Source organism: Diabrotica virgifera, chromosome 5, assembly GCF_917563875.1.
Source record: "Diabrotica virgifera virgifera chromosome 5, PGI_DIABVI_V3a".
NCBI classification, from domain to species: Eukaryota; Metazoa; Arthropoda; class Insecta; order Coleoptera; family Chrysomelidae; genus Diabrotica; species Diabrotica virgifera.
Genome location: NC_065447.1, coordinates 148,082,075 through 148,226,253, shown reverse-complemented (window position 1 = coordinate 148,226,253; position 144,179 = coordinate 148,082,075). Strand labels below are relative to the sequence as shown.

At 32.1% G+C, this 144,179-nt stretch overlaps 3 protein-coding genes and 1 long non-coding RNA gene across 6 annotated transcripts; 1 reads left to right on the top strand and 3 right to left on the bottom strand.

Moving 5' to 3' along the window:
- Positions 1 to 12,083: 12,083 nt before the first annotated feature.
- LOC126884496 (tRNA-dihydrouridine(20a/20b) synthase [NAD(P)+]-like) lies at positions 12,084 to 14,264 on the bottom strand. Its single transcript, XM_050650434.1, has one exon. It carries the CDS (start codon positions 13,856 to 13,858, stop codon positions 12,602 to 12,604), a length of 1,257 nt encoding a protein of 418 aa, XP_050506391.1. The 5' UTR covers positions 13,859 to 14,264; the 3' UTR covers positions 12,084 to 12,601.
- Positions 14,265 to 16,664: 2,400 nt separating this feature from the next.
- LOC126884501 (uncharacterized) lies at positions 16,665 to 19,203 on the bottom strand. The gene is made up of 3 exons (XR_007698068.1): positions 18,896 to 19,203; positions 18,640 to 18,837; positions 16,665 to 16,844 (listed from the first exon to the last, which is right to left on the bottom strand). It is a non-coding gene; the product is annotated as an uncharacterized LOC126884501 (long non-coding RNA).
- A 35,773-nt stretch (positions 19,204 to 54,976) lies between these two features.
- Positions 54,977 to 59,432, bottom strand: LOC126884497 (tRNA-dihydrouridine(20a/20b) synthase [NAD(P)+]-like). The gene has a single exon (XM_050650435.1). It carries the CDS (start codon positions 59,220 to 59,222, stop codon positions 57,996 to 57,998), a length of 1,227 nt encoding a protein of 408 aa, XP_050506392.1. The 5' UTR covers positions 59,223 to 59,432; the 3' UTR covers positions 54,977 to 57,995.
- Positions 59,433 to 73,523: 14,091 nt separating this feature from the next.
- Positions 73,524 to 141,427, top strand: LOC126884498 (zinc finger protein 675-like). 3 transcript variants are annotated; one of them, XR_007698067.1, is made up of 3 exons: positions 73,524 to 73,896; positions 111,017 to 118,442; positions 118,500 to 119,265. XR_007698067.1 is itself a non-coding variant. In XM_050650436.1 (3 exons), the coding sequence occupies exons 1-2, from the start codon at positions 73,659 to 73,661 to the stop codon at positions 111,877 to 111,879; spliced, it is 1,101 nt and encodes a 366-aa protein (XP_050506393.1). In that variant the 5' UTR covers positions 73,524 to 73,658; the 3' UTR covers positions 111,880 to 111,922; positions 140,738 to 141,427. The 3 variants fall into 3 exon arrangements, 2 of the variants coding, with proteins under 2 accessions (XP_050506393.1, XP_050506394.1); XM_050650436.1 differs by lacking the exon at positions 118,500 to 119,265 and adding an exon at positions 140,738 to 141,427 and having other exon boundaries at positions 111,017 to 111,922; XM_050650437.1 differs by lacking the exons at positions 111,017 to 118,442; positions 118,500 to 119,265 and adding an exon at positions 140,738 to 141,427.
- The last annotated feature ends 2,752 nt before the right edge of the window (positions 141,428 to 144,179 follow it).

Here is a 144,179-nt window from a genome sequence, read left to right as displayed (position 1 = left end):
CTTCATAAGTTCAAGAATATTGAGGAAATCCAGCTCCTCGATACTACTGGGCAAACTAGAAGATTGAAGAGGACAAAGCCTTTTGAACTAGTTTGAGTGATAGGTGATAGTGAAAAACGGAGCATAGTGCTTGTGTGCTGTGCCTGTATATGTTAGAATAGTGCACGATCTTGTTAGATTAGATAAGAGACGCTATGGGGTAAGCTCTTCATTTTAAGAAACAGTAGTAATTTAGGTTAAATTAAAATTGCTCATTGGTCAGTTATGACCAGATTGTTTTTTTATGTTTGGCAAAAAGGGCTTAAGTCAGAATTGCACATTGATAATATTTTGATAATTTCTGGACCAGAAAAAAACTGTTGTAGATGTAAACTGTATGTACAGTAGAATCTACTACAGTACTGTAGAAATCATCAAAACATTATCGATGTGCAATTCTGACTTAAGCCCTTTTTCCCAAACATCTGAGAATTGTAATGTACAATAATTCTCCTATCTGCTTTTTCATGAATTTTGTAGGAGACGAAAAACCATTTTTAGGATCATCTGCTTTCACATGTAAATTTTGACATGTTTTGTAGTAAATAGATAGTTGAATTTACTACAAAACATGTCAAAAAATATATGAAAACAGGAGGTGACTATAAAAAAAGTTTTTAGTCTCTCTTACAAAACTCATGAAAAACAAATCGGAGATATGTCACATCAGTGACTATATCCAGGGAATGTCTAAAAAATATACTTTGATGTCCCAAGAACCAAATATAACCTACAGTCCATCTAATTTACTTACCGTTGCACGTCATTATCTACGCCAGAGATCTAAGTTGACATAGTTGCCAAAGTATAAAAAGATCCTGAATCCATTTTAAATCAAATTTATCACATAATTATTGTAAACGTGGATTATACAACAAAACAAATTAATATTCAATGTAAATAAGTAAAAACTTAAGAAATAGAGAACAAGAATTAAGTTATAATCTTTTAAGATTTGCAGTGCAAGCGTTTTTGCACTGCATTGTTAATAATTAAAAAACGGCAACTCTTGACAAAAAGCCGGTAGGTTTCTTTGTATAAGTATGTCTACAATAACAACTAAAAAAGTTGTCAGATACCTCGATTATTCCAAGTCGTTATAAAATTAGGTGAAATTTATATTTTTATAGTAGAGGATCTTTTTATAGTAAAGTAAATAATAAAAACAGTAAATATAATAAATAAAACAGATACTTATAGTAAAGAATATAAACAAATATGAAGTGTCATCACCGCAACTGTCAAATAAATGTTACCAATTTATTCTAAAATGTCACCTTCGTTCGATTACAGTTACAGTGTGATCCGAACAGATCTGCTTCATAAAAACGCTTTATAATCCATTTATACAAATTAAATGAAACATATTATTGTGTATTTCTTTAGGTTAACATTAATAGAAATCTTCAAATATTATTTCTACGCGTATATAATAAAATATGTCTAGTGGCTGTAATTCCAGTGTACTCGGCAAAGTGATTCTAAAAAAGAACACACCTACCGCCTAAATATTTCGTGTTGGTATCATGCGACGTCACAGGCTACGACGCGGATGACGTGCAACAGTTAGTAAATTAGACGAAGTATGTAGATATATACAGGGTGTAACAAAAATACAGGTCATAAATTTAATCACATATTCTGGGACCAAAAATAGTTTGATTGGACCTAACTTACCTTAGTACAAATGTGCACACAAGAAAAGTTACAGCCCTTTGATGTTATATATTATATATATATATAATAGCACTAAGGGCCTTAGAGGCCCATGGCTTGAAAAGTTTGTTTTTTTTTTCTTCATTTTCACGTTTCTTTATGTACTGAGATCTTCTCTGGCTTGATATGTGATTTTTCTTCATTCCTTCCTGTTATTCATTTTTCTTTACTGACCCTGTAGCACCATTCTTTCCAAATCTTTTTCGACCTCTTGCTTCCATCTATTTTTCGGCCTTCCTCTTCTCTTTCTTGAAGCTGTAGTGTAGTTTAGTACCCTTTTTGGAGTCCTCGTGTTTGGCATCCTTTCAATGTGACCTCGCCATCTAAGTCTCTGTGCCTTTATCACTCATTTGAAGTTACAAGATGAAGTGATTTTTTCCAATATATCGAAAACTATTAGAGATTTTTTATTGAAAATGGACATGTGGCATTATTATGGCAGCAGTATCTTACGAAAAAACTATAGTAAAATTTGGACACCCCATAAAAATTTTATAGGGGTTTTGTTCCTTTTGTTCCCCCCCCCCCAAACTTTTGTGCATGTTTCAATTTAATTATTATTGTAGTACCATTTAAACACAACGTTTTAAAAACTTTTTTGCCTCTTATTGCTTTTTCGAAAAGTCAATTTTTATCGAAATATTTTGAATATTTGTCAAATCCACCACATATTTGTATATGGTTAAGTACGATTATGGAGACTTAATAATAATATGCAGACTTATTTATGCTTTACATTTTTAGGTATATTTTGAACCATAGTAAAAAAGAAGCCAGATCTCGATAAAACGTGCCTTATCGAAAAAATACAAAGAGGCAAAAATGTTTTAAAAACATTCTGTTTAACTAATGGTACCTCAGTAATAGTTTAATTGGAACGTACACAAACATTTGGGGGGTTTAAAGGAACAAAACCCCCATAAAATTTTTATGTAGACATGTTAAAAAAGAAGTTGCAACTCGATAAAAACTGCCTTATCTGAAAAATACTAAGAAACAAAAATATTGAATTTAACTAATGGTACCACAATAATAAAATTGAATTGGAACGTACACAAAAGTTTGGGAGGATCTAAGGGATCAAAACCCCCATAAAATTTTTATGGGGTGCACAAATTTCACCATAATTTTTCTTTAAGATATTCCTGCCATAATAATGCCACATGTCCATTTTCAATAAAAAATCGCTAATAGTTTTCGATATAATCGAAAAAATCTATTTTCATTTTGTAATTTCAAAGGGCTGTAACTTTTTTTATGTGCATATTTGTACTAAGGTAAGTTAGGTTCATTCGAACTATTTTTGGTCCCAGAATATGTGATTTAATTTATGACCTGTATTTTTGTTACACCCTGTATACAGCCCATTACGCACCACCTTAAAAATTGGGCATTTTTGATGTCTCGAATTTCCTAAACATGTTGCATCTAAGTGATTTTTTTATAATATTCTAGCCTAGGCTATAGGTTAAGTACATCCTTATGCTTGTCATGCACGGGGAGCTATACTGTAATATATATTATATCACATCGCTCTCTATAGTAATGAGTGAGCCTGCACATATGGAACCATTTGTTTCCTGTCTGCAGGCTCACTCATTACTATAGAGAGCGATATGATATAATGTACATATATTACAGCATAGCTCCCTGTGCATGACAAGCTTAACCCTACGTTAGGCGCGTCGTTATTGCTGACAAGCTTAGGCGCGCGGTCTACGATTGTAGACCAATAGTTTTTTGTCGTATAATACCGGATTTTGACAAAATTAACAAATTAGTGGTTAATAACAGGTTTATTTATGTTTGCACTTTGATATTAGATATGATTTGTTCCTTGGCTTTTCTCATTTTGACAGTGGTAAAATTAAAAACGAGGTCATGATTTTTTGGGTCTTTATTCGCAAGTAAATGAAAATGGTCACAAAAATAAGCTCAATTTAGGAAAGAACACAAATATTTTTTATCTTTGAACTTATAGAATGACCAATAGGGATAAATAATAAAGAATAGAACTAAAAAATAAAAAAAGAACAAAACTATTAAATGGTCAAAGTGGCACAATTTTAGTCCGTCAAACATTCAGTGCAAACATCCCCAAAATGATCCTTGAATGCAAATGTGTCACATCTTTGGCATGCCCTTCTTGTTGACATATTGCAAATTCATGCACAAATACAACATCGTCCCACGTAATTTGTTGGAATATTAGGGGAAGAGGGTACGACTTCTTGAACTCCGAGCAGTACGCGAGCTCGTCGTCTAAGTTCTCTTAGTAGGGAAGGCAGAGTTGATCCATATTCAATTTGCTGTTTGATTAGTTCCCATGCTAAGTTTTCAATGAAGTCGCTTCTTGAAACATTTTCATTCATGTTATTAGCTTTATATACACAGCAGGCTACATATTAGCTTTATATATACAACTAAAAACTGGAACGCGCTTAGTCGCGTGGTCTACGGTTGTAGACCAGTGCTCTTTGAATAATGGTAAAAAAATAATGCAAACAGATCGGTGGCGTTTAGCACACTGAAAAGTAAGTTGGAAGTATTAGTGACAGCTACTAAGCGGGATGGGGGCGTATGTGCAGTTTTATGCAATTGGCGACCACTTAAAGGAGAGTGGTCTACGATTGTAGACCACGCGCCTAACGGAGGGTTAAGGAGGTAACCTATAGCCTAGGCTATAATATTATAAAAAAATCACTTAGATGAAACAACAGGTTTAGGAAATACGAGACATCAAAAATACCCCATATTTAAGGTGGTGCGTTAATTTCTTGGAGAAGTGTATTGTAATTTAATGTAAATAATGTAATATCCAATAATTGTAATTTAATATAAGATGTAATATAAGTTCCTTAAAAAATATATTTTTTATTTCCCACGACATTAGATGGATGTTCGGCAGCAAGACATTGGACCAAACTGGGACGTCCTATGAAGGCCCAATTGACGTCCACCGAATGTCCCTTCGGATGTTAAGTGGACCTCCATTGAACGTTTGGCAACGTGGCATTTGGACCAAAATTGGACGTCCTGTTAAGGTCCAATTCACGTCCCCTAGGACGTCCGGTTAAGGTCCAATTTACTTCCGATTAAGTTCCAATTTACGTCCGATTAAGGTCCCATTTACGTCCGATGAAGGTCCAATTTACGTCCTATTAAGGTCCAATTTACGTCCGATTAAGGTCCAATTTACGTCCGATTAAGGTCCAATTTACGTCCGATTAAGGTCCCATTTACGTCCGATTAAGGTCCAATTTACGTCCTATTAAGGTCCAATTTACGTTCGGTTAAGGTCCAATTTACGTCCGATTAAGGTCCAATTTACGTCCGATTAAGGTCCAATTTATGTCCGATTAAGGTCCAATTTACGTCCGATTAAGGTCCAATTTACTTCCGATTAAGGTCCAATTTACGTCCGATTAAGGTCCAATTTACGTCCCCTAGGACGTCCGATTAAGGTCCAAATTACGTCCGATTAAGGTCCAATATACGTCCCCTCGGACCTTAGATGGACGTCCAATGGACGTTCGGTAGCGCGACATTTGGACCAAAATAGGACGTATAAAGGACGTTCCTCGGACGAAAACGGACGTCCAATGGACGTCCCTAAAGTCCGTGAAGGACGTCCAATGGACGTCCTTGTGCTATTAGGGATTTTTTAAGTTATCCGCCATTTTGGATCTGCCATTTTATAATTTAAATTATCAAAATTTGATTCAGGTTCAGCAACCTCTCAAAAATATCCACATATATGTAAACAAACACGTTTTATAAAAAAATTCGGATTTTACAACTGCTTTTTAAGGAATTTTAGGAAAAAATCCGCCATTTTGAATCCGCCATTTTGAATTTGCAAATTGTAATGTCAGATTCGGGCTCAGCATAATCAAAACTAAAATAAAAACATTTTTTATCAAAATAAAATGTTGAATTCACCCATATTCTTAACATTATTTATACAAAACAATTGTTATTGTTTAAACAATTAATAAACAATTAGCAGCGAAATTTGTGAGTAGAACTTTTTACTTTAACATATTTATAAACTAACAAAAAAAGTTTTAGAAAAATATAACCTTGTTTGATTTTTTCCGAAACATTGTATCTTCTCGTTCTAATTGCACTCCCCTAGTAAGTTATATCAATATATGTAATTGGTTAGAGTAAAAGAATTTTTATATGAATAAACGTGATTGTAAAACTTAGATAAACTTTTTTATTTAAAATCCAACCATTATAATGCAAACTAGTGATGACTGTTCTTGTTCTTACCGAAAAGTTCTCTATAATTAATGGATGTAATGTTATACAATAAATTAAAATACCTAAATAAGAGGGCGGCGAAATTGTCTTCCGCCCCGGGCGGCCGACACTCACGCTACGCCACTGATCTCAACTACTAATTGATTTATCTGTTCCCCGTGAAAGTATAATTAAAGGTCGATTGTTTTGTTTTATGTTTTGGTAAGCAAAAGTGAGAGTGATTCAAAACTGCTGACTGCTAACAAACATACATTGATTATTATTGCAACTTGACCTTGTATCAAATACTAGCATGTATCGATGTGGTAATCTAGGTTAATCGTATTTATTAAAAACAAACATATTTGTTTTTACCACAGGCATTTAATTATTAAAGAGTTTGCCTTAAGAATATGTTTACTGAGATGCTGTGTATCCCAACACAAGGTTTTCGAGGACCCTCTTATGATGGAGTTTTCGAAAGCCTGCGACGAAATACAGATGACACTCAGCGAGGGTCGAACACCTGAAGCCGCAAGTCAGAAGGTGGAAGAACTGTCGCCGGATAGTGTCCAGAAAATTATCCTTGGATAGTCATAATAACAAACACCACCACCCATCTAAGTGACATAATAAGTTACTGGTAGATATTAAAAATGGCTGCGATAGGAACAAAGAGACTAAAAATATTACAAATCAACGCTGGAAGAGCAAAGATAACACACGACTTAATTCACGAGAAAGCCTTGTAGACAGAAGCAGATCTCTTGATTGTCCCAGAACCTAATAAGAGAATAGCTACGAATAAAGGTTGGATATATGATAGTAACATCGACGTAGCGATAAAAATAGGGGAAGGTGACCTGTGATGGCCCCGCCCTAAACATTTTTTGTTATAACTTTAAAACTAGTTGAAATATAAAAACAAGCTTTGGTGAAAAATGATGTTATAATATGTTGTTGTCATTGCTACATAATCAACTTTATTATTTACTTCTAGTTTAGAGTAAAATATAAAAATACTTTAAAAAATGAAGAGGCCGTCATAGGCACATGTTATCAAATGATGGCCCCCTTAAAAAAAATTTGAAATCGGGTTTTATAAATAAAATTATTTAAAATTTTTCAATTAAAAAACAGTCAAATAAAAAAACGTATTTACGAAATAGGTAGGTACTTTTATTTTATAATAAAAAATATTTAAACGTTAAAAAAATTAACAGCAAAGAGCTAGAAATGCTTTTCTGGCTGACAAACATCACAAATAAAAGTCTTTGTTGACCTAGGAACACCAGCACATTCCGAGTGACACCAGCTATTGCAGTTCTGGCACTTTAGCCAAAATTCATTAGGACGGGAACGAGAATAGAGCTCGTTGCAGTATAGACATGCTGTATCTGATTCATCACTATCGTTCTGATCATACATTACTTCCTCAGGACTATCTTCTTTTATTAGTTTATCAATTTTTCTTCTGGCTGCATTTGCTGTTTTTCTTCTCTCTCTTTCTAATACTTCTTTTTTGGTTTCCTTGATTTCTTCTATATCTGGGGTGCTGTTGATAACACCTGTCTTTCCACGTTTTCTTTTCTTTTCCTTTATTATTGTTGCCTTGGGAAGAGGGGACAATTCTTCAATTTGCTCTCTGCGTATGTAGTGTTTGGATGTGCTTGGAATGTGGTCATTTTCATTTCCCTGGGAATTATGTAAGATTATTGTAATGGAATTATTGCTCACTAGCTGACTTTCATTTAAGATAGGATCCTCGATTTCATTTTGCGGTTTTTCTTGGCTGTTTGAATTTATGAGTTGTGATTCTTCAGCTATATTTTCCAACTCCTTATCTGTTGTAGAAGCAGCAGAAAATTCCCAGTCTTGAAAAACATCTGGATTAAACGGATATATTCCAGTTTTTGTAAAAGAATTTATTGCATTTGATGGAGTCGCAGCCTTAAGATATGCATTATTAAAAAGTTTTGCCACTTGGAAGTGAGTGACAGTCCGTCCTGGGTTAACTCTCATCCATTTTTGTATTTCAGCATTATAAAAAGTTTGTAGTGGTGCATAAACGCCAACATCAAGGGGTTGGACGCGATGGGAACAATGTGGCGGAAGACAAAATAGTATAATTCCATTTGCCTTACTATATTCTAGTACTTCCAACCCCTTGTGACTACTATGTCCGTCAAGAGTTAATAGGACTTTATTTTGGTTCGATGGTTTAACGTGCAAGACAAAATGCTTTAGCCACTTGACAAATATTTCTGTAGTCATCCAGCCTTTGTCTTGGCAAAATGCTACACTGCGTACAGGTGCGTCATCCATTAACTCGGCTTTAAATCGTTTTCGAGGAAAAATGAAGGCGGGAGGAACGAATGTTCCTATGGCGTTCATACAACAAACAGCGGTATAATTTTGTCCACGTTCAGCGCTGCTAATAATTCCAATTTGTTTTCTTCCTTTGGTTGCAAGAATTTTGGGAGGTTTTGTAGGAACTGTACCCATACCAGTCTCGTCTACATTGTAGATATTTTCAGGAGAAAACTGATATTTGTCCATAACTTCTCCAATGGAACTGAAAAACTTCCTAATGTTCTCTTTATTGAAAGCCTCTGCTCTTGCGATAGATGTCTGCTCGGGAGTTCTAACAGTTATCTGTGGGTTCCTTGCGAGAAACCCCTTCAGCCACTTTCTACCAGCAATGCCTTTTTCTTTATTAAATCGGTGGTTAATTTTATGCTTCTTCGCTATTTGAAAAACAAGCTTTCTTAATTCTGTACTGGTAAGACCAAAAAGCCTGGTTTCTAAATTAACAACATGCTTTGCTATTTCGGCTTCAACATCGACATCAAATGTAGGCTTATGTCCACCTAAATAACCTTTTATACTGCCTTGTTCATTTTTAAATCTTCTACGTAGAGTAGTTCGAGGTACTTTAAAGGTTTTTACTGCTGTTGTATAACCCATTGTTTTATTTCGTAATGCTTCTAATGCTTGCGCCATATTTTCTTCATCCCACTGCTGTCTGTTATTCTGAAATAAAAAAGTTTTATTAGGTATATCTATTCCTACGATGGTCCCTGTGCAAGTGTGCATATGCTTATGATGGCCCCAGGGCCATCGTAGGTATACTAACCTGGGGCCATCATAGGCAAAATGCAGTGTAACACAAAAACACTAAAAACTTTCCATATATGAAAACATAACCGTAAAACTACTATCGTATATGTAACAAAGAACTAACTAAAATCTCTCTCTCCAAATGATATCCCATTATCCCTTTAGATACAAACGTAACATGCATTTTCAAATATCAATTTTTAACATCATTTACTTACCGGATTCATTTTTTTTTATAGCAGCCACATTAGACACTGATGCTTCAACAAAATTCGTTTACAAACTAAGCGGCCGATATCGAAAGCATACGGTAAACAAATTAGGCAACCAGAGTTACATACTAGAAAATAAAGAATCAGGGCCAACACAGGCACAGGGCCATCACAGGTCACTTTCCCCTATCTACTAAATAGAAATGTGTGCATCAATAAAATAGTAAGAAAAGAGGGGCGTGTAACTATGTAACAATAAAAATCGACAAAATAACCATAATAGCACATAATAGCGTGCTATATTTCCCCGAATATTACTAGAGAGCGTTACAGACAACACACGGAGAATATAATAGACACGACACAGAGGGAGAAACATTTTTTAGTAGCCAGCCGGAGACATAATTGCAGTCCATTCTATGGGGATCCCCCCGAAATGACGAGAGGGGTGAACTTTGGAATGAGTGGATCTCCGCGACGGACCTCATAGTGCTAAACAATGGAAAACCAACATATGTGAGAGGTACATCGAAAAGCCACATAGATGTCACCATAGCTAGCGGTGGTGTTGCCAAAAAGATCAGAGATTGGGATGTACTGGACGAGAACCTCTTCACCTTTCACCGGTACATCACCTACGAAATTGGCACCAAGGTCACAAAATACGACAGGAAGCAGTATTCGACAATGAAAAATTTAAAAGAAATAAATGACCTATACAACAGGCTACCTTGATTCAGGCAGATTCACCAAATATAGGCGGACCGAGTAACTATAAAAGAAAATTTTATCTCCAGTTAGTACAATCCACCCTCCTATATGGGGCACCTGTATGGCTTGAAGCGTTGAGATTCAAAAAATATGAGGAAATATTAACGAGAATTCCAAGAAAACGCCTCCTGAAGGTAGTAAGTGCATATTGGACTACATCGACAATAGCCCTATAGGTGATTGCGGGTACGCTCCCCATTCACCTCCTTGCAAAAGAACGTAAGATCATATACGAAAATAATAACGGCCACCTAATAGGGGTGAAAGCCTAGCTAAAAGAGCAAATGCTAAACGAATGGCAATAAGAATGGGAGCAACAGATAGAAAAAGCACAATGAACGAAAACACTAATTCTAGACGTGAAAGAGTGGTATCAATGTAGGTTTAAAAGAACAGATTACTTTTTTACTCAATTCCTGACCGGGCACGGTTCATTCAGGTCTTACATATATCGTATAAGGAAAATGGAAGATGACATGTATAGAATCTGGAGTGCGTGACGATGCAGAGCATTGTGTATTCCATTGCAACATTTTCCACGATAAACAAGACATGAGAACAAAACTAGTCCACCAGAGACTATAATGAATGTAGCCATCCAAAGCAAAGAAAATTTCAACGTGATAGTAGACCTAATAACAGAGATAATAAAAAAAAGGAAACGTGAGAGAGAGCGAGACAAGATGGGAGATGAGAGAGTGACAGAAGACATCATCAAGGATATTTTATCCCGTATTTTACTTATACATCTTTTATCTATACACTTCTACCTTTACACTGTTTTATGGATACTTATTTTCATCTTATTTTATTTTAGTTGTGTACACTTACGCTTCCTTTTATTTTAACTTTTTTCATATACCTACTCTTCTTTTTGTACACAGTACTCAATGTTTTATTTCTGGAACAAATAAAAGAGTAACTACTCTTCACAGTCGGCTCCACCGACATGGAGTAGATAGATAGGGTCAGCAGCGGGGCATCCGAAGTAACGTTTGTTAAAAATATGTACCGGGTGTCCACGGCTGAAATGAGGGGGTTTTAGTGGACAGCTGCGTTTTCACGATTGATTCGCTCGGCTTCACGGGTGTCTGAATCGGGCAAGCGGACTGAATCCCACACACCAGGGTAGAGGGCAGAACACCAATTCCTTGGGGTGCTGCGGTCTACCCTGACGGTTGAAGATTTCCTCCTCCCACAAAAAAAAACTATGCAGTGTAATATATGTAGTATTCACGTGGATAAAAGCTCATATTGGTCTTGAAAATAATGGAAAAGTAGATCAGTTGGCAAAAGACAGCATTTTCAGTGGCGACGAAACATTGAATAATATTGGACTTCAAGAATGTATAACCAACCATAAGTAAAACCAGACTACATGATAACTGGAAACTTCAATGGAATTAGTACTGTATAAATTGTCCGACAAGGTATACTCTTTTACATCCGAAAATCCCGACAGTTTATTGGCATAAAAATTTAGATTTTTCAAGACACGATATTGTTACTATCTCTCGACTAAAATTTGGCCATGCCTGTTATCCCGCATATCTATATTAAATCAATGTAATACAGTCGGATTTGTGCAAAAATTGCAATAGGTACAATAAGTGACTTGGATCATATATTTTTTGCAGGTGACACAAAGAAATCTGTTGAATATGCAGCTATTGCAAGAAAACGTTTATCCCCCATATAATCTGATGAACTTACTAGCTTTGAACAGACTGTCAATCTTTAGGATTTTTCTAGATTATGTTAAGTCGTGTAAATTGAAACTTTAGATCATAAAATTAGTCATGTAAATTAATAATACCCTGTATCCCTACTTAGTCTGTGGTTAGTCACCCTGAACAACATAAGTGCGAAGTTTTTTTTCCCTTTCCTACCCTTGTTTGTTCGATTGGATTTGATTTTAAGAAGTGTTGCTGGCTAAACGGGCGCAGTTCCCAAAGGCAAAAAAAGAAGAAAAAAATGTCTTTGATACATTGTTTACTATGAATTTTGATCTACATTATTTTCAGTGACAGTGATATTAGTGCATTTATTGTTTTTATTGGAATTTATAACTTTATTGTGTTTCTTTTATAAAGTTATATTGTGTTAAATATATTAGAACATAGCTAAATATAAATGTACAATATAACTTTATAAAATACATCCACTGATAATAGCCATTTCCTAATTATTACATTGACAGTTCATATCAAATTACATATCGACATACATTTCACTTAATGTTTTGATTAAACTTGTTCAAAAATAAATCATGATATTTGTGCAAAGATATAATGGAACAACTATACCTACCAACACTAAAAAGTAATGCATAATGCTAAGTCATATGTTAAAATTGGTAACTTGCTACATTAGTAAGGCTACATGGATTAATCTGAAATTTGCACAGTATATTTTTGACTACTTTTTATTCACTTTACCTTCTATACATTTTTTCACGCTGAGCTATAGTTTGTCTGTATTTTTCATTCAAAAAACTAATATTTTGACATCAATTTCAAATCGCCTCCACCATTTTCAAGAAATATGTCTGACCAATCACAAGTATCATTGTTAGTTTTTGATGTAAAATACTGCCCGTCTGTGTTTTCTGAGTTATATAGGTTAAAATCTTCATTTGTAGTCAAGTTATCTGGTTTTAAATTTTGATATAACAATTCCCTACCTGAATAATCTATATTAAAATTTGTATATTGTAAATATTTCTCAAGTTCAAATAATCTAGGTTTTAAATGAAAATATTCATCTAAAAATTCTAAAGCACTTTTAAAAGTTTTTAAATTATTAAAGTATCTCTTCTGCTTCCTTGGCAATATCCTTTCTAACATAAACACTAAATGGTGATGAAAGCACTGATATATTAAATTATATGGTTTTTCTTGAATCATTTGACTAGGCTTGTTGCTTTCCTTAAGATATTGATCCATTGTCAAAGAACTATTATAACAAATATCTAACCAGTTTTGTATACAATCCAGAGTTGTTTCTAAGTTTCCAGTAAATATTGTAGGATTGGTCAGGATACCATTCGCAACCATTACACCCTTACATCCTGTATACTCTTGTAATTTGTAACAATCATCTAATGTTGTCACACATCCATTAGCTATCACAGGTAAAGAACAAGTATCATTTATTAACTTTAAAGTGTCCTTATTAATATCACCCACATTTTGGTAAGAAGTACGACCATGAATAGTTAAAAAACTAACACCACACATTTCTAATTGTTTACAAATATTAACCATATGTTTTTCACCACACAGCAGTCGCATTTTTACACTTACAGTGAAAGGTTTCAAAACGTGATTTCTGCATTGGCGAACCATATCATAAATTAATTCTGGCTTCTTTAACATATCGCAACCCAATTCCTGCTCTCTTGCCCATCTCTGCGGACAACAACAATTCAAATCTGCTCCATTACAATGTGGAGATGCTAAATATGCTGCACCTACGAAATCATGCACAGTATTTGATGCAAATTGTACAACAACAGGAGTATCTAAAGAATTTGTGGTAAATGCATTACTCCTGGCTTTTGCACTTTGACAAAAAGAATCTGCCAAAATCATAGAAGTAAATGTTAAATCACAGTTATACAGTTTGACAAGGTTTCTAAATTGTAATTTGCTGTAGCGTACCATGGGGGCACATATTTTCACTAACTTTTTATCTCGAAATAAATCGAGAATATCTATAGGTATGTCATTTTTGCTGACCATTGCACACATCGGGAGATCAGGAATCCTGTTAAATCCTAATTCAGGATTTCATATTTTTGTAAACTGTAACGTGCTGTACTGTAAAACAAATATAACCTTCTTAACCTTAAATATCTACTTTTCTTCTTATTTATATTCAGCATATCCGATCCCACGGTTATTAGACTTTATTACGGTTGTCTTGTCCGACGGTGGTGGGGAGACTTATATTTTTGACTTTACGTCACAAGAGTTTACATTCCCATATTTTTAAATGATTTTCGATCATTGAATGTGTGTTATTGTGTATATATGTGTATTATTTGTGTTATTATGAAATAATTAGACAAATAGTACACATTTTATCTTATACCGGGTGGTGAATCGTAAAAAGGGCCATAGGAAACTCAATGTAAAATTCTGAATTATTGAATTCCTGCTTCCCTAATTATTTTACATCAAAAGTCATGAGAGAATACTTGTAGAGAATTAAAATCTGTATTAAAATCAAAAGTTAAAATTGTTCTACGATTTAAATGCATTCCAAAATTTTGAAAAATATGATACATTTGCAAGGCCACACGTTACTAGGGAGTTTTTGTGCACACAAATACGTAAACGTAACGCATCTTTTTGACATATACGCTTGCGCATTAATGGTTGAACTCCCGTATCGCGATACGTATTACCTAAGGTTACGGGCTGGTACGTTAGACAAGAATCTACAGGTCGAGCAAGTCTCGTAAATTTCACGATTGCGAGCCACGCTTCACGCAACCGTGTTTGCGTACTTGTGTTTCGAGTTGCGTGGTCGTACGGAGTTATATTTACCAATTCGCGCAATCGTACTTGAGACGCTGTGTCAGGTGAGGTGTTTGAAAATTTGTGTAACTTGATTCTTGATTCTGTGGTGTGAAGGTGGTTAAACTTTTGGTTTATTTTTTTTTCGCAGAAAATTTTTAGATGAAGTAATTGTATGATGAAGATAACACAGAAAATACAAGAGGGCAGCATACTTTGCAAAACAACTGTTACAATTTGAAATCAACAAGTTGTTGTCTTGCAGGTAAAAAAAGTGACTTAAAAAAAATTATATCTTGGAAACTAAAAATTATTTTTATTTATAATTGAAACATGTAAAAGTATAGTACTCTCAAAAAAATTTCAGCCAAAAATATTCATTTTTGTAGAGTTGACTGCAATTTTTCGACAACAGCCCTTTTTTGCGGTGAGCAGCCTAAAAGTCCAGTCTCATCTGAAATCAAAGTTTCTTGTAGTTTATACCTCTGGCTAGTGAATGAACAAAGGATTTTTAATTAGATGAGGTCATTTTTGTTTTATAAAAAAAAAACTACTTTAAAAATGAGAAAAATTGGGGTCAAAAATGTGTTTAAACTTATGTAAAATATTCAAATTTCATTTTTTTTAATTCCTTCGTTCATATTCTAGCCAGAGGTATAAACTACAAGAAACTTTTTGATTTCAGATGAGACTGGACTTAGTTATGCTGCCAACGCAAAAAAAACTTAAACTCTACAAAAATGAATATTTTTGGCTGAAACTTTTTTTGAGACTACCTTAAGTACTATACTTTTACATGTTCCAATTATAAATAAACATAAATTTTAGTTTTCGAGATATAATTTTTTTAAAAAGTCACTTTTTTTACCCACAAGACCTATGTAACCCCTTAAAAAAATGTTTCGAAGAATATGTTTGATGGCCAAGATGCATACATATATTTAGAAGGAAAGTTCCTGATTTCTGTAGTATAATACATAATACCAAAGAGGAAGTAGCCCTAAGCGCCGGACTCCACTTGCGATTTGTAGTTGTGAAGATTGAACACATTCTTTCAAATAGAAGTCAATCCATGATTATTTAGTCACAAATGGATTGACTTGTATTTGAAACAATGTGTTCAATCTTCCTGATTACAAATCGCAAGTGGAGTGCGGCGGTAATAACACCAAAATATTCCATATAGGTCCATAGAAGGTACACAGACATTGAAAAATTCCTGGAATATCCCCGAAAACATGTTCCCTGAACATCCCAGGAAAATCCTGTGTCAGCATTTTAAACATTACCTGAATGTCTTATTGGAACATTCCATGGAATGTCCACGAATGTTCTCTGGACATTCAAAATATATTTTGTAGACATTCCCTGGATATACCAGAAATACAGTGATGAGCGCTCTAATAACCGGCAAAATAGCACAAAAGATGTATTAAGTAGTGAGATAAAAAGACATGAAACTAGTCGAGCTGGGAAATTTAGCGATATTAACTTATATATTTAGATTGTATTGATTGTGTACCACCTTCAGACGTATCAGACGAGTTTGGAAACTACCACTGTCACAGTGACAATTTTAGTTGACATACTCCTCCGATATGTGTAAAGGTGGGATCAATATAACGTAAATTTAAAGGTTAATTTCGCTAAATTTCCCAGCTCGACTAGTTTCATTTCTTTTTATCTCACAACTAAATATGTTGCCCATATTTTGCCGGTTATTAGGGCACTCATCACTGTACATCCTTGCTGATGTGACAATACCTCCTATCTGTTTTTTCATGAGTTTTGTATGAGAGATGGAAAAACATGTTTTAAGGTCACCTCCTGTGTTCATATGTAAGTTTTGACTTGTTTTGTAGTTCATAGATAGTTTAATTTACTACAAAACAAGTCAAAAAATATCATATGAAAACAGGAAGTGACCCTAAGACAAGTTTTTAGTCTCTCTTACAAAACTCATGAAAAAAAAACAGATAGGATGTATTATTACATCACTGACGATATGTGGCCATACCAAATAATACATCCTTGATAAATATAAACATTTTTATTGAACAAAATCTTTTCATACATTTTTTTAATGCAATTTACTGATATTCCTAAATATTTCAGAAAAATGTGTCACATTTGCTTTGTAAACCTTTCTTTTGCCTTTCGTAGCCATATTCCGTTTCCTTCCTGGTTTTTTGTAGACCACTTCTCTCAGCTGATTCTAAAAAAAATAAAATAAATGGTAATTTTTCTATCCTTTACAATTAACAATCAGAAGAAATATTATTTACAGATAATGATATGCATAATAATAATAGGTTTGTTCTAGCATCAGTTTCAAACAGTTTGAAACCATCAGCGAATAGTGGACCAGCGCGAGTAGAGGGGATCGCACTGGTGACTGTATTATGTTCTTTTACTGACCAACTGTTTGCTGACGGTTTTTGACTAGTTTGACTGTTTGCTAGAATAAACCTAATAATAATGAATATTTTGTATTTTGACAATGACATCTGATGTGGAAGTCAAAACATTAATAAAATTATTTTTTCAAGTTAACTTTCACATGCGCGTCTTAAAATTGTACTTTTAATACTTATATCATAAATAACTATTAAAACTATCTTAAGAGGAAACAGTATCAATCAACAGGTAGCGAAAATGTGTTCCAAGATTGCGGCTGTAATTTTGAATATTTTTTTGAGATATTTGGCACACATATTCTTAATATAATAAAGAATGGCGGTACAGAGCCCAATTTGAAAAATATATTAATATGTGGAAATTACTCTGTAATTAAATACAATATAAAAAAAACGAGCTTGTACCGCCATTAAGAAGAACAAAAAAATACACTTTCTTCAAATACAACTTTTTTATCCGATTTTGTGTTATTTTGGAACTACTAAAATGTTTTATTTCATTAGTAGTTCCAAAATTACACAAAATCTAGGCATCGGATAAAAAAGTTTATTTGAAGAAAGTGTATTTTTTTGTTCTTCTTAATGGCGGTACAGGCTCGTTTTTTAAATATTGTATAATTACAGAGTAATTTCCACATATTAATATATTTTTCAAATTGGGCTCTGTACCGCCATTCTTTATTATTTTACGAATACGTGTGCCAAATACCTCGAAAAAATATTCAAAATTACAGTGGCAATCTTGGAACACGTTTTGGCTACCTGTTGATCGCTACTGTATTAACTTAAAACATTGTAATTTGCTAAACCAGTATATTTTACTCTACTACTACTCTACTAGCTACCTCATTTTCCAGTTTCTAAAGACTTGTTTACATGGGTAGAGTTTTGAGGAGAGTAGAGTAGCGGTAGTACTCAACCAAAAATGGCTTGATACCATTCACATGAGGAGAGTACAAGTATAGTACTGATGCTAGTATAGTGAAACCGATTTTTGTATTTTTAAACACTCTTGATTATAAGTGCACCTTAAATTCTTAATTTTTTGCTTAAGCTCGTTTACTCCAAAGCCCCCTTTGCCATTCTTTCGACGATTTCATCCTCCGCAGCTTGCTGCAAACTTTTATTTCTGTAGTATACACTACCTAAATTCCATAAACACTGGTATTCGCCGTATTATAGCTCTACAAGTTTTAAAGTTTCATCTTCGGTGAACTTCATTTTCACTATTTACACAAAACACAATTCCAGCCAGAATGACAGCGCCCCCATGTACTCTCCTACCTACTCTATTCTGCCATAATTGAGCGTGTTCCATGGGTAGAGTGTGCAGCCGAGTAGACATTTTGGCAGTAGTGGTGGTCATAGAGTAGTTACTTTGCCATAGGTTGCTAGTCACTCTACTTTAACTCCAACTATATACTCTACCAGCTATTCTACTGTGCTGAGCATTTTTACAGGTAGAGTTACTCTACTCTACCAAGTACTTGCATCATTACTCTACCCGTGTAAACAAGTCTTAAATCTACTGAATGAAAATCTACTTAATCTTAATCTACTCTTAATGAAAAATGTCTAAAATCATTTACCCACCTAGTATTATTGTAGAATTTAAGACAGTCCAGTGCCTTATAAATAATTTCAATATGAATATTTTTTCCTTTAATTCTCCTTTGATACCACTCCATTTTAGATTTTGGGGAACTTATTTCATTGTGTTTATAGCCCATATTTATTGAAGGAATCTGGAGATTGTTATTATCGATTAAGTCGGCTGGTTTTCCTATTTTCCTATAAGATTAAAATGTTAACATCTTCAAAAATCGTTACTGTTGTAATTGTAACTTACCAGATATAAAATGATTACAGCAGACAGGACAGGAAAATTTTCATTTCGCTAGTAAAACCTGTACATTGTATTGCATTTAACCATTGTTGTCTCTCAGATACCTTATTTAGTTCAGTTTAAAAGTGAACTGTATCTTGACTTTACAATTACTTTGCATTTCACACTTCAAAACACAACACCAATGAAGCATATTATCTTTCTAAATTAATACTTCCAGAGAAGATGTTAAATTAATCTTTGTACAACACAAAATTACAAAGAAATACAACTAAAATTATCTAAAACTCATGAAGAACAGATAGAATAAGATTTATATTATTATGAATCACTGAATCAGTAGAAAATATTTAAATTTGGTAAATATAACTCCGCACGACCACGCAACTCGAAACACAAGTACGCAAACACGGTTGCGTGAAGCGTGGCTCGCAATCGTGAAATTTACGAGACTTGCTCGACCTGTAGATTCTTGTGTACGTTAGGTTCATACGCATCCCTATCGAGCCGAAAGTCACCGAATGCACACGAGGATCTTGCCCGATTGCCTACCAAATGAACATTTCATCAGCGTACTACCCGTTTATAAACATTTTAAGGTTATATATTGGTTATTGGTTTAGTCTATTTGAGTAAAATTATTCTGTGTTTGTAATTGGAAATTGGAACTTCATATATAATAGATTTAAAATTTTATTGTTTTTAAGTTGTCTATTAATAAAGCAAAACAAACAAATCTTGTATTAATTTAAGAAATACAGTGATCACCACAATTAATAACTAGATAAACAAATGACCTAGTTTCAGTAAAATTTTCAAATAAATACCACACTATTTACATTAAGGCCGCGTCTCACCATCAAATAATTTGATCAAACAGTTTGAGCAAACTCCGGAAGTACGTCAAAGTGACGTCACAATTGCAGTTTTTTTTAAATTCTAAAAATCTGTGCTCTCACTATCAGTCTAGTTTGATCAAATTTTTTGTATTGTGTTGTCTAACTTGTTTGTACTTTATTTAAAATTAAAGTTTTTCATTATTATCCACAATGAACACTCAGGATGTGACGTCACTAACTGTCACTTTGTGTCACTAACTGTCAAGTTTGATCAAATTATTTGATGGTGGGACGCGGCCTTTATACCTACTGGAATTCTGATGTAGGTATAGAAATAGAAATAGAAATAGAAATATTTATTCATCCTTTTAAGACATTTTTACAAATGTATAGGACAGGTCATATACAGTAATATAACTGTTACAAGCTAACATTCGAAACATTGTTTAGCTACACAATTTTTTATAGGTACCTAACACCTAACACATATTATAAAATAACATATTTAGACTAACATTTTTAGACATTTTAGACTTTGTATACACAAAACAATTTATACATAAAAAATAAAATAGTGTAAAATAGTTTATAGGCTATCGTCAAGGAATTCTTTGACGGAATAGTAGCATTTGGCTAATAATAAATTTTTGATTTTATTTTTGTAACGGTTAAAACTAGCAATCTCCTGCATTTCATCGGGAAGTTTATTGTACAATTTCATTCCCATAAATTTAAAACTATTTTCTAATCTTGATGTTTTAAACTGGGGTATTCGGAGCTTATTACAATTTCTTGTATGGTAATCATGTCGATGAGCATTATCCCTAATAGCACACGACGTCCAATGGACGTCCAAAATAGGTCCATTTTTGGTCCTAACGTCCATGGACTATAAATGGACGTCCTTTGGACGTCCCATGTTGGACGTCCTTCGGAAGGAATAAATATGGACGTCCTTTGGACGTCCGACGTTGGACGTCCTTCGGACGGAATAAAAATGGACGTCCTTTGGACGTCCGACGTTGGACGTCCTTCGGAAGGAATAAATATGGACGTCCTTTGGACGTCCGACGTTGGACGTCCTTCGGACGGAATAAAAATGGACGTCCTTTGGACGTCCGACGTTGGACGTCCTTCGGAAGGAATAAATATGGACGTCCTTCGGAAGGAATGAATATGGACGTCCTTTGGACGTCCGACGTTGGACATTCTTCGGACGGAATAAAAATGGACGTCCGACGTTGGACGTCCTTCGGATGGAACAAATATGGACGTATATATACTGGACGAAATACGGACAATTCCCTAATAGCACACGACGTCATTTGGACGTCCAAAATAGGTCCATTTTTGGTCCTAACGTCCATGGACTATAAACGGACGTCCCATGTTGGACGTCCTTCGGAAGGAATAAATATGGACGTCCTTCGGACGGAATAAATATGGACGTCCTTTGGACGTCCGACTTTGGACGTCCATACTGGACGAAATACGGACGTTTTATGAACGCTTATATTGGACACATTATACCAATTACGAGATCAAATAGCAAAATAATTCAATAAAATATTAACTTGCGTTAACTTTACGTTAATGAAATACAGTCAAACCTGTCACTAACGGCCACTAAAATGAAAGAACTATTGGCCGATATAGAAAAGTGGTCGTTATTGCCAGTTTTTGTAGCCTAGATATACAGTACAACCTGTGTTACTGGCCACCTGTACTAACGGCCAGTTTAAAAATTCCCCAAACCAATTATATCTAGACTACAAAAACTGGCAATACCGGTCACCTTTCTATATCGGCCAATAGCTTTTTCATTTTTAGCGGCCGTTACTGACAGGTTTTACTGTAATTAGTGTGGGGAATTTTTAAACTGGCCGTTAGTACAGGTGGCCGGTGTTGGCAGGGGGCCGGTAACACAAGTTTTACTGTAGTTTAAATCGATTAGATCGAAAGATTAAATCTTAATTCAAAATTGTATATTAAATTATTACAATTATAAAACTATATAGTTTAATATCCAAAACATGTTTTGATTTCATGTAATGTAATGAAAATCTTATTTGTAAATTATTGGTTACAATGTTTAACAACAGGAAATATTCAAGAATAAATAAAATAAAAGTTTCCCCTAACAACAAAACATTCCAGGAATTCTACTATCAAAGTTCTATTCCGTGAACATCTGATTAAATTATGGCTGGAAAGTTACCACAAGATATTCTATGAAAAGAGTACAATGTCCTCCTGGAGGGGTAAAATTTTCCATACTCTAAAGAGAGGCCATTTACTATTCAATTTGCGTTAATTTTCAAATTTGCCGCGCGAGTATCTATGTAGCGTCGCGTGGTCATTGGTCATCAAGTCATCAATTATTTCATTTTCATCATAAGATAACCTAAAAATTTAGTAAAAATTTTGATTGGAAAAAAATGCATCGATAAGGGGGTGAAAAATGGAAATTAGTGGCTTTTTTTGCTGTACTCAACTGTACTGTTTAGTATGCTAGTTTTGGCTATGGCTGGACAATTATGTAAGTATTATAAAATCCGTTTTCAATTTTCTTTATGAAACGAATCATTTATGCATGTATTACCTGTAAATATTTTGATTTTTAATTGTAAAGAATAGAAAAATTACCGTTCATTTTAATTTTTTTTAGAATCAGCTGAAAGTGGTCTACAAAAAACCAGATATAACCAAAATAAAGATATAAAAAGTGTATTGGCTAATTGGAAGAAACAACATTGTCCATGCATAATAAGTTATTACTTTATAAACAAATATTAATACCTAGGAATGGAACCTGGATATAATCATCAAGAAGATAGCAGGAATCCCGACAAACAACTTAAATAAGTACAAGAATATTGAGGAAATCCTCCTCGATACTACTGGGCAAACTAGAAGATTGAAGAGGACAAAGCCTTTTGAACTAGTTTGAGTGATAGGTGATAGTGAAAAGCAGAGCATAGTGCGTGATGTGGCTGTGTATGTTAGAATAGTGCACGATCTTGTTAGATTAGATAAGAGACGCTATCGGGTAAGCTCTTCATTTTAAGAAACATTAGTAATTTAGGTTAAATTAAAATTGCTCATTGGTCAGTTATGACCAGATTGCTTTTTTTATGTTTGGCAAAAAGGGCGTAAGTCAGAATTGCACATTGCTAATGTTTTGATGATTTCTGGACCAGCAAAAAACTGTTGTAGACGTAAACTGTATGTACCAATAAAAAGAGCCGATTTTTCTGGTCCAGAAATCATCAAAACATTATCGATGTGCATTTCTGACTTAAGCCCTTTTTCCCAAACATCAGAGAATTGTAATGTACAAATTCTCCTATCTGATTTTTCATGAATTTTGTAGGAGACGAAAAACCATTTTTAGGATCATCTCCTGCTTTCACATGTAAATTTTGACATGTCTTGTAGTAAATAGATAGTTGAATTTACTACAAAACATGTCAAAAAATATATGAAAACAGGAGGTAACCATAAAAAAGTTTTTAGTCTCTCTTACAAAACTCATGAAAAAACAAATCGGAGGTATGTCACATCAGTGACTATATCCAGGGAATGTCTAAAAAATATACTTTGATGTCCCAAGAACCAAATATAACCTTTATATATATACAGGGTGTAACAAAAATACAGGTCATAAATTTAATCACATATCCTGGGACCAAAAATAGTTTGATTGGACCTAACTTACCTTAGTACAAATGTGCACAAAAGAAAAGTTACAGCCCTTTGAAGTTATATATTAATAGCACCAAGGGCCTTAGAGGCCCATGGCTTGAAAAGTTTGTTTTTTCTTCATTTTCACGTTTCTTTATGTACTGAGATCTTCTCTGGCTTGATATGTGATTTTTCTCCATTCCTTCCTCTTATTCATTTTTCTTTTCTGACCCTGTAACACCATTCTTTCCAAATCTTTTTCGACCTCTTGCTTCCATCTATTTTCCGGTCTTCCTCTTCTCTTTCTTGAAGCTATAGTGTAGTTTAGTACCCTTTTCGGAGTCCTCGTTTTTGGCATCCTTTCAATGTGACCTCGTGATCTAAGTCTCTGTGCCTTTATCACTCATTTGAAGTTACAAAATGAAAAGTGATTTTTTCCAATGTATCGAAAACAATGTGCTTTTGTGCACGTTTCAATTTAATTATTATTGTAGTACCTACCATTTAAACAACGTTTTAAAAACTTTTTTGCCTCTTATTGCTTTTTCGAAAAGTCAATTTTTATCGAAATATTGTGAATATTTGTCAAATCCACCACATATTTGTATATGGTTAAGTACGATTATGGAGACTTGGTAATAATATGCAAACTTATTTATGCTTTACATTTTTAGGTATATTTTGAACCATATTAAAAAAGAAGCCAGACTCGATAAAACGTGCCTTATCGAAAAAATACAAAGAGGCAAAAAAGTTTTGAAAACACTCTGTTTAACTAATGGTACCTCAGTAATAGTTTAATTGGAACATACAACATTTGGGGGGTTTAAAGGAACAAAACCCCCATAAAATTTTTACGTGGACATATTAAAAAAGAAGTCGCAACTCGATAAAAACTGCCTTATCTGAAAAATACTAAGAAACAAAAATATTGAATTTAACTAATGGTACCACAATAATAAAATTGAATTGGAACATACACAAAAGTTTGGGAGGATTTAAGGGATCAAAACCCCCATAAAATTTTTATGGGGTGCACAAATTTCACCATAATTTTTCTTTAAGATATTCCTGCCATAATAATGCCACATGTCACATGTCCATTTTCAATAAAAAATCGCTAATAGTTTTCGATATAATCGAAAAAATCCATTTTCATTTTGTAATTTCAAAGGGCTGTAACTTTTTATGTGCATATTTGTACAAGGTAAGTTAGGTTCATTTGAACTATTTTTGGTCCCAGAATAATGTGATTTAATTTATGACCTGTATTTTTGTTACACCCTGTATATACAGCCCATTACGCACCACCTTAAAAATTGGGCATTTTTGATGTCTCGAATTTCCTAAACCTGTTGTTGCATCTAAGTGATTTTTTTTATAATATTCTAGCCTAGGCCCTAGAATATGTTACCTCCTTATGCTTGTCATGCACAGGGAGCTATACTGTAATATATATTATATCACATTACTATAGAGAGCGATATGATATAATATACATATATTACAGCATGACAAGCTTAAGGAGGTAACCTATAGCCTAGGCTATAATATTATAAAAACATCACTTAGATGGGACAACAGGTTTAGGAAATACGAGACATCAAATATACCCCATATTTAAGGTGGTGCGTTAATTTCTTGGAGAAGTGTATTGTAATTTAATGTAAATACTGTAATATCCAATAATTGTAATTTGATATAAGATGAAATATAAGTTCCTTAAAAAATATATTTTTTATTTCCCACAATACATTCTCCACAGGTCTAAATATCGTCGCTAGACGTCCACCGAATGACCTTCCAGGACGTTAGATGGATGTTCAGCAGCAAGACATTGGACCAAACTGGGACATCCTATGAATGCCCAAATGACGTCCACCGAACGTCCCCTCCGACGTTAGGTGGACCTCCATTGGACGTTTAACAACTTGGCCTTTGGACCAAAATTGGACGTCCTGTTAAGGTCCAATTCACGTCCCCTAGGACGTCCGATTAAGGTCCAATTCACGTCCCCTAGGACGTCCGATTAAGGTCCAATTTACGTCCGATTAAGGTACAATTTACGTCCGCTTAAGGTCCCATTTACGTCCGATTAAAGTCCAATTTACGTCCGATTAAGGTCCAATTTACGTCCGATTAAGGTCCAATTTACGTCCGATTAAGGTCCAATTTACGTCCGATTAAGGTCAAATTTACGTCCTATTAAGGTCCAATTTATGTCCGATTAAGGTCCAATTTACGTCCGATTAAGGTCCAATTTACGTCCGATTAAGGTCCAATTTACGTCCCCTAGGACGTCCGATTAAGGTCCAATTTATGTCCGATTAAGGTCCAATTTACGTCCGATTAAGGTCCAATTTACGTCCCCTAGGACGTCCGATTAAGGTCCAATTTGCGTCCGATTAAGTTCCAATATACGTCCCCTCGGACCTTAGATGGACGTCCAATGGACGTTCGGTAGCGCGACATTTGGACCAAAATAGGACGTATAAAGGACGTTCCTCGGACGAAAACGGACGTCCAAAGGACGTCCCTAAAGTCCGTGAAGGACGTCCAATGGACGTCCATTGGACGTCCTTGTGCTATTAGGGATAGTTTCAAATTGATTGAAATTTTCTTTGACAAACAGAAGAGTGTGGTAAATGTACAGACTATAGAATGACATGATTTTGTATTTTATAAACGTTGGTTTACAAGTTTCCCGAAATTTTAGCCCGAATATTTTTCGAATAATTTTTTTCTGAGTTACAAAAATTTTAGGGCTGTCAATAGAATTTCCCCATAGTAGTATGTTGTAACTCATATGACTGTAAACAAGGCCGTAATAGATATTGATCAGTGCTGATATCGGCATAGTATCTTTTATTCTAGAAATAGCATAAAACGATTTATTTAATTTTGTATTTATTGTATTGACTTGTTCAGTCCATCTCAAACGGCAATCAATATTTAAACCTAAAAATTTTGTTGTTGTAACTGACGAAATAAGTATATTGTCAAATTTAAATGATAATGAGCAGGGCCCCCGCTACCATAAGTGCAAAGTGTGTAATGCACACGGGCGCCATCCTTTAGGGGCGCAAAAATTGAGGATCAAAAATTGCAAAATATTTACAAAAAAAATCAAAAAGCAAAAATTAATTTTAAAATAAAAGTTGAGAAATTAAATAGATCAGCTTTACTTTTTTGGATGACATTATTAGTCTTTCTATAGATATAAAATAAAAAATCCTGCTATAAAAATAACAAACACCAATTCCGTAGACAAAACTGTAGATAAGAAATACCTAACTAAGCCCTGATTTCGTGGAAAAATTCTAAACATGTAAGTAGTAGTGTGTGGGCGGTAATTCTATCTCATCTATAAGCCAACGATTGTGTGACACTCAAATGATGAATCGACAATATTTGATAATCGCGTACCCATCAAATAACTAATTAGACCGGCATGTATCGTCGTCCCCGTTAGCGAAATTATTTCGATTCGAGTTTTTTGCAAATTACTCAAAATGAGGTCTTTATAACAAATCCAGAGAGCCAGGCGATGCCTTGGTCGAAAAATTATTAAAACAAATTCACAAAAATAATTTTTTTCATTCGAACCAATTTTTTTAGATCGCTTGGGTCATTCTGAGTAAAAAATGCCTCTTGTCATTTTTCACTAAAATTGATTGTTGTTGAGTTATACGCGATTTAAACTTTAAAAATGCGAAAATGGCCATTTTTAAGGCTTAATAACTCGATTAAAAATTATTAATATGAGAGTCAAAAAGTGACGAAGTCAAAGTTTAAAACCCCTCCTTCAAGATCCTGAAGAAATTTTTGTCATTATTTTATTACAAAGCTGTTGTTTTTAATTATTAACAATCAGCGCTATAGCCCAAGCTGTATCGTTGCCCCCGTTAGCGAAATTATTTCGATGGTTTTTTTTTGCAAAAGCTTACTCAAAAAGAGGTCTTTATAACAAATCCACAGGGTTCCAGGCGGTACTGTAACAAAAATAAGAAAACTTCTGTTGGAGTGAAAGTAAAAAGAAAGATATACTCCAACAGAAGTAAGGAAAAAGAAGAATAGACTAGACTAGGTAAATAGTTGGGGCTCTTATGAAAATAAAAATGAAGGGGCTTCAGCGGTTGAGAAGCTGCAGTAGGAAAAAATAAAAAAATACTACTTTGCAGTAGTACTGAAGAAAGGGGAATAAAAAGGGGTATAAGTAGAAGTGGGAAGAGACAGAGGCAAACTGAATAGAGTTGGCTAGCAAGAGATGCAAGAAAACCACTTGACACTCAAGGATGGATACGGCTCGTTTGCATGCCTGTCGAAGAACAGTAGCTCTATATAGATAGTAATGATGACTAAAAGATGAAATAATAAAATAAGAATAATGTACTGAAAATGAATGGAGATGAATAATGACTAAAAACGAACAAAATAAATAAAACTAACTAATCATGGGCGCCATGAAAATGATCTTCGATTATTTTCCCAGGTATCTTACACTGCTTTCAAATATTAAATATATTAAACCTGTAATAATGAACATAAAGGAATAATAAAATAATTGATATACAAAATAAATACATATTTATTAAAAATAACTACTAGATTTTTGACAATCTCTGAGTTACACAAAGGGTATATCATGTGACTCTAAAATGACATAAGTTATACAAAAAGTTATATCTAAGATAACAACAATAATGTTATCTGTTACAAAATTACAGGTATAAGTACCTCTTACTTACATATAGTGTACAAAATTACATATGTCTTCTACCAAATGGTTATAGTACGCCTGCTACGTAGAACTAAAGGAAACTGACTAAGATGAAAATACTACAAATAAATAGGCCCAAGCCTCACTAAGGGAAAATACAATAATGAATAAATAAAGTTAAATATACAATTGAATAAAGTAGAAATGAAGTTGAGATAAATACCGACGATGACCTAAATTAACCGAACAAATGGAATAAAGCGAATAACAGTAAAATATTTGGGAAACAAGCTAGTAATATAAAAAATAAATTTACCCGAATTACATAAACCAATATCAAAGCAATAATAAAGTATTAAACACCTAATTTTCTCTAGGCTTATTCCTGTGCTCAAGAAGTTACCGTAGATACAAAGTTTGGGAACCAAATAATCTAATATACAAATATGTCAAAAAAAAAACCAGAGGTAACCTAAATCTGGAAAAAAATTTAATTAACATGGTGCATTAAATCAAATGTCTGAAATATAAAAACCAAAGTTACTTAATGCACAACACTAAATGTTCCCAAACGAGATTGCGGTTGCATCCTAGAAAATGAGCATCACGATGATGCGCCTCCATGCCCCCCCCCCGTAGGCCCAGGTGGCAGGACGAAAAGGAGCTGGAATGTCCCCCAAAAAGCTTGTTCCCAAAACCCCAATAGTGACTTGGCTGTGGTCGTGGCTGGAATCGACGCCTTCCAGGTGGTTGAAGGATTTACATGGTAGGTTCTAATATTTCTCCCCAAATGGCGGATAGGTCAGTTGTTCATTTACTGTCCCTCTAGAAACTCTGGATGGATTCTGGGAGAACCACGGGATACCATTTTTACTTCAGTGGGACTGCATTTTTTTTTCAAATAGAATGGCTTAAGAAATGAAACCTTCCGCCATTATGGAACCAAGTTCGTCGACCGAATCCTAGCACACTTCACAGCCAAGTAACGGAAAACGGAAGATCGCTTTGTCAAATTTTCAGAACGATCAGAACGTCAACGACCACGGAACACGAATTAAATTCACCAACAGAGGCGTAGAATGTTCCGTATAGAATGTGACATCACGTAAATATTTAATTACGACAAATTAGAGGATTAAATTGCGCGATCACGAGAAAATAATTAAAAAAAATAATTAAAGCGCTAAAAATTATATTATAACGGGTGGACCGTTACAGTACCTTGGTCGAAAAATTGTTTAAACAACTTTTTTAAACAAATTCACAAAAATAATTTTTTCACTTCGAACAATTTTTTTAGATAATTTGGGTTATTCTGAGCAAAAAAGTTCTCTAGTGATTTTTCTCTAAAATTGATTGTTGTCGAGTTAGGTATATGGCCATTTTTTCGCCTTTTTCAAATCTTAAATCGCGTATAACTCGACAACAATCAACCTTAGAGAAAAATGACAAGGAACCATTTTTTACTCAGAATGACCATAGTTATCTAAAAAAATTTGTTCAAAATGAAAAATTTTCTTTTGTGAATTTGTTTAAAAAAAAAATTGTTTAAACAATTTTTCGACCACGGCACCGCCTGGTACCCTGTGGATTTGTTATAAGTATTATGGTAAGTCCCGTCTAAAGGTACGTTTTTACTGGCGCGGCTCGCTCGTTTAATCGCTGAAAGATCGTCGCTGAACACGGTTGCCAGATTGGGGTATTTTCCCACAATTTTTTGGTAATCTGAAACCGTCTAGGGGAATTAAATTTGCGAATGTACATAGAACCAGTGGCGGCCCGTGAGGTAGTGCCATAGAGCCATGGCACTACCTTGCTAACTATGCAGAAACATATTTTTTATCTTCAAAACTTTTTAATTCCTGTTAATTTTTTTGTGTGTATTTCTTTTGATCTTCATAAATTATAAAAAATATGGCAACTATGGGCGTAATACAATCCCTACCGACAGCGGAGAGTATTCGACAGGAGAATCTCCTTCGTGCCGAAGTCAGTACTGGCACGACTAAAGAGAGAAAGATTTTACGAGCATTCTATGTAAGTGACAGAGAAAGAGCTATATTGGACTATTAGTATACCTTAAAATTAGAATCTCTGTGCCAGGCACGAGGGTATGATGTCAGGTATATTTATTTTGAGTTTCTTTACGTGCTGGTTTGTCGCTTTTATTATGTATATTTTCTGTTAAAAAGTTTTTGTATTTATAATTAAACTTTTAGTGCATCATGATCGTGGGTATTTTGATATTTTCATTATTTCTTAAGTTTATTTTATTAACTGTCAATGAAAATTAGTATCTTAAAAAATTTTTTTGGTGGTTTTTCGCTAGAAAAAAAATACAAATGTTATAAGGTGTTGTGGAGCTTTCGAGTTAGCTTTAAGAGGATAAGAGGTCACGACGAAAAAGAAAATTCAGAAAATAGAGGCATATTTAAGGAGCTGGTCAATTTTAGCGCCGAATTAGACAACGACTTAAAGGTTCATATTATTCAAAGTACCAGATCTTTCAGAGGTCTACCTTCTCCGGACATTTAGTTGCTTCTAATTTATTTATGTCGGAGAAGTTTTCTGCTTATAAGCATCAGTTCTCCGAATCATTTCTTAAGGAAACATGGAGACAATTTTAATTTTTAAGTAAAACTCGGTTTAAAACTAAACTGAATTAGAAGTAGGTACTGTATTAGCGAGACGAATTAAGTACTACCTCTGGGGCTGTTTCGCTATCGGTTTTATTGTAGAGGGAAGGTTTAAAAAGCACATTTGAAGAAACTATTAAACTTTTAAGTATTTTAGTTACCATTCCTATATCAACATCTGAAGCAGAACGCTGTTTTTCGATGTTAAAAAACATAGTGCTTTAGGTATGCTATCTGCAGAAAAGCATTTTGTAAATTGTATTGATAATTTTAATTATAAAGTCATTGAAAACTTTGCAACCAAAAAATAGAAGAATGAACTTCATATATCGTAAACTTTAAAAGTGACATTACAAAAATTTGTGCATGTGTGTGAATAATGAAATAGTATTATTTTTATAAATTGGTAAATAGAGACTAAATCGTAATAACAATTTTCAAGCACTATCAGCAGTAAATGCTATTGTTAATTAATTTACGGAACTGTTTTAATCAATGTTGGACAATTGCTTGGCACCTCAGATCAATAAACTTAAGATACATAAGATAAAAGTATTCGCGCATATTTTTTTTTAGTTTTTCTTGTCAGTATACCTTTTTTTGACAATATCGTGAATCCGTCACTAAAAATTTTGGCGGCTGCCCGAGTTCTGGCACTACCTTCTTAAAGTGGTACGAGCCGCCACTGCATAGAACTGTATATTATACCCTCATATAATCGAAGACGATAGGACCTATGAATTATTTCCAGGGCCTCTTTTAATAAGTAGTATAATTTTGGTTTACTCTTCTTTACATATGACTACTACTTCATTAAAATGTGCCAAAAATTTAAATTTGGGAGATTTGAGCTTCAATTTGAGGGAATTTCAGTTTCTAAGTGGGAGATTTATAAAATCACATCTGGCAACTCTGTAGCTGAACAGTCAATGCGGTGTATCTGATTGTACGTGTGGTTGTGTGGATTGTACGAGCCGTTTTGACTGAAGCGTCTATAACCTTTGTATGGGCGAGTCGAATAATATATTGCTTATATTATTCCGACGACTTTAAAACAGTACTCCCGGTCGCATATTTACAGATGCTTGCGTGTGTAGACACCAGGGTGTTGAAATCAGTTAGGGTTTGGAAAAACAGTACATTTACACATGCTAGCGCGTGTTGACACCACGGTGTTGAAATCAGTTAGGGTTTGGAAAAACAGTACGTTTACAGACGCTAGCGTGTGTTGACACTAGGGTGTTGAAATCAGTTAGGGTTTGGAAAAACAGTACAGTTACAAATACTAGCAGATTTGGAGACCAGAGTGTTGAATCCAGCTAGATTTTTTAGTAATTAATATACATGCATAAATGCTAACGGCTATTGACTTTGATTTTATATACCTACTGCTGTGGAAAAATATTTAAGTGATTTAGGTATTAGTAAATAATTAAACTTGTTGGGATATAAACAATAATATATTAACACAAAAGAACAACATAAAAAATAATGTTGCTCTGAAGCTATTTGCTTGTGGAATTTTTATAATTAACTATTTAGATGGGAAACAAGCCACAATTAAACTGAAAAAAATAATTTTATTAACGTTTCGACGTCCAAATCGGGTGTCGTTGTCAAAATACAAAATACATACTACTAAATTAAACAAAAATGTTGTTGCTTAGTAAAAAAATACTTTAAAATGTATAATAATATATTATGTCTGAATTGCCAACATAAATGAGTCAGATTAAACAAATTATTAGAAGAATTTTTTACTAAGCAACAACATTTTTGTTTAATTTAGCAGTATTTTGTATTTTGACAACGATATCGGATTTTGGAGTCGAAACGTTAATAAAATTATTTTTTTAAATTTAATTGTGGCTTATTTCCCATCTAAATAGTTAATTATAAAAATGCCACAAGCACATAGCTTCAGAACAACATTATTTTTTATGTTGTTTTTTTGTGTTAATATACAGAGAGAGTATGTAATTTGGAATAAATTCAATATCTCAAATACTAATTGTTTTTTGAAAAATGCTCAGACCCGTTGATTAGTATTTCAAATTGTCCTTTTTGACATACAATAATAATGTATACAGGGTGTCCCAATTTAGAGATATGACGTCATCGTTGATTTTCTTAAATATCAACACTGTCATTTTGATAGCAATTTTGATAGAGTGTGTAAAGTTATACACAACTGCAAAATATCAAATTTTTATTCTCTACCATTTAAAAGATAATAGAAAATAACAAAGTTATGTCTGTAATTTGGAATAAATTCAATAATTAAAATACTAATTGTTTTTTGAAAAATGTTCAAACCCATCGATTAGTATTTTAAATTGTCATTTTTGACATATAATAATAATAATGTATACAGGGCGTCCCAATTTAGAGATATGACGTCATAATTGATTTTCTTAAATGGCAATACTGTCATTTTGATAGCTATTTTGATAGGGTGTGTAAAGATATACACAACTGCCGAATTTCAAATTTTTATTCCCTACCGTTTACAAGATAATAAAAAATAAAGTTATGAAAAACAAGTAATCAAATAATAATTGAATTTAATAATTATGTATTTCAATTAAGCAAATACTCATAATGTTGCCCTCAATTTATTGTCAAATTGTCAATGGGCAACGTTATGAGCATTTGCTTAATTGAAATAATTAAATTCAATTATTATTTGATTACTTATTGCTTTTCATAACTTTGTTATTTTTTATTATCTTGTTAATGGTAGGGAATGAAAATTTGAAATTTTGCAGTTGTGTATAACTTTTTACACCCTATCAAAATAGATATCAAAATGACAGTGTTGCCATTTAAGAAAATCAACGATGACGTCATCTAAATTGGGACACCCTGTATACATTATTATTGTATATCAAAAAGGACAATTTGAAATACTAATCGACGGGTCTGAGCATTTTTCAAAAAAACAATTAGTATTTGAGATATTGAATTTATTCCAAATTACACACTCTCTCTGTATTATTGTTTATATCCCAACAACGTTTAATTATTCATTAATACCTAAATCACTTAAATATTTTTCCACAACAGTAGGTATATAAAATCAAAATCAATAGCCGTTAGCATCTATGCATGTATAAGCACTAAAAAAGCTAGCTGGTTTCAACACTCTGGTGTCCAAATCTGTTAGTATTTGTAAATGTACTGTTTTTCCAAACCCTAACTGATTTTAACACCCTAGTGTCAACACACGCTAGCGTCTGTAAACGTACTGTTTTTTCAAACCCTAACTGGTTTCAACACCGTGGTGTCATCACGCGCTAGCATCTGTAAATGTACCGTTTCTCCAAACCCTAACTGATTTCAACACCCTGGTGTCTACACACGCAAGCATCTGTAAATATGCCTCCCGGTCGCATATTTCAGATGCTAGCGTGTGTAGACACCAGGGTGTTGAATACAGTTAGGGTTTGGAAAAACAGTACATTTACAGATGCTAGCGCGTGTTGACACCACGTTGTTGAAATCGGTTAGGGTTTGGAAAAACACTACGTTTACAGATGCTAGCGTGTGTTGACACTAGGGTGTTGAAATCCTCTACTTTTATCATGAAAATATTGTTTGTGTTATTTGGTTTTATGTGGCATGAAATAATGCTCTATATTCAGTTTTACAGAAATTTATGTAATTGAATACAAAATAATCTTCTTCTTCATGTTGCTATATTCATGTTGGCTATCAAACTGGCTATAGTAATTTTGTTAATGACAGCTCGGTAAAGGGATGCAGAGGATCTGTTAAACCATTCTTACAGGTGTCTAAGCCATGACGGTCTTCTGCGACCTGGCGTTTCTTCTTCCGTCTACTTTGCTTTTTTATTAACAGCTACCCTAGCCTTAGCTACATTTATAAAAAAAAAATTAAACAAATTAAGAAAATCAATTTTTTTAGCCTGTGTACAGGGTTATTAACTATATTTTGACCCCCCCGTAAACTGCTTTATTTACAGAATTAGAAAAAAATGTAAAATACAAAAGTTATTCGATTTTTAAATTATGATTTTTTGGCATATATATCGTACTAGTGACGTCATCCATTCGAGCATGCTGACGTAATCGACTATTTTTTTTAATGGGAATTGGGGTCGAGTGCCAGCTCATTTGAAAGGTTATTTAATTCCCTATTCAGTAATATAAACAATAACATGATTAATTATACAGGGTGTCCAAAAAATTTTTTTTTAATTAAATTAATTGACACAAAAAGAAGAATGTATGTAATTTATTTAATTTAAAATACATTTTACATTTTAAACATTGATTTTTGCTTAAATTAAATGTTCAAACTGCCAAAAGGCAGATGGGTGGCAGCTTGAACATTGAATTTAAGTGAAAAGAATGTTTATTTGTTCAATAAACATTTAATTGTTTTCTGACAGCAGTAGAATATATTTTGAATTAAATAAATTACATACATTCTTCTTTTTGTGTCAATTAATATAATTAAAAAAAATTTTGGACACTCTGTATAATTAATCATGTAGTTGTTTATATTACTGATTAGGTAATTGAATAACCTTTCAAATGAGCTAGCACTCGACCCCTATTCCTATTTAAAAAAATAGTCGATTACGTCATCACGCCCAAATGGATGACGTCACTAGTACGATGTATATGTCAAAAAATCATAATTTAAAAATCGAATAACTTTTGTATTTTACATTTTTTTCTAATTCTGTAAATAAAGCAGTTTACAGGGGGTTCAAAATATAGTGAATAACCCTCTACATTATTTTAGATTCTTTTGATCATTGGAAACAAAAAAGGTGTTTTGTAATTTTTCTCTAAAGTTAATAGTTTTTGAGTTAAAAACAATTTAAACCTGAAAAAGACGAAAAATGTTTCATACTTCCTTTTTCCATTCAACAATTGTATTCTACATGTTACATACCTCCTTCATCCACTCGAATATCTCTCATTAAGCTTTTTAGTGGTACAGTAAAAGTGGCATAATATGATAGTTAAGTTACATACCACCTTCATTCACTAAGAAACTCAAAATTTTAGAAAATGTTACATACCTCCTTCTTCCACTTAGGTCTTCAATTTATTTAATCTGACTCATTTATATTGGCAATTCAGACATGTATACATTTTAAGGTATTTTTTACTAAGCAACAACATTTTTGTTTAATTTAGTAGTATTTTGTATTTTAACAACGACACCCCATTTGGGCGTCGAAACGTTAATAAAATTATTTTTTCAATTTAATTTTGGCTTATTTCCCATCTAAATAGTTAACTATAAAAATGCCACAAGAAAATAGCTTCAGAACAACATTATTTTTATGTTGTTCTTTTGTGTTATTTGTAAATGTACTGTTTTTCCAAACTCTAATTAATTTTAACACCCTAGTGTGAACACACGCTAGCGTCTGTAAACATACTGTTTTTCCAAACCATAACCGATTTCAACACCGTGGTGTCAACAAGCGCTAGCATCTGTAAATGTACTGTTTTTCCAAACCCTAACTGATTTCAACACCCTGGTGTCTACACACGCTAGCATCTGTAAATATGCCTCCCGGTCGCCTTTCTAAAACCGGAAGTCCTAGGTCAAGTTTCTCACCTTTAGTACCATCCTTGAATCATAAGCTTTCGTTCGACATCTCATCTGTCATTCTACCTAGTGGAATGACGGAGGAGTTATTTTCACGGACGACGAACAGACGGGCAGACAGTCATGAAACCAGAAGTACGTATATATTTGTTCTCATCTTGCTATAGCGCGTCGAATATTACATCGCTTGTACTATTGACTTTAAAATAGTACTTGCGGTTGCATTTCTAAAAGCGGAAGTCTTAGGTCAAATTTTCTCACCTGTAGTAGTATCCTGGATCATAAGCTTTCATTGGACACCTAATTTTCATTCTACCTGGTATAATGAGGAGTTATGTTTACGGACGGACGGACGGACGGACAATATTAATATTATTATTCAAAGAAAACAATTATTGTTAAAATACATGCGAGCAGAGGAAATAGAGGATGAAGAAAGAATTGTCCAATGCTACAAGATTAGAAAAACATGCAATATTTAAAAGAAGACATGAAGAAGGATACTTCAAAATTGTGATAAACAACCATTTATTAGGAAATTATGAAATGATACATACTTATAAAAACAAGCTTTACTTCACAAAAATTTCTCAAATACAAAACTCCGAAACACGCACCGCCAACAAATCACACAAGCAGTATACCGCAATCAATGCTCAGATTCAGCGACGATCTTTCAGCGATTAACGAGCCAGCCGCTGCAGTAAAAACGTACCTTAATGGACAAAATTTGAAAATCGCGTTACTCTGGGTTCGCCATCCACAAAAAGGTGGGATGTTGTGAGGTGAGCAAAAATGTTCTCGGGTTAAGTCTAAACCCTCTATGTGTGAGAAGATGGTCCAGCAGAATTGATTCAATAAAGCCCCTTAAACTTTATTTAATTAAGATTTGCTATGGTGTTATTTGTTCCTATTTTGCTTTATTTGCACCTACCTACCTACCTTAAAAAAAAATAAATAAAAAAAAATTATCAAAATGCCTTAAGGGGCGCCAAAATCATTTTTTGCACACAGGCGCCAGTAGTTCTTACGGGGGCCCTGATAATGAGTATACATTGCTAAGAACATTTTGGGAATGAAAATATAAAAATTGAGTTTTATCAACGTTTACCATTAATCCATTTGCTTTGGACCAATCTACAAATGACCCAAAAACACCGTTGGATAATAATATAAGTTCCTCTTTATAGGCGCAGAGATCGCTAGTGCAGTATCATCTGCGTAAATAGTAATAACTCGAGATTTAATGTAATCAGGAAGATCATTCATAAAAAGAATAAATATAAGCGGTCCTAAAACAGATCCTTGAGGGACTCCTTTATCAATATTGAAAACTGTCGAAGCAGAATTCTGATATGAAACTAACATTTTTCTATTGCTCAAATAGTCTACTATCCAGTACAAGAAATCTCCTCTGAAACCTAGGTTGTAAAATTTATTTTTAATAAAGTTAAAATCCAGACAATCAAAGGCACGGGACAAATCAAAAAAGAGACCTGCCACATGCCTTCCCCTGTCAAGATCTGTATATATATATAATTAAAAAAATGACATGCAGCAGTCAACTTTGACTTCTTTGACCTAAACCCATGTTGATGCGGGGATATAATATCGAATTTGTCGAGAAAACAAACCATTTTATTATATACAACCTTTTCAAAAATTTTTGATAAAACGCTCAGCACTGCTACCGGTCTATAATTCGAAATCAATCCTGGATCATTTTTTTTTGTGTATAGGAATAACTCTTGCGCTTTTAAGTGCGTCAGGAAATTTGCCATTAGCAACCGATAAATTAATTAAGTAGCTCAAAGGAGCAGATAGAGAAAATATTCCCGATTTTACGACTTTTGTGGATATGTTGTCCAAACCAGTACTGGACTTGTTTTTAAGATTTATAATTGCGTCTTCAACGTCTTGATATGTAACGGGTGTAAAGAAAAAAGTTTTGTCCGAAATTTTAGAACAAGTACATTTTGTAGATCTAGACAAGCCAAAATATGATTCAAGATTATTTTCAGTTACAGTTGCAAAATATTCAGCAAAAACATTAGCGATATCCTCAGAAGATGTAATATCGCCACCGTCAGAGCTGAGAGTTATATTACATTTTTTTTGATTTCTACCTGTTGCTTTATTTACCAAATTCCATGTTGTTTTAGATGTGTTATCTGATTGTATGATAAGCTGTTCATTAAATTGCTTTTTTGCATTTTTAATAAGTTTATTATAATTTCTTTTGGCTTCTTTATATGCCTTTTGAGAATTATTATTTTGAAGTTTTTTAGATAACCAATATACATTTTTTATATGACGACCGGCTTTCTTTACTTCTGCGGTTACCCATTTATTTTTACGGTTTTTAGTACTACTTCTCTGTGTTTTTACAGGACAATAAACATAACAATAAACATAACAATAACAATAAACATATACAATAATTTACAACTAAAAAGTAGGTATAAACAAAAATAAAAAGATTTTAACCTAAGGAAAAATAATATTTTTATATTTAAATAGAAGCAATTAAAACCATACAATTTCATCATTCATTTATCTTTTTTTACATTTGTATATTAATTGTATATTGTGTGAACATTGTTTTATTTTTTTAAATGTCAACGGAATTTAAAAATGACTTTACGATTGGCTTTACGTTACGTTAAGGCAGTTACAAAAACTACCTATTTTAACATTCATCCTCTACGACACGTTAGTTGCTTTACGTATACGGAGATGCGTACGTTACGTAGCAACAAAAACTCCCTACCTATTTAACTGACAGTGCTCACACCGCTCACACCATTGACTGAATAAAAAATCTTTATTATTAATCCTTTCTCCGCAACTGAGGGTATCTTATCAACTGTATTGTTTTTAAACAATAGATGATAAAATAAAAATATTGACAGTTCAAAAATGTGAACATTATTGCATTGTGTGTGGGCTGAAAACTAAAATGTATTACATTTTTACAAAATTTTGGAATATGTTTAATTACGTAGACCAATTTTAGCAGTTATTTCCAATACAGATTTCAATCCTCTACAAATAGTTTCTAATGTCTTTTGATGTACAATAATTATTAGGGAAGCTGGAATTCAACAGTTCAGAATTTTACAACATGTCAAAATTCTCAATGTGTTTTAATTGTATTCATTTTTTTCGAATCCTGAGAAAACTAATAAATATTTTTGAAAAATTTAAACTCAGAATGAAAGACTACATTATTACCGAGGGCTGAAAGTCCCTGAAAACTTCTATAATGTTTATTTTAATAAGTTACAGGGCTGAAAATAAAAGAGAAGTGTGATATTTAATTTCAAATATTTCATTCAATAGAATCTGCTTGTTTATTCTAAGGGGCTTTCCGCCCTCGGTAATAATGTAATCTTGCATCCTGCGTTTAAATTTTTCTAAAATACTTGGTTTTCTCAGGATTCGAAAAAAATCATATTACGATTCAAATGACAGTAAACTCTCGTGACGTAATCTCACCCTTAATGTTCATTGGTTAGTCGATTTAGGCAACCGTAGTAATGTCTAAGAACCGTGATCCGATCCAACTTCTTCTTCTTCTTCCTTTTTTTTTGGGTTTCGATTTTTTTTAATCATTTACCCAGTACATGTTATTGGTTATGCGCGTCTTGCTCAAGGCAATGCACAACCAGGTGTCCTGTCAACTTCAGATCTATTTTTTTATCTTTGGTCTTTGGTCATTGTCCTTCTTCTTGTTTTCCTGTAGATAGAGGGGGAAAAGTCTTATAACATTTAAGGTGATTCTTTCGGTGGCAGTGAAAGGTGACGGACGTGATTCGCATCAGGAGGCAAATTTGAAATCTGTGGTGAGATCTACTAACCTTTCCTCTGTTAATAAACCTTTTCTTTTTTAATATTATTTTTATATTACATTTATATTATTCTTAAATTACATTTGTACTTAACACTCTAAAGGCCCCGTCTCACCATCAAATAATTGACAGTTATTTGATCAAACTTGACAGTCAAACTTGACTAGTGACACAAACTATACATACTAACTGTCACTTTGTGTCACTAACTGTCAAGTTTGATCAAATAACTGTCAATTATTTGATGGTGAGACGGGGCCTTAAGGCCGCGTCCCACGATCAAATAATTTGATCAAACTGGTTTGAGCAACGCTGTGTCTAGGTACACGCTAACGTGTACGCAAATAAAAAAGTTAGGTACACGCTTAAACGTCATTAAGTCAGTGACGTCATTATTTAGCGTGTACTATGACTGGGTTTTTTGGTACACGCTAATTTGAGCCACGTGTATGCTGTGGTATTAAGTATCTGTAAGTATTGAGTGTGGTTAGAATTTGTCTAATCGCTAATCGCGTTATGTTTACACCGTTGACACTTTAATATTGATTTATAGTTTCCTTATTCTTTACTTGTTTAGTGTTTTTTTTTAATTAACTATGGAGTGTGGACAATTATTTAGTTCTTTTAATGAGTTTAACGACATTCTAAAACAGTATGAAAAAGATAACAGACAAAAATTCGTGATTAAGGGTAGGAAGTAATAAGATAAAATATACGGGGCAATTGATTAGTGTGATAAAACTCAGTAGATCCGCTAGAGTAATAGATAGCAATAAAAGTTAGTAACAAAAATTTTAGAAAACTTTAAGCTTCATATTACAAAATTACTAAAATTAGTTAGAATGTTACAGGACGTTCTATAATATAGTTGCATACCAAACTTATGTTTTTTAAATGGAACACCCTATATTTTATTTTATGTTCGAAATCTTCTTAACTTCCATATCACAAAAATATAAAGGTTTATTATGTTATACAGGGTATTTACAAAGTTATCACCAATTTTCTATTAAAATCGTAACAAGTTCAACTCCCTGTATACATGCCTGTATAAATAAAAATAAACACTACAGCAAAAATAAACACCAATATAAACTAGTATAATTAACTTACGTATACAAATTATTTTAGGAGTATTTTGTATATATCATATGTTAACTAATATTTATTTTGCTAACCTGAATATATACTTTTATATACATATATTGTTTTATTACAAGGACCTCATTGTCTTATTTATGTATGAATAGAAAACAAAAAAGTTGTGACTGGCTAATTGACACCCAAGTCTATGCCATAAAAAAGTTTAAAACATCTGAATAGTTTTTCTTTCCTTCCCCTTTCCTTAATAAAAATATTTTCTATTAAACAAACAACAAACACTAAACATATCAAAATAGCGTGCACCAAAATATAAAGTCACTGGACACGCTAAATAATGACGTCACTGGCTTGATGAAGTTTAATTCGCGTGTACCTAACTTTTTTATTTGCGTACACGTTAGCGTGTACCTAGACACAGCGTTTGAGCAAACTGAAAGTGACAGTTAGTGACGTCACATCCTGAGTGTTCATTGTGGATAATAATGAAAATGAAAAATTTTAATTTTAAATAAAGTACAAACAAGTTAGACAACTCAATACAAAAAATTTGATCAAACTAGACTGATAGTGAGAGCACAGATTTTTAGAATTTCAAAAAAACTGCAATTGTGACGTCACTTTGACGTACTTCCTCAAGTACGTCAAGTTTGCTCAAACTGTTTGATCAAATTATTTGATGGTGAGACGCGGTCTTTAGATAATAGTATAAAATATTTAAGGTAATTAATAATGACCGAGGATTCAGGGGGGCCAGTCCCTCCTGACCTTGAAGGTTTTATTAAGGCCCCGTCTCACCATCAAATAATTGACAGTTATTTGATCAAACTTGACAGTCAAACTTGACTAGTGACACAAACTATACATACTAACTGTCACTTTGTGTCACTAACTGTCAAGTTTGATCAAATAACTGTCAATTATTTGATGGTGAGACGGGGCCTTTACTGGTTTTAGTAAAGATGTTGATATGAACTTAATGGATACGAATAAAAAAACCGAACAAAAAGATACGAATAATAAAACGGGGACTTTTTTAACTAATTTAAGCTATAATAAATCTGCTATAGGGCCATTTATTGTAATTATTGAAGGAATTGAAAAAGGGCATGCTGTAGGTCGCTACCCACATAACAATGATGTTCGCATCATGTTCTAAGCATATCCTACCAACATTCGTAGAAGTATATCCTTTTTAGTATATGCGTAGTACAAGCATAGCATGTACCATAAAAAACATTCTAAATTTCATGTTCTTTGCATGTGCTTCGAAGAATATTCTTGCACCGAATATACTGAGCACATTCGTGTACGTAGTATCTCGGAATGTTCGTAAAAGTTTATTCTTAGAATATACCTTAATCGAATATTCTTAGTATATGCGTAAGTATATGCAAAAGTATATGCTTAACACATACTTGTATATACTTTTAAAATATCTTAAAGAGAATATACTGTATGTACCTATAGGAAGAAGAATAATGTTAGCCTATAGATTATCAACTTCGCGTTAAGAATAATTAATAAAATTTAGGTATTTTGGTAGGTACTACTGAACTATCTAATTCATCATTTTTTTAAACCGTTTTAATTGTATGGTAAAAAAGTTTAAAACTTAATTCTATTGAAAAAAAATGAGAAATTCTGGTTTCGTTTTCAATTGAAATGAATACGCCATTTTGATTTGAGTTTATACCATAAAAATATTTTTACCTATAATTTTCGGGAATCCGGAAACGGCCAGTCATTGTCATTCTGACCCTTGCATTGCATATTTTATACCTGCACAAGGGAAGGGGGTAGGTAACAAAAAGGCAAAATATGAAAATAGTTTCCAGTTGTTTCCAGTACAGTTAAGGCATTTATGTCTACGCTGTGAGGACAAAGCGACTGTATTTCTAGCTACAAGGACTAAAACATTTTAAGAACATAATAAGCAGCTTGAAAATAATAAATTCATATTGGTACTTCAATATTTCCTAAATACCTAGTAAGTAAAAGTATGTATAATGTATATAGATACCTATAAATTTTAGTAATTTACATACATATTATATTATATATTTGGCTATTATATAATTATATAAGCAGCATTTTTATTTTGATGTGCACATAATAACTAAATATATTACTTATATTTTATATAGGCTACTTACCCATATAATATTTATTATACATAGGTACCTATATAACTAACTAAAGTTTATATATTTTATACTTACTTTTTACGTAATATTGTAGAATGTAATAATACATTCTCATATGCAATTAGAATATGTAAATATAATATATTAGTAGAACCTAGGATGAGATTGGATGATGTTGAAAACATACTTCTGAGAAATATAGCACATCCTTGGAATATTCTTCCCATATACTAAAAATATGTGCGATAGTACATTCTGAGTATATACATAGAAGGTATATAGCACTTCCTTGGAATATTCTTCCCATATACTAAAAATATGTGCCCTAGTACATTCTAAGTATGTAACTAGAAGGTATATAGCATTTCCTTGGAATATTCTTCCCATATACTAAAAATGTGTGCGATAGTACATTCTAAGTATATAAATAGAAGGTTTATAGCACCTCCTTAGAATCTTCTAAAAAGTATGTTCTTGGTATATACTGAAAAGAAGTGCGGTAGTACATTCTAAGTATATACATAGAACGTTTAAGTACTGTAATGTAGTATATACTCAGTATATGCTCTGTACATTCGCAATGGTAATTACGCATATTCTAAGTATATACTTTTTCTGAAAAGTATGTTCTATGAATCTACTAAGAACATGAAATTGTTATGTGGGTATAACCATCTAAAAATTGCTAAAGACATTTTTCAATTAAAACTTAAAGATGTTTTAGAGGTAAAAGAAAAAGGTAAAAACAAATTAGGAATAATATTTCAATCTGCATCAGCAGCAAATAACTTTGTTAAAAATAATAAACTATATGACAAATACAAAATATAGGTATACCTATACCAAGAAACTCAGTAACTTGTAAAGCAATAGCTAGGAATATAAACCCCATATTTACAGAAGAAAATATCAAAAATATGGGCGAAAGCCCTTTTAAGATATTAGATGTAAAAAGATTTACCACGAAAAAAGCCAATGAAGACGGAACATTCGAGTACTCTCCAACGGGGACCATCTTAATAACGTTTGAAGGGGTAATAATTCCTAGACATATAAAATTATGTTACTTATCAATTCCGCTAATTCCCTACATACCACGAGTCACCCAATGTTTCAATTGCCTGGCTTTTGGACACACAAAAATGCACTGTAAAAGCATCAAAAAATGTCACAACTGTGGCAACCCACATGAACCCGAAGAAAATGCACAACAGACATGTAGAATATCTTGTTACTTCTGCAAATCAACAGAACACCAGGCTACCAGCAAAAAGTGTCCCGAGTATGAAAGGCAATGCAACATTAAAAAGACCATGGTATACGAAAATATGTTGCAAAAGCATTGAAAGAGTGGAAACGAAAATGCAGAGGCATGGGCGTAGACCTTGGAGAGATTTGCTTATATACATTGCAGTTTGCTGATGACCAGGTTGTTATAGCAAACGATAAAGATGATTTAGAGTACATGGCAAGGAAATTACAAGAAGAATATAGAAAGTGGGGACTAGAAATTAATACAGAAAAAACAAAATACCTGCCAATAGGTACCGAACTATCGAACATCACATTAGAAAATAATGAAATCATCATGCCCTGCGACCATTACACATATCTAGGAATCGTTTTTGACACAACGGGGAAAGATGATGAAGAAATAAAGAGAAGAATAACACAATCCAGAAAAACAATAGGTTGTCTAAACAGCGTACTGTGGAATCATGAAATAGGAAAAAGAAGAAAACACAATATCTACGAATCTCTTATTAAAAGCAGTCTATTGTACGGAGCAGAAACTTGGCGGATAACCGAAAACAACAGAAGAAAACTGGAGGCAGTAGAAATGGACGCTTTTAGAAGATCAGTAGGAGTGTCACGCAGAGAGAGAATACGTAATGATGAGATAAGACAGCGAATGGGGGTTGACGGCTCTCTAACAACAGACATAGAAAGAAAACAGCTGATATGGTACGGACACGTCCAGAGGATGGATAACTCAAGACTCCCTAAAATAATTATGCAATGGGTACCACCAAACCGCAGAAAGAGAGGAAGACCCAAGAAATCTTGGAGAGAGGGAGTAACGAAGGCGATGAGCGCAAGAGATCTTAGAGAGGGCCAATGGGATGATAGAGTGTCATGGAAATTAGGCATCGGACAACGTCGCAAGACGTTTTAAAACCGATTTATATATATACGAAAATATAACACATTATGAGGCCAATTTTTTGCACCCTAAGTCATATGTACCTAATACATCCAATACAGCACAAACATATAGATTCTTGCAAACAGAATTCCCCAGTCTACAAAACAAGGGGCAACAATAGGACAATCATATACAGATAAATCAAAGAAGATCTTTTATCAATAGCAGTAACATTGTCAAATCAAAAAGAACATACTCAAATGTATCAACGACAAACGCCTCTCCTCCAACAAAGAGAGTCAGTTTTGACAAAACAGCACATAACAGAGTATTATCATACCCCAATGGAAGACAGGAAAGGGCAGAACACAGGCCACAATTTCAAAATTTCCAAGCTAGTCCATATAGAAACATAGATAGAGAAGAAGATCCTGCTGGGTCAGGTACACAATCAATAGAGTCAAATAATCTGAACAGAGTTAAAGAATATTATAAAAAATTTTTAATTACACCAATAGAACATAAATGTCAAATTAGGGATCTAATTAATACATACTTTGAGTTGTCCAAATCTTCGGAAGATTTGGATAAGCCAGAAATGTAATCAAAACAAATAGTCAACAAGTTATATAATCAGATCAACAAAAAATGCAGTTCTCATCTGCAAGTAACTAACATATTAGTATAAAAATGGATAACACAAACCTTAACATTATTCAATGGAACATATACGTAGTGTAAACTCTAATTTTAGTAATTTAATATCACTAATCAGAGATGAGGAACCAGATGTCATTTTACTCAATGAAACCTTTTTAAAACCGATACATAAATTTAACATTAAAACCTATAATATAGTCAGAAATGATATGAATGAAGGTACTAGTATAGCAACACTAATTAAAAAAAATCTAAAGTACGAAATTTTAAAATGTGGAAATAACCTAGAAACCAACAAATTTAGAATAATAATAATTAAAATTCAAAAATATAATATAGTAAATATATACTCTCATCCCACCAATAAAATAACAAAAAACAAACTATCTAACCTAATTAAGGTGCTACAAGGACCGATTATCATTTTGGGAGATTTCAATGCCCATGTTTCTTGGGGATGTGAAATATCTGATACAAGTGGTAACAATATACAAGAATTTGTTGATGAATACAATTTTTTATACATAACGATGGGACTCCAACAAGACTCACCAGACCAGGACAAAGGAGAAGTGCAGTAGACCTGACGATGACCTCCAGTAATCAAGCCCACAAATGTGATTGGTCAGTGATAAACGACCTGGGCTTCAGTGATCACTACCCCATAAAACTAGTTATACAAAATTCTATAAACATTAATCCGGAAAACATCAATCGGGGAAGGAAAAATTATAAAAGAGCCAACTGGGAAGAGTACCAGGATACAGTCGAACCCGCTTATTGGAATAGCCTTCGTGCCAAGCAAAAGTATTCCTATAACAGGGATATTTTAATAACCGATCATATGTGCATAGTAAAAACGTTTTGGGACCTCAAATTTTTATTCCTTTAGCCGGGATATTCCTTTAACCGGTATTCTAATAAGCGGGTTCGACTGTATAATAAACCGAACATCAAATATAGAACAACTGGAATATGGAGAGTTAATTCAAACAATGGAGAGGGCAGCCAATATTACTATTCCAATGAAAAATCGAACAAAGAGAAAAAAACGCTGGACGGAAGGGCCGCCCGAGAACTTTATCGTACCGATCTATTATCGTTTATGGTACTAGATACTGGCATTCTATAAAAATAACAAAGTTACTCGTTATTTTGATATTTTAGAAACACTTTCTGTACTTGAAAGTATTTTATGGTTCTACGCATCATTAATTCCTGCATTTGAGAAAATGTTCGATGCCATATTTCGGGGATACACTATAGATGTATAGATTATTGCATAAATCAATAGAATATTATAGTCATACTTTCATTTCAAATTAGTTCATTTTTCTGAGAAATTAATAGTTTACAATATTTGCATTTCATTCTATTTCGATTACGCCAGTCAATGCGCGATATTAAGAACAAGATATTATCTCCAAATTCTATCCTACTTCATGGATTTTAATGAAATTTTGGGAGTAGCCCAATCTCCTAATTCAAAGTCTATCCTATATACTATGGCGCTTTTATCATGGGGGCGGTTCCCACCACTTCTCAGGGGTGAAATATTTTTATTTTCGAATTACATGGAGAAAAAGGAAGATTTTTAAGAAAATTTAAAAATTCATTTTATAATTTGATCACATTTTTTACAAAAACCATTCATTTTAAATCCGTTCAACTTTTTGAAAGTAGAAATAACACTATATTAAAAGGTATTGCAAAAGAAAAACAATGCATTTAAATTATGGTGGATGGGGAGTTAAATGTATATACTTTTCATTTTTCCCTAAAGTACATTAGTCATATATTTTTTTTGCACCATATCTCGCTTAATTTGTATGTAACCGGCATTTAACGGTGCTCGTTTTAAAGGCCTTTTCAAACACTACAAAAGGTGTTGGTAGCATCATACACCTAAAACCTACCGTTCCTCTGTTATTTCAAGTTGAATACACCAATTTGAGCATGCACCAAAAAACAAACTATTTTCACCTACCATATCTCTTTTTGTATTATAAATAGAACATTTACGAAGGAACGAATCTCTTTATTATTTATAATCTAAAAAATGTTTTATATAGTGTTTTTAGTTCGATGCATAGTTTTTAAGGTATTCACAAAAAATCCGTCCGAAAAGGTGTCATTTTCAATGAAAATGGCCAATTTTCAACTACGCATAACTCAAAAAGTATTGAGTTCTCAAAAAAAATATAGACCAGTTTTTGCTTAGAAATAGGTTCTTTAGCCACTTCCGTGCTTATTTTGACCAACAAATTTTCCACCCCCTTGAAGAAGTGGGAACCGCCCCAAGATAAAAGCGCCATAGTATATAGGGTAGATTTTGTTTCTTGAGCTATTCCCTACTTACTGTGAAAATATCAAGTACATCAATGTAGTAGGATGGAATTCGGAGCCAAATACCCTCATTGACTGCCCTACAATAATGCTCTCCTATGATCGCGTGAGAGAGGACACACATAAGATTATAGCAAAATTTCTATTTAGCGTAACTTTTTGAGTTTTTGAGCTACAGCAATGAATTTTATGCCATTGGAAAGGTAATTTTGGATTCTTTCAAAATATTTAAAAATATACAGGGCGTATCTAAAAAATTAAGATTTTTTATTCATTTTCGGTTCAACCGGAAGCCATATTTTTGGTAAAATTTATTGTGATAATAGATAATAAAGTACCATATATGTCTGCAAAATTTCAAATTTTAGTTTCTATTAAGAAGGAAGTTACGGGCACTCGAATATTTTTTTATAAAAAATTCATAACTCCCCTCCTATGGGGAGTAAGAAATCTGACTAATGTCATTCAATTTACCGATAGGATATCAAAAATATGTCAAAAAATAAAAAAATTCCTTGGAGCCATTTTTGAGAAAATCTAGTTCAAATTTATGTCAAATTTTGACCCCTTAAATATAGGCAACCCGTAACTTTTTCTGAAAAACGATAACATCCTTCTTATAGCCCCATCTTTAGGCTATATAACGACTTTTTCAAATTAAACTTATCTTAAACAAGTTTTTAGATAGGTAGGGAAATGTGTCGGGTGGGCGGTCGGCCATGTTGGCCGCCATTTTGAATTTGGAAATGTCAAATTCCGTATTTTTATTTACCTATCGATGATCTTACTTTGAGTTGAATTTCATTCATTTCGGTCAAAATTTGCAAAAATGGGCCCTAAATAACCCCCCTCTTTCGGCCCCCCTTTGAGAGGTTTTTTTTAAAAGCTTAGTTTCTCGACAAAATTCTCTTAAACTTACTCAAACCGAATTTCATCAAAATCGGTTCGGTAGTTTTTGCTGGACGGTGGCGACATACGTACGTACGTACATACTTCCGACATTTTTTTTTATTTGCTTTTTAGTCTCAGGGGGACTCAAAACGTCTAAAAAAAGTGAAATCTGAAAAAAAATTTTTTGCACGATCCTATAACTTTATCTATTATACTATACTACGTATATAGTACGATAAAGTAATAGGATGCATCTGGTGGGATCAGGAATGCTCACAAAAAATAAGAGACAGAAAAGAAGCAATATTAAGGCTCAAGACACAATTCACAGTTGAAAACTATGTCCATGCCAAAAAAACGATTGCAGCAACAAAAAAGTTTCTAAGGGAGAAAAAAAGAGACAGTTTTAGAAAGTTCTGTGCAACGCTGAACAGAAACTCCGATATGAGCTACGTATGGAGTACAGTTAAAAAATTCTATAATTCACAACAGGGGTATCAAAAAAAACTACCCAACACACAAATCAGTGAAAGTATCTTAACAAATCTATCAGTATGCAACATAGATCCAGAATTTACGATAGTGGCAAACAACAGCATTCAGAATCCTTTCTCCATGAGTGAACTGAAACAAGGTATAAACAATAAAAAGGACACAGCAACGGACATTGATGCAATCACTTATTCAATGATTAAATATTTACCAGAGACAGCCTTAAAAAGCTTACTTCATATGTACAATAAGGCACTGGAGGGAAAAGAGATTCCTGAGAGCTGGAGAACACAAATAATACTCCCGTTTCTCAAACCTATCAGAAATCCGCAACTCGTAGATAGTTATAGAGCCATAGCCCTCTCATCATGTGTAGGCAAAATAATGGAACACTTTATTAAAAACAGACTGGAATGGATATTGGAAAATAACCATACATTCAACAGCTTCCAATCAGGGTTTAAAAAAGGTATGGGAATCCAGACTAATATTGCTTTTCTTACATCTTATATTCAGGCAGCTATCTCAGACAATAAAAGTGTGTTGGGAATTTTCCTAGATATAAAAGCCGCCTATGACCATGTAAACATTTATGTACTTTATAAAAAAATGTTAGATTTAAATCTCCCAATAGAACTAACTAACATTACATTCAAGCTTCTTCATAACAGGAAAATATATGTCAAAGATGAGGAAGAAAATCTCATAGGTCCGGCCTTTACAACACAAGGTTTAGCACAAGGATCACCACTCAGTCCGTTACTATTTAACATCTATATACATTCGATTTATGAAATAATACCAGAGGAATGCATTTTATTGTCATATGCAGATGATCTAGTTCTGCTAAACAAACACCACAACCCAATCCAAGTAGCAACAGGATCAAATTTAATTCTTGCAGACATAAATGAATGGCTAGCGAAACACAACTTCTCTATTTCAGTAAACAAGAGTGAAGTAGTATGGTTTGCAAACTAGTAATAGATACATATATCCAGAAATCGTTATGGATCAGCAGATCATCCCTCGTAAAAAAGAAATTAAATATTTAGGAGTCACCCTCACAGAAAACCTTAACTGGAACCCCCACATTGAAAACATAAGAAGTAAGGCTATTAAAGGTATTAACGTAATGAGGGCAATAGGGAAAGTCTGGTGGGGTGGGGACCCTGCCACTTTACTACTGGTATATTATGGTCTGGTGAGATCCCATTTGGACTTCGGCAGCATATTCATAAAACCATCAAACAAAAACACCTTGCGTAAGCTAGATACAGTACAATTTCAAGCTCTAAGGGTTATCCTCGGATGCATGAAGTCAACTCCTACAACAGCATTTTTAAATTTTACTCATTAAATCAATATTGTCCGGTTATCGTCTTAATTATTTTAACTGTACTAATATCCGTTGAGTATTTATGAATGATTAATAGGTCGTTAAAACATTTTATCTGTAGCGGCTTCTGGAATATCTTAAAAATATCGAATTTCATTGATAAAATGCGCATATTCCACCGATCTTCGCTTCGACAATACATTTTAACTCATTTAATACTTCCTGTATGAGTGTATCGTTTTGAAAACGTAGCGAAATTCTTGGAGATTCGTATTCGTAATCAGTAATTCGATATTCATAGTCAGAGCATTATTTTTGGTAATCAGAAAAAGTCATTCACACACTTTCAATGTCAAGAGTTAAGTGTGAAAAATAGATGATGTTTGCGTCTAATTCAACCAGATCACTTCTTATGTAAATATGATTATAAATACCTTTTCAAGGAAATATTATAATAAAACTTAATAATTGTTTCTGGCTGATGTGAGATTGCACTTTCAGTTTGCTTCTGTATTTTATAAAATAAAATAAAATTTTAATTATGGTTTTGTTTGGAATAATTACATACTTGAGAATAAGCATTATGATTGGGATAAAAAATAATACCTAACCTAATCCTAATCACCGTAAAAACCTAATAACCGGTTTTTACTTTAAAAGAGAAAACCGGTTATAACCGGGACAAAAAACAACCGGTAAAACCGGTTATTGCGAAGTAAAAAAACCGGTTTTAGGTTTAAACCGGTAGGTTTTTCCCATCCCTAGTCCAGAATTCAAAACCACTCTAAAAACGGTAAGAAAGAGCGAACAACAAGGGCATAGTTCCCTAATCCGCTTTGCTTCTCCTTTAGTTATTGTAGACCTATAGGAAGAAAACCTATTTTTTTAAGTTTTTTTTTTAATTATTAACAATTTAATTTGTATGTAATTTCTACATACATTACATGCAATTTTATCGATTATTATTCGATTTTAATTTTTAAATACAAATATTTTTTGTACAGTATTTTTGCCGCCCCAGGGGCGTCATTTGATAGGGTTAGGGGAGGCAGTTGCCCCCCCCCCTGAAAATGACTGAAATTTACAAAAAATGCTTTCAGTTTTCATCATTATATCATATATAATGTATTGTATATTATGCTTGCCCCCCCCCCCAATCAAAATTTCAAATGACGCCCCTGTGCCGCCCTCTCAAAATTTGCCGCCCTAGGCAGCTGCCTATATTGCCTAATGGATAAAGCAGCCCTGAAAGAGGGGTATGTCACAGGGTTGTTTCGTTTTAAACATTTTGTTTTAAACAACTGTCATAAACATGTGTATATTAGTCCATTCTTTCACGGTTTTTGCTCTAAATTTTAAAGAACCGCTTGGATTGACATGAAATTTGGCGTACGCATAGCTTACATGTCAAAGAAAAAAAGTGATATTGTGCCGACGTGTGCTTTTGCCCTGGGGGTGACTTTCACCCCTTCTTGGGGGTGAAAAAATATATGTCCAAAACAACTCCGGAAATGGGTAAACTGACTAATTTTAAGTAACTTTTGTTCTATAGAGCTTTTTCGCCAAGTCAACACTTTTCGAGTTATTTGCGAGTGAATATGTTCATTTTTCAACAAAATAACCACATTTTTAGACGGTTTTTCGCAAATAACTCAAAAAGTAAGTACCTATTTTGTCGAAAAAACCGTTCTTAGTAAAAATATAGCCTATAAAAAAGTAAAAAAAATGGTGTACGCGTTAGGTCTCTGGATCTCGTAGAACCAGAGTTATAGCCAATGAAATATAGATTCATATTCACCAAATTTCAAATAGAATATTTCGACGTGAAATATCCAAAAAATTAAGTACTTTTTGGGGAAAACCCATTTTAACTTTTTTAAAGTGTTTAAAAAAAGCTTTATTTCTGTTTTTACGAAAAGTTTCTAGCATTAAATTTAAGCAAGTTACGCTCAAAATAAAGTTAATCCCTTTTGTTTTTGCAAAAAAATCGGGAAGACCACCCCCTAATTAGCAACTTAAATGACATTAATCGTTGCCGCTCCATAAATTATTTTACTTATATTGTGTTTATATGATCTGTAAGTGTCATCGATTCAAAGTGTTTATTTTTGAAAAAATTTGGTTTCAAAGTAAAATTTTTAAAAATTTAAATTTTGAAAAATATGCTTTTTTTCAAAATAACTTAAAAATTGTTAGAGATACCAAAAGTCTCGAAATGCAAAAAAAGTCAGATTTGCTTTTCTGAATATCATGTATTTTTTTGTTTTTCTGTTAGACAAAAATTGATCAAGATTTGGTGTTTCTAAATTTGCATACATTCGTGATCAGTGACTCGTTCAACCCCTTTTAACTACAGCGTTTCAATAATAAGGACTTTGAACCGATGAAACTTACAGATCATATAAACAATATAGGTATACACGAGTCAAGAAACTTGTGAAGTCGTTACGATTAAGTTCATTTAAGATACTAATTAGGGGGTGATTTTCTCGATTTTTTTACCAAAACCAAAAGGGACTAACTTTATTTTGAGCGTAACTTGTTTAATTTTGATGCTAGAAATTTTTTTTATAAAACAAAAATGAAGCTTTTTTTAAACACTTTAAATAAGTTTAAATGAGTTTTCCCCGAAATGTGCTTCATTTTTGGTTATTTCACGTTAAAGTATTCCACTTGGAATTTGACGAATATGAACCCATATTTCATTAGCTATAACTCTGCTTCTACTAAATAAAAAAACGTGATATATTCACTATTTTTTAAAAAATTTTATAGGCTATATTTTTGCTAAGAATGCTTTATCGACAAAATACTTACAATTTGAGTTATTTGCGAAAAACCGTCTAAAAGCGTGGTTATTTTGTTGAAAAAATGAACATATTCACTGCCAAATAACTCGAAAAGTATTGACTTAGTGAAAAAACTCTATAGAACAAAAGTTACTTTAAATTAGCCAGTTTACCCATTTCCTGACTTTGTTTGGACGAATATTTTTTAACCCCCAAGAGGGGGTGAAAACCACCCCCAGGGCAAAAGCACATATCGGCACAATATCACTTTTTTTCTTTGACTTGTTAGCTGTGTGTATGCCAAATTTCATGTCAATCCAAGCGGTTCTTTAAAATTTAAAGGTTTTGCAATATTTTACCGTTAATGAATGGGACTATATGTTTAAAACAGTTTAAACACGTTTAAATTAAACAAGCGTTTTATTTTCATTTTCTTTATTAACCCGGGAGCAGTCGCACTCACTTCTGTTACGTAAGTATTCGCACGTAGAGAAAAAATCTCACAATACGAATTTAAATACGAATTTAAAACAAATTTCTATTTTATACTATTTTTATTTACTTATGTTAAAAATGTCTACTGCTATCAATTTTAAAGCTAATTGGTTCTCACCAAAACCATAAATTCCACAAAAAAAATTCCCACGCATTACTACAATCTTTCTCGAGACCCGTACGAGTGGAAAATTATGTTGCAAAATTTTTCATCAAGTTATCACGGAAAAGAATAAAATGTGAGATTTTTTCTAACGGCGCGACTGCTCCCGGGTTAAAATAATAAATAACTATGAAAAAAATTCTCAAATACATTATACAATATAAATAAATAAAAAAATAAATAAACAAACTTTTTAACATACATATTTATTTATTAATAACCGAAACTTATCAAAGATTGAAAAACTTATAAACATTTTACATACAAGAGTTAATAAATTTCTCAAAACTCCAGTCTCAGATGCGGTCTTGAAGACCGCGTCCCACCATCAAATAATTTGATCAAACTGGTTTGAGCAAACTGAAAGTGACAGTTAGTGACGTCACATCCTGAGTGTTCATTGTGGATAATAATGAAAAATTTTAATTTTAAATAAAGTACAAACAAGTTAGACAACTCAATACAAAAAATTTGATCAAACTAGACTGATAGTGAGAGCACAGATTTTTAGAATTTCAAAAAAAACTGCAATTGTGACGTCACTTTGACGTACTTCCTTAAGTACGTCAAGTTTGCTCAAACTGTTTGATCAAATTATTTGATGGTGAGACGCGGCCTTAGTAATCTTGTAATCTAAAATTATTATCAATCTGATATCACGTCATCACTGATGCAATTAAGTTCTTTAAAAATTAAAACCAAAACCAACTTAGTAGCTTTGACATTGCCTAGCCGATTACGTAGTTTGGAATGGTAAACCGTATGTTGAGGAGAAGAGTCTTTCCATGTTGGCTGACGATGAATTATAAGCTGTGTGGAGCTGTTGAGCAAGTTCCAATGCTGTAGTATTTATATTTTTCATAGAACGCCACCATGTCTGTGGTATTACATTCTAAATTAAATGTTTAGAAAACGTTTATGGTTTAAACGGTACACACTTTGCCTGGTAATTAATAATTGGCAATGCTCCTGGATGATAATTTATAATAGATGGATTTTAGGTTTATTTCCACTAAAGCACTTATCAAGCAAATTTGCCAAAAATGAACCGGGGTCAAAGCCATTTCCATACACTCCTCGAAGCTCCTTCGTATCATGTACAAAAATTTGCCATTTGCATATCTATTTAAAAAAAATACTCAACACCACAAAATAACTTACAATAGGCGTTATTACAATAGCCAACTTGCAATGATAATTTATAAATACATAGTAAATAGTCTGGAGTATCCCAGGCAATAACTCCTAATTGCAATTGGTTTTATTATCTATTAGGTTAAAGAAAAGTTAAAATCAAAGTTATTAATATTATGTTTTAAATATATAAATAATATAAGAAAATATGATTTAAACAGTGTTTTTTCTACATTTTATTTGTTTAAAACATAAATTTTATAATAAAAAAACACGTGTTTTAAACATGTTTTATTTGTTTAAAACATAAAATTTAAAAACAAAATAAAACATGTTTAAAACAAGAAAAAAACGTTTAAGACAAAAAAAAACATGTGTTTTGTATAAAATTAAAAAAACATGTTTTTTTGCAACCCTGGTATGTAACAATAAAAATCGACAAAATAACCACAATAGCACCTAATAGCGTGCTATATTTCCCTGAATATTACTAGAGAGCGTTACAAACAGCACGCGGAGAATATAATAGACACGACACAGAGGGAGAAACATTTCTTAGTAGCCAGCCGGAGACATAATTGCAGTCCAATATATGGGGATCCCCCCGAAATGACGAGAGGGGTGAACTTTGGAATGAGTGGATCTCCGCGACGGACCGCATAGTGCTATATACAATGGAAAACCAACCTTTGTGAGGGGTACATCGAAAAGCCACATAGATGTCACCATAGCTAGCGGTGGTGTTGCCAAGAAGATCAGGGATTGGGATGTACTGGACGAGAACCTCTTCACCTTTCACCGGTACATCACCTACGAAATTGGCACTAGATGGAAAAGTAGATCAGTTGGCAAAAGACAGCATTTTCAGTGGCGAGGAAACATTGAATGATATTGGACTTCAAGAATGTATAACCATAAGTAAAACCAGACTACATGATAACTGGAAACTTCAATGGAATTAGTACTGTATAAATTGTCCGTCAAGGTATACTCTTTTACATCCGAAAATCCTGTCAGTTTATTGGCATAAAAATTTAGATTTTTCAAGACACGATATTGTTACTATCTCTCGACTAAAGTTTGGCCATGCCTGTTATCCCGCACATCTATATTAAATCAATGTTATACAGTCGGATTTGTGCAAAAATTGCAATACAATAAGTGACTGATCATATATTTTTTGCAGGTAACACAAAGAAATCTATTGAATATGCAGCTATTGCAAGAAAACGTTTATCCCCCATATAATCTGATGAACTTACTAGCTTTGAACAAACCGTCAATCTTTAGGATTTTTCTAGATTACTTATGTTAAGTCGTGTAAATTGAAACTTTAGATCATAAAATTAGTCATGTAAATTAATAATACCCTGTATCCCTACTACTTAGTCTGTGGTTAGTCACCCTGAACGACATGGTGCGAAGTTTTTTTTCCCTTTCCTACCCTTGATTGTTCGATTGGATTTGATTTTAAGAAGTGTTGCAGGCTAAACGGGCCCAGTTCCCAAAGGCAAAAAAAGAAGAAAAAACACCTCCTGTCTTTGATACATTGTTTACTATGAATTTTGATCTACATTATTTTCAGTGACAGTGACATTAGTGCATTTATTGTTTTTATTGGAATTTATAACTTTATTGTGTTTCTTTTATAAAGTTATATTGTGTTAAATATATTATAACATAGTTAAATATAAATGTACAATATAACTTCATAAAATACATCCACTGATAATAGCCATTTCCTAATTATTACATTGACAGTACATATCAAACTACATATCAACATACATTTCACTTAATGTTTTGATTTAACTTGTTCAAAAATGAATCGTGATATTTGTGCAAAGATATAATGGAACAACTATACCTACCAACACTAAAAAGTAATGCATAATGCTAAGTCATATGTTAAAATTTTACTTTTGTCAGTAGAGAAATTGTAATAGAATAGTAGCCCCTTGATCAGATACAAGAAACCTTAAATATCACCAGACAGGATATACTTCTTCCTTTATATAACCATTGATTGTTATACAATTGTTTTATTGTATTCCAAACTAAAACTACATTATACATTAACCATTTTCAAGAAATATGTCTGACCAATCACAAGTATCATTGTTAGTTTTTGATGTAAAATACTGCCCGTCTGTGTTTTCTGAGTTATATAGGTTAAAATCTTCATTTGTAGTCAAGTTATCTGGTTTTAAATTTTGATATAACAATTCCCTACCTGAATAATCTATATTAAAATTTGTATATTGTAAATATTTCTCAAGTTCAAATAATCTAGGTTTTAAATGAAAATAATCATCTAAAAATTCTAAAGCACTTTTAAAAGTTTTTAAATTATTAAAGTATCTCTTTTGCTTCCTTGGCAATATCCTTTCTAACATAAACACTAAATGGTGATGAAAGCACTGATATATTAAATTATATGGTTTTTCTTGAATCATTTGACTAGGCTTGTTGCTTTCCTTAAGATATTGATCCATCGTCAAAGTACTATTATAACAAATATCTAACCAGTTTTGTATACAATCCAGAGTTGTTTCTAAGTTTCCAGTAAATATTGTAGGATTGGTCAGGATACCATTCGCAACCATTACACCCTTACATCCTGTATACTCTTGTAATTTGTAACAATCATCTAATGTTGTCACACCTCCATTAGCTATCACTGGTAAAGAACAAGTATCGTTTATTAACTTTAAAGTGTCCTTATTAATATCGCCCACATTTTGGTAAGGAGTACGGGCATGAATAGTTAAAAAACTAACACCACACATTTCTAATTGTTTACAAATATTAACGGTCTGTTTTTCATCATACAGCAGTCGCATTTTTACACTTACAGTGAAAGGTTTCAAAACGTGATTTCTGCATTGGCGAACCATATCATAAATTAATTCTGGCTTCTTTAACATTTCACAACCCAATTCCTGCTCTCTTGCCCATCTCTGGGGACAACCACAATTCAAATCTACTCCATTACAATGTGGAGATGCTAAATATGCTGCACCTACGAAATCATGCACAGTATTTGATGCAAATTGTACAACAACAGGAGTATCTAAAGAATTTGTGGTAAATTCATTACTCCTGGCTTTTGCACTTTGACAAAAAGAATCTGCCAAAATCATAGGAGTAAATGTTAAATCACAGTTATACAGTTTAACTAGGTTTCTAAATTGTAATTTGCTGTAGCGTACCATGGGGGCACATATTTTCACTAACTTTTTATCTCGAAATAAATCGAGAATATCTATAGGTATGTCATTTTTGCTGACCATTGCACACATCGGGAAATTAGGAATCCTGTTAAATCCTAATTTAGGATTTCATATTTTTGTAAACTGTAACTGTAAAACAAAAAAACAAATATAACCTTCTTAACCTTAAATATCTACTTTTCTTCTTATTTATATTCAGCAAGCTGCCATTGACATTTCATACACCCCCAAAGCACGTGGGTAAATGGGCAAGAACATAGCCACCTTTACTTAACAATCCATGAAGTTGAAACTTGGCAACATGTAGTAGTAGACCGGTTAATCTGTCAGTTCTCATTTGTTTGTATTGTTATTACAGTTCCGTAGATTGATCCTACATTGAAAAAGTCCCTTGACGTAAAAGAAGAAGTAGTCACGTACGAGAATGTTCTGGATGTCATGGAATAACCCAGAAATGTCTGGTGACGTCCAGAACGTCAGAAATCTATATAAACATACGTGTTTGACATTTTACAGTTCAGTTGTAATTGAGTATTTAAAGTTGATAGTTGTCATTGAGTTTGTATTGTAATTGAAGTTAAATAAAGTATTTTAAAGAAGTTGTAACATTGGTGACAGCGGTGGGATTGAAGACATAACTACATTTTGAATGGTTAATACGAGATCAACAGAATTTAAGAAAGAAATGGATAAGTCCACAAGAATCTACAGGTCGAGCAAGTCTTGTAAATTTCACGATTGCGAGCCACGTTTCACGCAACCGTGTTTGCATACTTGTGTTTCGAGTTGCGTGGTCGTGCGGAGTTATATTTACCAATTCGCGCAATCGTACTTGAGACGCTGTGTCGGGTGAGGTGTTTGAAAATTTGTGTAACTTGATTGCTTGATTCTGTGGTGAGAAGGTGGTTAAACTTTTGTTTTATTTTTTTTTGTTTTGTTTGTTTTTGTTGTTGCGAATATATCGCAGAAAGTTTTTAGATGAAGTAATTGTATGATGAAGATAACACAGAAAATACAAGAAGGCAGCATACTTTGCAAAACAATTGTTATTACAATTTGAAATCAACAATTTGTTAAGTTGTTGTCTTGCAGGTAAAAAAAGTGACTTTTTAAAAAAATTATATCTTGGAAACTACAAATTATTTTTATTTATAATTGAAACATGTAAAAGTATAGTACTCTCAAAAAAATTTCAGCCAAAAATATTCATTTTTGTAGAGTTGACTGCAATTTTTCCACAACAGCCCTTTTTTGCAGTGAGCAGCATAACAAGTCCAGTCTCATCTGAAATCAAAGTTTCTTGTAGTTTATACCTCTGGCTAGTGAATGAACAAAGGATTTTTTATTAGATGAGGTCATTTTTGTTTTATAAAAAAAAACTACTTTAAAAATGAGAAAAATTGGGGTCAAAAATGTGTTTAAACTTATGTAAAATCTTCAAATTTAATTTTTTTTAATTCCTTTGTTCATATTCTAGCCAGAGGTATAAACTACAAGAAACTTTTTGATTTCAGATGAGACTAGTTATGCTGCCAACGCAAAAAAACTTAAACTCTACAAAAATGAATATTTTTGGCTGAAACTTTTTTTGAGACTACCTTAAGTACTATACTTTTACATGTTCCAATTATAAATAAAAATAAATTTTAGTTTTCGAGATATAATTTTTTTAAAGTCACTTTTTTACCCACAAGACCTATGTAACCCCTTAAAAAAATGTTTGGAAGAATATGTTTGATGGCCAAGATGCATACATATATTTAGAAGGAAAGTTCCTGATTTCTGTAGTATAATACATAATACCGAAGAGGAAGTAGCCCTAAGCGCCGGACTCCACTTGCGATTTGTAGTTGTGAAGATTGAACACATTCTTTCAAATAGAAGTCAATCCATGATTATTTAGTCACAAATGGATTGACTTGTATTTGAAACAATGTGTTCAATCTTCCTGATTACAAATCGCAAGTGGAGTGCGGCGGTAAAATAACACCAAAATATTCCATATAGGTCCATAGAAGGTACACAGACATTGAAAAATTCCTGGAATATCCCCGAAAACATGTTCCCTGAACATCCCAGGAAAATCCTGTGTCAGCATTTTAAACATTACCTGAATGTCTTATTGGAACATTCCATGAATGTCCACGAATGTTCTCTGGACATTCAAAATATATTTTGTAGACATTCCCTGGATATACCAGAAATACAGTGATGAGCGCTCTAATAACCGGCAAAATAGCACAAAAGATGTATTAAGTAGTGAGATAAAAAGACATGAAACTAGTTGAGCTGGGAAATTTAGCGATATTAACTTATACATTTAGATTGTATTGATTGTGTACCACCTTCAGACGTATCAGACGAGTTTGGAAACTACCACTGTCACAGTGACAGTTTTAGTTGACATACTCCTCCGATATGTGTAAAGGTGGGATCAATATAACGTAAATTTAAAGGTTAATTTCGCTAAATTTCCCAGCTCGACTAGTTTCATTTCTTTTTATCTCACAACTAAATATGTTGCCCATATTTTGCCGGTTATTAGGGCACTTATCACTGTACATCCTTGCTGATGTGACAATACCTCCTATCTGTTTTTTCATGAGTTTTGTATGAGAGATGGAAAAACATGTTTTAAGGTCACCTCCTGTGTTCATATGTAAGTTTTGACTTGTTTTGTAGTTCATAGATAGTTTAATTTACTACAAAACAAGTCAAAAAATATCATATGAAAACAGGAGGTGACCCTAAGACAAGTTTTTAGTCTCTCTTACAAAACTCATGAAAAAACAAATAGGATGTATTATTACATCACTGACGATATGTGGCCATACCAAATAATACATCCTTGATAAATATAAACATTTTTATTGAACAAAATCTTTTCATACATTTTTTTAATGCAATTTACTGATATTCCTAAATATTTCAAAAAAATGTGTCACATTTGCTTTGTAAACCTTTCTTTTGCCTTTCGTAGCCACATATTCCGTTTCCTTCCTGGTTTTTTGTAGACCACTTCTCTCAGCTGATTCTAAAAAAAAATGAAATAAATGGTAATTTTTCTATCCTTTACAATTAACAATCAGAAGAAATATTATTTACAGATAATGATATGCATAATAATAATAGGTTTGTTCTAGCATCAGTTTGAAACCATCAGCGAATAGTGGACCAGCGCGAGTAGAGGGGATCGCACTGGTGACTGTATTATGTTCTTTTACTGACCAACTGTTTGCTGATGGTTTTTGACTAGTTTGACTGTTTGCTAGAACAAACCTAATAATAATAAATATTTTGTATTTTGACAATGACATCTGATGTGGAAGTCAAAACATTAATAAAATTATTTTTTCAAGTTAACTTTCACATGCGCGTCTTAAAATTGTACTTTTAATACTTATATCATAAATAACTATTAAAACTATCTTAAGAGGAAACAGTATCCCAACAGAAGGATCCCAGTAACCCAAGAAGGAATACAATAATCTTATTGCTGAAAAGAAAAGGGAATTCAATTATCTTCAAATTGTAAGTAGTAATAATAAACAAAAAACTATGTGGAGTATAGTAAATAAAACTATAGGGAGAAAGCAAAGTACTAATAAAATTAAACTCAAAATTGAAGACAAACTAATATCTGATGATAAAAATTTAGCTCAATATTTTGCATGCCATTTCAATGACAGAAATAATGCACTAAAAAATAGGCTTGACAATAACCCTCAAAACTGTACTTTATCACATAGGTGGACTATAGACAGTTTTGTTTATTTTCCAGTAACATCTGATGAGGTTCTTGATATTATTTGTGGTCTTAAAAATAAACATTCTTTTGGAAATGATGAATTAAACACAAGAATGATCAAACACATCAAGGATGTTATATCAGAACCGCTGGCATATTTAATTAACCTAGTATACAACACAGGTGAATTTCCTGAAAACCTAAAATTAAGTAAAATTGTTCCAGTATATAAAAAATCCGATCACACTTGTATTGATAATTATAGACCTATTTCTTTGTTAAATGTAATTTCAAAAATTTTTGAACGAGCTTACTACACTAGGATCATACAGTTTTTGGACAAAAATAATGCACTGTGTTCAGAACAGCATGGCTTTCGATCCGGAAGATCAACAGAGGGGGCTACTGAAGTATTTATGGAATCTGTCTATAGGCACCTTGATGATGGTCTTCTTGTAGTGGGTATCTTCTTTGATCTTTCCAGAGCATTCGACAGTCTTAAATTTGAATTTGTCCTTAACAAATTGTATGTCCACGGAATAAGAGGTAACATGTTAAATTTATTGAACTCATATCTTCTGGAGAGGAAATTCTATGTTGAATTAAACAAGGAAAGGTCAGACATCTTCAGTGTAGATGTAGGAGTGCCGCAGGGATCTGTGTTGGGACCACTGCTATTTCTTATTTTTGTCAATGACCTACCCGATCATATTACTCATGACCACATTGTAATGTACGCAGATGACTCATCTGTGATTGTATCAGCACATACATACGTAGAGCTTCAAAATAGAGTGTCAAGGGTTATCAGATTATTCCAAACATGGTGTACACAAAACTTGCTACAACTGAATATTGATAAAACATCGTATATACATTTTAGATGCAAACGAAATATGCCAGTTGTGTCTATTCCTGAAATTGTAAATATTCCAAACATAAAATTTTTAGGTGTATTCTTGGACCAGTTTATGAGTTGGGATGTTCACGTTGAATATGTTAATAAGAAACTAAATTGTTCATTCTATGCTTTAGTACAGTTGAAGAGAACACTCAGTATTAAAACTCTCATTAATGTATATTATTCTTTGGTTTATTGTCACCTTACTTATAATGTTACGTTATGGGGTAATTCCACAAAATCAGACACAGTGTTTATTAAACAGAAGAGAATTATTAGACTTATCTTCAATATTCCTTTTGGGCATACTTGTAAGCAAGTTTTCATTAATAACAATATCTTACCGTTGCCTTCCATATATATCTTGAAATCCATATTGTATATTAAGCATAATTTACATTCATTCAAGAGAAATTCTGATTTGCATGCATACTCAACTAGGAATGCCAATCAGTTTGTTACTGTTGGTCACAAACTATCCAAATTTGAGAAGTCCACAGATTATGTGGGGGTCAGGCTATATAATCATCTTCCAAATGAAGTTAGATCTTTGCATCCGGTGAAATTCAAAAGAATTGTGAAAAGTATACTATGTAAACATGCATTCTACAGTGTAGAAGAATACTTAGCAACTAGATTGCTGTTATGAGTTCTGTCTAATATTAATAATTTTCATATTTATCAATGTACATTATGTTAAATCTAAAATTTAAGTGTATGTATAGGTATTTGATTATGTGTCTGTGACTATATTGTGTTGTATATCTGACGTGTATATCCATCTTTATGATGGCAGCTGTAAAGCTATACCAATAAAGTATTCTATTCTATTCTATTCTATCGATCAACAGGTAGCGAAAATGTGTTCCAAGATTGCGGCTGTAATTTTGAATATTTTTCAAGATATTTGGCACACATATTCGTAATATAATAAAGAATGGCGGTACAGAGCCCAATTTGAAAAATATATTATTATGTGGAAATTACTCTGTAATTAAATACAATATAAAAAAAACGAGCTTGTACCGCCATTAAGAAGAACAAAAAAATACACTTTCTTCAAATACAACTTTTTTATCCGATTTTGTGTTATTTTGGAACTACTAAAATTTTTTATTTCATTAGTAGTTCCAAAATTACACAAAATCTAGGCATCGGAAAAAAAAGTTTATTTGAAGAAAGTGTATTTTTTTGTTCTTCTTAATGGCGGTACACGCTCGTTTTTTAAATATTGTATAATTACAGAGTAATTTCCACATATTAATATATTTTTCAAATTGGGCTCTGTACCGCCATTCTTTATTATTTTACGAATACGTGTGCCAAATGCCTCGAAAAAATATTCAAAATTACAGTGACAATCTTGGAACACGTTTTGGCTACCTGTTTATCCCTACTGTATTACCTTAAAACATTGTAATTTGCTAAACCAGTATATTTTACTCTACTAGCTACCTCATTTTCCACTGTTTCTAAAGACTTGTTTACATGGGTAGAGTTTTGAGGAGAGTAGGGTAGCGGTAGTACTCTACCAAAAATGGCTTGATACCATTCACATGAGGAGAGTACAAGTATATTACTGATGCTAGTATAGTGAAACCGATTTTTGTATTTTTAAACACTCTTGATTATAAGTGCACCTTAAATTCTTAATTTTTTGCTTAAGCTCGTTTACTCCAAAGCCCCCTTTGCCATTCTTTCGACGATTTCACCCTCCGCAGCTTGCTGCAAACTTTTATTTCTGTAGTATACACTACCTAAATTCCATAAACACTGGTATTCGCCGTATTATAGCTCTACAAGTTTTAAAGTTTCATCTTCGGTGAACTTCATTTTCACTATTTACACAAAACACAATTCCAGCCAGAATGACAGCGCCCCCATGTACTCTCCTACCTACTCTATTCTGCCATAATTGAGCATGTTCCATGGGTAGAGTGTGCAGCCGAGTAGACATTTTGGCAGTAGTGGTGGTCATAGAGTAGTTACTTTGCCATAGGTTGCTAGTCACTCTACTTTAACTCCAACTATACACTCTACCAGCTATTCTACTGTGCTGAGCATTTTTACAGGTAGAGTTACTCTACTCTATCAAGTACTTGCATCATTACTCTACCTGTGTAAACAAGTCTTAAATCTACTGAATGAAAATCTACTTAATCTTAATCTACTCTTAATGAAAAATGTCTAAAATCATTTACCCACCTAGTATTATTGTAGAATTTAAGACAGTCCAGTGCCTTATAAATAATTTCAATATGAATATTTTTTCCTTTAATTCTCCTTTGATACCACTCCATTTTAGATTTTGGGGAACTTATTTCATTGTGTTTATAGCCCATATTTATTGAAGGAACCCAATCTGGAGATTGTTATTATCGATTAAGTCGGCTGGTTTTCCTATAAGATTAAAATGTTAACATCTTCAAAAATCGTTACTGTTGTAATTGTAACTTACCAGATATAAAATGATTACAGCAGACAGGACAGGAAAATTTTCATTTCGCTAGTAAAACCTGTACATTGTATTGCATTTAACCATTGTTGTCTCTCAGATACCTTATTTAGTTCAGTTTAAAAGTGAACTTTATCACAATTACTTTGCATTTCACACTTCAAAACACAACACCAATGAAGCATAATTATCTTTCTAAATTAATACTTCCAGAGAAAATGTTAAATTAATCTTTGTACAACACAAAATTACAAAGAAATACAACTAAAATTATCTAAAACTCATTAAGAACAGATAGAATCAGATTTATCTTTTACACCCAGTAGCCATATTGACATATTGATTTAATTTTGACAGCATGTTGGAACGGATTTAAATTTGGTAAATGTAACTCCGCAAGACCACGCAATTCGAAACACAAGTACGCAAACACGGTTGCGTGAAGCGTGGCTCGCAATCGTGAAATTTACGAGACTTGCTCGACCTGTAGATTCTTGTGATAAGTCCGGACCCCCAGAATGGTTTTTACAAATGAAAGCAGATGAAGAGAAACGTAGGCAAGAAGAAAATATAGAGGAAGAGAAGCGTAGACAAGAAGAGAAAGAGGACAAGGAGAAGCGTAGACAAGAAGAGAAAGAGGACAAGGAGAAGCGTAGACAAGAAGAGAAAGAGGACAAGGAGAAGCGTAGGGAGGCGAAGGAGAAGCTTAGACAAGAAGAGGAGGAGAGGCGTAGAAAAGCAGAGGTAGAAATGATAAATAGCTTAACCCAAATTCATGAAAATTTTCAATTAGAGGTAAGCCAACTTAATAATAGAATAGACACATTAGATGAAAAACAAAACTCTTTAGACAATAAAATACAGCAGCAACAAAATTCTTTAGTTAATTTAGAGCAACAACAAAACGATTTGAAATCTAATTTAGAAAGACAAATAGTTGAGTTACAAACCAAAATTAATACCCAAGCTTCATTATCACATATTTCAGTAACTAATATCGACTCTGAACAAACAGCCCCTTCATCTTCGATAGTGTATCCAGGTACCGTCAGAACGAGCAAAATCTTAAAACCACCGACATTTGATGGCCAAACAGCATGGGAAACTTATCGTTTTCAATTCGAAGCTGCAGCTAGAGCAAATGGCTGGAATGAGAACGAAATGGCAGCTTCCTTGGTGGTGTCGCTTCGAGGTCAGGCAGCGACCGTTTTGCAATTTCTTCCCCAGGATGCACCCAATTATACCTCTCTCGTACAAGCTTTAGAGACAAGGTATGGCCAGCAACATCTGAAGCAGGTTTTTCAAAGTCAGCTGAAAGTTCGATATCAAAAACATAATGAGAGCCTGCAAGAATTTGAAGCCGATATTAAAAGATTATTACATTTGGCATACCCTCAGGCACCAAGAGATTTTCTGGAACAAATCGGTATACAGGCTTTCATAGATGGACTGCATGATATCGAAATGCAACAGGCAATCCGATTACAACACCACAAAACGCTAAATGGAGCACTAGTTTCAGCCCAGGAGTTTGAAGCGGCTAAAAGTATTTCAAGATCTCGCCCAAGATTAAAAGAAATAAGATTTCGAGAAGATGAACAAGTCCCTACCACAGATAATCAACAACCTATTTTGTCCCAGATGTTGAACATACTCCAAAATCTTCAACAAAATCAACAAAAAGCTGAAAATCAAAACAGAAGATGTTTTAACTGCGGAAGAATTGGACATTTGCAGGCCAATTGTAGAAGCCGATCCCAAGCGAGAAAAGAAGAATACAAGAATGATGTCAGAAGGTCGCCTAGATCGACATCCAGAAGCCCATCATATAGTCCTACTAGAAATATTAGTAGAGATAGGTATGTAAGAAGTCGATCTCCCACAACTGACCACATATATTCAAACAATAGCCAGGGAAACGAATAAAAGTCGACACTAAGGGGCGGGCGTCGGCTGAATGTAATAAAAGCCCCCAAATTCGCAGTTATACTTTAAACAAAAATGAACAGAATTTATTACTTAAGGGCTACGTTGACAATCAAAAATGCACTTTTCTTATTGATACCGGTGCAACAAGATCTTTTGTTCGCAAAGAACTTCTGAACAGAAAACTACAGCCATCTAAAACAAACTTAGTTCTTGAAACAGCTTCAGGTCAAACTATTCCAATTCATGGAGAAGTAACGGCGACCATAAAGATTGGCAACACCTTGATAAAACACATATTTCTTGTAGCCGATATTAAAGATGAATGCATTCTTGGAATGGACATTATGCAAAACAAATTTATCATAGATCTTCAAAATAAAATTTTGTTTATTGAAAATGAAGAAATAGTCCTAAATTTTGAAGAGTCGATACCTCAAGTAAGAGTTATAGTTAGTGAAGATACAGAAATTCCTCAAAATTCTGAAAGTATAGTCCTGGCGAGACTAAGTCAAAAACCTGAAGGTTTACATTTCGGCGTTGTTGAAAGCGAGGAACTTGTTAATGACGGAATCTTGATAGCCAGATGCCTCGTGAATGTAGATGAGATGATTCCAGTAAGGGTTGCTAATTTGTCAAAAAAAACCTTTAAAGTTGAAGAAAGAACAACAAATAGCACTCTGTACGCCAATAGAAAAAATAATCAAATGCGAAAAATATTTGAAAAAGAATACAGCCTTAAGTTACCAACTTGACGCTAACCTGGCGAAAGAACTGATAAAAAATGTTGATCACTTAACATCTGAAGAAGTAGAAAAAGTTAATGAATTTATTAATGAAAACTATGACATTTTTGAATCCGAGAAAGCTACAGGGCGTACTAGTCTAGTTCAGCATAGAATCGATACTGGAGATGCAAGACCAATTCGTCAAGCTCCACGGAGATTACCGTTTGCTAGACAAAAAGAAGTTGAAAATATAATACAAGACATGATAAGTTCCGATATCATCGAAGAAGCTTCGGGCCCCTGGTGTTCACCAGTAGTCTTAGTAACGAAGAAAGACGGATCTACTCGTTTTTGTGTAGACTACAGAAGATTAAACCACGTTACACAAAAGGACAGTTATCCATTACCACGAATAGATGATACACTAAACACTTTATCAGGTGCTAAATGGTTTTCAACTCTAGATTTAAAAAGCGGTTACTGGCAAGTAGAAGTACATCCTGATGATCGAGACAAAACAGCTTTTTCAACTGGCCGTGGTCTCTACAGGTTTCAAGTTCTACCATTTGGTCTTTGTAATGCTCCAGCTACGTTTGAACGCCTGATGGAAATGGTTTTAAGAGGACTTACTTGGAAAACATGTCTAGTATATCTTGATGATATAATGATTATGTCCAAAACCTTTGATGAGCACCTGAAAAACTTAAGCGAAGTATTTGACAGATTGCGAAATGCCAACTTAAAGCTTAATTATAAGAAATGTTCACTATTTCAAAGAGAAGCGTACTATCTAGGACATATCGTTTCAGCAGATGGAATTAAAACTGACCCAGAGAAGATTTCAGTTATTAAAGATTGGCCTAAACCAGGAAATAAAAAGGAAATTAGAAGTTTTCTTGGACTCTGTTCATATTACCGAAAATTCATAAAAGATTTTGGCCGCATCTCTAAGCCCCTTTATCGACTAACCGAAAACAACAATGAATTTGACTGGACACCGGATTGTCAAAATGCTTTCGTAGATTTAAAAAAACGACTTACAACAGCACCTGTCCTAGCCTATCCACGAGAAGATGGAAAATTTCTGTTAGATTGTGACGCATCTCAGCATGGTATTGGCGCTGTATTATCACAAGAACAGAAAGGCGAAGAAAAAGTTATTGCATATTTTAGTAAAACAATAGGAAAGGCAGAGAAGAATTATTGCGTTACCAGAAAAGAGCTCCTAGCTATTATAAAAGCCCTAGAACACTTTCATACCTTTCTTTATAACAGAAATTTTACAATTAGAACAGACCATAGCGCTTTGCAGTGGTTAATGAATTTTAAAAAGCCAGAAGGACAAGTGGCTCGATGGATAGAGAGACTCCAACAGTATAACTTCGCCATAGTACATCGAAAAGGGCGTCTCCATAACAATGCCGATATTCTTTCTAGGCGACCCTGTTTAGAACGACAATGCCAGTACTGTAAAAGACTTGAAGAAAAAGAGAGCGTAGCCGAAGAAGTAAGTCTTTGCATGACCACGGTTGAACAGGAAGAGGATAATGATCAGTCTTCTTTGGAAAACATTAAGAAAAGTCAAAAGAAAGATAATGACTTAAGAGTCATACGAGAATGGGTTAAAAATGGAGTAAGACCTATTTGGCAGGAAATATCCAAATACAGTGGAACTATAAAGGCGTACTGGGCTCAATGGGAATCTCTATATCTTTCGAATGGTCTGTTGTATCGGAGGTGGGAAAGTACAGATGGAGTACGTATAGTTCAACAAGTGATACTGCCAAAATCGCACATTAAAAGTGTGTTGCAAGAACTTCATAGCAGCCTGTCTGGAGGACATTTTGGAGTAAAAAGAACACTGGCCAGAATTCGAGACAGATTTTATTGGATAAATTGTCGCCGAGATGTAGAAGCTTGGTGTAAGAAATGCGATTTATGTAACGGAAGAAAAGGTCCTAAAACAAGAAGTCGTGGTAAAATGGCACAATATCTTTCCGGAGAGCCTTTTGAACGACTTGCAGTAGATATTCTCGGTCCACTCCCGCTGACAGAGAGAGGAAACAAGTACTTAATGGTTGCAATGGATTATTTTTCGAAATGGCCTGAAATTGCACCCCTTCCTAATCAAGAAGCGACTACAGTAGCAGAAGCATTTATAACACACGTCATATCAAGACATGGAGTCCCTTTAGAGTTGCATTCTGATCAAGGTCGAAATTTTGAATCAGAATTATGGCAAGAATTAATGAAAATCTTGGGTATTAAGAAAACTCGAACTACGCCTCTCCATCCACAATCAGACGGAATGATCGAAAGACATAATAGAACTATTTGTCAATATCTTTCAATGTTTGTTGCTGATAATCAAAAAGATTGGGATACCCTAATTCCTCTGTTCTTGTTAGCCTACAGAAGTTCCGAACATGAAGCAACTGGTTATTCTCCATCGATGATGATAGCCGGAAGAGAAATGAAGCTTCCTCAAGATCTTATTTTCGGAAGATTGCCTCCCTGCGAAGAAGAACCTTCATCCCTGACCTACGTTGAAAACTTAAAAGAAAGATTGGAAAAAGTCTACGAATTTGCTCGTAAAAGTTTGAAGCTCCAAAGTGATAGAGCCAAGTCCAGGCTCGATATGCATGCTACTGGGACAATTTTCGAAAGAGGCGACCCAGTATGGTTATACAATCCCACACGCAAGAAAGGACTTTGTCTGAAACTTCAACGAAACTGGGAAGGCCCGTACACCATTTTGAAGAAAATAAATGATCTAGTCTACCGCATCCAGTTTTCAGCTAGAAGTAAACCCAAGGTAGTTCATATCGAGAGATTAGCCCCATATCATGGAACTGATCCACCCTGTTGGCTTCAACCAGACCCTGATAGACCAGTTATTCGAGGCGAATAACTATAAAGGAGGGAGCAGTGTTATGACAGTTCCGTAGATTGATCCTACATTGAAAAAGTCCCTTGACGTAAAAGAAGAAGTAGTCACGTACGAGAATGTTCTGGATGTCATGGAATAACCCAGAAATGTCTGGTGACGTCCAGAACGTCAGAAATCTATATAAACATACGTGTTTGACATTTTACAGTTCAGTTGTAATTGAGTATTTAAAGTTGATAGTTGTCATTGAGTTTGTATTGTAATTGAAGTTAAATAAAGTATTTTAAAGAAGTTGTAACAGTATGGTTCTTTTCATGAGGATTTTTCAATGCGTCACAAATGATAGAAAAAAAGGTAAGTCCGTGATAATCTACATTTATTCTAACATGACATTTTAGTTAAATCTGACAGTTGTCAAATTTTATTTGCAATTGGGCATAAAAACAAATCAATTGTCTTTATTGCATTTATAAAATGGTATTTTCTTTGATTTATATAGTCTTATAAATTGTACAGATTATATTCGTAGATATATTATATAATTAGTGAATAATTTTTTTTCTATTATAGCGCCATCTATTGACAACTAGAATAATCACCGAACTAGAATAATTACCAAAGTAATCACCGACGTGCCTTTTTTCTGTCACATACAATTTAATGCGTTAGAAAGAAATCGAAAAACTGTGACGCACTGAAAAATGCTCAAGAGAAAAAGCATACACAATATTTAATAAATTTACAGAGAAACTGAAAGATTTTACAATATTTCGTGCTACAATTATAAAGAGCTTTAAAATGTATGTTATTAAGATGATTCTAGTTCAAACAGCTTGTTTTTTACAGTAAAGGAGAGACAACTGGAGCAGATTACTATAATTTTTTGCAAAGGGGCGGTTTGTGCTTAGCAACGGATTCGGTAAAATTTATTTATTATCACCTTCGTTCTACATTTGAATTTATTATTAACAATCCCAATCTTAAAAATTATTTTTACAAAACAATTATTGTCACCTGATGTTATTATGATCTTTGGCAATGAAAAGTTTACAACGGCATGAAGGATTTCACTTAAATATTGAATTTTAATGTGAATCTAGGGAAAATGCCTTCAAAGTTTATTCCGCTGTTATAAAAATTATGTGTAATATTGTTTTAAATAATTATACAAAAATAGCAGCCATCAAAGTAATGAATCTTCAAAAAAGTATAAAAAGAAAAATAACGATAAGGGCGATAACAAAAAGAAAGGTATCTACTCTAAACCCCAACAATGCACATCAAACATTGTGAGCAATTGTTTTTATAGTTATTTCTAGCGATATTTTGTATATATTTTAAAATAAGATATTTTTATTTAAAATAAAGTATTTTACACATATTCTTGTCATTGTTTGTTTTTTTGTATAATAAACGTTACTTACAAAGAATTACTTTTAATTTGATTTTGTAAAAGCTTCTATTTAGTAGATTTTCCTGTTTGAATTTGTACTTTACTTGAATTACCAAATTTTACTTGAATTTGTACTTTAAAATCGTGGTTTCGAAAGCAGTAGTCCGAAAGTCAGACTACCGACGTCATCAATTGCGACGTTGCCTTTTTCTCTTCATGGCTTGTAAAGTAAAGGTGGCTGTGGCAAGAAAATACCCCGAAAAAGAGGAAGAAGATGTTATGTTGACTTTTGACGTGTAGTTCCATGTCTTAGTTCCGTTGGTTCCGTTAGTTCCATGTAGTTGTAAATATAACCATAAATATAGAAAACTGAACTTGCACCTTGCACCTTGCACATTTGCATTATATTTTTTATTTGTAAAGTGTGTAGAGTTTGACATACAAAAAACCAAGTTTAAAATACTATGGATGTAAAACAAGAGATTAGTGAGGAGGCTTGTAAAGCAGAAATATATTATAATAAGATGGATGATGATTTATTAATGGACAACTGCAAAATTGAAATTCAGGAGGAATGTAAGAAAGAAAGTACACATGATACATTTGTTTATTCAGAGGTACAGCAATTCCCGATGAAGATTGAAGTAAAACAAGATGAAAGTAAACTTACACCAGTTGAAGAAATAGGAATAATAGAAAAAAGTAAATACCTAAGCAACTAAGTAACAAGAATAATTATAGTGCAGTAATTTAAGGTCTTCTGGTCTTCATCTCCGATTTCGTTGAACCTCCATCGATCTTCATGAAAATTGGTGAGTACAGTAAAATCTTGATAGAACGGACTTCGGATATAACGGACCAAAAATCAGATCGAATGTAAAAAAATTTGAATGCAAAAAATATGAAAAATCGGATTCTAGAAGGAAAAACAAAAAGGACAGGATCTCATCACTGCTTTATGCTAACGCTGATGGATCGCATGGATTGACTACTATAATTGTTGTTAAATCTCGTAAACCTAGTAATGCTAAAGATATAATCATCAAAGGGCATCATCTGCCCGTTTCATATTATAGCTCTAATAGGGCATGGTTCACCAGATATTTTCAAAAATTAGTTTTTAACCAGCCACCTGCCACGTGGCTTTGCAAGGCGCCAACTGCCACGGGTGCTCACAGCATCCCTTAAAAATTGTCTGTGATCTACTTGTTTATAAACAAAATAATGTGTTGAGTTACACAAGTATATAAAAAACTTGCTTTATTAACTTATTAGCTGCTAATATATTATAAAAGTTAAAAAATAAGATTAAAAAGGTATTATAAGCAAATTAGCAAGTACCAACCCATAATAAATGAAGTGAAGTAAAATATCTAAAAAAATTGAGATATAGAGACAATATTAATAATTTAAATCAGTTGTTACAATAAAAAAATGTAAAACTAAAACACAAAAAAAAAATTTAAAACTTAAACTGCCAGATGATGACACCCCGATTCGACTTTAGAGCTACAAGTTCAGAATGACACTAAATAACCACTTCAAATGCAAACAGATCTATGCTATATAATATTATATAAAGCTACTATGATGCACAGCACGGTTAACAAACTTAAAATACCAAATATTTGATGAAAATGAGTTATGGGGTGCTGTTAGCACCTCACGTGGCAGGTGCCGGGTTAAAGGATTAGTACCTGCAGTGAGAAAATTTCAAGAGAACAAACTGGTAATATCGCCTAAAGAGGTGAAATGTTTATTGATTTTAGACAAAGCTCCTGCTAATCCTCCTGAAAGTATTCTAAATTCAGAAGATGGCAACTTTAATTGTATGTTTTGTCAAAAAATACATTGCTTATTCAACCCATTTATCAGTGAATAATTTTGTCAACCAAATGAGTATATTGCAGAAAGTTTTTAAATGAAGTAAAATAGTATCGAAAAAAACTTTATTCCTTTTTTAACTTACAGATGTGTACACTCTATCTAAATACAGTACCTACAAAATATTTTTTGATTGATTTTAAACCTATTTTTATACAACAGACTTTCGGTTTTAACAGACATCCCTTCCCCCCAATTAGTCCGTTATATCGAGGTTTTACTGTAGTTGGATGCCACACCTTCTCGAGGGTGAAAATTGTTTTATTAAAAATAGAGGGACAAATTCTAAGCAAAATTTGTTAGGTGTATAAAGATATTAAAACAAGTCAATATTTTTTGAATTACTTATTAACACGTTCGGTGCCCAACTTGAACAATCGCCATTTGGCTGGTACCACATACTTAAATCATTCATTGTTAAATGTTTACATAAGTAAGGATCCCTAAAAATGCGTATTTTTTTTAGACTTTATGGCTGGTTTCACCAACGACAAATAGTAGTTTATTCTGTGAATAAAGTTATTCGACCAATAAACTGACATTACTCCATTTTACGAACGTCAAGTAAGACTGCTTTTATTTATTTATTAAATAAATAGTTAATCTTCCAACAAATTGGCAAGTTAATCTCACTGTAAATATTTACAAGTAGAGTAGAGTAGAGTATTTATTGGTAATAATGTACAAATGTACTTTTACAGGTCAGCAATAATTAAAATTGTCTAAAATTACATTAAAAGTTGACAGTACTTCAGTAAAAAAACCTATTACTAAAATTTAAAAACTAAACACTAATTAAATTACAGGACAAAACAAAATTTAGATCTGAAGTACTCCTCAAATGAGTAGAAAGCACCCATCAGAAGATAATTTTTAATTTGTCTCTTAAATTGGTTAAAATCAAGACTTTTAATAGATATTGGTATACAGTTATAAAATTTCAATGCTAGGTATCTGGTTCCATTTCTGGTCCTCTCAAGTCGACTGAAGTCTGGTACAAGGGCATCATGATTTCTAGTCTGATAAGTATGCTGTTGTGTTTTATACAGATCTACATTTTGATGAACATACAACAGGCACTGCATAATGTACACAGAAGGTAGTGTGAGAATCCTCAGGTTTCTGAAAGACTGCCTACAATCGTCCCGATAACCCTGACCTGTGATTATGCGAATACACTTTCTCTGCTGACCAAACACCTTATCTATATGGCAAGAGTGTCCCCAGGAAAGGATTGCGTAAGTTAGTCGTGAGTGAAAGTTGCTGTGATATGATGTAAGAAGGGTTTGAAGGGAGGTAACCTTAGATAGGTTTCTAAATAAAAAGAGTTGGCTTGAGAGCTTTTGGGAAAGTTTCAGTATGTGCCGTTCCCAAGTGAGTCCCTGATCAAGATAAACACCAAGAAATTTAGCTTCCTGTGAACAATCTGTTAAAATGGGATGTGTAATGGTGTTATGTCTTAGGGTAAAGTTCACTGTTTGTGATTTTGAGTTATTGAGAGAGAGACGATTTGCCAAAAACCATCGGAACAAATTGCTCTCTGTGGTCTCAAGATCAATATCACTGATTTGGGAAGGGTGGTAACTTTGATAGCATGTAGTATCATCAGCAAATAGGACTGTGCTTACCGGGCCCTCTTGTGAAAATCCCAAGTCATTTATATAAATGAGAAATAATATTGGACCTAGAACTGACCCTTGAGGCACTCCATACATCAAAGGTTTTTTATCAGATTTAAGCTGGTTAAAAAACACATATTGAAATCTATCTGATAGATAAGACTCAATCAATTGAATAGACATAGGATGAAAATTATAGGCATGTAATTTTTTAAGAAGAATACTATGAGTGACACAATCAAAAGCTTTAGTAAGATCAAGGAACGAGGCAAGGGTATCAAGAAAGTTTTCAAATCCTTCCAAAATACTGCCTGTAAAATGATCGATAGCAAGTGTTGTTGTTTTGTTTTTTCTAAATCCAAATTGCTGCACTGCAAAAAGCCGATTAGATTCAAAATAGTCATTGATCTGCTTCTTTAGGATTCTCTCAAACACTTTGGAAAGAATTGGCAAAAGAGAAATTGGACGAAAGTTATTATGATCATCAGCCGAACCTTTACGTTTAAAGAGAGGTATGACTTTCGCAGTTTTAAACACTGAAGGAAAAATGCAGGATGAAATTGAGTAGTTTATTAGTTTAGTTAAAGGTAAGCTAATGTTGTGTTTAATTGCCTTGATTATTTTTGTGTTCATTCCATCCGGGTCCTTGCTCTGGCTATTTTTTAATTCTTCAATTGCTTTTACAACTTCCTCCAAATTTGTTGGCTCAAATCTGAAGGAGCAATGATTAGAGGCGAATGAAGGAGCATGTGGTATAAAACTAAGGTATGTATTGAATGATTGGTCAGTATGATTAAGTGTATTTATTACATTTTCAGCAATACCACAGAAGAAATCATTAAAACTATTTGCATTGAGTGATGAATTTTTTATTGGTAAATTCTTACATCTTGAGTTTATTAGGGACCACATAGCCTGTTTACGTTTCTTAGAGTTTAATATAAAATCATCATTAGATTTAATCTTTGCCTTATGTATAGCATGTCTGTATTTTTTCCTATATTCTGAGAGTGTTTTCTTTGTCACTAAAACGGGTCACTTTTATTTAAAGATGTCAAAAATTGTAGTTTCTCCCTCATAAGTTTCAAATCATCATTAAACCAAGAATTTTTTTTACATTGTTTACCTTGCTCAACAAGCCTAGATTTTTCAGGAAAAGACAGATTTATTGCCTGCGTTAAAATATCGATAAACATTTTAAACCTTGAGTCCACATCAATACATTCATTATCAATAAATTCAAAATTTTGTAAGCAAAGATTGTTATTTAAAGAGGCCAGTCCCATCTCTGTAATGGGCCTGTAGCTTATTCTAGATTTAGAAGTAGTTTGGGACACTTCACATTTAAACAATATGCCTTTGTGGTCTGAAGTGTGTGAAAGATCAACAGCTTCGGATTGCAACATGGTACTATTAATATTTGTAAATATGTTATCAAGACATCTATTATAACGGATGTTAAATTTTATTGAAAAGAAAGTACAAGTACTTTACAAGAAAGTAAATTCGTCAATTTAACTTTAAATTATCCAAATTATATTGAAACAAAATAAAAATATAAACGTCTACTTAATAAATTTTATTCGACGAATAACTATTCATTGATTTATTTGTTGTTGGTGAAACTGGACCTTTTAGCCTAAAAATTAGTAAAAAGGCAAAATTTTCGTGTTTTTTATTACGAAACATACAAAAGTGTAGAAATGTTAAAACAATTGAAAAAAAATTATAAAATTTAGAAAATTGAAAATTAACCAGATTAAAATGCTATCAAAGTACGAAATAGCTTTAGTTATTATAACTTATATAAACAAATTGTAAATACCATTCATTATTTTCTCATTAAATTATACAAAAATAAACAATATTGTAAAATGGCCCAAAATTCATCTTTTGGAAAAAGAAGTCCAGCACGTTTGCGTCCAGCAATATACGGTATTCTGATAATTTTCAATATTGCCAAATGTACATGTGTGTTTTTCGGAGTAAATAGGTATTGAACTTCAATTTTAATAAAAGATACATATTATTATGAGTTATTGTTTTTGGGGATTACATAATTATTATGTTGAATTTAAATTTTAACAACAGCAGTTCATATGAGTTATTTTTTTTGGGGTGTAAATAAATTGAATTTCAATTTTAAGTATTATTAATAATTACGGAGTAAATAATATTCATCATTAAAATTGTATTTTCTGTTTTATTTATTAAAAAGAACTCATAAATAATAAAAGTTTATTCTCAAATATAGATTATTATCTAATGTTTTGGCCGATACCAAGTTATATATTTCAATATTTTCTCTATTAACTACTGCAATATTATGTAAAACAACAAGCTGATATTATTCTTTGAACAAAAGGTAACTAGCATCTCATTCCACATGTTAAAATGAGAAATCTCTTCAAAATACCAAATGTTCTTTCAACAACAATTATTATTGAAGCAACTTGTATGTACCAATGTCCTTAGGTAGTTGAGGACTGGATATCCATTATTCCCTAATAATACATTCTCCAGAAATTCCCCATTTTATATAGGTACCCATAATATGCAAAAGTATTTAACAACTCCTACAATAGTATTTCTAATTGTACTTCCATATTTTAGGATGAGTATTATGGGTTATGGTATTCTTTAAATGTTTTAACTTTTTCAATGATCTTATTACAAGTATCCTGTAATAACGGATCCTTTATTTTACATTTGCAAAAAGTCTCTAGTATTGGAATTAGTAATTTCGCAATAAACAATAATTTTGAAAGATGTGGCAACATTGACAACAAAGATATGGCAAACAATAATTTTGGTAGATGTGGCCGTTGACAGCAATTAAAATGGCGGATGCGGTTTAAAATTGATGTCAAAATATCAGTTTTTGGAATGAAAACTACAGAAAAACTATAACTCAGCACGAAAAAATGTATAGAATGTAAAGTGAATAAAAAATAGCCAAAAATATACTGTGCAAATGTATTGTGTGTACTGTGAGTAGCCTTACTAATGTACCAATTTACCCATTCATTTAAGCACAGTACTACTGACGGAACTTATGCATCATCAGTACCTTCTGTAAAATCTTTGTGACGCTGCTCATGCGTCATGTGTACCGAACGTGTTAAAGCTCAAATATTTTAATTTTTCCTGAAAAAATTCATGTTTTAAAGCAGTTGTTCATAAATAACGCAAAACTATAACTTTTTATACAAAAAAGTTATCATTACAATACTTAACTGAAGATAATAAAAAAATTGAATAAATTCCTTACTTGAAAGACATTTAATAGTCTAAGAGCTAGTGAACCCTCCGACTAACGGTCGTCCTGTAAGGCTAGAAATTTGTTTAGTGATAATTCATAGCACACCAAGGCTAAAAACCATGACCTGGCAGGCATCAGCCGTGCACGTGTATGTACCAGGTGAATCGAAAAGTGCAAATTTAGGGGGTAAAATAAACTTTCTTCTGTAAAGTTTAAATTTAAGTACGTATGTGTTTGAGTAGGTCATTTAGAAGAAATGTGTACAATGACAGGCGATTCTGAAGAGCATAAGACCTTGCCAGGCGAGGGGAAAGATTAAAGGGTTTTCCTAAAATTATCTTTTTTGCATCGAACAGTTTTTTTAGGTTTTTTGAATCATTCCAAACAGAAAAGGTCTTTAGTGACTTTTCTCTTAGGTTAATAATTTTTGTTATATATATATATATATATATATATATATATATATATATATATATATATATATATATATATATATATAGTGACTGTACACCCCGATATGGGGCTAAGTCGCGTAAGCTTTCTAGATCCTATTTCTTAGGGAGGATCAGTCCCTTTTGCTTATGTTATCTTCTTAACGATTTCTCTCCATTTTTTCCTATCTCTAGTTTTTCCCCGCCATTCTCTGACTCCTGCGTTTTTTAAGTCTTCTTCAACTTCTTGCAACCACTTTGATCTTGGTCTTCCTCTTTTCTTTCTTCCTCCTGGATTCCATTCTATCATAGCATATGTCACTGCTTCATCTCCTGCCCGCCAGATGTGACCTAACCATCTAACTCTGCATTGCTTTATTTTGGTCACGATATCTTCTTTTAGTACTTTCTTAATCTCTGCATTTGTTCGGCTTCGATATTCATTTTGCTCTGTTCTGATTGGTCCCAGTATGGTTCTCATGATCTTTCTCTCCACTATTCTTAAGTTTTCTTCATCTTTTTTAGTCATCGTCATTGTTTCTGCTGCGTATAATAATATTGGTCTAATTATGGTGTTATACATTCTCATCTTGGTTTTAATAGACAGTATTTTGCTTTTAAGTAGTGTTTTATTTGCAAAATAAGCTTTATTCGCTGCCAATATTTTTTCTTTTATTTCTGGTATTCTTTCACCCGTTTTGCTTATTGTCACTCCTAGGTATTTGAAATGTTCTACATCTTCAAACTCTGAATTTCCTATTTTGGTTTTTCCTTTTATTGCTGGTTTCCCTAGTCTTAATATTTTCGTCTTTTCTTCATTTAATGTGAGTCCCATTGTCTCCCCTTTCTCTTTTATTTCTTCTAGCATTTCTTTCATTATGTTTCTATTTTTTGCAATAATAACAATGTCGTCTGCATATGCAATTATTTGTCCACCTCTTGTTCTTAGGTTTCCTTTGTTTATATTTCGTAGTACATATTCTAAAGCTAGATTAAACAGTGTCGTGGATAAGGCATCCCCTTGTTTCACTCCTTTATTTATAATGAATTCATCTGTCTCGCCTCTTTGCGTCTTTATGCTAATTTTGGTAGTTCTCATTGTCATATTTATTAATTTTCTGAGTTTATGTGGGATTTTTAATTTTTCCAGGGCAATCATTAGTTGTTTTCTCTTAATCGAATCAAATGCCTGTTTGAAATCGATGAATAGCATTTCTAATTGCAGTTTGTATTCATTTGCTTTTTCCATTATTTGTTTTATTGTGTGTATAGCATCTATTGTTGATCTTCCTTCTGTGAATCCACATTGGTACTGTCCCACTCTCTTCTCCGTGATCTTTGACAATCTTTTTCTTATTATCGAAGTCAATATTTTATATGTTGTGCTTAGTAGTGTTATTCCTCTATAATTTTCACAAATTTGTTGGTCTCCCTTTTTATGTATTGTTATTACCTGCCCTATCTCCCAGTCCTCTGGCATCTTCTCTTCCTTCCATATATTTTTCAATAGTGATAGTATTTTTTCCTTCAGTTCCTTTCCTCCATATTTTATAAGTTCCATGTTAATTTCGTCTTTTCCTGGAGCTTTTCCATTTTTGCTCTTCTGTATTATTTCCTCGAGTTCATCTATTGTTGGCTCTTTTGAGACTGCAATGTGTATTTCGTCTGCTTCTTCGTCCACCGTTTCCTCTTCTTCGTACATTTCTTCTCCAGTGTATTCCTCCGTCAAGAGTTCTCTGTAGTGATCTGCCCATACCTGCCTATATTCATTGTCTTCTATAATGACTATTCCCTCTTTATTTTTTACTCCGTTTGTTTTACCTTTGTATTTTTTGGTTTGTTCTTTAATATTTTTATAGAAATGTTTCGTGTTTCTATTTGTTCTTTCCTGTTCTATTTCTTGCATCTTTTCATCTGCCCATCTTCTTTTATTTTGTCTTATAATTTTCTTAGCGTCCTTTCTTAATTTTTCATAACTTTCTCTGTCTTCCTCTTTATCCGTTCTCAGCCATTTAATTCTTGCTTGCACCTTTTGTGCTGTTAGTTCTTTACATTCGTTGTTATACCATTCGTTTTTTGTTTTCTTCTGGTGTTTGCCTACCTGCTTTTTTGCAGCTTCTTCTATTGACTTTTTGATCATGTCCCATTCTGATTTGATGTCCTCTGCTTTATATTTCTCTCTTATTTGCACTGTTACTTCTTCTTCATATTTTTTTCTAATATCTGCATTCTGCAATTTATTGACATTCCATTTTTTCTGTTGATTTTTCTGTTTAGTTTGGATTTTAACTTTTTGTCTTATGGTGGCTGCGACCATATAGTGGTCTGAATCCGCACACGCACCTCTGAAAGTTCTCACGTCCTTCATTGAAGATTGTTTTCTTTTGTTTATTAGTATGTGATCAATTTGGCTATACGTTTTCTGATCAGGTGACCTCCATGTTACTTTATGCATTTTAGGGTGTTCAAATTTTGTTGAGCTTATTATCATGTTTGTTCTTGTTGCTAGGTTACATAGTCTTAGACCATTATCATTAGTGTTTTTGTGTACGGTGTGTTTTCCTGCAATTTGCTGTAAAAAATCTTCTTTTCCAATCTGGGCATTGAGGTCTCCTAGTATAATTATAACATCTTCTTTGGGTATTTTTTCCATCTCTTCTTCTATCTTATCATAAAAATTGTCTTTATCGTCTGTGTTGCTTGTTTCTGTAGGTGCGTATAGGTTTAATAGTGATATATTGAATGGTTTATTATTTATTCTTACATACGCAATTCTTTCACATATCGGTTTAAAGTTTATGACTTTTTCTCTTAGCTGTCCTAGAATCATGAATCCCACTCCTTTTTGTCCTTGCTTCTTTCCTCCTGAGTATAATAGTGTAAAGTCTTGTTTATCAATCTGTCCTTGTCCCTCCCACCGTATCTCTTGCAGTGCTGCAATATCTATTTTATACTTTGCTAGTTCTTTGCTTATTTCTAGCATTTTTCCTGGTGCCAACATCGTTCTTATATTCCATGTGCTTATTTTCAGTTCTTTATGTTTTTTATTTTTTTGTTTTCGTCTTGTATTTTTGTTTCCTTGTCTGCTCTTATTTATTTCTTTTTTGTGATACATCAATTTATCTGCACTCATTTCCTTTTTATTTGCCTCGTCCGTCGCCAAATAAGTATTGTCTTGTATTCTCTCATCAGTTGCTAGTTTTTTGAAACGTTTTGAAAAACCTCATCCAACTGATTCTTGTTCTTATTCCATTTCCTCTCCCGTCCATCTATTATCAATTTGTTGTGCTTAATTTGGACGCGTTTTCCTTTCTTTATTTCATCATTTGCTATTTTGACTATTTCTTTTTGTATTTGTAATTCCTCTTTCGTTAAATCATTGTTTATATATATTCTTTCTTCTTTTACTTCTTTAAGTTTTCTTTTATTTTCCATTACTTTTATTTTTTCCTCTTTGTTTGGCAATCTGACTAAACATGTTTTGTTTCCTAATTTCACAGCTTCTTCTATCTTTATATTAATATCTAGTTCTTTTTTCATAAAGTTCTCCATTGTTTCTTTTAGTAATCTTCTATCTCCCGTATCTATTGTCATTCCCTGTACTATAACATTATTTTCTTTTCTTGCTCTATCGAGTCTTTCAAGGCGCACTTTTACATCTTCCAGTTCCTTTTTCATATGTTCATTTTCTCTTCGCACTTCACCATTCTCTTGTCTTAATTCTTCTAATTCAACTCGGAGTTCCCTCATTTCTTCTCTGTATTGCCTTTGCTCCTCTTTAATTTCTTTTACGTGAATTTTCAGATCTTGTGTCTCTTTCGTTAAGTTTGCCATCATATTTAATATTTGGTCTAGTTTGTCTTCCTCTGTGTTCCTTTTATCTGGGGTTCTTGATACTTTTTTGCTTTTCGAAAAAGACTGCTCTTCATTTTCTCTATATCTTTTCCGATTATCGTCGGATGTGTAATCGTCGGGGTTCATTTTCTTACCGAAATTGCTCGCGATAAAATCACCCTCCCCACCTATCGCGCCGGAGGAAGATGATTTTCTCAAGCAATATGTTTCTCTTTCGAATGTGTTACCCCTAAATTGAATTAAATTAAATTAAATTATTTTACGTTATTTTGGAGCAGTTCGATTCAACAGTTCCCACCTTTAACTTTCAAAATTCCAGTTTCTGGAGCTTGTAATCAACGTTCTAATGATCTACTTTTTTGGCTTGATGTTGAATTAAATTGTATTTGTTGTTTTAAGTTTTTTAAAATTGTTTTGTTATATAAGCGATTAAAAATTTTGAAAATTGCGAAATCGGCCATTTTTAAACCTAAATCGGACATTTAACTAAAAATTTCAATGTTGCCAAGGTAATTTTAACTATTTATAATGGGAAATAAGCCACAATATTATTAAAAAATGGTTTTTATTAACGTTTCGACGCCCAAATCGGGTGCCGTTGTCAAAATACAAAATACTATTAACATAAACAAAAATGGTGTTGCTTAGTAAAAAAATTCTTCTAATAATTTATTTAATTTGACTCATTTATATCGGCAATTCAGATACATAATATGATACATTTTAAAGTAGAAGACTTTAAAATGATATTGCCAATATTTATGAGTTGCGTTCCTGGGACGACTTTACTGAAAGATAGTTCATTCGATTACATGAAATCAACCCCAACTCAAGAATATCCCTCACAAAAAAATCATAGCATGTGATCCGTCTTTAAAAAGACAACCACATGCAATGGTGACATTAAAATTCTCGCGTTAGAGATCTCATAGTAAATCACGAGGGAAAACCAGGAAAAACCTCGTGATACTATCCCGACATCGTAAGTATTTGGTCTTACATTTAATTTACTCTCAAAATTAATACCAAATTCTGACTTAACTATAATTTCGTTTAAATTATAAATAATATCTATAATACATGGATATATAAGTAATACTAAAATATAAAATATGTACTAACTTGACTATTGACTTACTAATTGTGGTATTTTCTTTCTATGTATTTCTTTTATTTCTAATAAAAATCATTTTTTAATAATATTGTGGCTTATTTCCCATTATAAATAGTTAAAATTGTAAAAATGCCACAAGAAAATAGCTTCAGAACAACGTTGCCAAGGTAGGTAGATATTCTTTAAACATTGATTGATGAAATCCCGAAGAGTTTTTTGCAATATAATATCGAAATCCCCTTTGTTTTTTAATTGCTAATCAAGCGGGCTGGACACTGTAGTATAAATGAGGACGTTTGAGTTTGCATAAATTCATTATCTCGAGAATGGGCAAATTTGAAGAGAAATCCTCAGACAGGTCGATTTTTATTTTTAAATTAGGACTTTTTGGCATATATATAATACTAGTGACGTCATCCATCTGGGCGTGATGACGTAATCGATGATTTTTTTAAATGGGAGTAGGGGTTGTGTGATTGCTCATTTGAAAGGTTATTTAATTCTCTATTCAGTAATATAAACCTTAACTTAATTATTTATACAGGGTGTACAAACAATTTTTTTCTTCTTTTTGTCTAAATTAATTTAATAAAAAATTCTTGTATAAATAATTATGTTAATGTCTATATTACTGAATAGAAAATTAAATAACCTTTCAAATGAGCTACCACACAACCCCTACTCTCATTTAAAAAAATCATCGATTACGTCATCACGCCCAGACGGATGACGTCACTAGTATTATATATATGCCAAAAAGTCCTAATTTAAGAATAAAAATCGACCTGTCTGAGGATTTCTCTTTAAATTTGCCCTTTCTCGAGATAATGAATTTATGCACACTCAAACGTCCTCACTTATACTACAGTGGCGCGCCCGCTTGATTAGCAATTAAAAAACAAAGGGGTTTTCGATCTTGTATTGCAAAAAACTCTTCGGGATTTCATCAATCAATGTTTAAAGAATATCTACCTACCTTGGCAACATTGAAATTTTTAGTTAAATGTTCGATTTAGGGTTAAAAATGGCCGATTTCGCAATTTTCAAAATTTTTACTCGCTTATATAACAAAAAATATTAACTTAAGAGAAAAATCACCAAAGACCTTTTCTGTTTAGAATGATTCAAAAAACCCTGAAAAAACTGTGTTCGATGCAAAAAAAAATAATTTTAGGAAAAACCCATAATCTTTCCCCTCGCCTGGCAAGGTCTTATGCTCTTCAGAATCGCCTGTCATTGTACACATTTCTTCTAAATGACTTACTTAAACACGTACTTGAATTTAAACTTTACAGGAGAAAGTTTATTTTACCCCCTAAATTTGCACTTTTCGATTCACCTGGTAGATACACGTGCACGGCTGATGCCTGCCAGGTCATGGTTTTTAGCCTTGGTGTGCTATAAATTATCACTAGACAAATTTCTAGCCTTACAGGACGACCGTTAGTCGGAGGGTTCACTAGCTCTTAGACTATCATGTTATTTCAAAGTGAGTTATAGATAATTGAATGTATATTTTTTACGGCAAGTACAAAAATCTAAATATTCAAGCTTAAATAATGGGAAAACGATAAATTGTATAAAATATACTTACTAAACACTTGTCAAAGTGCTCAGAAATACCTATCAATTAAGTATCAGAAGAAGTTGACAGCATTAAAATTAAGCAAGTTATGATGAAAATAAGAGAACCTTTCTAATTTTTTAGGAAAAAGTAAAAAATATAACATAGGTATGCCATTTCCACAAAAATTAAAATTTATAGTAATCCCCATGACTTGGTTATTTTAGCATGAGTAATATTCTCAAAAAATTTGACCAGTTTAGAATGCATAATTTTGAAAGAAAAATATGATTTAAAAAAATTGGAATTTTTCAAACTTCAGCAATTTTCATTTTCTTTTGATAATATCTAACTCCAAAACTACTCGATATACACTAAACGCAAAAAGTATTGCATAATTTTTGAAACAGAAAAAAAGTTTAAAAATACTTTTCAATTTTTAGCAGAATGTTATAATACCCGTCTATCGTCTTCTTTAGGTATCTACAGACCCAGAAGATTTCAAGTTGAAGCATGTTTTTGCCGAAAAAAAAAAACAAGAAACAAAACGTTGTTAAAGCAGAATATTTATTTTGGACATGTGTGTTCGAGAATTTGATCTGTGCACTATGCCTGCTTGAGTTTTCAATGAGGAGGTGCGTTCTTACAAAAAATGAGTAATATAACGTCAGAACAAGCAGTCCAAATTGTAGTTTTAATTGGAGATGGTCGATCGCAGCAATATCTTGCTGAAGTTAAGGGAATCCACCAATCCAGCGTTTCAAGAGCTTTAAGAAGGTATAGAGAAAGTGGAGGATACACAAAAAGACCAGTTCCAAGACTTTCCAGGTGCACGAAGCCAGCAGATGAATGTTATTTACATCTGCAGGCTTCACGTTATGTACAAATCATGTTACAGCTAGACAACTGAAAAATGATCTTTCCACAGCCCGCGGCCTGTAATGTTCGGTTCGTAAAATGCCAATTCGGTTAGAAACAGATTAAGGAAATTTGGAATCAGAGTCAAAATGACTGCTACTGCTCCACTGTTAACGAGGGTACACAGGATATCACGTTTAAGTTTTGCACCAGAACATGTCGATTGAGATATTAACGACTGGACTAATAATATTTTATTTGATGAGTCAAAATTTGCACTTTTTGGATCCGATAGACACTTTGTACTGTCGGATCCACAAAGTGCACATCTTGACCCCTAAGTAAAAAGAATATTAGTCCTGTCGTTAATATTCCAATCGACATGGACTGGTAGCCCAGTAAATGAACGGGAAATTCGGCTATACCGTGTCATTTTCAGGGGCGACTCCGAATTGCATGAAAATTTGGATTTAGGTTCTACTTACCCTCCACTTCAAAGTTGAAATTGTGCCGTTGGTTGCTTTTACTTGGGGGGTGACAGTCACCCCTTCTCGGGGGTGAAAAAACATACGTTCAAGATAAGACCGGAAATGGATAAATTGACTGATTTTAAGCAACTTTTGTTTTATAGAGTTTTTTACTTAAGTCAATACTTTTCGAGTTATTTGCCATTGAAAATATTGATTTTTCGACAAAAAAACTACGTTTCCAGACGGTTTTTCGCAAATAACTCAAAAAGTAAATATTTTATCGAAAAAAATATCCTTAGCACAAGTGTAGCTTATAAAAAACCCCAAAAAATGGCGTATCAGTAAAGTCTATCAATCAAATAAAAACAAAGTTGTAGCTCATGAAAAATACGTTCTTATTCGTCTAATTCCAAATCGAATATTTCAAGGTGAAATCACCGAAAAATTAAGCACTTTTCGTGAAAAACTCATTTAAACTTTTTTAAAATGTTTATAAAAAGCTTTGTTTTAATTTTTAAACAAAAGTTTTAGCATTAAAAATAGGCGAGTTACGCTCAAAATAAAGTTGCCCTCTTTTTTTTGTAAAACATCATGAAAATCTCTCCCCAAATGAAATTAATCGCTACCGCTTTACAAACAATTTACTTACCTATCTATTTTTTATATGATCTGTAAGTCTCACCGGTTTAAAGTGTTTATTTTTGAAAGGGTTTAAATTGAGAAAGCTTGAATGGGTCACTAATCATGAGTGTATGCAAATTTTGAACAACCATATCTTAACCAAGTTTTGTCTTACGGAGAAACAAAATAAAACTAGCATATTTATAATAGCAAAATCTACATTTTTTCACTCCATAAGATTTTTCTTATGACTAATACTTTTTAAGTTATTATGAAAAAATGAAATTTTTCAAAAATTTTTAGAAAATTTTATTTTACTATAAAACCAAACGTAATCAAAAATAAGCCCTTTAGACCAGGGCGCATCTGTAAAAATATTAGTACATTTGGACGTTGAGAGGTGACTCAAATTTTTTTGCAGAAATTGCTTCAAAATAAATCAAATAATAATATTTGAGTTATCCTCCCTCTCAAAAAAGTCCGGAACATTGTTTAAATAATCAAAATGTCAAAAAATTAAGGAAAAATTCTATTTTTTTCTTGGTTTTTTGATTATAACTTTAAAAGTATTCATTTCTGAGAAAAGTTGGACTAACATAAAAGTGTTGTTCTGAAGCTATTTTCTTGTGGCATTTTTATAATCAAGTATATTCAAATGGGAAATAAGCCACAATTTTACCTAAAAATTATTTTATTAACGTTTCGACGCCCAAGTCGGGTGTCGTTGTCAAAATACAAAATAATACTAAATAAACAAAAATGTTGTTGCTTAGTAAAAAATTCTTCTAATAATTTATTTAATCTGACTCATTTATATCGGCAATTCAGACACGTATTATACATTTTAAAGTAGACGACTTTAAAATGATATTGCCAATATTGATGAGTTGCGTTCCTGGGACGACTTTACTAAAAGATAGTTCATTCGATTACATGAAATCAATCCCAACTCAAGAATATCCGCCACAAAAAATCATAGCATGTGATCTGTCTTTAAAAAGACAACCAAATGCAACGGTGGCACTGAAATTCTCGCGTTAGAGATTCCATAGTAAATCACGAGGGAAAACCAGGAAAAACCTCGTGATACTATCCCGACATCGTAAGTATTTGGGTTTACATTTAGTTTACTCTCAAAACTAATACCAAATTCTGACTTGATATTTTAAATTTTAAATAATACTAAAATACTAAATGTACTAACTCGATATGTTACTGATTTACTAATTGTGGTATTTTCTTTCTATTGACTTCCTCCTTTAATATGGGTAACCACATCCTACTGCATTCTACCGAGGAATTTGCGACACAATTGGTTTCATTTAGCATAATTGGAGCCGCTTCTTTGATTTTTCTCTTTTTACTATCTGCTTCTTTTAGGACTATACTTGAATCTCTCCACTGAACTCTATGTTCATTATCCCATGCGTGTTGACATATTTGAGATCTATCAAATTCTCTATTTTTTATATAAGACTGATGTTCATTTACTCTAACGTCTAATGGTCTTGACGTTTCACCTATATAAAATTGTTCGCATTCACAAGGTATTTTATAAATACAATTCTTTGTTCTTTCTTGTACACTGTTAGGTTTAGTTTTAGATAGAATAGATCTCAATGTGTTTGTTGTTTTGAATGTTGTTGATATGTTGAATTTATTTCCTATTGTTTTAAGTTTCTCGGATAGTCCTTTTACATATGGTATTGATATTTTCCTCGTATTAATTCTTGTGAATGTTGTAGGATCCCGTTCTAAGTTGTTCTGTTCCATTCGATCCAATCTTGACAATTCCTTATTTATAAACGATATGGGATAATCATTTTTTAATAAAACAGATGTTAACAATTGTTTTTCTTCTAAAAATGAATTTTCGTTAGAACAAGTAATTTTGGCTCTATCATATAAGGATTTAATGATTCCCTTTTTAACGTTGATGTTATGATTTGATTTGTAATTGAGATATCTGTTGGTGTGTGTTGGTTTTCTATACACTTGAGTCTCATATCCAGTATCCTTCTTTGAGACCAAAACATCGAGGAAAGGTAGGGTGTTATTGTATTCCTTTTCCATTGTAAACTTTATTGTCTCTTCTTGATCGTTTATAATATTCAGGAACGTATCCAACAATTCCGATCTATGAGGCCATATGGAAAACACATCATCTACATATCTCCACCATACTGTGGGTTTTAAATTTTGTTTAAAAATAATTAAAATCGAAACGTTAATAAAATAATTTTTAGGTAAAATTGTGGCTTATTTCCCATTTGAATATACTTGAACATAAAAGTTGCGTAATTAAATTTCCTATAATACAAAATTGGTTAAAAATTTAAAAAATATAAATTTTACAATCCAGCTTTCGTAAAAAAAATTCATTTTTTCAAAATGTTACAGGACTGAAAATAAAGCAGATAGCAAGTTAAAAATTTTTTTACATATAGAAGTGTACATAACATTTCATTTGCAATTTTGCAAAATTAAAATCTATTAACACCACGGCGTCAGGAATTTTTTTAAATAAACATTAATTATTGGTGCTACGCGCAGGACAGCGGTGAGTTTGCTCTGATTGGGCATTCAAATGACCTTTGATAATGATTGATACATTTTAATTTTTATTACATTTCGATATAAATAAATAAATTTGTTTATTGCAAAATAAAAACACATACTCTATCCTTTGAAATAACACTTATATTAGCAAAAACTTTCTTTGTTCATATATTTTAACTTAAATAATAAAAGTTTATTATTTTTAATCATATGCAATTGTTTAAACAATATTTCACACACAATAATAAAATTAGTTTGATTTTTGTGGAATTAAAATATTAAAATACAACAAAATATAGAGTAAGAAAATAATATATTAGATAAAGATTGAAAGAAATTTTGGTGGAAATCAACTTGTGTGAATCGAACACCGCGGTCCTGCGCGTAGCACCAAAAATTATTGTTTATTTCAAAAATTTTCTGACGCCGTGGTAATTAATCGATTTTAATTTTAAAAATTGCAAATGAAAGGTGCAGTACACTTCTATAACTAAAAAAAATTTCAACTTGCTATCTGCTTTATTTTCAGTCCTGTAGCATTTTGAAAAAATGAATTTTTTTTGCGAAAGCTGGATTGCAAAATTTATTTTGCAAAATCTATTGAACCGATCTTAATGAAATTTACAGTATTATTTTACTGCATAATAAAGTTTTTCTGGGTGAAACATGAAGGTCCTAAGTGTAGCATAAATGGTTGAAAAACGTAAAATGCGAATACTTGTTTTTGAATGGTTTTTTCCCAATTATTGCTATTTTTCAACTAGGGTGACTATTTTTTAAATTTTTAACCAATTCTATATTGTAGGAAATTTAGTTACGCAACTTTTATATTCGTACAACTTTTCTCGGAAATGAATACTTTTAAAGTTATAATTAAAAAACGAAGAAAAAAATCGAATTTTTCCTTTAATTTTTGACATTTTGATTATTTAAACAATGTTCCGGACCTTTTTGAGAGGGAGGATAACTCAAATATTACTATTTGATTTATTTTCAAGCAATTTCTGCAAAAAAATTTGAGTCACCTCTCAACGTCCATCTCAAAACAGATGCGCCCTGGACTACTTCAAACCAACCAAACTTACAGATCATATAAACAATACACATGCAGGTAAAATAAATGGTAAAGCCAAACGATTAATTTCATTTAGGGTGCTAAATAGAGGGAGGTTTTCACGATTTTTTTTACCAAAAAAAGGGGCCAACTTTTTTTTCAGTGTAACTCGTTTATTTTTGACGCTGTAAACTTTTGTAAAAAAAATAATAAGCCTTTTTCGATACTTTAAAAATGTTAATAAGGTTTACCCGAAAAACGCTTCTTTTTTCGGTGATTTCGCGTTGAATTATTCGATTTGGAATTAGACGAATAAGAATGTATTTTTCATGAGCTACAACTTTGCTTCTACTCAATTTGTAGACTTTACTGGTACACAATTTTTTCGTTTTTTTGTAGGCTACACTTTTGCTAAAAATATTTTTTTCGATAAAATATTTACTTTATAGTTATTTGGGAAAAACGGTCTGAAAACGTAGTTTTTTTGTCGATTTTAAATCTCGAATAACTCGAAAAGTATTGAATTACGTAAAAAACTTTATAGAACAAAAGGTGCTTAAAATAAGTCAGTTTATCCATTTCCGACCTTATTTTAAACACGCGTGTTTCATCCCCCGAGAAGGGGTAAATGTCACCCCCCAAGTAAAAGCAACCAACGGCACAAATTCAACTTTGAAGTGGAGGGTAAGTAGAACCTAAATCCAAATTTTCATGCAATTCGGAGTTGCCCCTGGAAATTACACTCCAAAACGGTCATTTCTTGGGCTATGGTGCAAAACTTAAACGTGACATACGGTGTACCATCGTAACAGTGGAGCAGTAGCAGTAATTCTGACTCTGATTACAAATTCCCTTAATCTGTTTCTAACCGAATTGGCACTTTATGAACCGAAAATTACGGGCCACGGTAAAGTGTGCAGATGTAAATAACGTTCATCTGCTGTGTTCGTGTACCTGGAAAGTCCTGGAACTGGTGTTTTTGTGTATACTCCACTTTCTTTATACCTTCTTAAAGCTCTTTAAACGCTGGATTGGTGGATTCCCATAACTTCAGCAAGATATTGCTGCAATCGGCCATCTCCAATTAAACCTCCAATTTGGGCTGCTTGTTATTCTGACGTTATATTACTCATTTTTTGTAAGAACGCACCTTCTCATTGAAAACTCAAGCAGACATAGTGCACTGCACAGATCAAATTTTCGAACACACATGTCCAAACTAAATATTCTGCTTTAACAACAATTTGTTTCTTGTTTTTTTTTCTTCAGCAAAAACACGTTTCTACTTGAAATATTATGGGTTTGTAGACACCTAAAGAAGACGATAGGCGGGTATTATAACACTTTCCAAAAAATTAAAAATTATTTCTAAACTTTTTTTCAGTTTCAAAAATTATGTGATACTTTTTGCGTTTAGTGTATGTAAAAAATCAATAGTGTATTTATCAATATTTTACTTTTTGTTTTATTTTTATAGGATAACAAATAACTGAGATTAATATCTACCATTTTTTGTAAAACTTTTGGAGTATAAATTTTGAAAAATTTGTGGAGCACTTTGACAAGCAGAATATTATGTTAAAAAATGCATTGTTTTCCAATTATTTAAGCTTGAATAATTAGATTTGAGTAGGTACTTGACAAAAAAATATACATTAAATAATTATCTAAAACTTACTTGAATTAATATTAAAAGGTTTTTATAGAAAGGCATTTATTCGTTTTTTTATTATCTTCAATTTTGGCAAGAATAACTTTTTGTAAAAACATAAAGTTTTTGAATTATTTATGAAAAACCGCGAAAAACCGCTTTAAAATGTTCCTTCTTTTCATGAAAAATTGAAATCTTTAAACCTTAATAATTAAAAAAGCAATGATTTATTTTAATAACTTTATACAACAAATTTTGCTTAGAATTTGTTCTCTATCCATTTATGGCGTTATTTTTAATAAAAAATTTTCACTTCCAATAAGGTTGAAGCCCCAACCTTCTTGGGAGTGAAAAACACCCCCAGGATAAAAACTCAAGTTGACGCAATGTCACTTTTATTCCGTGAGGTATCCTCTAACCAGCCACCAATTTTCATAAAAAACGATGGAGGTTCAACAAAATCAGAGGTAATAGCTCGTATCCATTTTCAGTGACTGCACTATTAATACTAAGTTTATTATAATTCTAAGTAATGTTTACAAAAATATAACATTTTTTTTTCATTCAGTATAATTTTGATCTTAAATCTAATGGTAGGGGAGCAAAGTATGCTAAATTTGCAGTCGAGTGTTATGGGGACCTATTGGGTTGTGATTATTAGGTCCTAAAACCAAAAAAAGTTAAGTAAAATTTTCCATTTTAGTGGGGACATTCCATTTTTTAATTTAATTTTCCATTTCTAACAATCGTTTTTTCCGATTATAACGCCATCTATCCATAATTCGAAAAAATGTGTCGAATAAAAGTTGCTTATTTTTACGTAAAGAATCCAAATCTGCAATAAAAATGTGTGGGTCCCATTTAAGATTTTAAAGTACCCCCCACCACACCTCCGTGGGGGGATCGTGTTTGGTACCATTCGATAGATTTTTCAAAAGCATTTTGAAAGTGTATTTTGCAGTTTTTCTATCTGATGTTCATTTTGCAAAATATGCGGGGTTTGTATTTAAAATTTTAAATTTACCCCCCACCCCTTTCCGTAGGGGGTATGTTTAGTACCATTCGATAGATTTTTGAAAAATATTGATGACGTATTTTTTAGTTTTTCGATCTGATGTTCATTTTGCGAAATATTCGTTTTTTTTTGTGAAACTTTTTGACTCACCCATTTCCTTACGCCCCGCTCAAATCGTCAGATTTTTTAAATATACACTCTTTTGCATGTACTTAACTTACCTTATCTTAATCTGATAATTTCGAGTATTTTTAAGGATAGATTTTTTTTTCGGGCCCCCCCTTAACGAACTTCCCTGTGTTAAGAGCCAATTATGGTAGATGTACATCTGAAGGGTACCAGGTTTCTCCCCATATGATAATCTGACGCGCTCGAGTAACTGCAAAAATCCCCGCTTGGGCTCCCCTATCATAAATTAAAAGTCTTATAATGTATGTATTAGGCATGTAGTCAAATATTTGGTAAAGTTACATTTCTTATTTAATTTTTGACTGGGCTATTAATTTATGATTTATATCGAAAGTAGCGCCAAATTCAGGCAATTACAGTTATGATTAGTGTTATTGCTGAATATTTAATATTTTCCTGCACAAGTAATGCATGAATTTATCAAAGGTAGGTTACTCATAATTTCATATAGAGAATTCATATCTTCACAATTTTTTCTGAAACTTACAGTTTGTAATGCTTTTCCTTTGATGGAGAGTAGAAAATAGAATCCGTTTAGGAAGGTACAGATATTAAGGCAACCAAGGAACGATTATGTATATGTATCTCCACTGTTTGATTTACATAATTTTTTATTGAGTCACTGTTTTTTATGCTTGTAGATATCAAACCGCGTAATAAACCTGAATTTTAACATGGAGTTTTAAAACTAATTTTGCTTTTGCTTTGGCGTCATTTTTGCTACTACTTCCCTGTAACATTTTGATAATCATTTATCAGGGACATGTACAGTGTACAGGGAACCAAGATTCATTGGAATTTTTACTTTGATGAATAGACAGGTAGTGGAATGCAATTGTAAATTCCCCTCGGCTTCTTCTAATTCATCATTTGTTGAATTTAGAAGGCACAACTTCGGGTTGTTTAACAGAACTTGGTCCCAGTAGAAGCCTTAAGTTCTTCGAATCTAAAACTTCGAACTGTTTTAAGTAGATGACACTACAGCATCTGTAAGCAAATTATTTGTATACTTAGGCATTAGGAGACAGCTTATTTTCTTTTCAGTTCAGAGTAGACCCTAGAGTCTCCCTGATGATTCCTAAAGAGGGTGAAACACACGTAAGAAGATGCTGGTCAACTCTAGAACGAATTGAAATATAAGCTATCTTTAATTGTCATTTTAATAATCTTTCAAACACTAGAAGATTTTCAACTGCAAACTCTCAATCACTATAAATTTCTCGCTTTTATAATTTAGGAACATCTACCATATTGCTGGCCATTAATTATGTTGAATTTAGTAAAAAATATTTTTTATCATTGTTAACCCCATTCTTATAATGCGTGATCTATGCCTATACGAAAAAAAAAACTGTAACAATAACACATTATTTTTATGGTATTGAACATTTATTAGACTAAAGTATACACGTTACTATAAAACACATTCTGATACTAACAATACTGATACTAACAGGGTATATAACTACATACTACACTCTGGGTCAAAATTAACCGCCAATCGAAAAAATGTACTTAAACAACTATGCTTTTTCTCATGAGGATCTTTCAGTGCGTCACAGTTTTTCGATTTCTTTCTAACGCATTAAATTGTATGTGACAGAAAAAAACGCACGTCGGTGTTTACATTTCGTCGGTGACATTTATAACATTTATTCTAGTTGTCAATAGATAGCGCTGTAATGGAAAAAAAATTATTTACTAATTATATAATACACTGCGCGTCATAGAAAACGGGCACCCTAAAAAATGGGTCATTTTTGATATCGCGTATCTCCTAAACCTATTGTCCGATTTAAGTGATTTTTTGAATATGTTATAGTCCTATTCTTTGTCAATATCCCTGTAATAATATTTTTGCAAAACAGGTAAATTTTTATTGTATACCGGGTGCACGAATCAAACTGTGTTCTTTTCTCAAAGTTCGCAACACCCTGTGGAATATTCTAGCATTTATAAAATATTGAAATTAAAATTCAACTATAGCCTCAGGTTTTCTTAACATTCTGTTTTTTGATTCATTCGCTTATGTTGGATAATACAAAAGTTATGTACTTTAAGCCGCACACCAAAAAAACATGAAACATAAAACATGAAACATGAAACGTTAAACATGTTTCATGAAAATAAAACACAGGTTAACAAATCTTGAAGTCCGCCTACCAATGAAACGAGTGTGATTCATGCTCATAAAACATTTTTATTTTCAGAGAGTTTCATAAACGGCCGGACGTCTATTTATTTAGCAGTGTTTTATTTCCATGAAACGTGATTTACGTTTAATGTTTCTTTAATGTGCGGCCTAACAACTAGGCATGCTCTTTATCAGTACAGGGTGTTTCTAAAGAAGTACGACAAACTTTAAGGGGTAATTCTGCATGAAAACATAATGACCGGTTGCTTTATAAACATATGTCCGCAAATGCTTCGTTTCCGACATACAGGATGTTGAATTTTTTCTTACAAACTGACGATTTATTTATTGCCCCAAAACCGGTTGAGATATGCAAATGAAATTTGGTGGGTTTTAAGACGTAATTTTTGAACATTTTTTGACATACAATTAAGAATTTTTTATTCACCATTGGCGTACATATGATTATTATACGAATAATATGATCGGTCAAATTACCCGTATGCGCTCCAATAGTGAATATAAAATTCTTAGTTGAATGTCAAAAAATGCGCAATAACTATCTTTTAAAACCTACCAAATTTCATTTGCATATCTCAACCGGTTTTAAAGCAATAAATAAATCATCAGTTTGTAAGAAAAAATTTAACATCCCGTATCTCGGAAACGAAGCTCTTGCGGATATATGATTATACAGCAAACTGTCATTATTTTTAATGCAGAACCCCTTAAAATTTGTCGAAATTATTTAGTCCCTAAAACCCGTTAGACTTATAACACCCTGTATACTGATGAAGAACATGGCTAGTTGTTAAAGTACATAACTTTTGTATTATCCGACATAAGCGAATGAATAAAAAACAGAATGTTAAGAAAACCTGAGGCTATAGTTGGGTTTTAATTTCAGTATTTTACAAATGCTAGAATATTCCACAGGGTGTTGCGAAGTTTGAGAAAAAAACACAGTTTGATTCGTACACCCGGTATACAATGAAAATTTACCTGTTTAGCAAAAATATTATTACAGAGCTATTGACAAAGAATAGGGCTATAACATATTAAAAAAATCATTTAAATCGGACAACAGGTTTAGGAGATACACGACATCAAAAATGACCCATTTTTTAGTGTGCCCGTTTTCTATGACGCGCAGTTTATATCTACGAATATAATCTGTACAATTTATAAGACTATACAAATCAAAGAAAATACCATTTTATAAATGCAATCAACAGAATTGATTTGTTTTTATGCCAAATTGCAAATAAAATGTGACAACTGTCAGATTTAACTAAAATGTCATGTGACATAATGACTTACCTTTTTTTCTATAATTTGTGACGCACTGAAAAATGCTCATGAAAAGAAGCATATTTTTCATCAATACAGGATGTTTTTGAATAAGTATGGCAAACTTTAAGGGACATCGGCAATTCTGCTTGAAAAAATAATGACAGTTTTCTTTATAAACGTATGTCCGCAAATGCTTCGTTTCCGATATAGAGGGTGTTGAAATTTTTCTTACAATCTGACGATTTATTAATTGCTTTAAAACCGATTGAGGTATGCATATAAAATTTGGTGGGTTTTAAGACGTAGTTATTGCACATTTTTTGACATACAATTAATAATTTAATATTTACCATTGTCGCGCATACGGATAATACGGTCCGTCATATTACCCGTATGCGAGCCAATGGTGAATATTAAATTTTTAATGGTACGTCCAAAAATGTACACTAACTATGTCTTAAAACCCACTAAATTTTATTTGCATACCTCAACCGCTTATAAAGCAGTTAATAAATCGTCAGTTTGTAAGAAAAATTTTAACACCCTCTATATCGGAAACGAAGCATTTGCGGACATACGTTTATAAAGCAAACTGTCATTATTTTTTTATACAGACCCATTAAAGTTTGCCAGACTTATTTAAAAGCACCCTGTATTAATGAAAAACATGGCTAGTTGTTTTAAAGTCCTAACTTTTTATTATCCAATATAAGCGAATGAATCAAAAAACTAAATGTTAAAAAAACATTTAGTCCTGTCGCCAGGGGGGGTACAACGGCCTCGTTAATTCAGATGGACTTACCCAAGTTTTTTTTATGTATTTTGACCCGTAGAACCCGAATTTTATGGGTAACAGTTGATCCGGATGTCGATAAGATTGTTATAGACCAAGAACTTGAGGAATCAAATAACAGCGATTTTTGGCAAAACAAAACAATATTTTGTATTTTTTGGGTCATTTTAAGCAAAAAATATTTCTACAAGTTTTTTAGTAGGATGCACAGTTTTCGAGATAAACGCGGTTGAACTTTCAAAAAATCGAAAAACTGCAATTTTTAAACCCGAATAACTTTTGATTAAAAAATAAAATAGCAATTCTGCTTAGCGCCTTTGAAAGTTCAAGTCAAATTATGTCGGTTTTGATTATTTGCATTGCTAAAAATTTATTGTGTTATTGTTAAACAAAGCTACAAACAACTAGTGCGTGAGTGATGTTTCTATGATTTCTCATTTAAAATCGAACGAGTAGGTAGAATAGGTACTAGTGCAATCAAGACTATTTCTACGTTACATGCGTTAAAACGCATGTAAAAGCACGGGAAACCCTACGTGTTTATAGCTTTGTTAAACAATAAAAAAATAAATTTTTACCAACGCAAATAATCAAAACCGATATAATTTGACTTAAACTTTCAAATGCGGTAAGCAGACTTGCTATTTTATTTTTTAATCAAAAGTTATTCGGGTTCAAAAATTGCAATTTTTCGATTTTTTTAAAGTTCAACCGCGTTTATCTCGAAAACTGTGCATCCTACGAAAAAACTTGTAGAAATATTTTTTACTTAAAATGGCCCAAAAAATACAAAATATTGTTTTGTTTTGCCAAAAATCGCTGTTATTTGATTCCTCAAGTTCTTGGTCTATAACAATCTTATCGACATCCGGATCAACTGTTACCCAAAAAATTCGTGTTCTACGGGTCAAAATACATAAAAAAAACTTGAGTAAGTCCATCTGAATTAACGAGGCCGTTGTACCCCCCCTGGCGACAGGACTAATTAGGTTCTAGTAGTTGGGTTTTAATTTTAGTATTTTACAGATACTAGAATATTCCACAAGGTGATGCAAAGTTTGAAAAAAAAAACAGTTTGATTGGTACACCCGGTATACAATACACCCGGATGTAACAGTTACATTATCATTGTATACCGGGTGTACCAATCAAACTGTTTTTTTTTTCTCAAACTTCGCATCACCTTGTGGAATATTCTAGTGTCTGTAAATACTAAAATTAAAACCCAACTACTATAGCCTCATATTTTTTTAACATTTAGTATTTTATTCATTCGCTTATATTGGATAATAAAAAGTTAGGACTGATCAGCAATGTTACGACAGCGATATTGCTAAAGAATAAGGCTATATAACATTAAAAAAAATCACTTAAATCGGACAACTGGTTTATGAAATATAATACATAAAAAATGACCCATTTTTAAGGTGGGCGGTTAATTTTGGCCCAGAGTGTATTTGTACCGGGTGTCCCAATAAGAATGGCTCTCGGCCATATCTCAGGAACTGTTTATAGTACAGCTTTGGGAAAAAAATTTTATAACAAAATTTACCTCGAGAAAAGCCTGGAAATTATTTTCATATTTGTAAGTCCGCCGCTAGAGGGCGTAATTAAATATCAAAAATTTAAAAATCAAAATTTTACAAAATTTACATAATGAAAGGGCACTGAAAATCCGATCATCGTATTCTTCGCAAAATTCTGCGAATATTTGATTTCACAAGTGTAACTCTGCCTTTGCAAATAAGAGGTGGGGGTGAGTGGGAACCTTGTTGTAAAAAATGGCTGTAAGTCCGGTTCTGCTTAATCGATTTTTGCAAACTTGGTCTCGTTGAAAACAGATCTTTTTCGTTAATGTAAGAGTTATAATTACGAAACAGCCTAGTAAGTAATATGCCAGCTAGGGAGCGCTATTTTATGTTTTTCAGAAATCTAGTTTTCTTTGGAAAATATTAAATACAAGTATGCACTTTTAACCCTGTATTACAAAATTAGACGAAATTATCAACAGAATATCGAAAACCGCATGTCGATACCTTTTTTCTATCTCGAGATATCTTAAGAAACGTAAAAATTGTAAACAAACTGATAATGTCACCGGTAAACGAAGTTAAGAAAATCAAAGTGAAAACAGGTAGTGTGCCATGGAAACAAATTAGAGCGGGACACTTGCGGAGTGCCGACAGAAGTGAATATTTCTCATAGATTCAATTATATTCGGTTCGATTCAATTCGATTCCATTTAATTGGATTTAATTTTATTTATTATAATTATGCTTATAATTTAATATATTTAAAATATTCCAAATTTAATACATAATATATATGGTTTGTCAAACGTAGGAAAGAGTTTGAAAATCTTACAACTACCGAAATTTTGAAACTTTTTGCTACGTTTGACAAACTGTACTAGTGATTTTACCCATTAATTTTAGAATTAACAAACTTTCAAAAGAAGTTTTACTTCAAATTTGATAGTGAATTTAATTATTATTATATAAAATGAATAGGATGTTTAAAAATACAATTTGAGGATAAGTAGGTTGAAAGGAATAATGTAATCAACAAATTTTAAAAAGTCACTTTTATATAACGGCCTCCCCTTTAATGAGAGTAGCTAAAAATAAATGAACTCTTCCATGCATTATTTACGACTAAAATTTACACGAAGTATTTACTATACTTCATCAGCAATTAAATTTTTAAATTAAAAAATATCGGTTACATTATTAAGAAAAATAATAATTTAAAGCTTTATGTATCTTTATATCTTATTAATCCTAATTTTAACGGGTAAAATCACTAGTATATAATAGTATGTATTAAATTAGGTGTATATTATATATTTATATTAAATTATAGATATAATATATATTAAATAAAATTAAATCTAATCGAATGGAATCTAATTGAATCAAACGAATATAATCGAATCTATAATAAGTATTCACTTCTGTCGGCATTCCGCAAGTGTCACGCTTTAATTTTTTTCCACAGCACACTACTTGTTTCCACTTTGATTTCCGTAACTTCGTTTACAGGAGACATCATCAGTTATGTTTAAAAATTAACACGTTTCTTAAGATATCTCGAGACAGAAAAAAGGTATCGACATGCGGTTTTCGATATTCTGTTGATAATTTGGTCTCATTTTGTAATACATGGTTAAAAGGGCATACTTGTATTTAATATTTTCCAAAGAAAACTAGGTTTCTGAAAAACATAAAATAGCGCCCCCTAGCTGGCATATTACTTATTGGGCAGTTTCGTAATTATAACTCTTATATTAACGAAAAAGATCTGTTTTCAACGAGACCAAGTTTGCAAAAATCGATTAAGCAGAACCGGACTTACAGCCATTTTTCATAACAAGGTTCCCACTCACCCCCACCTCTTATTTGCAAAGGTAGAGTTACACTTGTGAAATCAAATATTCGCAGAATTTTGCGAAGAATACGATGGTTGGATTTTCAGTGCCCTTTCATTATGTAAATTTTGTAAAATTTTGATTTTTAAATTTTTGACATTCAATTACGCCCTCTAGCGGTGGACTTACAAATATGAAAATAATTTTCAGGCTTTTCTCGAGGTAACTTTTGTTATAAATTTTTTTTCCCAAATCTGTACTATAAACGGTTCCTGAGATATGGCCGAGAGCCATTCTTATTGGGACACCCGGTACAATGTACATAAGCTGCCTCTGATATCATGTCTTCTAGGCATACAAAATTATTACATTTTACGCATATTTTGCTTGTTTTTCTGTCTTTGCCTGCACAACACAAATGACACCGCCACCTATTATTTTTTTGTTCTATCTGAGCTCAGTAATATCCAAAAGTTCTGGGAATACGTCTGCCATATGACGCTTTTTAATCTTTTCAATCTGCATATTATTTATTATAACGCCTGAAAACATATTATTCCTTTATAAGTTTCTTGCCTAGTGCCAAAATATACATTTTATGCTTACTCAGATTGTGCTTTTTCCAACCAGGATATTTTAGTAGCCACAATTTATAGGAATTAATATGTATCTGCAACATCAACCTCTTGGATAAAACGATATTATAGTCTGGGCTGATTATCGGAGAATAGGCCATTTTTGGGAAAAGTTATTTACCAGCAATTTTATTGCTGGAATCGAAGCTTATGATTATATATATTAATAACATAGGTATGCAAAGTCCGCAGATAGTGTGCTACTTTTTTTATAAACAAAATGGCGCCCGAAAATCGTGTTTTTTCAATTATTGCTCCATAACTCCGAATATTTTAACTTTACAACAAAAACACTTAAATAAAAATTTACCGCAATTAAGCTCTGCATAGAGATATGTTTTTCCCGATCTGCTCCGACGAAAATTTTCCTCGGAAAATGCAAGTTTTCCCAACAAAATCTTTAATTTTCAAATAAAGTTTTAAATAAGTAATTATCCACCAATAATTAAATAATTTGGTGACTTAAAAGCCTTCTTGGTTTAGATTATAGTTCCAGAAGCTGGTGAAAATTGAACGAATATTTTAGCAACAATTCAATTGTTAATTAATAATTTACGGTCGCAATAATAACCAAAATAATTATGATACACTGATCAAACTTTGAAATCTTATAAAGATGAGATGCCTATTTAACATTTTGTCGACAAAATATAAATTTTTTCTTTTTTTTTGCATAATCTTTAAATGTTTAAAAAAATAGTTATAAACAAATTAACGTTTCTCAGAAAGTTTTTATTATATTTTAATTTTAAAAAACAGTTAAAATGCGTATTTCATGAATGCTTTAAAACTTTTTGCAACCATTTGCAAAAAAGTTATGAAACAGCAAAGTAAACATACGATTACTACGTTGTTTATAATTTTTTTAATTCTTTCAAAGCGTAAAAGTGAGTTTAAAGTACAAGCTAATTATTTACAAAAATATCGATTATTAGTTTAATGGTTATATTTTAATTAAAGATTATAAATATATTTTTTTTGTAATTTACACGCGCGAAAATAGACTAATACAGTACTGTAGCTAAAATTTTCACTCGACCGCCGCGCGACGTACACTTAATAAATAAAATTATAGTATTATGTACGCTACGTGTCAGTCGCTTCGAGTGAACATTTTAGCTCCGGCTCTGTATCAAGCCTACTTTCGCGCCAAAAATTACAAAAAAAAGTTTTTAATCTTTGATTAAAATATAACCATTGAACTAATATTTGATATTCTTTGTGAGTAATTAGATTGTACCACATACTCACTTTTAAGCTTTGAAACAATTAAAACAAATTATAAACAATGGAGCAATCGTATATTTACTTTGCTGTTTCATAACTTTTTTGCAAATGGTAGGACAAATTTTTTAAAGACCTTTTTTCAAGACCTTTGAAATACGCATTTTAAGTATTTTTTAAAATTAGAATATAATAAACAATTTCTGAGAAATGTTAATTTGTTTATAACTATTTTTTTAAACATTTAAAGATTATGCAAAAAAATGAAAAATTTATATTTTGTCGACAAATTATTAAATAGGCATCACATCTTTATAATCTTTCTAAGTTTGATTAATGTCTCATGATTATTTTGGTTGTTATTGCGACTGTAAATTGTTAATTAACAATTGAATTGTTGCTAAAATATTCGTTTAATTTTCACCGGCTTCTGCAGTTATAATATATACCAAGAAAGCTTTTATTTCACCAAGTTATTTAATTATTGATAAATAATTACTTGCCCAAAAAATTTATTTGAAAATTCGAGATTTTGTTGGGAAAACCCACATTTTCCAAGGAAAATTTTCGTCAGAGCAAATCGGGAAAACATGCCTCTATGTAGAATTAAATTGGAGTGAATTTTTATGTGAGTGTTTTTGGTGTAAAGTTAAAATCTTCGGAGTTATAGACCAATAATTGAAAAAAAAAACACGATTTGGGGGCGCCATTTTGTTAATAAAAAGAGTAGCACACTATCTGCGGACTTTGCATACCTATATTATAAATATATAGGATCATAATATTCGATTCCAGCAATAAAATTACTGGTAAATAACCTTTCTTTGTACTTTACTAATTAGACCAGCGTATTATAACAATTTTTTTTTCAAAATTTAAAGATTATGCAAAAAAACGAAACATTTATATTTTGTCGATAAAATATTAAATAAGCGTCTCATCTTTATAATTTTTATAAGTTTGATCAATGTATCATGATTATTTTGGTTATTATTGCGATCGTAAATTGTTAATTAACAATTGAATTGTTGCTAAAATATTCGTTTAATTTTCACCGGCTTCTGGAATTACAATCTATACCAAGAAAGCTTTGATGTCACTAAGTTATTTAATTATTGATTAATAATTACTTACCTAAAACTTTATTTGAAAATTATGTTTTTGTTGGGAAAACCCGCATTTTCCGAGGAAAATTTTCGTCGGAGCAAATCGGGAAAAACATATCTCTATGCAGAATTTAATTGCGGTGAATTTTTATTTGGGTGTTTTTGTTGTAAAGTTAAAATCTTCGGAGCTATAGAGCAATAATTGAAAAAAATACGATTTGTCGGCGCCATTTTGTTTATAAAAAAAAGTAGCACACTATCTGCGGACTTTGCATACCTATATTATTAATATATAGGATCTTATAATTCGATTCCAGCAATAAAATTGCTCGTAAATAACTTTTCCATGAATTTTGCTAATTAACCCAGAGTAATAGTACACTTACAGTCGGTACTAATCCATAAAATCTGTGGAATTCCCGCATTGTTACAACCTTATTAGAATGCATTTTATATGACTTACAAGGCTGGCCGGAGTATTAGGGGACCCCAGGTTATAAGACTGAAGTTTATTTCATCTAAGCGTTAAATGTTCTTGTATACATAATTTTTTATCAATAAAATATATAAACTACAGATAGATGGAACACTGCCGATTAAAAATTAAGATCTATACAGGAACAGCTAAAAATTGTGATTTGGGGTCGAAACGGAGCTCGGCTAGTCCGTTGAAAGTTAAAGATCAATGTACAACTTAGATTTTGCCAAATTAAGCAAACTTCAGGTCATAACTACCAGAGTTTGACAATGTTCTGTGTTATGGTTGCATCATCATCATCATCATCATTCAACCCGGATCTATCCACTGATGGATATAGGTCACCGTCAGTATTTTCCATGTATACTAAATTTACAATCAAGATGTAACAAACCAAGACACGTTAAATGCTACTAGGGGCACTCCCGAATCATAATTTACTATGTACTATGTATAAACTTTGGAAATCGTGATTTGGGATTTACAGTGTATATGTTACCGGCCAAACCCGATTTCAGGACAAACAAGTTTGGGCTAGGTCAAACTAGTTCATTCTGATATAAATACGCACACTCCAGGATAAACTATATATGCCAGCATAAATAAACATTATAGTGTACCTACAAAGCGAAAATCTGTAGATAAACTTAATAAAACAATCTGTAATTGGAAAATATCAAATCAAAAATCGTTTTTATTAAAACGATAATGATTAGTTGTTCAAAATAATGGATAATTAATTGGTAATATAAACAATCATATTATAAGAAATAGTTTGTGTTTTTCTTATAAAATCAATAATTATACTTCATAAAAATTATTATGTACTTGTTTTTCCATGGAGTGCTGTGGTGACACTTATGCAGAATTGCGGAGCATCATTGCCTTGTTTTACTTGCATCTGTTTGTGGAACAGTTTTTGTTGTTGGGGGTATTTTAAACTAAGAGTAGATATTGATGATTGATGATAACGTCAAAGAAGCTATTAATGAAGAAAAGTATTATCTGATAATGACATTCAAAAACTAGAAAAAGTTCAGCTGATAATAGTGTGAGACAGGCAGAAAGATGAAAGCAACTTTTGACAAGTTTCATTTACAAGCCAACAGTGAAGATAATTTGACTATACCGATTCCATGTTGACAAAGGAGAAGTGATCTCAGAAACATTGGAAATATTCTTAAGATCCATGACGAAGGTTTTTACAAAGTTGGCATCAAACATAGAGTAATCAAATTAAAATCCTAAGTGCCGCCAACGAACTCCATGGAAAAAATAAATAATGATTTTTTTATATACAGGGTGTTAGTAAATAAGTATGAAAAATTTTAAGGGCTAATTCTACATGAAAAGTTAATGCCAGTTTGCTCTATAAACATATGCCCGCAAATGCTTAGTTTCAGAGATACGGGGTGTTGAAATTTTTATTTCAAACTGCCAATTTATTTATTACTCTAAGACCAGTTGAGCTATGAAAATGAAATTTGGTGAGTTTTAGGAGGTAGTTATTACTAATTTTATGACATACAATTAAGAATTTTATATTCATCATTGGCGCGCCTACGGGCAATGGTCTGAATTATTTTAAAGAAAAAAATAGTACGCCACTGAGATATTTCGAATTAGAAATTATTTTTAAATTTCACGTGTAATTTATGATAAAAAACCTTTCTTTCCTTTTTTTCATATGATGCACCGTTTTTATGCAGAAAAATAAAACATCTTGGCGCATATTTTTCATTTCTTAATACATCATCAAGAACTATCCAATATAATAATACCAAACTAGAACAATAACAGAAAATATTACTAATACCATTTCAACTAGGTGCAAAGCTGCAAGAAATGTTTAAAATGATCTCCTTTACAAGTAACAGAAGAATTTTATATTCATCATTGGCGCGCGTACGGGTAATGGTCTGATTTTTTTTAAGAAAAAAATAGTACGCCACTGAGATATGTCAAACTAAAAATCATTTTTGAATTCCTCGTTCAATTGACGACAAAAAATATTTCTCGGCTTTTTTTCATATGCGGAGCCGTTTTTATGCAAAAAAAATAAAACATCTTAACGTTTACAAAGTATTTGAACTAAGTTTCTATGCATATGGAAACTACCTCAAATACTTGGTAAGCGTTAAGATGTTTTATTTTTTTGTATAAAAACGGCGCCTCGTATGAAAAAAAGGAAAGAAAGATTTTTTGTCATAAATTGAACGAGGAATTCAAAAATGATTTTTAGTTTGACATATATCAGTGGCGTACTATTTTTATCTTCAAAAAATTTAGACCATTGCCCGTACGCGCGCCAATGATGAATATAAAATTCTTCTGTTATCTGTAAAGGAGATCATTTTAAACATTTCTTGCAGCTTTGCATCTAGTTGAAATTTTATTAGTAATATTTTCTGTTATTGTTCTAGTTTAGTATTATTATATTGGATAGTTCTTGATGATGTATTAAGAAATGAAAAATACGCGCAAAGATGTTTTATTTTTCTGTATAAAAACGATGCATCATATGAAAAAAGGCAAGAAAGGTTTTTTATCGTAAATTAGACGTGGAATTTAAAAATAATTTTTAATTCGAAATATCTCAGTGGCGTACTATTTTTTTCTTTAAAAAAATTCAGACCATTGCCCGTAGGCGCGCCAATGATGAATACAAAATTCTAAATTGTATGTCAAAAAATTTGTAATAACTACCTCCTAAAACTCACCAAATTTCATTTTCATAGCTCAACTGGTCTTAGAGCAATAAAAAAATTGGGAGTTTGAAATAAAAATTTCAACACCCCGTATCTCCGAAACTAAGCATTTGTGGACATATGTTTATAGAGAAAACTGGCATTAATTTTTCATGTAGAATTAGCCCTTAAAATTTTTCATACTTATTTACTAACACCCTGTATATATAATTATAACTTTTATAAAAAAACACATATTATTTCTTATATGTGGTTTGTATTACCAATTATTATCTATTATTTTGAACCACTAATCATTATCGTTTTTACAAAAATTTTATTCAGTTTATCTATTTATTTTGGGTTTGTAGGTATACTATAATGTTTATTTATGCTGTTATATACAGGGTGTTTCATTAATAATTGTCCATATAGTAACTGGAGAAACCTTAGCTCAAAATACGAAGATTTAACCCAAAACACTTAAATAAAATGTGGTTTCTTACTGAGTTACAGGGTGTTTTATCTAAAAATTTAAAAACTGTTTTTGCTCAGAATTTTAAAACTATTCGACATATCCTTTTCATACTTGGCAGAAAGTGCGAATACTATACACCCTACTAAATTATGGTACACAAACGTTTCTAGCTAGTACCAGAGGCGTACGACAGGGGATAGTGAATGGTTGACCCTTCTCAAATTCTACGCCACTGGAGGAATTACTATTTTAGTGCCATTTTTAGATTATCTAATACTTTCTACGTAAATAATGTACTCTTCATTGGTAACGATAAAGTCATTAGTTTTCGAGATATTTGAAGTTAAATATGAAACGGCACAGTTATTTTGATTATTATTTATATGATTCATATGATTAAAATTTAAAAATTATTTGTAGCCAGTACTTTAAAAGTATTTGGCCTATCCTTATCATACTTGGCAGAAAGTGTACGTACTGTATACCCTACGAAAGTAAGATACATAAACGTTTCTACCTACTACCAGAGGCGTACGACAGGGGATAGTGGCTGGTTGACCCTTCCCAAATTCTACGCCACTGACGAAATTGCTATTTTAGTGTAATTTTTTGATTTTCCAATACTTTTTACGTAAATAATATACTCTTCATTCGTAACGATAAAATGATTAGTTTTCGAGATATTTGAAATTAAAAATGAAGAGAGTCACTACATTAATCAAAATAACCGTGTCGTTTCATTTTTAACTTCAAAGATCTCGAAAACTAATGACGTTATCGTTATGAATGAAGAGGATATTATTTTCATAGAACATATTGGAGAATCCAAAAATTAAACTAAAATAGCAATTTCGTCAGTGGCGTAGAATTTGGAAAGGGTCAACCATTCACTTTCCCCCGTCGTACGCCTCTGGAAACAGCCAGAAACGCGCTTTTAACATAATTTAGTAGTTTGTACAGTACCTATACTTCCTGCCAAGTATGAAAAGGGTACGTCGAATAGTTTTAAAATGCTCAGCAAAAATAGTTTTTAAATTTTTAGATAAAACACCCTATAACTCAGTAAGGAACCACATTTTATTTAAGTGTTTTAGGTTAAATCTTCGTATTTTGTCTTAAGGTTTCTCTAGTTACTATATGGACAATTATTAATGAAACACCCTGTATAGTTTAATTAGTCCATATATAGTTTATCCTGGAGTGTGTGCATTTATATCAGGATCAACTAGTTTGGCCTAGGCCAAACTAGTTTGTCCTGAAATCGGGTTTGGCCGGTAACATATATACATTGTAAATTATGATTCGAGAGTGCTCCTAGTAGCATTTAATGGTATTAAATGCTACAATGCCATAATCGGTATTTCTGTTTTGTGCTGTTTACATTCCAATTTTTGTCGTTTGTTTTATGTCGTTTGTTGTTATGGTTTATTTGTTACATGTTTCCTTGCAGTAAAAGAATGTGTATTTCAGTTTTATTTTAGGCTTTCCCCAAGAAGAGGACACATTGAAAAATATGAAAACACATAATGTACATTCATCTAATGAAGAAAAACATATGAGTCAACTTGCTGAAGAAGAAACATTAAAATGTGGAATTTGTTTTAAGCAGTGTAGTAAACCAATTTATTTGAAAAGACATCTACCTCTGCACTCTGGAGGAAATCCATACAAGTGTGAAGTTTGTTTGAAGCAGTTTTCTCAGGAAGGATATTTGAAAACACATTCGAGATTGCACACTGGGGAAATGCCTTACAAGTGTGAAATCTGTTTAAAGCCGTTTTGTCGGGCAGATTCTTTACAACGACATATCAAAGCTCACACTGGAAAAAAACCATACACGTGTAATATTTGTCTTGGGCAGTTTACCCGAAAATTTGCTTTAAATGAACACATGAAAATTCACACTGGAGAAAAGCCTTATGAGTGTGAAATTTGTTCTAAGCAATTTAGCCGAGTTGAAAATTTGAAAAAGCATTTGAGGATACATACTGGGGAAAAGCCCTATAGGTGTGAAATTTGTTCGAAACAGTTTAGTGAAAGCGGAAGTTTGAAATCTCATTTAAGGGTGCACACGGGAGAAAAACCTCACAAGTGTGACATCTGTTTGAAGCAATTTAGTATGGCGTGTTCTTTAAAAACACATTTGAGTGTGCATACTGGGCTAAAACCTTATAAGTGTGAAATTTGTTTTAAGCTGTTTTCTCAGCTAGGTCATATTCAGCTGCATATGAGATCGCATACTGGAGAAAAGCCTTACAAGTGTGAAATCTGTTTTAAGCAGTTTTCTACATCAAGTAATTTGAAAACACATTTGGTAATGCACACTGAAGAAAGGCCATTTTAAGTGACATAGTGAAAAGTTCGGCCCTCAATTCTTCCCCGAGCAGGTAATAAAATATAATCCTACTCTTAACAACTGGTCCCCAAGCAGGGGATTATAATTTCGGGAAATTTTCTCTACTTGAGTTTAACAAAGTTTAAATTTAAAACTTTAAAAAGGAGTAAACCTTGTAGTTGGCTGTATACCTTCGATAAGACAGTGTAGAATAAAGTAAATCCTTCTGTTGTATGTAGGAATGTAGGTATATGAATTTATTAAAAAATTCCTTAAAATTTATCCACAAGGTAGTGGAAAATTACAATGCACAAAACGTTTTCGGTCAAAGCTGACCATCATCAGTGTGAACCTGGAAATCAGTAAACTACTTAAATTTAAAAGCAAAAGGTTGAAAAAAGAAAATGTGGTTGCATATCCAGTATTTGAAACTAGCCACTTCAATAGGTGTAAAAACCTGTAAATTACATGACTGGTACATTTAACATTAAAAAGTAATCGACATTAAGTCGATGTATTAAGGTTTATGGAATACCATGTGGAAGTACTTCATCCTTGCTCGAAATTGCACATCATGCTTAAGTGAGAGGTTGACGACCAACTAGCTGCTAGACTGATGAGTGCCAAAGATGTATGACAATATGTCACAGGAAGGTGGTTTTTGATGATTTGACATGATGTCTGTGTCATCCACTATAATTACTACTATACCCATTCATTTACTTTATTTAGTTTCCTTAAACATATGCAACCAACCATACCTCCTGAATAATTTTCTTTCTATTCACTTCCAGACACTTTGAACAATATTTCATTCATTACAATTATCACAATTTTACTTTAACCTAGAATTTAATTATTATTCCACTCAGTTAATTTTCCGAAAAACAATTTATTACGTCACACAGCATGAGTGCAAAATTTTGCTTTTAAATTACTGTTTGAAAAAATCAATATATTACATCTCATTAACTTTTATTTACATATTTGAATTCATAATAAATATTAACAATATTTTCATATTTTAAATATATCAATTAAATAACCATAGTATTTTTCAGACATCATGTCAAATCATCAAAAACCACCTTCCTGTGACGTCTTGTCATACATCTTTGGCACCCATCAGTCTAGCACACTATGTGCAATTTAGAGCAAGGATGAAGTAAATCCACATGGTATACCATAAGTCTTAATGCATCGTTTTAATCAGCCGTGTGATGGATGACCGAAGTTATCGTTAACGTAAAGTTATCCTGTAGTTAAGTTATAATCCTCGAATTGGTGTGACGTATCATATTTAACTTAACTACTTGCGTTATTTCTTGACAGTTCTTGAGTTATCTGATATACCCTAATAACACAAAACATTCCAGGAATGTTCCTAGAAGGTACTCACAGGACATTGAAAACATTCCTGGAATGTCCCCAAATGCACACGAATGTCCCTGGAAAGTCCCAGGAAAGTGATGTGTCAGCATTTTAAATATTCTTAGAATGTTCTGTTGGAACATTCCATGAATGTCTACGAATGTTCTTTGGACATTCACAGTATATGTTTTAGACTGAATGTCTTGTTGGAACATTCCATGAATGTTCTTTGGATATTCACAGTATATTTTTTAGACTGAATGTCTTGTTGGAACATTCCATGAATGTTCTTTGGACATTCACAGTATATTTTTTAGACTGAATGTCTTCTTGGAACATTCCATGAATGTCTACGAACATTCTTTGAACATTCATAGTATATTTTTTAGACATTCTCTGAAATATATCGTCAGTGATGTGATAATACCTCATATATGTTTTTTCATGAGGTGTGCAGGAGACGAAAAACATTTTTTAAGGTCACCTGTTTTCATACGTAAGTTCTGACTTGTTTTGTAGTAAATAGATAATTGAATTTACTGCAAAACAAGTCAAAAAATATATGAAAACAGGAGGTGGCCCAAACAAGTTTTTAGTCTATCTTACAAATCTCATGAAAAAACAGATACGAGGTATTGTCACATCACTGACGATATGTGGCCATAACAAATAATACATCCTTGATAAATATAAACATTTTTATTGCAAAAAATCTTTTCATACATTTTTTTAATGTAATTTACTGACATTCCTAAATATTATAAAAAAAATGTGTCACATTTGCTTTGTAAACCTTTCTGTTGCTTTTCGTAGCCACATATTCCATTTCTCTCGGCTGATTCTAAAAGAAAATAAAATAAAAGGTAATTTTTCTATCCTTTACAATTAACAATCAGAAGAAATATTATTTACAGGTAATAATAATAATATGCATAAATAACAATAAAAAAATAAGTATTAAATAATATTTAAATAAATAATAAAAAAGAATATTTAATAAAGAAAATAATAATAATGAACATTTTGTATTTTGACAACGACGTCGGATGTGGAAGAAGAAACCTAAATAAAATTATTTTTTCAAGTAAATTGTGGCTTATTTCCCCATTAGAATAGTTAATTACAAAAAAGCCACAAAGAAATAGCTTTTTCACAAACAAATAAGTATTTAGTATTCATTATATTTATTGTTTTTATTATTTACTTTAATGTCCGACTGGTATATTATTTGACAAATAATAACATTATTTCGAAGTCTGTTAAGTACGATATAACGCTCTAGGGCGTTATTTTGAAAAATAATGCCCTTGGGCATTAAGTTTAAATAACGACTAGATACTGTCAAGTTGACAAATATCAACCTAAGTAAAACTATGGTTACCACAATTACGTTACTACTGTTACTGGTAAATGTACCTATTTAAAAACTAATTAATTCAAAATTCATTCAAATTTTTCGCATTTAAAGAATAATTTAGTCAGACATTAAACGTTGAAGGCACCACAGGTATTATAATAATAACGCTTTCGGTCAACGTATATCCCTCAGGCCGAAGACCCTTGTTTAATACACCATTGACCTCAAGCATTATTATCCTTATAATACCCTTGGTACCTTAATAACTATAACATAAGATTATAACTTAATTCTTGTTTTCTATTTTTGATGTTTTTATTTATTTACATTGAATATTAATCTGTTTTGTTGTATAATCTACTTCGCAATAATTATGTGATATATTTGACTTAAAATGAATTCAAAAATGCTTTGTAATTGGGCAACAATGTCAACTTAGATCTCTGATGTAGATATTATAGAGATTTTGCACCTCTTAAAATAACCGCTGATTTTGGCTCCGCTATGGTTAACTTTATTAAGCATAACGATTATGGCAACGTTAAAAAGCAGAGTTTTTGCAGCCTGTCAAGTATGTTTTTTGTGTCATCGTTATCGTTATTTAAACGTAACCTCACTTCACAACGTTATTGTAATTTTAAGCATATACTTGAACAGTTTTTGATATTTTAATTTATAAGTCATCAAAATTAGAATCTATGTAAATGTAATTTTACTGATTTTTTACATTCTGGCAACAAAGCAATTTAACCATTACTATAATGATAACGATAAGCACTACTTTAAACCTCCGTAAATTACGGAATCCCTTATGTTTCATAACGGATCATATATTCGCTACTGCGCAGACATAGTATAACGATAACCATAACGGAATTGCAAAATAAGAAGTGCAAAATCTCTCTAATGAATTGCAACAGTATCTATATTGTACGGACTGTATTATTAATTATGTTAAGCATATTACCTGTATGACATAAGCTATTGGAACAGCACAGTCTCTCAAATGAACAGATGAAAGTGAAGTTCTGTCAATATATTTTTCTAAAAAATGTTTTGAACATACTCCTCTATTAACAAATCAGATCTATACTTCATGCCTTCTTCGCAGGATCTTCTGGAAAGCTAAAAATACAAAATATATGCATTACTAAGCATTATTAACAAATTTTAGTTTTAAATAAAAAATATGATTAACGAACTCACAAAATATTATAAAACAGCTTAGAAATTGTTTATTAGTATAGTCGTTCCCCAAACTCAGACACAACTGGCTAGTGATTTTAGTAGGTAATTTTTTTGTTTTTGGCCAAGTTTGCCAAAATTACTAACTATTTAGTAATTATTGACTATTTAGTTATTATTTTTTTGCCAATTTTACGCAATTGGCAAAATTATTTACTAAAATCACTAGCCAGTTGTGTCTGAGACTCAGTAGTACTGAGACTGAGTTTAGCGAACCGACTATAATATTCTGTGTATTCATTAGTTGGTACTACATATTATAGTGTGTGGTCTACCATCCTGTTTATAAACGCATACATTAGCAAAAGAGTAAAAAGAAGAATTATTTTAATTTTACAAATAATCCTTTTGGTTATTATCTCTATTTACTATTTTAGTTAGGAATAAGCGGAGTTTGTAGTTTGTGGCTTATTCACAATTATTAAAATAATAAATGGATATGACCAATTATCAGTAAGTGAAACAGAATTCATTGGTATAAATTTCATATCTGTAATCCGTCTACCCGTAAAGGAAACCAGAACCAATAGTATTAATTTATTTTCTGAAATACAGGGCATGCCTTTGTTTACATAATATTTGCATACTAACCTTTGAAACGTTATTCCTGAAGATCTACATTTGCTTCTGCTGCTCCAACTGCGTTGAGGACAGGACGGACACATTTTATGCAATATGTTAATAATACTATAAAAGTATCCGAATTAAAAAAATATTCTTAAAAAGCACAAATAAAACAAACAACGATCACGCCACACACGACAAGGCCGGGCAAGGTGGCCAAGATGCCAAGATGGCCGAAGTGAGGTCGTTCGTTGGTCGTTTTTAGTCACGTGATGCCATCGTGATGCCCTCTCTAAGCGGCATGCACAAATAAAAAATGAACGCAAAAGAAATAAATATAAATGCCTCTCTTCGGTTTTGTAATAATTTTTATTACATTTGTATGTTTACCTATATATTGTATAAAATGTTAATTGAACTTGGGAAACTCTTTAAGTTTTTACATTTGACATATTGCACTGTAGGCCTAAAATGTCACTTAGTTTGTTTGGTATGTTATAAGTAATGTTATATCTGTTACACGTATTTATTATTTGGCAACTTAAAATATAGGAACATTGCTAGTATGTTCACAGAATGTCTTATAGTAACATTCCAGGAATGTTCCCTAAATGTCCAGGACATTCAAATATTGATAGAACTTTGGTAGTACATTCCTGGAATGTTTTGTGTTGTTAGGGTATCAACTGTCACTTTATAACGCGACGTTAAACCTCAAGTTATGAGATAACTATGTAGTTATGTAAGGTTAGGTTCATCTTTTGACTTGTTTTTAGACAGAAATCAAGTGAATTTAGAAGCTAATAATTTAATAATTAAGAATATAAGGGTAATACAATTTTAAAAATTATACAAAAATCAAATCGAGAGATATAAGTTGAAATTTTATTTTAAGTACCTACTGAGCTTTCTATCCAGAGTTGCCAGATGATATTTTATAAATCCCCCACTTGAAACTGAAATTCCATCAAATTAAGGTCCGGTACTTTATGCCTCTATTAACAGCCGTTAGTTAACCGGGGTTTAATCAGGACCTCTTTATTATTATTATACTTATTATAATTATAATAATACTTTTAATTGCATTTATTACAACGCAAGAGACCCTAAAGAGGTCCCTATTAAACTCCGGTTAACTATCCGGTTGTTAATCGAGACATAAAGTACCGGACCTAAAGCTCAATGCTCAAATATGTACCCCAAATTTAAATTTTTGCCGCATTTTAATAAATTAGTGGTCAAATGAAGAGAACGGTAAACCAAAATTATACTACGAGGGCCCTGGAAATAATTCATAGTTCATATCGTCTTCGATTATATGGGAGTATAATATACAGTTCTATGTACATTCGCAAATTTAATTTACCATGACCCCTTAAAATGCTCCATTATTTTCCGCCCTCCAAAAAATCCCACTACAATTTCTGGTTAGAAAAATTTCAATCGACGGTTTCAAATTACCCCAAAATTGTGGAAAAAAACACCAATCTGGCAACCCTGTTTCTATCTACCCATTGAAACACATGAGAGCTTATTTTCCCGACTTGGCACCCCCCACCAACTAAGCTCTAGGAACAGTTCGACGTTTTATGAATTTGCACTTAACCTAACTTTATTTGAATTTAGTAAACGTAAGCACTATAAGTGCATTCGCGGGTGCCTGTCGGCGACAAATTAGCAGCAAAACGCATGCGCACTTTAAAATTTTATGAATAATATCGTTAATAGATAAATATACAAGGTATATTTACCTAGTATAATTTAATAATTAGTTATTAATATTAATTAAAAGTAAATATGTAATAATGAAAACCTGGTATGTAAAAGTCTAAAGGATATTTATAAAGAAAGAGAAGAATAATAAATATTCTGACACTAAATTGACATAAATCTTGTTCCGTCAATTTTAAAATCTAATTTAATATTTTATTACATATCTGTTAATTTTTTTCGTTTAAACTTGTTAATGTATTATTTGTTATTGTTAATTTAAAGATTAGAATGTTAAAGACTTATAAAACCGATTTTCTTTAAGGTATGTAAATATTTTTTTTATAATTGTATACAAAACTAATAAATTTTGTTCTTTAAGGAGAAAAAACGGCGTTTAGTCTATCTCCCGAGTTTCCAGAGTTTCTACATTATAAATCGGTTTTTGGTCACCTTGAATACAGGAAGATGTCAACAAAGAAGGTACGAATCCATTTGGAACTTGGTGAAGAAAATAGCTTAGAGGTAGTTAAATTAACAACAATTAGATTATTATCAGATGATATCACTTATTTGTTTCCAAAAAATTTACAAAATTTAAAATATCATAAAGATTTATTTGACACAATTAGTACTGTCAAAATGGCAAGTAAAGCTTTGACAAAACTAGGTCAGTGTAGGAACATCACTATTACATTAAATCCTGAGATTGTTACTTTGTATTTAGATGAAGATTGTAATTTTGTTTTTAAAAATTGTTATTTAGAGGAATTAATAGAGAAAAGCACGCTTATAAATACTCCGGTTTCATTAGAAAAAACAGATAAAACTAAAGTAGATTTAATTAGACTAATTGATAAATTAAGCACTAAACTCGAGACAAAAGTAAACAGGGGGCTGGATATCTCCCAAATTCAAAGCCAGTTTGTTTTAAATAAATTTCAAGGCAAAGAAAATGCTAGACAGTGGATGAGTAATTTTGAAAATGAGTGCGAAAGACATGAAATAGTAATATATGAAGCTAAAATACAAATATTACGTCTATTTCTGGAACATAATGCTATAGAATGTTATACCTCAACTTTATGTAAATTAACAATGCATGGAGCATGGTCGGAATGGCAAAATAATTCTTTTTTAGAAACTTACGGCGATAAAAGTTGGCGAACAGTATATCTAGCATATACTTATAAGTATATAAACGGTTCTTTTCTAGACTATGCGCTAAAAAAAGAAAGGATGTTGTTAGAGACTGAGCCATCTATGTCAGATCAATCGCGCATGAATCACATTGTGGTGGGTCTGCCATTGAATATTCAAGATCGCTTGGACAAAGAGACCATTAATACTACTGAACAGCTTATGAATCAGCTATGTAGATACACATCAATATTTCCTAGATTAAAAAAAAGTGAAGGGAGGTTTTTAAGTGCTACGAATAAGACTGATCGTTTGAATGAAAATAGAAATCAGAAATCGATAGAAAAACTCCCATGTAGTTATCGTGAGGCTCGTGGATACAAGGGACGTTTTCATCCAGTTGACTATTGCAGATACAAAATACGTAGCACTGATGCGAGAAGGGTAAATCTTACGGATGTTAGTGAAGTTGCTGTTAATGCTCAAGAGGAAGAACAACAAAAAAACTAGATTATACACCACTAATTAAATTAACTGTTACAATCAATAATAATAAAATTACTGGAATTTATGACAGTGAATCTAATATAACACTGATAAATTCAAAGATTATTGAAGATGTTAAACATAATATGTTGGAAAATGAACAGACATTTAGAACAATTAGTGGTGTTGGAAAAAGTTATAATAAAATAAAGTTGTCTATGAAAATCCATAAAATAGAACAAGAAATAGATGCTTATGTGATTAAAAATGATAATTTTTCTTATGACGTATTGCTAGGATTAGATGCTATTAAACAGTTTCGTTTGCTGCAAGACGAAAACTTGAATATTCTCCAAAGAGTGGATGAAAACAAGATAGAAGATATAAAGACATTAAAGGAAAATTTAAGATATAGTTATGGTAATAAAACCGAGACTTTGGAAAACAATAAAGTTCAGGTAAGGTATATTGAAGAAAACTCCTACGATTATTTAGATAAAATAAAACATCTAGACAACATTAAAATAAATCAAATTTCTAAAATATTAGATGAAAACTTATCGATATTTGCAAAACACAAGTACGATGTAGGAGAAGTAAAAAATCAGGAAGCTCACATTAAACTCTTAGAAAATAAATATATTTCAAAGAAACCTTATAGATGTTCCATTCCTGATGAACGTGAAATTGAAAGTCAGATAACCAAGTTACTTGAAGCAGGACTGATAGAGGAATCTGAATCTCCTTTTGCTGCACCAGTGACCTTGGCATATAAGAAAGACGAAGGAAGATGATCGAGACTCTGTGTTGATTTTCGTGAACTGAATAAAATTTTGGTACCGGAATCACAACCATTCCCACGAATCGAAGACATTATATATAGTAAAGGCTCGAAACTGCAAATGATATACAGTTTTGGATATTAATTCAGCTTTTTGGACAATACCAGTAAGGCAAAAAGATCGCTATAAGACAGCATTTGTTACACAGTCCGGACATTATCAATGGAAGAAATTACCTTTTGGTTTAAAAATATCTCCAGCGATTTTTCAACGAGTACTAGCCACTACTATTCGACGTTACGGACTTCAGGGCTTTTGCATAAATTATATTGATGATATTATAATATTTTCTTCCGATTTCGAAGAACACATACATCACATAGAACAATTACTTCATGCACTTAGACAAGAAGGGTTCCTGCTGAAACTATCAAAATGTAAATTCGCTCAATTTTCTGTGAAGTATTTAGGCCATGTTCTCTCTTACAATTCTGTTAGACCACATCATGATAACTTAAAATCTATTAAGCACTTTCCCAGACCTCAAAATAAGAAAAATATTCGTCAGTTCCTAGGAAAAATAAATTTTTACCATAAATACATTTCAGATCATACTAGGTTTCTTGAGCCCATCCATAATCTTCTACGTAATAAAACAAAGTTTAAATGGACAGATGAATGCGAGGCAACATTTATTCGAATCAAAGAATATCTCTGCCAGAGTCCCATCTTGTCAATTTTTGACCCAGAGAAAAGAACTTTTTTATTTACAGATGCCAGTGCTTTAGGAGTTGGTGCAATTTTGAAACAGTTACAAAACAATGGTGAGTTGCACCCAGTAGCATATTTTTCAAAGAAATTCACGCCATCACAAGCAAAGAAAAAAGCGGTCTATTTGGAGTGTCTCGCAATAAGAGAAGCGCTACGTTATTGGCAGCATTGGTTAATAGGGCTAAAGTTTCAGGTAATCACAGATCATAAACCATTAGAAAATCTTAAAATAAAAGCACGAACCGATGAAGAACTTGGAGACCTAGTGTACTACCTGTCTCAATATGATTTTACCATTACATATTCTCCAGGCAAAACGAACCAAGAAGCTGATGCTCTTTCGAGAAACCCTGTTTTGGAATCTTTTGAGAATACTGATGATATACTACAAGTGGTTAATTTGATAACCATCGAAGACCTAAAAGAAGATCAACAAAATAATAGCACTGAGCTATCTTTAGACAAACATACAGTTAAAAAAGGCGAACTTCTTTATAAAAAACTAAGAAACAAAGAACGCATCTTTATATCTAAGAACTTTGGTTTACAGTTGGTAAAAAAAATTCATTCTCACTATGGCCACATTGGAACTGGTCATATGATAGCAAAGATACGACCTTTTTATTATTTTAAACATATGGATGCAGTTATAGCAGAATTTTGTAACCACTGTGATATTTGCAAGAAAAACAAGTCAAGAAGAAGCCGAGATATTGGTCGTTTATCACAGTTAGGGCCAGCCAAGGAACCATATGAAATCATGTCACTTGACACTATTGGTGGGTTTGCAGCCAACCATTCAGCTAAACGTTATCTTCATCTTTTGGTAGATCATTTTAGTAGGTTTGCTTATACATGCCCTTCTAAAGGCCAACAAGCTAAAGATCTAATCAGGTTCTTACGTCCTATTTTTGAGAAGAATAAGGTGAAAGTTCTCCTGGCTGATCGTTATGCAGCGATTAATTCAAATGAGTTCAAATCCTTCATACGAAACTGTGGCATAACTTTAATTTTTACGGCTGTTGACTGTCCTTTTTCAAACGGATTAAATGAGCGTCTCAACCAAACACTGGTAAATCGTATCCGCTGCAAGGTTAACGAGAAACCACGACATCCATGGTTCAGCATCTCAATTGAATGTACAGAAGAATACAACCGGACAACACACAGTGTAACAAAATTCTCTCCACTTTATTTACTCACCGGTGAACAATCTTCAATTTTGCCCTCAGATCTTAATCAGCCCCAAGATTTGGCTCAGAACAGAACTCTGGCTTTCCAAAATTCACAGAGAGCTCACAATAACAATAAAACTAGAGTTGACCGGAAGAAGCAAGACTATGAATTTAAAGTCGGAGACTTAGTCTATGTCGAAATGGGTAACCGTCTTAACAGAAACAAACTTGATCCGATAAGAAAGGGGCCATTCAAAATTTTAAACAGGTTTTCATCATCAATTTATGAAATAAATGGAGGCTATCGTCGGAATCAGAAAAATTTTGTCCATAGCAGTAAGCTCTTGCCTTTTCAAGGGGGGAGATGTAATAATGAAAACCTGGTATGTAAAAGTCTAAAGGATATTTATAAAGAAAGAGAAGAATAATAAATATTCTGACACTAAATTGACATAAATCTTGTTCCGTCAATTTTAAAATCTAATTTAATATTTTATTACATATCTGTTAATTTTTATCGTTTAAACTTGTTAATGTATTATTTGTTATTGTTAATTTAAATATTAGAATGTTAAAGACTTTTTTTTGAGTGAATTTGATGGCCTTGGCCGAGCCAATTAGCCAGACATTTTGTTATTTTAAAAACAAACAAATTTGATTTTTCAATCAGAGGAATTTTTTCTGTATTTCTAACTCTAAATACATAACAAACTAACATTATTATCTACAATAATTATTATCTAAATAATACTCTGTTTTGGTTGTTCATTTTTTTTTGTAAATTTTTATTTTTTTTGTATTTTTTTTGCATTTTTTTTATTTTGTTAATTTGTTTTTTTTTATTAATTTTTTATTGTTATTTTTTATAAATTTTTTTTTACTACGCTAAGACGTAAACCCGATTCATCCTCGCGGAGGTTTACATCTTCTTAGTTTTTTTTTTGCATTTTTTATTTTTTTTGTTTTTTTTGCATTTTTTATTTTGTTTTTTTGTTTTTTTTTTCTTTTCTTTTTCTCTTTTTTTTGTTCTTTTCTTTTTTCAATTATAATATACAATATTTACTTAAATCTACAGGATTTAAAACAAAATAACAACAAAACAAACATGTTTGTTTTGTTTTAACAAACATGCCTGCTTTGTTTTAACAAAATTTCTTAAATACAGGGTAAATTTTATTGCTACAATCTATATTTACAATTTTTGATATGTTCGTAAATTGTTTTTAATATATTAATCTCTTCAGAAAAAATCAAATTGTTCAGGTAGACGGGAAGTGGAATTTTTAATATATTAAGATTATCATAAAATTTGTTTATATTTACTGATTGATGTGAACATTCGAGGAGAATATGTAGTAGATTACCTTCTTTTCCACACTCACAGTTAGGTGACTCTGTGAGACCCAGACTGTACATATGAAGGGAGGTAAGAGCATGATTACATCTCAATCTATTTATAACTCTTATGAAATGGCGATTTGATACAGAATGAAACCATCTTTTAATGGGAATTTCAGGTCGCATTTGTTTGTAATTACTAAAATTTGTTAAAGACTTATAAAACCGATTTTCTTTAAGGTATGTAAATATTTTTTTTTATAATTGTATACAAAACTAATAAATTTTGTTCTTTAAGGAGATAAAACGGCGTTTAGTCTATCTCCCGAGTTTCCAGAGTTTCTACATTATAAATATACCTTGTTTATTTATCTTTTAACGGTATTATTTATATTAAGTGAGGTTAGAAATTGTCGGCGACAATTTGTCCACTGTACCCGCGAACGCAACTTATGTAGGCACTTACATAGCCACCTTTACTTTACGTTAAAAGGTGGCTATGGCACTTATAACATTTCGGTACCTACTTCTGAAAAATATACGAAGTATACTTACTTACCAATAATTATTATATTGGAACTTTATTTAAATTTTTTGACGAACTGAAATAATAATGAAATAACTGTTCAAATTTAACAGGTGGCATTTTACTGCTTTATAAAAATAAATAAATATTATTAAAAAATTACGTTCTACGCGGAAATTTTTTTGAGTGTCTCGACCATTATTATTGTGAATTAATTTTGATTGAGTTTTGATATTATTTGTTTTTATTCCTAAAAAGATGAATTCTGAAAAGGAAATCATTTTTCCGATTTAGAAATAAACAACAAAATGAACATTATTTTTCAAGAATTCCAGATCATTAAAAATAAAAAAACCTGATCACGTGCTTTTACAAATAATATATACATACCTATATATGGACAGTCCATTTAAAACTACAAAAGAACTGCTCCACATCATCTACCCTGTTTAAAGATTTCAGTAAAAAACCCTGAAACCATGGAAAAGAAAGTGCGAAGGAATGGGCAGAGTGAGTAAAATACGAAGAGATATTTATAGTGGAGTCACTGAAGGTGGATATGAGCTATTACCTCCGATTTCGTTGAACCTCCATCGATTTGCATGAAAATTAGTGAGTGGTTAGAGGATATCTCAAGGAACAAAGGTGACATCGTGCCAGCTTGCGCTTTTACCCTGGAGGTGTATGCCACCCCTTCTCGGGGGCGAAAATTATTTTATTAAAAATAACGCCATAATTCGATAGAGGGACAAATTTCAAGCAAAATTTGTTATATAAAGTTATTAAAATAAATCAAAACTTTTTGAGTTATTAAAGATCAAAGATTTTAATTTTTCTTGAGAAAAATGCATGTTTTTAACCAATTTTTCATCAATAACTCAAAAAGTGTAAGTTTTTACAAAAAAGTTACTATTATCAAAATTGAAGCTAATAAAAAATCAAATGAACCCCTTACTACAAAAACCTTTTAATTTTAACTAAAAGGGAGTTATAGGTAATTGAATGTATATTTTTTTCGGCGAGTAAGAAACTCTAAGTATTCAAGCTGAAATAACGGGAAACTGATGCATTTTATAACATAAACTTATTTAACATTTGTCAAAGTACTTAAAAATATCTATTAAATGAGCCCCGAACATATTGATAGCGTTAAAATTTAAGCTCCAAATTTTTTTCAAAATTTATCTTTTAAAAATTTTTCCAAAAAATGTTATTGTTTTTTTTATTAACTCCGTTTGTGTTTAAGACGTCACGTTCATCTAAAAACTGTTTAAAAGTTAATTTCAAGTTCTATTTAAGCACGTTGAACCTAATCTTTTAAACCCTTTACTTTTTTAAAAATAAAAGGTTAAATGACCCCGGTTGCATGGTTCCCACAGCAAAATTTAAGATTTAAACGTTTCTATCTCGGTTATTTTTTACCATATAGAAATAGTAAAACAGGTAAAATATTTGGCACAGAAAAGACTAAAATTGAGTTATAATAATTTTTACGTATATTGAGTATTTTTATAGTTACTATCAAAAGAATATGAGAATTACAATAATTTTAAAAATTATGATTTTTTTAAATTCACCTTTTTTTCAAAAATATGCATTCTAAACCGGTCAAAATTATCGAAAACATTACTTATGCTAATATAAAGAAGTTTTTGTAAGGATTACTATAAATTTTAATTTTTGTGGAAATGGCGTATGTTTTATTTTTCACTTTTTCCTAAAAAATTTGAAACGGTTCTTTTATTTTCATTATAATTTGCTTAATTTTGACGCTATTACCTTGTTCTGAAGCTCATTTGATAGATATTCTGAAGTACTTTGGCAAATGTTTAGGAGAAATATTTTATACATTGCATCGTTTTCCCGTTATTTAAGCATGAATACTTAGATTTGAGTACTCGTCGAAAAAAAAAACACATTTAATTGCCAATAACTCATTTTGAACTAACATTAGTTTGGTTCTTTATGTGAGGAATGTATTTAATTTTTTATTATCTTCAATTTCAGTAGTAATAACTTTTTTTGTAAAGGCTTATAGTTTTTGATTTATACGTGAAAAACCGATTTAAAACATGCATTTTTTACGAAAAAATAAAATCTTTGGTCTTTAATAACTCAAAAATGTTTATTTATTTTAATAACTTTATATAACAAATTTCGCTTATAATTTGTCCCTCTATCGACTTTGGTATTATTTTTAATAAAGTAATTTTCACCCCCGAGAAGGGATGGCATCCACCCCCAGGGTAAAAGCGCAAGTTGGCACGATATCACCTTTGTTCCTTGAGATATCCTCTAACCACTCACTAATTTTCATGCAAATCGATGGAGGTTCAACGAAATCGGAAGTGAAAACCTTCAGTGACTGCACTATTATTGTTAAATTTGGGCCAACATATTAATTTTAAAATTTTACAAACAATTATTTAATTCTTGTAACAAAGGCCGAAGCTGTATAATTTCTTCAAACAAATCGTCTCCGGCTATATCTAAATGATCATTAAATCTCATTTTTTTACAAATTTCTACAAATAAGTTTTAATAGGGCTTTTCATCGATTGTCATTTGTTTCGAGCTTCTGTCATATTTTGTGTAATCTGTGTATAATATTAATATACATGGATTATACGACATATGACAGAAGCTCGAAACAAATGACTGTTGTTGAAAAGCCCTATTTTGAGTGTTCTAAAACGTTGTTAAAATTATATAAAAAATTGTTAATGCTTGGCCGAGAGCATAATAAAAGAAATGAACTTTGTATGAAATTTTAGGATCCAAAATCAGTTCATCTTTACATAATATGTTCGTAATTGAACTGTCTGGTTTTATTTCGATGCCGTAGCTATGGCTGGTTAAAAATTGAGCTCAATCATCCAGTTTCTCTGCAGTTTCATTTGCTGTGGTAATAACATAATTAGATTAGCTATCTGTCCGAAACCCGAGCAAGAATTGTTTTAACTCTTGTAAAGCATTTGACGCCAGCTGCATATTCATTGTTTTTGATTGTAAAATTTTGCCAAAGAAGTTAATTTTGATCAGAAATTCATACCATATCATAATTATATGGACTGAGCATATTATAATATGAATGTAAATGTTGATATTTTATCTTAACATCTGGCTTGATCTTTTGAATCAAGATCAAATTTATCCGAATGTGTTATATCACATAAAGCATCATAAATTTCTGCCAAATTTTTGTACAATGGCTTTAAAGCAAAAATTGTGCTGGACGGGTAGCTTGATGACTGCATGTCTGTACCTACATAATTTCTTTGTTTATGCAGATTGGATAAATCCATACGTAATGTGCCTACCTTTGAAGTTGAGTTATACAGGGTGGCAAGGTCGGTAAATGGGTAAGTGTGGTTTTGACCGGCGTACAATTTTTGTTATAACTCTGGTGGCGCCCCTTAATTGCTGGCGCCTGTGTGCGCCGCACACATTGCACACGTGGACGGCGCGGCCCTGAGTATGCAAGCCAAGAAAGAGAGTAAGAAGAGCTACCACGACGAATATATTGTAAATAATCTGAAGTTGAGTTACAAAAATTTGACTCTAATATTTTTTGAACCTGGACCCACTTTCATGGCAGCGGCTAGTTTTCATCATGAGGTAGAAAAAGCACTAACAAAAATGGGTAAAATATTATATTTTGATGACTTTATGTCTTGTTTCCAGAATTAAAATTCTGGAAGAGTGCAGATATTATGTAAGTACATCTAAAAAATTAATAATTTAATTAATAATTAAAATTAATAAAGTATACATTATTAATACTTAGTTAAAAAGTCCTATCTATAAAATGTCAAACTTAGGGTAGTTTTAGTGATTGCTGGTAAAAAAATTAACGTGCAAAAAAGCAACCGCCTGCTTTTTAAAATGAGGATGGCACAATAATAACTACAAATATTGCTTTTTCTCAAAAGTCTAATAATGCCAGTTAGGACGTTTTTACTTATCAGGGCGGTATTATAGATTAACATTAATGATTTCTCTTTTGGTTTTAAAATTATTACCTAATAAAATACATACAAGCAGGTTTAATGAAATGGATGTTTAAGAAGTTAGCGATAAGATGTTAGAAGAGCATGAGAAAGTAAATAAAAATATTTTATTTTTAATACAACTGCCCTAGTGATCCAACAAATTGTGTTACTTTTTATTGTATTCTAATATTACTTTGTATTATATTTAATAATTATTTTAACAGCTGAAACCCTAATTTGCGGCTTTTTTTTTTTCACAGGCAACCTTGTATCGTCGTATTAGACAAAAATAGCTTCAATTTGATATTAAAAAATATGCACCTATGTCATGAATCATGAATAATTTCTTTTTTCAAAAATAAATTACTATTAATTTAATTTAAATTGTCATCGATGGATTCTCGTGGTCTTAATTTTATATAAAAATGTGAATTTAATTAACTAACATAATGAACGTAGTGATTCTGCAGTGGGATCTTAGACTATTAATTATAACCACTTTTCAAAAGATAGTAGATGTGGTTTGTTATATTTTCAAAGCCAAACAGGTTAAATTTTCCTCTATAAACTGAGCTATAGTCCATTAACTCAGCTTAGGAAAATTTTGACAGATTCATTGTAGAAAACATACAACACAAAAATTCCTATTTCACACTATTAATGTGTCGAATAAACACTATTGCAGCCGTCTTTCATTGAAAAAAGAAGAATAATGAGAGTGTATATTGATTAAATTTTATTAAAAATTTTTCATTTTATAAATAGTGCAGTCAGTGAAGGTTTTCACCTCCGATTTCGTTGAACCTTCATCGATTTTCATGAAAATTGGTGAGTAATTAGAGGATACCTCAAGGAACAAAGGTGACATGATGCCAAGTTGCGCTTTTACCCTGGGGGTGGATGCCACCCCTTCTTGGGGATGAAAATTGTTTTATTAAAAATAATACCATAAGTCGATAGAGGGACAAATTATAAGCAAAATTTGTTATATAAAGTTATTCAAATAAATCAACACTTTTTGAGTTATTAAAGACCAAAGATTTTACATTTTTTCGTAAAAAAATGCATGTTTCGAATCGTTTAGAAAACCGTTTCGAATTTTTTAGGAAAAAGTGAAAAATTAAACATACGCCATTTCCACAAAAATTAAAATGTATAGTAAGCCTTTTAATTTTGACCGGTTTAGAATGCATATTTTTGAAAAAAAGATATAATTTAAAAAAATCATAATTTTTAAAATTATTGTAATTCTCATATTCATTTGATAATAACTCCAAAAATAGTCAATATACGTAAAAAATTATATATAACCAAATTTTAGTTTTTTTTTTGAGCCAAATATTTTACCTGTTTTAGTATTTCTATAGGGTAAAAAATAACCGAGATAGAAACGTTTAAATCTTAAATTTAGCTGTGGGAACCATGCAGCCGGGGTCATTTAACCTTTTATTTTTTAAAAATGTAAGGGGTTTAAAAGATTATGTTCAACTTGCTTAAATAGCACTTGGAATTAACTTTCAAACAGTTTTTAGATGAACCTGATATCATAAACACGAACGGAGTTATTAAAAAAAAAACAATAACATTTTTTGGAAAAATTTTTAAAAGATAAATTTTGACGCTATCAACATGTTCGGGGGCTCATTTGATAGATATTTTTAAGTACTTTGACAAATGTTTAATAAGTTTATATTATAAAATGCATCAATTTCCCCTTATTTCAGCTTGAATACTTACGAGTTTTTAACTCGCCGAAAAAAAATATACATTCAATTACCTATAACTCACTTTTAGTTAACATAAAAAGGTTTTTCTAGTAAATGGTTTATTTCATTTTTTATTAAACGCTTTTATTTAGTTCAATAGTTTGCATCAAATCTTTAGACGTTAATTTGACTGGCTTTTCTTCAATTCAAATGAATGAAAATTTGCAGACATATGCATTCGCGGGAACAATACACGAATAGTCAATAACATTTTTTTATGTTTATTAACTGTTTAAATAAAAAAAGCTGGACGGAAGGGCCGCCCGAGAACTTTATCGTACCGCTCTATTATCGTTATGGTACTAGATACTGGAATTCTATAAAAATAACAAAGTTACTCGTTATTTTGATATTTTAGAAACACCTACTGTACTTAAAAGTATTTTATGGTTCTACGCATCATTAATTCCTGCATTTGAGAAAATGTTCGATGCCATATTTCGGGGACACACTATAGATGTGTAGATTATTGCATAAATCAATAGAATATTATAGTCATACTTTCATTTCAAATTAATTCATTTTTCTGAGAAATTAATAGTTTACAATATTTGCATTTCATTCTATTTCGATTACGCCAGTCAATGCGCGAGATTAAGAACAAGATATTATCTCCAAATTCTATCCTACTGCATGGATTTTAATGAAATTTTGGGAGTAGCCCAATCTCCTAATTCAAAGTCTATCCTATATACTATGGCGCTTTTATCATGGGGGAAGTTCCCACCACTTCTCAGGGGTGAAATATTTTTATTTTCGAATTACATGGAGAAAAAGGAAGATTTTTAAGAAAATTTAAAAATTCATTCTATAATTTGATCACATTTTTTACAAAAACCATTCATTTTAAACCCGTTCAGCTTTTTGAAAGTAGAAATAACACTATATATATTAAAAGGTATTGTAGAAGGAAAACAATGCATTTAAATTATGGTAGATGGGGAGTTAAATGTATATACTTTTCATTTTTCCTTAAAGTACATTAGTCATATATTTTTTTGCACCATATCTCGCTTAGTTTGTAAGTAACCGACATTTAACGGTGCTCGTTTTAAAGGCATTTTCAAACACTACAAAAGGTGTTGGTAGCATTATACACCTAAAACCTACCGTTCCTCTGTTATTTCAAGTTGAATACACCAATTTGAGCATGCACCAAAAAACAAACTATTTTCACCTACCATATCTCTTTTTGTATTATAAATAGAACATTTACGAAGGAACGAATCTCTTTATTATTTATAATCTAAAAAATGTTTTATATAGTGTTTTTAGTTCGATGCATAGTTTTTAAGGTATTCACAAAAAATCCGTCCGAAAAGGTGTCATTTTTCAATGAAAATGGCCAATTTTCAACTACGCATAACTCAAAAAGTATTGAGTTGTCAAAAAAAAGTATAGACCAGTTTTTGCTTAGAAATAGGTTTTTTAGCCACTTCCGTGCTTATTTTGACCAACAAATTTTCCACCCCCTTGAAGAAGTGGGAACCGCCCCAAGATAAAAGCGCCATAGTATATAGGGTAGATTTTGTTTCTTGAGCTATTCCCTACTTACTGTGAAAATATCAAGTACATCAATGTAGTAGGATGGAATTCGGAGCCAAATACCCTCATTGACTGCCCTACAATAATGCTCTGCTATGAACGCGTGAGAGAGGACACACTTAAGATTATAGCAAAATTTCTATTTACCGTAACTTTTCGAGTTTTGAGCTACAGCAATGAATTTTATGTCATTGGAAAGATAATTTTGCATTCTTTCAAAATATGTTAAAATATACAGGGCGTATCTAAAAAAATTAAGATTTTTTATTCATTTCCGGTTCAACCGGAAGCCATATTTTTGGTAATATTTATTGTGATAATAGTTAATAAAGTACCATATATGTTTGCAAAATTTCAAATTTTAGTTTCTATTAAGAAGGAAGTTACGGGCACTCGAATATTTTTTTATAAAAAATTCATAACTCCCCTCCTATGGGGAGTTAAGATATATGACTAATGTCATTCAATTTACTGATAGGATATCAAAAATATATCAAAAAATAAAAAAAATTCCTTGGAGCCATTTTTGAGAAAATCTAGTTCAAATTTATGTCAAAATTTTACCCCTTAAATATAGGCAACCCGTAACTTTTTCTGAAAAACGATAACATCCTTCTTATAGCCCCATCTTTAGGCTATATAACGACTTTTTCAAATTAAACTTACCTTAAACAAGTTTTTAGATAGATAGGGAAATGTGTCGGGTGGGCGGTCGGCCATGTTGGCCGCCATTTTGAATTTGGAAATGTCAAATTCCGTATTTTTATTTAGCTATCGATGAGCTTACTTTGAGTTGAATTTCATTCATTTCGGTCAAAATTTGCAAAAATGGGCCCTAAATAACCCCCCTATTTCGGCCCCCCTTTGAGAGGTTTTTTTTAAAAGCTTAGTTTCTCGACAAAATTCTCTTAAACTTACTCATACCGAATTTCATCAAAATCGGTCTAGTAGTTTTTGCTGGGCGGTGGCGACATACGTACGTACGTACATACTTCCGACATGTTTTTTTTATTTGCTTTTTAGACTCAGGGGGAATCAAAACGTCGAAAAAAAGTGAAATCTGAAAAAAATTTTTTTGCACGATCCTATAACTTTATCTATTATACTATACTACGTATATAGTACGATAAAGTAAAAAACGATTTTAATGGAAAGTGCTTAGCTTAAACTCTCTTGTTTTTTACAATGTAGAAACTTGAAACTTTTTCGGTTTGTAGCTATGTAATGATATGAACTATACATAATTGTTTACGTTATGCTTCATAAATAAACAATAAAGTTTCAAATTTTGAACGCTCATATATTTGTTTATATAAAAATCGGCACTTATTCGTATCAAATTTCAATACGATACGACACAAAACTTCAACCAAAACTCGAATTCAAAAAATTCGTGTTTTTATCGTAGTCTTAGAAAAACCATCGGTAGAGACGTTTTGTGCTACAATTAACATTAGAATTCATTTTGGCGTATTAATTATTAATTAAACGCTTTTCTTTAGTTCAATCGTTTGGGTCAAATCTTTGGACGTTAATTTGACTGCCTTTTCTTCAATGCAAATGACTAAAAATTTGCAGACATATGCATTCGTGGGAACAATACACGAATACTCAATAAAAAAATTTTATGTTTATTAATTGTTTAAATAAAAAAACGATTTCAACGGAAAATGCTTAAATTCTCTTGTTTTTTACAATGAAGAAACTTAAAACTTTTAGAGATTGTAGCTAATTATTGTAGATAATTTTACTTTTTACGTTAATTGTTTACGTTATGCTTCATAAATAAACAATAAAGTTTCAAATTTTTTGCCGATCCTGACGACTTTTCATGTTTGTACATCATATGTTTGATACATACTTTAAGGGGGGGGGGGGGGTATGGTTTGAAATATTTAATTTTTTTTTATTATTTTAAATAAAAGTGCATACTTTCAAGAATACCCTCTGAAAATTTCAGATTGATCGGAGTAAAATTACCCGAGATACAGAGTGTTGAATAGCCCTACCTTCGACCCGCTTTGCCGCGGCTTCGCGCCTGCACGCTTGAGCGTAGTGAGAAACGTTAAACAACTGTTCGCCTTCTCTTTTGTTGATTATTCCGCAATTCAAAAAACATATTCCGATGTTCACCACTTCACGATATGGCAGAAAAATACGAAGATGAAGATGCAGTCGTCAAAACATTAAACGCATTTTTCTCAAAAACTCTCTTTCAAATGCGGTGGACATTGTAACTGAAAAACTACTTGACCGATCTACCTGAAATTTTGCACAGATTTTCTTTAGACATTTCGTCAGGTAACAACGTCGAGATATTTTTCGTTTTGTGCTTATTTTTTGTTCAACAATATTAAATCTGTTGGTTTTCACAAAATTTTTATCAAAAATTTCATATTTTTGACTTCTGAGCGATACCAAAAATTCAAAAATAATTAAAAATAAAAAAACTTGACGTTGTTACCTTGTGAAACTCATAAGCTAATTAAATCTTTTTGAATTTTTTGTTTCGTATAATCCAGTGATGAGTTCTGATGTCCACCGCAAAATCCATTTTTTTTAGCTGCCTGCCAAAATTTGTCACCAATGGCGTATTTTTCAATATTTTGGATTTAATTTTTTCTTAAATATTCTTTGAATTGTACTTAATATGATTATTTAATTTAAAAATAAAATAATTCTACCATAGCTTCGAAAAAAATTCACAAATATGTGCTTGATATGTTGATTTCAAACCATACCTCCCCCTTAATAAACATGACGATATATTTGAATGTTTGAAAAGTGTAAGACTAAAAAGTAAAAAATAAAAAAATATGAAAAAAAAAATTTAGGAAACGCTTTTCTTTAGCGTTTTTTCTTTAGAAAAAGCAAAAAATAAAAATAATTGAAAAAATCCAACACATTCGTCAAAGAAAAGCGTGGGGCGAAAACCGTTTATTCGATGAAGACGCGCCACGCTTTTCTTTGACGAATGTGTTAGATTTTTTCAATTCTTTTTATTTTTTGCTTTTTAGTTGATTTTTTATATTTCTAATTTTAGTCACTCGTAACTAAAGAAAAGCGTTTCCTAAAAATTTTTTTTCATATTTTTTATTAGCTTCAATTTTGATAATAATAACTTTTTTGTTAACACTTTTTGAGTTATTGATGAAAAATTGGTTAAAAACATGCATTTTTCTCAAAAAAAAATTAAAATCTTTGATCTTTAATAACTCAAATAGTTTTGATTTATTTTAATAACTTTATATAACAAATTTTGCTTGAAATTTGTCGCTCTATAGAATTATGGGGGTTATAGTTATGGCACCATATCACCTTTGTTCCTTGAGATATCCTCTAACCACTCACCAATTTTCATGCAAATCGATGGAGGTTCAACGAAATCGGAGCTAATAGCTCATATCCACCTTCAGTGACTCCACTATAATAGATACTAAGTACTCCATAAACGACCACAAAATTTCAAAAATAAACTTTTTGTTTTAATTGATGCAGTTTTATTTTCAATATTAATATTACAAGAGGGTGAGAATAAATGGAAAATAATGCGACAATTTTTGAAAAATTGTTGTCTGGAAACAAGTTTGAGAAACAAATTAGAGCATTATTTTTTTATTTATTCTTACTTTACTTTAATTTATTAAAAAATATTTTTATCATTGTTAACCTTAGCAGACGGGTCTCAAAATATTACACAAAAGACGGGCCGGGGTCTGATCTCTGAACGGACCCTATTCATATAATGCGTGAACTATAATATATGCCTATACGAAAAAAAAAAAACTGTAACAATAAGCGCCGGACTCCACTTGCGATTTTCTAGTCGCGCGATTGTTTTGTCGTAAAATTGAATACATTGTTTCAAATACAAGTCAATCCACGATTATTTAGTCGCAAATGGATTGACTCGTATTTGAAACAATGTGTTCAATATTCGCTACAAAATAATCGCGCGACTAAAATCGCAAGTGGAGTGCAGCGCTAACACGTTATTTTTATAGTATTGAACATTTATTGGATTAAAGTACCTATATACATAATATTTGTACAATGTACACAAACTGTCTCTGATTTCGCGTGTTCTAGGCATACAAAATTATTACACTTTACGCATACTTTGTTTGTTTTTGAAGATATTCTTCTTTAGCGGCGAATCGATTGAGGGTAAAATTTGATTGATCCGCGCGCATGCGCACACCGACAGTATGGTATTAGTTGTTATACGGGCTCTGATTGGGTGTTGAAATTTTGAAATGATCTGTCAATAATTGTTCAATATGGAGGTTATCGGTAAACAAAAATATTGTATAATATTAGTTTTTATTGATGTGTGGACAGAAATAAAATCAAATTTATAATTATAGTGACTTTTTAAATAGTTTTGAAAAGCCGCAGGTACGTAATTCTAAATGTTTCAGTTGGAAATACCTAATAGTTTCAATACCTATCTATTTGGAAAATGTAAACAAAATAGTGTAGTTACCTATTAGTAGGCAATGCTTTAATTTACATAATCTGATTACGAACAAACTTTCTACAAATCTTCATCTCATATATCGTTTTCTTACTCTATATTTTGTTGTATTTGATTTCGACAAAAATCAAACTAATAATTTTATTAAATTCATATAAATTTATGGTGTAAACGTTTAGTTTGTGTATATTCCCACATGACGTATACGAGAGTTTGGTGCAGTTTGAAATGGCGTCAACTTTCGTACGGCGCGGTAGACGTGAAGTGGGTTCAAGCCCCAAGCAAGTTATTATTTTTTTATTTTTTTTTATAGATTTTATGATTGTAAGTATATTATTATATAATTTTTGAAGATATTCTTCTTTTTTGAAAGGGGTAGATAAGAAAGTTAGTTTGATTTTTAAATAAAATAAGTACAAATACCCTTTTAAGTATATTTACTTCGTTTAAATTACCTATTATATAATAGAAGAATATCTTCTTACGTGCGTATAAAGTACAGACACATTCTTTTTTGCCGTTGCCTCTACAACACAAATGGCACTTCCCCTTGAATTTTTTTGTTCTATCTGAGTTCACTAATATCCAAGTTCTAGGAATACGTCTGCCATATAACGCTAATCTTTTCGATTTATTATAATGCCTGAAACATATTCCTGTATAAGTTTCTTGCCTAGTGCCAAAATATACATTTTATGCTTACCCACATTGTGGTTTTTCCAATCAGGATATTTTAGTAGCCACAATTTATAGGGATTAATACCTGCAACATCAATTTGGAATTCCCCTTTTTAAACATGTACAAAACTCTTGCATAAAACTATAGTACACTCACAGTCGGTACTAATCCATAAAGTCTATGGAATTCCCTCATTGTTACAACCTTACTAGAATGCATTTAATATTATGACATAAAAAGCTTACCGGAATATTATAAGACCCCAGGTTATAAAACTGAAGTTTAAATTTAATCTAACCGTTAAATGTTCTTGTACATATGCATAGTTGTTTATCAGTAAAATATATCAACCACAGATAGATGTAAGAATGCCGATTAAAAATTAAGATCTATAAAGGAACAGCTAAAAAGTGTGATTTGGGGTCAAAGCAGACCTCGGCTAGTCCGATGAAGGTTAAAGATCAATATATGATTTATGTACAGCTTAGAGTACCTACTTATTTATGTACAACTTTTGCCCGGAGCACACTAGTTCGCTCCCAAGGTCAAAAAACCCTATTAATTATATGCTAGTTCGCTCCGAAAACCGTATACTAGTTCGCTCCCATTGTTAAGCGGATTAAGTATTTATCTACTAAGTTCTAGGAAATATATCAAATATTGGTTATTACATATGAACTATAGTCCCTATTTTGAAAAATGTTAGTGATTGATTTTGAAATTTTATTAGAAAATTTCATCTGGTTTAGAAATTTTGTTAGCTATATTCATATTAACTCTGTTTTTAAAAATAGAAATAATTTGTACCAATTCGAAAATATATCAGACAGAGCAATAAAAGTGTAGAATCATCCGTGATAATCCCTACTTAGTATGATACAATTGATCCAAAAAATGGCACAACCCAGACCATCCAAAGTGAAAGTTATCCTCCAACACCAAATTGTTCTATATTGTCCACATAAGGTTCAGAAAAAAGTGACGCCATTTTGAGCGTCGGGTTTGGGGGGCGAGGGGGAGAAATCGGTAAATTCGTAGTTTTTTACGTTTTTCGTCAATATTTCTAAAACTATGCGGTTTAGCATGAACGATCGTCTATACAAAATTGTTCTACATTAAATTTGAAATAAAAAAGGCTATATGCATAATCCTTCTAAAACGAACGGTTCCAAAGTTACGGAGGTAGTATAGTATAATTGGTCCAAAAAAAGGCCTAACCCAGACATCCAAAGTAAAAGTTTTGCTCCAACACCAAATTGTTTTATATTGTCCACATATTGTTCAGTAAAAAGTTACACCATTCTGAGCGTCCGGTTTGGGGGGAGATGGGGGAGAAGTCGGTAAATTAGTAGTTTTTTTTACGTTTTTCGTCAATATTTCTAAAACTATGCTTTAGCGTAAACAATGTTCTATATAAAAATGAACTACATAAAAGTTAAAATAAAAAAGGCCCTATACATAATCGTTATAAAATTAACAGTTCCAGAGTTACGGAGGGTGAAAAGTGGAGGTTTTCGATACTTTTTATATTTTTTGGGCAATTAATGATGAGTTTAGGTGGTGAGGTTGACGTTTCTTCAAGGGCTTATCACTAACATACCATCGGTCACTGAAATATCAAATTTTATTTACAAAACACAATCCTGTTAAAGAAAATTTCTTTCATTATTATAAATTGCCAAAAAATTATAAGAAGTATCGAAAAAGTCCACTTTTCACCCTCCGTAACTCTGGAACCGTATGTATAGGACCTTTTTAGTTTTAAATTTTATGTAGAACATTTTTGTATAGAACAGCGTTTCCCAACCGGTGGGTCGCGGGCGGATTTCAGGTGGGCCGCGGTGTGGCTGTTACAATAGCTGAATAACGTACGTATATATCATCACGGGTGAGACATGGGTCGCGAATATGAAAAAACATCAGAAGATGGGTCGCCAGACATAAAAGGTTGAGAACCACTGGTATAGAACATTGTTTACGGTAAAGCATAGTTTTAGAAATATTTACGAAAAACGTAAAAAAACTACTAATTTACCGAATTCTCCCACATCTCCCCCCCAAACCGGGCGCTCAAAATGGTGTAACTTTTTACTGAACAATATGTGGACCATATAGAACAATTTGGAGTTGGAGGAAAACTTTTACTTTGGATGTTTGGGTTAGGCATTTTTTTGGACCAATTATACTATACTATCTTCGTAACTTTGGAACCGTTCATTTTAGAAGGATTATGCATAGGGCCTTTTTTATTTCAGATTTAATGTAGAATATTTTTGTATAGAAGGCTATTCATGTTAAACCGCATAGTTTTAGAAATATTGACGATAAACGTAAAAAACAACGAATTTACCGATTTCTCCTCCCTCTCCCCCCTAAACCCGACGCTCAAGATGGTGTGACTTTTTTCTGAACATTATGTGGACCATATAGAACAATTTGGTGTTGGAGGATAACTTTCACTTTAGATGTCTGGGTTTGGGTCTAGTTATAACATACTATACCTTTACAAAATTAAACAAATAATATAAATTTATTAAAACAAGGCATTTATTTTGCTATAAATCTAATTGAAATACATTGCACGAAATTGCTAACTAACACAATTGCGAACTAGCACATTATGCACTAATTTTATTTTGCTTTAATTGCGCTTTGTGATAACAAATTGTTGACGCTCTTAAAGTACTTTTTGGTACACTTTTTCACAGAACTTCTTATTTTTATGTGTCTCAATTTAAATATCTTTTAAAACTTCTAAAAGTTGAAATATATTAGGGTGCCTATTGTAAAATAATGAATTAAATTTAGAATGGAAACTTTTACAGGCAATGGTTGTACGCTCAAGTAATGAACTGTTTTCTGCCCATGTCTCAAAAAGGAAGTCTACCTTTTTAGAAATATCTTTGTTCACTAAGTAGTCGGCAAATTATTATACGGTTTGCTGTTGTGCTAGTAAGATCTCACTAAAATCTATAGCAAAACACTCACCTACGTCTAATGGATCTAGGGAAGTCCAACTTTTTGAATTTTTCTACACCATGACTGTTCGAAATGAAATGTACATCCATTTTATTTTCGCAGAGAAGACACTTCACTTGACTCTTTTTCTAAATCGGCATACACAATCTTGGGACTAAAATTTAGGTTCAGTTTTTGACACTCAGTCTTTAAACAATTTAAGGCAGTCATATATGAATTTGTTAACTTATTTGAAAACAAAAGAATGCCAACGGCAAAAAGTGTCCATTTTCGAGTGCGTGAACTGTAACTAGTTAAGTAAAAAAATTTGTGCAGTATTTAAAAGTTCCATCAACATATATAAATTGCTTCTAATTTACCTAAAAATGTTAAGTTTAATACAAAAGAAAAAGCAACAATTTTTTTGTACCGGAGCATTTCTTAATAAAAATTGTTATTTTTGATTGGTTGTCACTTCCACGAAATATCTTTTCTAAGAAATACAGTCGAACCCGCTTATTGGAATAACTTTCGTGCCAAGCAAAAGTATTCCTATAACCGGGATATTCTAATAACCGATCATTTGTGGCTAGTAAAAATGTTTCGGGACCTCAAATTTCTATTCCGTAAACCGGGATATTCGTATAAGCGGTATTCTAATAAGTGGGTTGGACTGTATATGACCAAAGCGAATTTACCTGTGACCATTTTCTGAAAGAGCCCATTTTGCCAAATTAAGCAAACTTCAGGTTTTAACTATCAGAGTTTGAAAATTTTCTGTGTTATAGTTTCATCATCATCATCATCATTCAACCCGCATCTATCGACTTCTGGATATAGTTCTCCCTCAGTTTTTTCCATTTATTTCTGTTTCGTGCTGTTTGCATCCAATTTTTGTCGTTTGTTTTATGCTGTTTGTTGTTATGATTTATTTGTTACATTTTTCCTTGCAGTAAAAAAATGTTTATTTCCGTTTTTATTTTAGGCTTTCCCCAAGAAGAGGATATACTGAAAATTACGAAAACACATAATGCACATTCATCTAATAAAGAAAAACGTAGGAGTCAACTTGCTGAAGAAACAACATTAAAATGTGGAATATGTTTTAAGCAGTTTAGTAAACCATTTTATTTGAAAAGACATTTACTTCTGCACTCTGGAGGAAAACCACACAAGTGTGAAATCTGTTTAAAGCCGTTTTGTCGGGCAGATTCTTTACAACGACATGTCAAAACTCACACTGGAAAAAAACCATACACGTGTAATATTTGTCTTAGACAGTTTGCCCGAAAATTTACTTTAAACGAACACATGAAAATTCACACTGGAGAAAAGCCTTACGAGTGTGAAATCTGTTCTAAGCAATTCAATCGAGTTAAAAATTTGAAAAAGCATTTGAGGACACACACTGGGGAGAAGCCTTACAAGTGTGAAATTTGTCTTAAGCAGTTTAGTGAAAGAGGAAGTTTGAGATCTCATTTAAGACTGCACACTGGAGAAAAACCTCACGAGTGTGAAATTTGTTTGAAGCAATTTAGTGTGGCGTTTGCTTTAAAGAATCATTTGAGAGTACATACTGGGGAAAAACCTTATAAGTGTGAAATTTGTTTTAAACAGTTTACTCATTCATGTTCTTTAAAAATCATTTGAGAGTGCACACTGAAGAAAGGACATTTTAAGTGACATAGTGAAGAAAAATCTTACGAGTGTGAAATTATTTGTAAGCTATTATAGCTATTATGCTAATGATACTGAATGTAATGATACTGACTCTAGTCTCAAAAACACTGTATGTGGAGTACCGCAAGGTTCAGTATTGGGTCCTCTTCTGTTCCTTATCTTTATAAATGACATCACTAATTTAAAAATCGATGGGAAAATTTTTCTTTTTGCTGATGATACCAGTATCACTTGGAGCAACTCAACTATAGCATCTCTTCATGAAACTATAACTTCGGATCTACTGACGATAAAGACCTGGTCTGACTCTAATTTACTATCTTTTAATGTAGATAAAACAGTAGCATTATCCTATAAAGGAGCTCTTCAACCTTTGCCTCTTAATAACAGTCAGATCAGTACCGTTGATTCTGTAAAATTTCTTGGTATTTTTTTAGACAGCAACCTCAAATGGTCCCTTCATATCGATTCGTTAAGTAAGAAACTCGCCTCAGCTTGCTTTGCAATAAGATCTGTCTCAAGGGAACTCAATTTAGCATCTTCTAAAATAACATATTTTTCATTATTTGAGTCTCATCTTCGATATGGTCTTCCTTTTTGGGGTTCTAGTACAGCTGCTCAACTTGATGTTATTTTTAAATTGCAAAAAAGAGCAATAAGATATCTGTTTGGCCTCAGAAGATCTACACATTGCAGAAGTTACTTCAGGAATCACGGAATTTTAACACTTCCATCTTTATATATTCTAGAAACGGTTTGTTTAATTCGTAAACACCTTCATGCCTTTCCAGCAAGGCCCAATCATCTTTACTCCACCAGAAATTCAATTTTTGATATTTATTTACCGATCCCATGCACTGAGTTAGTAAAGAAATCTATATTATATTTCGCAAAAAAACTTTACAACCATCTGCCTTTACAACTTAAATCTGCAACATCTTTCCCAAAATTCCGTAAACTGACAAAAGCCTATCTATCTGAAAGACCATATTATTCAATAGAAGAATTTCTTAATGAATAACTAAGAAAATTGGGTTTCATACGCAGTAGCTTAAACTGTCAATTCCTAATGTATTTTAGTTGTTGTAAGTATGTTCAACTTTCAATTTGCAATGTATATAAATTTTGCAATTAATTGTTTTTGTCTTTGGTTTTATATCTTATTTACTGTATATTGACGATTTATCTAATTGTATTGAATTGTAGTTGTTATTTGTTATTTCTTGTTGATATTATTTTTCTTTTGACTGTATGTAAGCTTTGTCCATAAAATTGTAAAAATTTTCAATGACAATAAAGCATATTTCTATTCTATTCTATTCTATAATGATTTCTCTTTTTGGGTTAACACTTTGACTGCCACACCAAATTCACCGCAAGGGTCCTGTGCGCCACACTAATTATTTTATGAAAATGCATTTAAAATTGTTTTTCTTCAAACGTCAAATAATGATGACATTACTTATCTAACTTGATCCTGTCAAAGTTTGATGTCTCCGCCGGCAACAGTTTTTTTTCCCATTTCTTTACGGCGGAGGGAAAAATGTTGTCATGGCAACAATATGAAACATGTCACAAAGCAACAATACAAATGTCATTAACAACAATTAAACATCATTTTTATTTATAGTAATATTAAAAGTACAATTAGTTAATGAGGCATTTTCAAAATTGAAACCGTGCAAAAATGTTCCCGACTCTTGATACGCATTGGTAATTGTTGATGATACTGATGGTCGAGCACAACTTTCAGCAATCATTCCCGATGTTGGCGAATCATGAGGGTTTAAAATTTTTTGAGCATTATCGTTCTTATTTCTTATTGAATCCTCTATATATCCTTCGGCAACCGTGCTTGATTTCTAACATCTAGACGACTTTGATAGTTGTCACAGTTAATTTCGAGTAAAAATAGCGTATGAATTGTACTATTTATGGTTGAAAATTGCTACGTTTGAAGAAAAAATAGTATACTTTATTCGGCAAAGAAGCGACTTTTCTTGACTTGCCCTCTATTACGCGCCTCACTTCGTTCGGCGCGTAATATCGGGCGCGTCAGGAAAAGTCATGCTTCTCCGCCTCATAAAGTAATATACTATTATCCACATACCTTAGATACATTGTTTAAATAATGTAATTATATTTTTTGTAGTTTGACTAGTACGAAAAATATAGGTGGGAAATAAAATATAAATATGCTTTTCCATATTCCTGGAATAGTTATTTTCTTAAGTAGTGCGGGAAAGACACTTTCTGCATGAGTTAAGGACAATATTTTTTTCTATGGCCGTGCTAAAAGAGCCACTTTCACGCACGCATTTCGTTTCCGAAGGTTGCACTTTCCCACACGGCGTGCGTGAAAGTAAATTTTCCCGCACGGCGTGCGGGAAAGTAAAATACCTTGTAATATGGCATTATAATATTATAATACATGCAATTAACTAATATTTAGATATTATTTATTAATTTATTTCAAATTTATCTTATTGTGTTCATGTTTTAATGAAATTAGCGCGATTATTTTATTCATAGGAAATTCTGACCGATAGAAAGCTACAGAAATCTAAATTAAATCGATAATTTTTGATAATTTCCCGTCGTCAAGTATATTACGTCAGATGCCCTTCGTTGCTACGAAAAAATACATTCAGTGACATTAATGACAATTAACGTTTTAAAAATTATAAAAGTGATGACTTTCAACCGTCAAATTAATATTTATAACAAATGTGTGTTTAATGGTACTA

Bases quoted from the DNA above. Each gene is read 5' to 3' on its own strand.
- LOC126884497 (XM_050650435.1), bottom strand. From the start codon at position 59,222: ATGTGTGCAATGGTCAGCAAAAATGACATACCTATAGATATTCTCGAT.
- LOC126884498 (XM_050650436.1), top strand. From the start codon at position 73,659: ATGGATGTAAAACAAGAGATTAGTGAGGAGGCTTGTAAAGCAGAAATA. The intron at 73,897-111,016 runs GTAAATACCTAA...GTTTTATTTTAG, and splicing joins AATAGGAATAATAGAAAAAA to GCTTTCCCCAAGAAGAGGAC.
- LOC126884496 (XM_050650434.1), bottom strand. From the start codon at position 13,858: ATGTGTGCAATGGTCAGCAAAAATGACATACCTATAGATATTCTCGAT.